Source organism: Ovis canadensis, chromosome 18 (genome assembly GCF_042477335.2).
Source record: "Ovis canadensis isolate MfBH-ARS-UI-01 breed Bighorn chromosome 18, ARS-UI_OviCan_v2, whole genome shotgun sequence".
Lineage (NCBI taxonomy): Eukaryota > Metazoa > Chordata > Mammalia > Artiodactyla > Bovidae > Ovis > Ovis canadensis.
The window spans coordinates 74,331,268-74,475,446 of NC_091262.1; the positions used below are offsets into that span (position 1 = coordinate 74,331,268).

General features: G+C 47.0%; 1 protein-coding gene and 1 long non-coding RNA gene across 2 annotated transcripts; both read left to right on the top strand.

Moving 5' to 3' along the window:
- The first annotated feature begins 25,245 nt into the window (after positions 1 to 25,245).
- Positions 25,246 to 74,914, top strand: C18H14orf132 (chromosome 18 C14orf132 homolog). Its single transcript, XM_069559311.1, has 3 exons — positions 25,246 to 25,323; positions 28,025 to 28,396; positions 73,315 to 74,914. Exons 1-3 carry the CDS (start codon positions 25,246 to 25,248, stop codon positions 73,537 to 73,539), a joined length of 675 nt encoding a protein of 224 aa, XP_069415412.1. The 3' UTR covers positions 73,540 to 74,914.
- An 8,860-nt stretch (positions 74,915 to 83,774) lies between these two features.
- Positions 83,775 to 87,026, top strand: LOC138423954 (uncharacterized). Its single transcript, XR_011250537.1, has 2 exons — positions 83,775 to 84,506; positions 85,344 to 87,026. It is a non-coding gene; the product is annotated as an uncharacterized lncRNA (long non-coding RNA).
- The last annotated feature ends 57,153 nt before the right edge of the window (positions 87,027 to 144,179 follow it).

The window sequence follows — 144,179 nt, forward strand, 5'->3', positions numbered from 1 at the left end:
GTGTTCATTTCTTTAAGACACACGTCTACAAATGAAGTTGCTATGTCTTAGTGCTCTGCTGAACATGCAGAACCCTCGGGGATTCCCCTGCCATGTCACTCCGCTGCAGCCCAACATGGGGCTGAATACTGAGTGCCGCTCCTCAGGTTCCTTTTCTAAGGGTTGGTTGCCTTTGAATTCAAAGATTTGTCTGCTGTTTGGTGCGTTGAATTGGCTGATACATTTCCCTTCTGTGGCTCTCTTATCTTGCTTTCAATCTGTTTTTTAGGAGGTGGCTGATAGATTTGATTCTAAAGCTACCTAGCATTTTGGGGGCACAATACTGATATTTTAAAAGCCATGCTGGAAAGCCTTAATTACAATCAATGGCTTTCTTAATATGCGCAGATGATTCACACAGGTTTTTTTTTTTGGTGTCTAATTGAAAATCCTTAGGAAGCATTGGTTTTTCAAGGTGATAAAAATACTACTTTTTTTTTTTTTTTTTTTTACAATACATGTGGTTAGCCATGGAGTCTTGAAACTAGGAGGGATCCACTACACCAATACGGGAAGAAACTGGGGATGAAGTTATTCATTATGGAATACTCACTGTCTAGCTCGGTGCCTGGCATGTAGTAGGTGTGAAGTAAACCCTGAGGATGAAATCCCTCCAGGTCATTCAGTGGAATCCAGCCAGTCTATTTGAGTATGTATACACACAAACACACACAATTTTTAATCACGCCTCTGTCTCCTGAAGCCCCATGACTCCAACATCGCCTTCTCTGCCACAAGATTCTTTTCCGAGCTCTAGAACTACATGCTTGTCTACCGACCAGATGTTCCCACTGGGATGGCCAATCGTGATACACCTCAACTGCAACATGCTTAAAAGTTTCCTCCTGTCTGCCTCTCCTCCAGTGTCCTCACTTCAGAAAATGGCAAAAAACCCACCTGCTTAGTTGGTCAAAGCTGAAACCAGGGCATATTTGGTCACTCTCACACACCTAATCAGTTTCCAGTCCTGTTGATTCCACCTCCTAACTCTCTCTTATAAATGCTTTTGGAACCTGCTGACTTTATCTATCTCATCATCACAGCCATGTCCAGTCCGTTTCTTAGAATGACTACAACCTGTTTCAAACTTGTCTGTTAACTTCTGCCTCCTTCACACTCATCTCCAATTAGCAGTGTTATCTCTTGAAAGACGCCTGATGAACCTTCAACACCGTATTTAGAATAAAGCCCCAACTCTCTCGCGCGTGCCTTCCAAGCCTGCTTTGATCTGTCCCTTGTCTGGATCTCCAGCCTCGCTCTTTACCCTTCTGCCCTCCCTCCCTCCCTCTCTGCTCTCACCTTACTAGCTCAGGGTTGTCTTTCAGTTTCGGTAGGTATTTCTTTCTCTTAGAGACTTTCCCGATCTCCCAAATTTTAAGTTATTTGCCTGTCTTTTGTGTTCCTGTAACGTCTGGCATATTCTAGCTCTTTTCACAACTTTTAATGACTTGTTTCATTATCTGGCTTTTCCACTTGACAATGAACTTGATGAGGGCAGAGCTACGTTCTTAATCATTTTGTTTCCAGGAGTTACTGCCATTCCTTCCAGGTAGGTAATAAAAATGTAGTAATTGGAAGAGAATGATAAGGAGAAGAAAGACAATGAAGAAGAAGGAAGAGGAGGGGAGGGGATGGAGGGAGGAAGAGGGGGAGGGGAGAGAGAAAGGGAGGAGGGAGGGAGGAGGAAAAGAAAGCACTCAAGTATTTATTGGATGGACGACAAATCTGGGTTTTGATGCTCCACTTGGCCACTCAGTAATCTTTGAACTGTGATGGCCATGGGTGATTCTGATGGACACCTGGTTGACTTCTTTCTCTGTGTATCTGGTAGAGTACAGTTCCCTGGACCCCTTGTGGTCTTTTGTGTTCCCCTTGTGGGATGGTGGTTGGATGGTGATGCGGAGCTACTTCCTGTCAATGAGCTGTGAGCAGGGTCCCAGAGCCGTGTGAGATTCTCCGATGTTCCCTTTCCTCCCGCATGTCAATTGTCAACTTTCAAGATGGAGTTAAGTGTGAGCAACTCACCTCCATTTATCATCTCATTTAGTCCTCACTACCATCAATGACACAGGTACTATGATCATCCCCATTTATAAGAAAGAAAAGTATAGCTCAGAGAGGCAGAAGAATGTGCCCAGATGGTAAGAGGTAAAACCAAGGGACAACATCATGCCTGATGTTGTGGTTCTTAACCACAACCCTAGAACTGGTGTGGTTCTTAACCACAACCCTACATCAACTCTGAAAGGCTTGAGGACCTCTCAGCAAGCCAACCAGAGAGGGGAAGTCCCTCCACCAGCTGCTGTACAGCAACACAACAGCCTAAACCTGCTGATGTCCAGCTAGTGATCTTTCTCCCACACCAGGTTCCCCAGAAGGTGTCTGGAGGTAACATCTGGGAAGGTGTTTTAACTTCAATTGCCTCTCTTCTTCTCTTTTCTTTTTTTTGGCTGTACCATCTGGCATGTGGGAACTTAGTTCCCCAACAAGTGATTGAACCCATGGCCCCTGCATTGGAAGCACAGAGTCTCAACCACTGAACCACCAGGGAAGGTCTCAACTGCCGTTCTCACCCCGTTCTCTGCCTCTGAGCCTTCTTCACCACTGGGGCAATTCAGAAACAGTTTTCAATTGAGTCTAAATCGTGTGATGTGGACAGGGGCCCTCAGCATAGCTACCTTTGGCCTCATTAGCTTCAAAACATCTGCTAGGGCCTCTTTCTAATGCCTTCCAAGTTCCCCCCAGGGTGCAATGCACAGATGTGCTGCCTGGTTGGCAGGCCCAGGAAGGCATCGTGATGATAACACAGACTCGCTCGAAATGAACACATCAGTATATCCCCAAAGTGATGATTCTTAGCTTGGAAAACAACTGCCTAATTAGTGTAATATCCATTACCGGAAACTAAGTTCATTGACCTGGAGTTCTCTTCTCCTGCTGCCAGACCTCCTGGGGTATACAATGCTGAGAGAAGGCAGGATACCTATAATACACAGCTATGCCCCATTGGGCTGCAGGGAACTCTTCCCAAAACAATATAAGCAGGAGGCTTTCTGGCAATGCCAGTGACCCAGACATACATGCTCAAGTCCACCCCTCTCAACTGGTTGATGTCAAGATTGATTGACATGTGTGGAGTGTGAGACAAAGGTCCCTGTGGAAGATTTCAAGGTGATAATGATTTATGGCGACCTGGGCCAAAATTGACTTAAGACTTTTGTCCTTGGGACATTCCAAGTAAAAGGCCAAGAAGTAAGTCAAGCAGGTCGATACTTTAAGGACACACTGAAAAGAACAAGGAATGAATGAATTCAAGAGTAAGTCAATTGACCAGTGAGCTAAGAATGATAGCTTATTTTGTTGAATATGTCCTGTGGGCAGGTACTGAGCCGAGTGCTTGGCATGGATCATCTCATTTAACTTTCATGACAACTCTGTGACACACTATCATTGTTTCTGCTATACAAAGGAGGGAATTCTTTGGATTTCAGTTCCTGTTATTGTTTTCAGTAGCTCAGTTTTGTCCTACTCTTTGTGACCCCATGTATTGCAGCACGCTGGGTTTCCCGGTCCTTCACTCTCTCCCTGTTTGCTCAAACTCATGTCCATTGAATTGGTGATGCCATCCAAACATCTCATCCTCTGTCTCCCCCTTCTCCTGCCCTCAATCTTTCCCAGCATCAAGGTCTTTTCCAGTGAGCCAGCTCTTCACATCAGGTAGCCAAAGTATTGGAGCTTCAGCTTCAGCATCAGTCCTTCCAGTGAATATGCAGGGTTGATTTCATTTAGGATTGACTGTTTTGATCTCCTTGTAGTCCAAGGGACTCTCAAGAATCTTCTCTAGCACCACAGTTCGAAAGCATCAATTCTTTGGCACTCAACCTTATTTATGGTCCAGCTCTCGCATCCATACATGACTAATGGAAAAGCCATAGCTTTGGCTAGAAGGACCTTTGTTGGCAAAGTGATGTCTCTGCTTTTTAATACGCTGTCTAGGTTTGTCATAGCTTTTCTTCCAAGGAGCAAGCACCTTTCAATTTCATGGCTGCAGTCACCATCTGCAGTGATTTTGTAGCCCAAGAAAGACTTGCCTGAATTTCTTACCTGGCCTCTAGTCAATTTCTATTGAGGCAGGACCAGGATCCAGGTCAGTATCATTTCCACACCAGGAACATGCAAAATCAGGTACCTTCCAAGCTCCAGGCCACTTCATACCCCCTTTCAAAGCACAGAAATGAACTCCCCTCCCCCCATGATAAGAACAAACTTAATCTTGAGATGCAAAAGAAATTCAATCCTCTTTGAGGCAAGAGAGCACCCAACTTGAAACTCAAAGCTGCTCACCCTGTTGGGACAAGGGAGGGGACGAATCCCTTTTTACTCTTCCTTAAGTGTCCTGAACAACCGGAGAAGCCAAATACCAACTGATTTCTCAAACAGGCACTTTGCCACATATATGAGGGTTGTTTTTGTTTGTTTGTTTGTTTGTTTTGAGCAACATACCATAGCTAGAAATAGAATGGTTAAAACAACTGGAAATTGTCTGCATTTTTTCTCAAGATCTCTGAGCTTTCAGAGAAGCTCATCAGAGTTTCCAGTGTTGACCCTCTGTACATTCAAAAGCCCAGCAACTGGGCTCCAGTCCGTGGGGTCGCAAGAGTCAGACAGAACTGAACACTCACTCACTCACTCAAAACCCCAGGGTAATGGCATTTAGAGAAAAATCCTTTGGAAAGTAATTAGGGTGAGATGAGGTTGTGAGGGTGAAATCTTCCTGTGGGATTAATGTCCTTGTAAGAAAGGATACCGGAAAGAACTCGCTCTCTCTTTCACAGAAGAGAGCAGCCATCTATGAATCAGAAAGTGGGCCCTTTCCAGACACAGAATATGTTGGCACCTTAATCCTGGACCTTCAGAGTCGTGAGAAAAAAGATCTGTTGTTTATAAGCCACTCAGTCCGTGGCATTTTGCTATAGCAGCCCAAAACAGCTGAGACACCAACTAATGAGTGTTCTACAACAACAACAAAAAGCCAATATCTAGAAAAACAAGGGTGAATGAATGAACCACTCCAGACTAAAGGAGACGAAAAAGTAACAGAGATTAAAGGCAATGCTTAATCCCCAAATTGGGTCTTAGATTATAATAAAAATGACCATAATGGGCATTATGGGACAATTGGTAAAATTTGAATAAGTCAAAGAGATTAAATGATAGTATTATATTAATGTTAAATTATCTGAGTTTGGTCATTGTATTGTAAGATGAATATTCTTGTTCTTAAAAGATACACAATAACTACAAGTAAAAATGCATGGAATCTGCAACTTTATTCTCAGATGGTTCAGAAAAAAATTATTAATTTGAATATTTGTGCATAGGAAGAGAATGATAGCAAAGTATTAGTAATTGGTGAATCTGGGTGAAGTGAGTATGGGGACCTTTATTGTGACTTTGAAATTACATATCAAAATATGTATTTGAAATTACATATCAAAATAAAGTCCAAAGTTAACTATACTCATTTACTACATCCAATATGGAAGCGAAAAAAAAGCAAAATTCAAACAGTAAGATTTCCACACCTCAGTAGCTAACTAGGTCCACTTTTCTATTGGGTTCACACAGCTAAGAGAATCCTACAATTGGTTATTGGGGAGTTTCCCCAAGTCATTTATTGTAGTTGAAGGCAAATGCTAAAGATGAAAGTGTTAGTCACTCAGTCATGTCTGACTCTTTGCGACCCCATGGGCTATAGCCCACCAGGCTCCTCTGTCCATGGAATTCTCCAGGCAAGAACACTGGAATGGGTAGCCATTCCCTTCTCCCTCGGAAATTCCTGACCCAGGGATTGAAACACTTGCATTGCAGGTAGATTCTCTACCATCGGAGCCAAAATTCCCAGTGCTGCTCTTATCGCCAACCACCCTCAGTCCAAGAATCACACCTTGAGTTCCTCTATGTCAAGGCTCTTTCAACTGCAAATAGCAGAAACTTAGTGCAAACTGGCTCAGCAGAAAAGGTTTATTGGCTCGCTTAGCTGCAAGTTCTAGGGCTCCAGAGTACCCTGGAAGGAGTCCAGGAGGTGTTGCCATAAGTCTGTCTTACTCAGGCTGTCAATTCTGATACTTCTGCTGCAGGAACGCTCTCCTTTCATAGGAGCAAGATGCTACCAGCAAATCCAGGCTTGCCTCCTGCCACTTCCATAGTCTCAAGGGAGAGGACATCTCTTTTTCCCTGGTAGTTCCAGAGAATGTGTTTGCTTGATTCTCATTAAAATCGTGGTAAAGAACCAACCTGCCAATGCAGGAGACGCAAGAGACTTGGGTTAGATCCCTGGGTTGGGAAGATCCCCTAAAGGAGGAAATGGCAACCCACTCAAGTATTCTTGCCTGTAGAATCCTATGGACAGAGGAGCCTGGTGGGCTACAGTCCACAGGGTCTCAAAGAGTTGGACATGACTGAAGCAACTTAGCACAGCATACTGGAATGAATTGCCATTCCCTTCTCCAGAGGATCTTCCCAACCCAGGGATCAAACCTTGGTCTCCTGCATTGTAGGCAGATTCTTTAATGTTGGAGTTAAAAGGAAGTCCCTTCAAAAAGCATGTCTATCCCTAATGGAGTGTGGACTGTAATCACTGATCATGCAGGTTTGTGTCATGGGAAAGTAATCATTAAGGTAAAAAAAAAAAAAAGGGAGGTGAAGGAAGTGTTCAGTTCAGTTCAGTCGCTCAGTCGTGTCCGACTCTTTGCGACCCCATGAATCAGCACGCCAGGCCTCCCTGTCCATCACCATCTCCCGGAGTTCACTCAGACTCACGTCCATCGAGTCCGTGATGCCATCCAGCCATCTCATCCTCTGTCGTCCCCTTCTCCTCCTGCCCCCAATCCCTCCCAGCATCAGAGTCTTTTCCAATGAGTCAACTCTTCGCATGAGGTGGCCAAAGTACTGGAGCTTCAGCTTTAGCATCATTCCTTCCAAAGAAATCCCAGGGCTGATCTCCTTCAGAATGGACTGGTTGGATCTCCTTGCAGTCCAAGGAACTCTCAAGAGTCTTCTCCAACACCACACTTCAAAAGCATCAATTCTTCGGCGCTCAGCCTTCTTCACAGTCCAACTCTCACATCCATACATGACCACAGGAAAAACCATAGCCTTGACTAGATGGACCTTAGTCGGCAAAGTAATGTCTCTGCTTTTGAATATGCTATCTAGGTTGGTCATAATTTTTCTTCCAAGGAACAAGCGTCTTTTAATTTCATGGCTGCAGTCATCATCTGCAGTGATTTTGGAGCCCCCCCCAAAAAAAGTCTGACACTGTTTCCACTGTTTCCCCATCTATTTCCCATGAAGTGATGGGACCGGATGCCATGATCTTCATTTCCTGAATGTTGAGCTTTAAGCCAACTTTTTCACTCTCCTCTTTCACTTTCATCAAGAGGCTTTTTAGTTCCTCTTCACTTTCTGCCATAAGGGTGGTGTCATCTGCATATCTGAGGTTATTATTTCTCCCGGCAATCTTGATTCCAGCTTGTGTTTCTTCCAGTCCAGCGTTTCTCATGATGTACCCTGCATATAAGTTAAATAAGCAGGGCGACAGTATATACAGCCTTGACATACTTCTTTTCCTATTTGGAACCAGTCTGTTGTTCCATGTCCAGTTCTAACTCTTGCTTCCTGACCTGCATACAGATTTCTCAAGAGACAGGTCAGGTGGTCTGATATTCCCATCTCTTTCAGAATTTTCCACAGTTTATTGTGATCCACACAGTCAAAGGCTTTGGCATAGTCAATAAAGCAGAAATAGATCTTTTTCTGGAACTCTCTTGCTTTTTCCATGATCCAGTGGATGTTGGCAATTTGATCTCTGGTTCCTCTGCCTTTTCTAAAACCAGCTTCATGGTTCACATATTGCTGAAGCCTGGCTTGGAGAATTTTGAGCATTACTTTACTAGCATGTGAGATGAGTGCAATTGTGTGGTAGTTTGAGCACTCTTTGGCATTGCCTTTCTTTGGAATTGGAATGAAAACTGACCTTTTCCAGTCCTGTGGCCACTGCTGAGTTTTCCAAATTTGCTGGCACATTGAGTGCAGCACTTTCACAGCATCATCTTTCAGGATTTGAAATAGCTCAACTGGAATTCCATCACCTCCACTAGTTTTATTCGTAGTGATGCTTTGTAAGGCCCACTTGACTTCACATTCCAAGATGTCTGGCTCTTGATGAGTGATCACATCATCATGATTATCTGGGTCGTGAAGATCTTTTTTGTGCAGTTCTTCTGTGTATTCTTGCCACCTCTTCTTAATCTCTTCTGCTTCTGTTAGGGCCATACCATTTCTGTCCTTTATTGAGCCCATCTTTGCATGAAATGTTCCCTTGGTATCTCTAATTTTCTTAAAGAGATCTCTAGTCTTTCCCATTCTGTTGTTTTCCTCTATTTCTTTGCATTGATCACTGAAGAAGGCTTCCTTATCTCTTCTTGCTATTCTTTGGAACTCTGCATTCAGATGCTTATATCTTTCCTCTTCTCCTTTGCTTTTCACCTCTCTTCTTTTCACAGCTATTTGTAAGACCTCCCCAGACAGCCATTTTGCTTTTTTGCATTTCTTTTCCATGGGGATGGTCTTGATCCCTGTCTCCTGTACAATGTCACGAACCTCATTTCATAGTTCATCAGGCACTCAATCTATCAGATCTAGGCCCTTAAATTTATTTCTCACTTCCACTGTATAATCATAACGGATTTGATTTAGGTCATACCTGAATGGTCTAGCGGTTTTCCCTACTTTCTTCAATTTAAGTCTGAATTTGGCAATAAGGAGTTCATGATCTGAGCCACAGTCAGCTCCTGGTCTTGTTTTTGTTGACTGTATAGAGCTTCTCCATCTTTGGCTGCAAAGAATATAATCAATCTGATTTTGGTGTTGACCCTCTGGTGATGTCCATGTGTAGAGTCTTCTCTTGTGTTGTTGGAAGAGGATGTTTGCTATGACCAGTGCATTTTCTTGGCAGAACTCTATTAGTCTTTGCCCTGCTTCATTCCGCATTCCAAGGCCAAATTTGCCTGTTACTCCAGGTGTTTCTTGACTTCCTACTTTTGCATTCCAGTCCCCCATAATGAAAAGGACATCTTTTTTGGGTGTTAGTTCTAAAAGGTCTTGTAGGTCTTCATAAAACCGTTCAACTTCAGCTTCTTCAACATTACTGGTTGGGGCATAGACTTGGATAACTGTGATATTGAATGGTTTGCCTTGGAAACGAACAGAGATCATTCTGTCATTTTTGAGATTGCATCCAAGTACCGCATTCCTTGGTCTAATCCTTCTGTGCAGCAGTTGAGAAGGTCTGTTCCACAAGGCAAAAACAGGGTGTTGAGAGCAAAAAAGGCAAGAGTGGCTGTTGGGCAAATAAAACAATAGATGTCAAGAGCATCCTGCTCTTGGACTACTCAACTCCACACAGCATCCCTGCAAAAACAGCCCAATAAAATACAGCAAGATCAAGTAAAACCACAGACTGCCTTCCCCCCACTCCCAACCCCCCCAAAATAGAGACAACTCAAAGGCATGTCTGTATCCAAATCCGAATCCATGATCCCTGGGTGAATTCCATTCATCTGGACTGGATCTGAGTATAGTTTCTAGAGGTGCAGGAGCCTGTGGCTGAATGATAATCAACTCCCTCACATAACACATCACTTATTCAACACTGGAGAGAGAAGAAGAAAAGCAACCACAAAGATCGCTTTAAGAAAAGAAGGTAAGGAGAAACAAAGTAAGACTCTCACTGTCATGGTATTCAACTTTTGGATAAGAGCAAGAACTAATTTCTGGTGATAGATGAGGCTCCTCGGTCAGTCATTTGGGTTGCCCTGCTTCTACTACCTAAGAAAAAGTGAAAGTGAAAGTGAAAGTCGCTCAGTCGTGTCCGACTCTTTGCGACCCCATGGACTGTATATAGTCCATGGAATTCTCTAGGCCAGAATAGTGAGTAGGCCAGAGTGGGTAGCCTTTCTCTCCCCCAGGGGACCTTCCCAACCCATGGATGGAACCTGGGTCTCTGGCATTGCAGGAGGATTCTTTACCAGCTGAGCCACAAGGGAAGCCCAAGAATACTGGAGTGGGTAGCCTATCCCTTCTTCAGCAGATCTTCCTGACCCAGGAATCAAACCAGAGTCTCCTGCATTGCAGGCAGATTCTTTACCAACTGAGCTATCAGGGAGCTTACCTGAGAAGATCCCCCTCATATCTTACCTCCCCTGCTGGATCATGAAGGATGCTCCTTGGGAAGCTATATGTCCTTGGCAATCTAATTTCTGTTGGTGTAGGTACGAGGCTTCATGATTCCCTTGAGAGCTGAGCAGCTCAGGCTTTTATTTTCTCAAGATTGGCGTTTCTCTAGAAATTCAATGACATTACAGTCTCATTAAGATTCTAGTCAACTCAATAGCAAAAAACACCCAAAACAACAACAAAACAATCTGATTTTAAAATGGTCAGAAGATCTGAACCGACATTTTTCCAAAGAAGGTATATAGATGGCCAACAGGTACATGGAAAGGTGCTCACTAATCACCAGGGAAGTGCAAATCAAAACCACCATGAGATATCACCTCACACTTGTTAGTATGGTTGTTATAAAAAAAAGAAATAATAAGCATTGGCAAGAGTGTAGAGAAGAAGGAATCCCTGTGCATTATTGGTGGGAATATAAATTGGTACAGCTACTATGGAAACTGTTTAAGGAGGTTCTTCAAAAAATTAAAACTAGAACAATTATATGGCTCTGCAATTCCACTTTGGGTATTTATCTAAAGAAAATGAGAATACTTACTCGAAAAAATATATGCCTCCATATGCTGCCTCTTGAGAAATCTGTATGCAGGTCAGGAAGCAACAGTTAGAACTGGACATGGAACAACAGTCTGGTTCCAAATAGGAAAAGGAGTGCGTCAAGGCTGTATATTGTCACCCTGCTTATTTAACTTATATGCAGAGTACATCATGAGAAACGCTGGACTGGAAGAAACACAAGCTGGAATCAAGATTGCTGGGAGAAATATCAATAACCTCAGATATGCAGATGACACCACCCTTATGGCAGAAAGTGAAGAGGAACTAAAAAGCCTCTTGATGAAAGTGAAAGAGGAGAGTGAAAAAGTTGGCTTAAAGCTTAACATTCAGAAAATGAAGATCATGGCATCCGGTCCCATCACTTCATGGGAAATAGATGGGGAAGCAGTAGAAACAGTGTCAGACTTTTTTTTTTGGGGGGGGGCTCCAAAATCACTGCAGATGGTCACTGCAGCTATGAAATTAAAAGACGCTTGTTCCTTGGAAGAAAAATTATGACCAACCTAGATAGCATATTCAAAAGCAGAGACATTACTTTGCCAACTAAGGTCCATCTAGTCAAGGCTATGGTTTTTCCTGTGGTCATGTATGGATGTGAGAGTTGGACTGTGAAGAAGGCTGAGCACCGAAGAATTGATGCTTTTGAACTGTGGTGTTGGAAAAGACTCTTGAGAGTCCCTTGGACTGCAAGGAGAACCAAGCAGTCCATGCTAAAGGAGATCAGCCCTGGGATTTCTTTGGAAGGAATGATGCTAAAGCTGAAGCTCCAGTACTTTGGCCACCTCATGTGAAGAGTTGACTTATTGGAAAAGACTGATGCTGGGAGGGATTGAGGGCAGGAGGAGAAGGGGACGACAGAGGATGAGATGGCTGGATGGCATCACTGACTCGATGCACGTGAGTCTGAGTGAACTCCGGGAGTTGGTGATGGACAGGGAGGCCTGGCGTGCTGCGATTCATGGGGTCGCAAAGAGTCGGACACGACTGAGCGACTGAACTGAATTGATGCTTATTGCACCATTATTTACAACAGCTGAGGCGCAGAAACAACCTAAGTGTCCATCGATGGATAAACAGATAAGGAAAATGTGGTATACATAGGAATACTTTTCATCTATTAAAAAAAGAAGGAAAATTTGTCTTTTTCAGTCACCTGAATGGGCCTTGAGGTCACTATGTTAAGTGACATGAGTCAGACTGAGAAAAAACAAATACCACGTGACCTCACTTATATGTGAAATCGAAAAACAAACAAACAAACAAAACACCCCCCCTCAAACTCGATTTGAAGAACAAAGTGTTGTTTGGCAGAAGTGAAGGGGCTCAATAGGTACAAACTTATAAAATAAATAAGTCATGATAATGCAATGTACAACATATGACTATGGTTAATAATACTGTATTTTACACTTGAAAGTTGTTAAGAGACTAGAGCTTAAGTGTTCTCATCACAAGAGAAACAGTTCCATAGCAATATATGGTGGTTGATGTTAACTAGTTGTGTTGTGTCAATCTTTTTGCAATATATAAATATCAAATCATTATCCTGTATACCTGAAACTGTATACCTGAATATAGTCAATTATATCATAATTTACAAATATCCTATTTGTGTCAGCACAACTTTTTGGACCAGCATCCAGAGCGGAATGGGGGTGGGGAGGTACTTATATGGAGGCCATGACTTGGAGAAATTCTACAGATTAGAAACAAGCCTCCCTCCATTCTCAGTATACCCCATTCTAGCCAGGTAACCTTGCCAACAGAGCCTAGGCAGATAGGTGTGCTCACTGCTCTGTGCAATGGCTGTCCAGGGCTATCTTCTTATCCCAGAACAAGGCTCATCCTTGTCAGCGGCACGCGGAGGATGCAAAGATGGTACTTGCGAGGGATCAGGAGGAGGGTAGGCATCACGCTTTTTTAGGATTCCTACATGGCTTGCTCTGTTTCTTTCCCCCAAATGAACTTCCTTTGGAGGCAGATCTGGCTTTTCTAATCCTCTAGTAGCCATGTATGGATGTGAGAGTTGGAACATAAAGAAGGTTGAGCACCGAAGAATTCATGCTTTTGAACTGTGGTGCTGGAGAAAACTCTTGAGAGTCCCTTGGACTGCAAGGAGATCAAACCAGTCAATCCTAAAGGAAATCAACCCTGAATATTCATTGGAAGGACTGATTCTGAAGTGGAAGCTCCAATACTTTGACCACCTGATAAGAAGAACTGACATCTTGGAAAAGACCCTAATGCTGGGAAAGACTGAAGACAGGAGGAGAAGGGGGTAACAGAGGATGAGATGGTTGGATGGCATCACTGACTCAATGGACATGAGTCTGAGCAAACTCCAGGAGATAGTGAAGGACAGGGGAGCCTGACTTGCTGCAGTCCATGGGGTCACAAAAAGTCAGACACAACTGAGTAACTGAACAATAACAACAATGAGCGGGGAGCTCACCTGACTCAGTCAACTTGGATTAATAACCACAGGCAGAATAAACCTCTTTTGTGTGCCAAGTCACTTCAGTTGTGTCCTCCTCTTTTGATCCTACAGACTGTAGCCTGCCAGGCTCCTCTGTCCGTGGGATTCTCCAGGCAAGAGTACTGGAGTGGGTTGCCATGCCCTCCTCCACGGGATCTTCCCGACCCAGGCATCAAACCCACATCTCTTATGTCTCCTGCACTGGCAGGCGTGTTCTTTACCACTAGCGCCACCTGGGAAGCCACAAACCTCTTTTAGGGAAATCAGATTTTATTCTCACTAGTCATTTGAATGTGCTAGTTCATCAAAGTTCATCTCTTTGTTGTAAGAACTTACTGAAATCCACAAGAAGCAGCCAATATGCTCTAGTCTCCTTTTCTCCTAAAATCCAGCACCTGCAGGCTCATGGCCCCAGCCCCAAGACAGGCAAGTGGCTCTCAGCCAGTCAGTCATGGCCAGCTTCCCTCCTTACTCCACACCATCCCCCAGTTAGTTGATCCCTCGTTTTTGGCTCCGTCACAACATCCCACTTCCGGTGCCAATTTCAATATTGAGTCAGATATTTCCGTTTCAGGGGGTAGAACTCCAGTTTATTTTCTTCAGGGACTGAAAAGTCCGGAGGTAGATGTGCCTTCAGGCACCCCTGGATCCAGGTGCTCAAATGATGATATTGGGAACTTTCTCTCTTTATCTCTCAGCTCTGCTTTCTCTAAGGGTTGGCTTCTGTAAGAAGATGGCTACTAGCAACTGCAGAGTCACATTCTACCAGTTTAGTGACCCCACCAAAAGACAGCTTCTCTTTCCAGTTAAAATTCCAAGAATAAGCTCCCTGAGCCAACTTGGGATACCATGTCCTCCTCTGAATCAAATTCATTCATAGTGAGAAGTAGAAACAGCTCCAGCTGAGTCACATGGATAGAGAGCTGAGAGTAGGGGTTGTCCAAGGACACCTGGACACTGTCCCCAGAGGAAGGAGAAGGGATGATGGCAAGGGACAGAGAACACACATACACTGTAAGTTTCCAGACTTAAAAGCAGCTATTCCAGAAAAAAAAAAAAAAAAAAAAAAAACAAAGAAAAAAGGAATGGACAGTTCCGAGACACCTACTGTGTGTCTTTTATCTGCTTATTTTTCCTACATAGATTTTGAACACCTATTATAAATAATAGTAGCTAATCCTTGTTATGAGTCTTTTATTATTTGAATTTAATGTTTTTTATTGGAGTGTAATTGCTTTACAAGGCTGTGTTAATTTCTGCTGTACAACAAAATGAATCAGCTGTATGTATACGGATATCCCCTCCCTTTTGAGCCTCCCTCTCACCCCCTCATCCCACCCCTCCAACATCTAATTCTTGTATAACATCTGTTGTTTTCCAGGATTCAACCTTAAATCATTAAAATCTCACAATTCTAGAAGGTAAGTACTATAATTATATCACCATTTTATGAAACTGAAGCAGAGAGCTAATGATTTAGTTAGTTATAAAGCTGGGTATCTGGATTAATTTCCTAAGGGTGCTGTTACAAAGAACCCCAAACTGGGTAGCTTAAAACAGCAGAAATTTGTTCTGTGAGTTCTAGAAGCTGAAAGTCTGACACCAAGGCATCAGGAAGGCCCTGCTCCCTTGAGACTCTAGAGAGAAATCATTGTCTCTTCCTGGCTCGTGGTGTGGTTGGCAGTCCTTGTCTTTCTTTGCCTTGTAGTTGCCCCCTCCAGTCTCTGCCACCATCACCACGTGACCATCCTCTTCCCATGTGTTTCTCTGTGTCTCTTCTCCTCTTCTTTAAAGACACCAGTCCCACTGGATTAGGGCCCAATGACCTTATTTTAATGTAAAATGTCTTCAAGGCTCTACTTTCAAGTGAAGGCACGTCACAGGTACTGGGGGTTAAACTTTAGCCTACCCTTGAAAGGGAGCCTCCAAGCCAGGCCTGGCTCCCAAGTCCCTGCTCTCTCTAGTCTCAGCTCCTGGGCTCACAGCGGTGGGGAAGCCCGCTGTGTACCTCTCAGGGGCTTTGCAGCGTGGGGAGACATGATCAGTGTGGTGATCAGTGAAGGTGCTGATGAGGTTGATCACCGAAAGTCAGCACTACCCTGGCTGGGGCAGGTTCCTGGGGGTGCAGATGAGAGCACGGGGCCATGAGGGATCATGAGGACGCAGGCAGAAGAGCAGGGACGGGAAGGGAGGAGTGTGTTCCAGGCAGAAGGAGATGCTGGGCAGAGATGAGAGAGGCGGGGATGCAGCTTGTTTGGATCTGGCAGATGAGTTCAGTGTGGCCGGGGCAGAGGTGTCAAGGCAGGAAGTTGGGAGAGGAAGCTGAAGAAGCTGGTGGGGGCAGAAGTGGGAGGGTGGGGGAGCCAGGGTGAGCAGCCCACACTCTTGTCTCCAGCATCACCTGGAGCCGTGGAACACAAGGGTGGGGTCCCAACGTAGTGGCCAAAATCGATTGACTCTTCACTGTCCTGTGAAGTCGGTGATAATAAGATTTTCACCTTCCAGTACAGGGCACCCAGGTTCTATCCCTGGTGGGAAGCTAAGATGCCACCTGCCTCTAGGCCAAAAAAAACAAAACATAAAAGAGAAGTAGTGTTGTGACAAAGTCAATACAGACTCTAAAAATAGTCCACATCAAAAAAATCTTCATAAAAAAGACAAAGAACCAAGAGTTGCACGTTGGTCTCGTGGATAAACAGTTCAGTCACTCAGTCGTGTCGACTCTTTATGACCCCATGGACTGCAGCACACCAGGCTTCCCTGTCCATCACCATCTCCTGGAGCTTGCTCAAACTCATGTCCATCGAGTTGGTGATGCCATCCAACCATCTCATCCTCAGTTGCCCCCTTCTCCCTCTGCCCTCAATCTTTCCCAGCATCGGGGTCTTTTCCAGTGAGTCAGCTCTTCACATCAGGGGGCCAAAGTATCGGAGCCTCAGCATCAGCATCACTCCTTCCAATGAATATTCAGGGTTGATTTCCTCTAGGACTGACTGGTTTGATCTCCTTGCAGTCCAAGGGACTCTCAAGAGGCTTCTCCAGCACCATGCTGAAAGCAACAATTCTTGGGTGCTCAGCCTTCTTTATGGTCCAGTTCTCACATCTGTGATTTTGGATGTGATACTGGTTTTTCTGTGATACCCAGTATCACAGAACTTTGACTCTATGAACCTTTGTCCCTAGGAAGTCCCCTAGGGTCCCTTGTACTCCTGGGACTTGAGATATGAGGCAGTGACAGGGGACAGATTACCAGGCCAGACGCTGAGTTCAAGTCCTGCCCTTCCGCTCATTAGCTCGTGACTCGAGGGAAGTTGCATGTCTCTGAACAGTGACTCTGACAGCAGACGCATGGCCCTTGCAGGGCTGCTATTGAAAGTGGCCAAGGGGTGGGTACAAAAGGACTTGGGAAATCAGCGTGCAGGACAACCAGAGCCACCTGGAGACCACAGGACGATTATCATCGGCATCATCATTACTGCAGTTGTTACAGGCAGATCAGTGGGCGTGGCTGCCCTGGGCAGGCAGAGCTGGAGGAGGAAGGCTCTCCCTGCATCACAGCCCTGCGCCCTCCCCAGCAGACCTCCACAGGAAACACCCCCAACTGTTCCCTCCTGATGTAATCAGCGCTTTAATTAAAATGAGTTCACCAGACTCTGGAGGAGCAGCCAACAAAAGAACCAAAAACAGCAATTACCTTCTGGGGACCATGCCTGGACCCTTGGAAGTTTCCTGTGAAAAGAAGCAAGTGTGGGTGGCGGTGGAAGCGTTCAGCTGGGTGTTTGGGGAGAGGGATGTGCTTTCCTCTCCGTGTATGGGGGATGCAGGCAGGTGTGCGTGGGTTTCTGGGGGCAGGGGGGAACATGGGATTTCTGAGTCTAAGCCATCCACACCCCGGCTCCCTGTCAAGGTCCCTGGTCTGACCAGGGGGAAGAAGGCTGTTATCTTCTCCAGATCAGGAAACACCTCTCTGCTTTTCTGCTTGGGAAACAGGAGAATGATTTAAAGCTGTCCCCTGGCTGGCACACTTTGTCTCCTTTTCTGCCTGTGTGTGTGCCTGTTAGTCACTCAGTTGTGCCCTGCTCTTTGTGACCCGATGGACAGTAGCCCTCTAGGCTCCTCTGTCCATGGGATTCTCTAGGCAAGAATACTGGAGTGGGATGCCATGCCCTCCTCCAGGGGATCTTCCCAACTCAGGGATGGAAACTGGATCTCCTGCACTGCAGACGGATTCTTTACTGAGCCACTAGGGAAGCCCCGTTTTCTGCCTGCCTTCCTCACACCAGCCCATCCCTGAAAGCCACAAAGCTGGCCCAGATCCCTCCAGCCTCCTACACTCCACCCCAGCATCACAGGTGAGCTTTTTGCTCTGAACTGTCTGCCAGTGCCACTTAAGAGAAATAGAGCACAACCCACAAACAACATTTAAAAGGCCACAATGCAAGCAACTTAAATATTTCTAGTAGCACACACACACACACAATCCACAAAAAACAGGAGAAATAGATTTTAATAATATGGCCCAATGTATTTGTGTGCAAAGTCGCTTCAGTGTTTCTGACTCTGTGACCCTATGGACTGTGTGGCCCTCTGGGGATTCTCCAGGCAAGAATACTGGAGTGTGTTGCCATGCCCTCCTCCACAGGATCTTCCCAACCCAGGGATCGAACCCGTGTCTCTTATGTCTCCTGCATTGCCAGGCGAGTTCACCACTAGCACCACCTGGGAAGCCCCAGAATAGCATAAAACAGCCACAATATTGTCATTTCAGCATGTAATCAATATAAAAATCATTGCTTTTAAAATACTAAGTCCCCCAAATCCTGTATTTTATACTTACAGCTCAATTCATATTGACCATATTTTAAATGTTTAGTAGCCACACGTGGTCAGTAGATACCGTATTAGTGCAAGTCTGTACTGAGTCCCACTGGGTGATGGTCTTGTCTCCATTTACGGACTTGGTACATTTTCCTCCCGTGGAACTATGGCCCAGTGAGGCTGTGGTTCACCCCTCCAGGGAGCCTTGCATAGACCTGGCTCTTGGTAGGAACTTAGGAATTGTTTTGTGAGTGAATGAATTTAGGAAGGTCTCTCTGCCTTTGTATTAAGAAGTGATACTAGGGGAATGCCCTGGCTGTCCAATGGTTATGACTCGGCACTTTCACAGCTGTGACCCCTGGTTTAATCTCTGATCGGGAACAAAAATTCTGCAAGCCACAGGGCAAGGCAAAAAAAATAAAATAAAATAAAACCAGAAGTGATGCTAGGAGAGTGCTGCTAGTGAGTCTCTAGCTCTCTGGAAGTAGCAATGGCCCAGAAATCTACCTCCAGGTTTTTCTTCCGTGCTATAGGAGCCCCTGGCAGCTGAGCTTCTGGTATCTGGCCATCACTCATTTTATATATCAGCCCTGATGTATATGCATGCGCAGAGGAAAGCCGGTAAGGGGATATGGGGAGACGTTTTACTTCCTTCCTCCTCCTCCTAAATTTCACCCATTCATTTATTCAACCGCAAGTGCTTATTAGCGCATTCGTTTGTTCATTTGGGAAACATTCCCAAAGCACTTTATTTAAGCCAGGCAATTGCTAGGTGCTGGTGCATTTCGTGGATAAGTAAGGAGCCATTCTTCCTCTCTCTCCTTCTCTGTAATCCCCTGGAGTACTTGTTCTAGCGGAACATGTATTTAACTAGAATAAGCATAAACAAACGCGCATTCTCTGTGTCAAACCAACACTCTCCCCTCTCCCCATGGACTTGAATGAACTTTCCTTCCCTCCTTCCATGGACAGCATGGCTACTATCTGCAAGTTCAGCGCTAGGCACTCCTTCCATGGTCTCAGTCAGTACCCCAGTTTTAGAGAGGGGAAAACTCTGGCTCAGAGGAACCTGGCAGGCTATAGTCCATGGGGTCGCGGGAGTCGGACCCCACTTAGTGACTATGCCACCGCCATCCTGCGGTGCCAGCGGTAAAGAGCCTGCCTGCTGATGCAGGAGACTTAAGAGACCTGGTTTCAACCCCTGGGTCGAGACGATCCCCTGGAGGAGGGCAAGGCAACCCGCTCCAGCATTCTTGCCTGGGGAATCCCGTGGACAAAGGAGCCTGGCGGGCTACATTCCATAGGGTTGCAAAGGGTGGGACATGACTGAAGTAACTTCACGCACATGAAATAGGTAACTAATGAGAACCTACTGTTTAGCACAGGGAGCTTGACTCAATGCTCTGTGGTGAATTAAATGGGAAGGAAATCCAAAAAAAGAGGAGATACACGTAAATATATAGCCGAATCACTTTGCAGTACAGCAGAAACATAGTGTCGTAAAGCATCGATACTCTAATAAACATTTTTTAAATAATAAAAATAAATAAAGAGGTGGGTCCTGGGCTATCTTCACCCCTGTGATGTGCTGTAAATAATTGATCAGGTGGCTTAGTGAGGAGCTCATGAATTCTTAAACCGTTTGTAAAGGCCTCCTGGGAAAAATGGCATCTGGGTCTCCTGGCCCCCTACCCTCTCCATTTGGGTCCCAGATGAAGCAAAATGACAGGGTCAGTTTCCCTGCTGTGGCCTTCAAGTCGAGAGTCTTTTAAGGAACGGAATGTTCCTCCCCCACAAAATCCCAGGTTCTCTGTGCTCATGAATTACGCATTCAGTACTTGGCAGAACAGCAGTCAGGAGACTATCCCTGGAACCGAAATCCTCTAAGAGTTCTGTGCAAAGACTAATCCCCTAGCCTTGTTCCCACGCCAAGCTGCCAGGACCAAGAGCAGGCAGGTGGCCTGAGGCTCAGGACTCTCAGAGCCCATGGTAGACTGCCTCTCCCAGAAGGTTGTTGTTGTTCAGCTGCTAAATCATCGCCAACTCTTTGCAACATGTACGGCAGCACTCCAGGCTCCCCTGTGCTTCACCATCTCCTGGACCTTGCTCAGACTCATGTCCATTGAGTTGCTGATGCCATCCAACCATCTCATCCTCTGATGACTCCCTTCTCCTTCTGCTCTCAATCTTTCCCAGCATCAAGGTCTTTTTCAATGAGTCAGCTCTTCATATCAGGTGGCCAAGGAATTGGAGTTTCTGCTTCAGCATCAGTCCTTCCGATGAATATTTAGGGTTGGTTTCCTTTAGGATTGGCTAGTTTGATCTCCTTGCTGTCCAAGGGACTCTCAAGAGTCTTCTCCAACACCACAGATAGAAAGCATCAATTCTGTAGTGCTCAGCCTTCTTTCAGGTCCAACTTTCTCATCTGTACGTGACTACTGGAAAAGCCATAGTTTTGACTATAGGGACATTTGTCGGCAAAGTGATGTCTCAGCTTTCAGTATGCTGTATAGGTTTGCCATAGCATTTCTTCCAAGGAGCAAGTGTCTTTTAATTTTGTGACTGAAGCCACCATCTGCAGTGATTTGGGGGCCCAAGAAAATAAAATCTATCACTGTTTCCACTTTCCCCCCATCTATCTGCCATGAAGTGATGCAAATAAATGCATTCAAAAAGGGAGAGATGCTATAGAAAAAAATAAAAGCTGTATTCATTTTAAGGATGGGTTACTTAAGGTTGGAAAGACTTCCCAGAGGAGGTGATTCTTGAAATGAAACCTGAACCATCAAAAGAAAGATTTGGAGAAAAAGAGTTCCAAGCAGAAGGAATAGCAAAGACTATGCCCCTCTGGGAAACGTGCTTGGTTTGTTGCTGAGGCAGAAATAATAATAACAATAATAAAAGGCCTGTGTGGCCAGAGCACAGTGGAAAAGAGGGTTGGTGGGTTGAGAGTGAAATGCAGGCAGAAGAGGACTGAAGGACAACTCCTGCATGTACCAGGAGGCCTTTGGGGGAATTAGCAAAGGCACTCCTTCCTTGGGACAGATGCGGCCTCTAACCCAAGCACAGGATTCCACAAGAGGAACATGGCTGGGTTTTAACCCCACCTGCCTCTCTGCTTGCACTCTTGTGCAGTGTGCAACATGCGGAACAGTACATGGAAGATGTGGGTAGAGCCAGTACCTGCTTGTGATGGAGCCCAGTGGAAATCAGAGCTCAGTGCTGGCCAGGTTAAATCTGAGATGCCATTAGCCATCCAGGGGCTTCCCTGATGGCTCAGTTGGTAAAGAATCTGCCTGCAATGCAGGAGACCCTGGCTCAATTCCTGAGTCAGGAAGATCTGCTGGAGAAGGGATAGGCTACCCACTCCAGTATTCTTGGGCTTCTCTTGCAGCTTAGCTGGTAAAGAATTCACCTGCAATGTGGGAGACTGGGGTTCAATCCCTGGGTTGGGAAGATCCCCTGGAGAAGGAAGAGGCTACCCACTCCAGCATTCTGGCTTGGAGAATTCCATGGATAGAGGACTGGGCAGGCTACAGTCCACAGGATTGCAGAGTTGGACACGATGTGTGACTAACTTTCAACTTTCAGAGGTTGCTGAATAGACAGTTGGATGGGCCCATCTGGAGCTCAGGACAGAAGTCTGGGAGTCCTCACTGGATCATTACATGCCTGGATGCAGTCACCCAGGGAGAGCTATAGAGTGATATTTCTAATGTGCAGACCTACCTGTGAGATGCTTAATCAGTGGGTGAGGCCAGCAAGCTGCCTAGGAATTAAAATTTAAGGAGATCCACTCAAGGTGCCACAAATACAAAGCTGGCACCTGAGAGTACATGCCACCTTAAATTTTGTGTCTTCTTTCATCTAATCCTGGTCTGGCGTAATTCAACAAAGAAAGGATAGTTGGTGGTGCTGGCACAAATGAAAATTCATTTGGGAACGAAATAAAAAAGAACCTCAACCTTTATTTCACACCACACGTAAAAACAACAACAAAAAAATAGATCATAGACCTAAACACAAAAGCTTTAACTATAAAACCTTTGAGGGGATGGGAATTCCCTGGTGGTCCAGTGGCTAAGACTCTGAGCTCTCAGTGCAGGGGGCCCAGGTTCGATCCCTGGTCAGGAAGCTAGATCCCACATGCTACAACTAAGACCCAGAGCAGCCAAATAAATAAATAAAAATTAAAAAAAAAAAAACCTTTGAGGGGAGGGGTGGAGGGGAATGGGGAAAATCTTCATGGCCTTGAGATTAGCAAAGATTTCTTAAATAGGACACAAAAAGCATGAACCATAATTAAGGGAAAAAAAAAAAAAAAAGACCAGGTGGATTTCATCAAAACTCAGAACTTTTCTTTGAAAAACATCATTAAGAAAATTTAACAAATCACAGGCTGGGAGAAACCATGTGTAGTACATATATCTGACATAGGACTTGTACCTGAAACACACAAGGGACTCTTACAATTCAGTAGTAAAAAGACTCAGTGGACATGAGTGTGAGCAAACTCCCGGAGATAGTGAAGGACAGGGAAGCCTGGCGCACTGCAGTCCATGGGGTTGCAAAGAGTCAGACACGACTCAGCGACTGAACAATGACAACAGTAAAAAGACAACTGATTCAATTGTTTTAAACAGAGATTAGAATAGACCCTTCATCAAAGAAAATATACAAATGGCCAATAACTAGCAAGAAAAAGAGAAGTTCAACATTATTGAGGAAATTCAAATTTAGACTGTAATAAAGTACCACCTTATATCTGATAGAACAGTTTAAGTTAAAAATGATGAAAATATCAAGTATCGTGACTTCCGTGGTGGTCCAATGGCTAAGACTCCCAATGCAGGGGGCCCAAGGTTCGATCCCTGGTCAGGGAACTAGATCCCACATACCACACCTAAGTGTTCCTAGGCCACAGCTAAAGATCCTGCGTGCCACAACCAAGATCGAAGACCCTATGTGTCCCAACTAAGACCCAGTGCTGCCAAATAAATGAGGAAATGAAAATAAATATTTCTTTAGAAAAGAAAATACCAAGTGATGCTGACAATATGGAGCAACTGGGATTCTCATACACTATTGGTGGGAGCATAAAAATGTGTGAAATGCTTGGGAAAACGGTTTGGCAGCTAATCACAAACATACAACTAATCAGTCCCATTCTCAGGTTGCTACCCAAGAAAATGAAAAGAAAAGGCTTGTACAGTGACTTGTGCACAGAAGTTCCCAGGTGCTTTATTCATAACAGCTCACAGCTCAGCCAAGAAGAATGGATAAACAAGCTGGGGTACATCCACACATAAGACACTTTTCAGAAAAGAAATGGAACTACCAAAGCATGCAACACTATGGATGAGTCTCAGAAACATTACTCTTAACGAAGGAAGTCCAACAAAGAGTACAATATGTAAGATACCATCTGTAGAAAAATCTGGAAAAGACAAATCTGACCTGCAATTGTGGAAACATGGTCAGTGTTTGCCTGAGGCTGGAGTTGGGGACTAGGGGTTGACTGCAAAAAGACAGGAGGGAATTTTGGGGGCAGAGTGGAATGTTCTATATCTTGATCATAGTTCTGGTTACACGGGTGTGTATCAAGATTCATCAACCTGTGTATATAAATCAGGTACATTTATGTAAGTTACACATCAATAGAGTGTCTTAAAAACACTTTGAAAAGCCTGACTTAAAAGTTCGGGCTTTTGCTGACAACCCATCCTCTGGTCATCCTTGTCACTATGAGTGTGGTAACAGAAGAATGTTTTCTTTTGTCAAAGGACATGGTGATTAATAGTTCTGTTCACCTCCAGGGCATGGTGGGTGTTAAACATGGACGCAAGAGGGGCTTCCTTGGTGGTCCACTGGTTAAGAATCCACCTGCGATGCTGGGGACCTGGATTCGACCCCGGGTCTGGGAGGATCCCACATGCCTTGAGGCAGCTGAGCCCGTGTGCCACAGCTACTGTGCCTGTGCTCCAGAGCCTAAAACCACAACTCCTGAGTCTGCCTCCACAGCTACTGAAGCCCCGAGCTCTAGAGCCCGTGCTCCACCGCAGGAGAATCCACCACAGTGAGAAGCCTGCACACCGCAGCTAGAGAAAGACCACACGCAGCAACGAAGACCAGGCACAGCCAGAAATAATAATTGATAAATACAATCAAAACAGACTTACGATTGGTGGGCCCGTGCCTGTTCTTTTGATTAGAAATGAAGGAACTAGGGCCCAGAGAAAGACTCATCCAAGAAGACACCCTTGACGTAGGTAGGGACTACAGGGTGTCCCATCTCTCTCTTTCTTCAGAGCCGAGTCCTGGGAGAGGTCTGTGTTCCCCTGAGCAAGGCCACGCTTCCAGGGAAATGCACAAACCTTTCGTCTGTAGAGCGGCTTCCAGATGAGCCGCCAGTCCAGTGTTACTTAAAGAGTGTGTGGATCTGGCTGCTCACCGCTCAAAAGCCAATCACACAGGCCAGGCTGGTGGAAAGGAAAGTTTGTTTTATTTCAAATGCGGGCAGCTGGAGGAAGGGGAGGGTGGCAGACATCTGTCCAAAGGCTGTCTCCCCTCCACCAGGCAACCAGCGGGGTAAGAGCTCTTATAGCCAGAGTGTGGGGGGCGGGCTATATGCAGAAACAGCACAGTCATCTCTGACAGTCATCTTCAAATTGGTCCCTGGTAGTCTGACCAGCGTCATCTTGGTTGTTTTAGGTGCAGTTAATCATCAGTTCCAGGTTCTATTTTTTCCCTATTTCTCTGAGGCCAATTCTGAGAACTGTGGCAGCTCATGTCCTGAGTACAGCCTGGTCATCATGTATTTAACGCCTCCACCTGGAGTTTTAGTGTCTGTAAGACAGCTCACAGGATATGGCTCAAAATATTACCTATAGCTCTTGAGAAAAAACTAAAGGTCCTTGACTGTGCTTAATGAGTACGTTATTATTACTCTCCTTTGAATGTTTTCCTTTGTTTTCCCGTTTCTCACTTGTCTTGATAAAATTTATTCTTTGACCACAGTTTTCCATAGACAAAAGGCAGGCAGAGGATATGGTATGGAAGGCCAAGGACCACAGGGCACTGTTGTGCTTCAAGAGTACACCGTGGTCACGGAGCAGCAACGGTGCAGGAGTGTGAGCCCCGCTCTGCAGCCGGCACCACCTCGTGTGGCTCTCCCCACCTTCATCATTGCTTTGCTCGCCTCCTGGGGTCCTCATGAGAACATGGAAACCTGGATGTCTGCTCCCAGCAGTCTTACTGAACCTAGATGTCTGGTCAGGGCTATGAGGCACAAAGCAAGGAAATAAAGAACAAACAGATCAGAAAGGAATAAGTAAAATGGTTCCCATTTGCAGATGACAGAAAATCCCAAGAAATTTATACACCAAAAAATTCCAAGAACTAATAAGTTCTAGGTTCTAGGATACCAGACAAACATAAAAAAAATCAATGATATCTTTATATATTAGCAACGAACACATGAACAATAAAATGAAAAGTACAATACATAAAAATTTATAATCACTAAAAAAAGGAAAGAAAAGGAAGAAATGTTTAGGTGTGCATTTGGCAAACACATCCAGGCTTTGTATACTGTAAACTATAGAACACTGATGAAAAAAATCAAAGAAGGTCTAAATAAATGGAGAAACATACTGTCTTCATGGACTGGAAACCTAACATACTAAAGGTGTAATTTCCCCAAAATCTGATACCAGAATAATGTTTAATCAGCTATCTGAGCATCCTATGGCCCAGTGAAGTTGACAGCTGTGGTCAGAATAGCGTTACTGTAGGGATAGACAGGGAAGCCCGGCATGCTACAGTCCATGGGGTTGCAAAGAGTCAGACTGAACAGCAACAAAAGAACTAATACAGACAACCCATAAGCAAGCCCACACCTGGGCTGAAACTTGACAAACTTGGTGTCACTGATCATCGCCAATCAAAAAAGGCTGGGCTTGTTCATAAAAGGGATGGGATAATAGATTATTAACATGGGAAAGGTGAATTTGCTGCCTTCAGTTCAGTTCAGTTCAGTTCAGTCGCTCAGTTGTGTCCGACTCTTTGCGACCCCATGAATCGCAGCACGCCAGGCCTCCCTGTCCATCACCATCTCCCAGAGTTCACTCAGACTCACATCCATCGAGTCTGTGATGCCATCCAGCCATCTCATCCTTTGTCGTCCCCTTCTCCTGTCCCCAATCCCTCCCAGCATCAGAGTCTTTTCCAATGAGTCAACTCTTCACATGAGGTGGCCAAAGTACTGGAGTTTCAGCTTTAGCATTATTCCTTCCAAAGAAATCCCAGGGCTGATCTCCTTCAGAATGGACTGGTTGGATCTCCTTGCAGTCCAAGGGACTCTCAAGAGTCTTCTCCAACACCACAGTTCAAAAGCATCAATTCTTTGTCGCTCAGCCTTCTTCACAGTCCAACTCTCACATCCACACATGACCACTGGAAAAACCATAGCCTTGACTAGACAGACCTTAGTCAGCAAAGTAATGTCTCTGCTTTTGAATATGCTATCTAGGTTGGTCATAAGTTTTCTTCCAAGGAGTAAGCGTCTTTTAATTTCATGGCTGCAGTCACCATCTGCCTTAACCCAGACCAAAAAATAATCAGTAAGAAAAGGGCTGAAATATGAAAACACAAAATTAAAGTTAAAAACTAGAGTATCTCTATGATTTCAAGTTGGGAAGGCATTTCTTCCACAAGGTCAACTCTAAAGTCAAATATTAATAAACTCAATTAAAATGAAGAACTGTTTTGATGTCTCCTCTTATAAGGGCACTAATCCCACTATGAGAGCTCTACCCTCATGACCAAGTGACCTAATTGCTTCTCCCTCACTTCCAAATACTATCAGATTGGGGATTAGGGTGAATTTTGGTGGCACAGAACATTGTCAGTAAGGCACTGGTCCCATTCCCTTGCTAAACTGTGGTTTGTGCTGCTGTCATGAGGTTGGCGGGTGGGGATGGCAGGGTGTGTGTGTGTGTGTGTGTGTGTGTGTGTGTGTGTGTGTTGAGTGGAGGAGGCTTGTTCCTTGCATGACCTTCTCCCGGACAGCTGTGCAGGCAGCTGGACCGGAAGCAGCAGCAGCAGCCAGGACTCAGCACAGGCAACACACAGCCTGTCCCCTGCCAGGGAGCCCTTGGAGAAGGACAAAACTCCCACCTGCTCCTCTGTGGTCCAGCCACCAGGTCAGGGTATCACACAGACATGCACACACAAGGGATAAGCCCCTTCTGGCATCTCTGCTACCATCCTCATTTGAGCTATGGCATCTGCTCAGTTTGGGATACTGCTGAAGGCAAGGAAAGATAGAAACAGAGCCATAAGGTATCAGCTGTGCAAGTTGCACACTGTGAAATTCTAGAAGGCATCGTTCACAGCTGAGTCTCCGTTCTGCTATTAGCCACACTGAAGCTCACATTTATTGAAGACACTATGTCCCAGATGCATGATTTCATTAAATTCTCTGCTTGTTTTCTTCCTTTTACAGACGATGAAACCCAGGCTCAGAGAGCCACTCCCTTGCCCAAACAGCAAAAGCAGAGCTAGGATTTAAACCTCCTCTGCCCAGCTTCAGGGTCCCCAGGACACCGGACTCTGGGCACAGGGTTGGCACAAAAATCTGTTAACCCTGACCCTGGCAGGTGAGCCCCATAAAAGCCCTGTTGGCCGCCCCCGGGGCCTGGGCGCCACAGCTCGGGGCAGGGCGCCCAGGGCGCTGGACTCGGATTCAGGGCTGGCTCTTGCAAGGACCAGATACGAGACCTCGGGCCTCAGCAGGCCCCTGTGCCCACTACTCCGCACCCCTCCCGGCAGGGAAGCAAGTGGGAGCGCTCCAGGGGTTCCGCCGGGCCCCGCCCTCGGGGGGCGGGGCTGGGAGCGGTCACGTGGAGGGGCGTCCAGTTCCCCCGCCCAGCCCGGGCCCCGCCCCGCCCCCAGGCTCCAAGCCCCCCGCCCCGCCCTCCACCAGCCGAGAGCGCAGAGCCGGAGCAGAGCACCGCGCGGGCTCGGGACCGGCCGCCACCACCCAGCTGCCGAGGGTGCCGCGCGGTTGCAAGAACCCCTGCTCGCTGCGTGGCCTTCTCTGGCCAGCTGTGCGGGCGGCTGGACAGCAGCGGCAGCGACAGCGAGGACTCGAGCGCGGGCGGCAGCCGCGACACCATGGATCTGTCCTTTATGGCCGCACAGGTAAGGGGGCGCCTTCCACTCGCGCCTCGAGCCGCCAAGTTTGAGCAGGTTCAGGGCCACGGTCTCGCCCTCCCCTCCGGGGCTGGGCGCGCCGGGAGGGGTCAGGCCAGGAGGTGGCGCCCGGCGGCGATCCGAGCCCCAGTCCTTTGTCCGGAGCTAGCATAGCCACCTGGTGCGCGCGTCTGGGGCGGCGAGCGCGGCTCCCGGGGGTGGGGCCGGCCTGAGCTCCCCGAGTCGACCTGAGCTCGGAGCCTGGGCAGTGGTCCTCTCCCGGCCCATCCCCCACCTGCGGGGTCCCCCTTCCGTTGCCCCAGAGCCCTTCAAGGCGAGGCAGCCCCAGATCCGTGCGAGCCCGGGTTGGGCAGGCAACCTGGCTCTTCCTCATTGTTTCTTCCCGAGGCTCCGGGTAACCTGCCGCTTGCTCTGACCTCCGGCGCCTCCCACCTCACTTTTCTCGCCTTTGATGGAGACCACAGACTGTAGCCCGAGGAAGGCGGCGAGACCCGCTGTGTGACCCGCCAAGAGCCAAAGCTCAGAGCGCAGCAGCGGCGCTATCCTTGCTTTGCTTCATGCTGAGTCTGTAGCCTTCAGTGCCGGGCGCGATTGTTGTTCTTTCCTCGGCACAGAACAGGTTCCCAGTGGCAGACAAAACAGATGACCTCTCATCGCTTGGTTTTGCTCCAGGAGAATCCCCCGGTGCCTTGATCGTGGAGTGATCTTGTCGTTTGGTGCCTTAACTCTGAAGCTAGAACAAAGGCAAACGCCTGCTTTCCAGAGCTGTCTCTGGCCTTTCGGAGTTGCAGTCCGGTTCTCGGGAAGGTTCACCGCATTTGGGTTGGGGGAGTAAGTCCCCATGTACCGAGTTCAGACCTTGCACCTTCTGCCAGGTTGGTTATGTTGAGAGTCCAGTGGCAAGAAGGACCCCCAGGTTCCCTCTGTCCCCTGGGTATGTGGCAGGAGCCTCGCTGGCTGCTGTTTACTTTTCCAGGGAATGGCGTTTCAGAGGATCTCTCCCTTTCCCCCTAAACTTCACCCTGGTGGAGGCCTCTTTAAAAAGTAAAAGCACAACCTAGGCCATGGGGACAGTGAGTCTCCAGTGCAGGTGATAATGGGTGCAGAATTCCCCAAGCTGGCTAAAAGGGAACCCAGATTCCAGCTCTTGGCAGCCTCTTTACAGGTTTTCTGTAATGCCAGTTGCTTTCATGAGCCTTGCTGGTCTTTTTTTGCCTAATTTTCTGTCTCTTGTTTCTAAATGCATGTTTAGAAATATTGTCTCATGGACATCATTTTAGGCAGTGGTGATGGTAGCTGTGTGGTGACTGATGAGACTTCACCAAATTTATTTTTTACAGGGAGAGGGGCTCACACAATGTCTACCTCTGCCGTCTGCCTCTGGTGGTTCAGTTGCTAAGTGGTGTTCGACTCTTGTGACCTCATGGACTGTAGCCCGCCAGGCTCCTCTGTCCATGGGATTTTCCAGGCAAGAATACTGGAGTGGGTTGCCATTTCCTCCTCTAGGGGATTTTCCCAACCTCAGAATCAAACCCTGGGATTGAACCCCAGTCCCCTGCTCTGCAGGCAGATTCTTTACCAACTGATCCCCTCTAGAGCCCACCAAACAGCTGCCGTTGCCATGGTTACAGGATAAGTTGATTACCGCTAACCCTAGGACTGGCTGAAGCTTCAGGAGTTGCTATGGTAACTTGACAAAATAAACTAGGGCTTTTCAACAGCTATAGGCAGAGCCTGCTCAGAGGTTGAGCTCTTTTTGTCTTTTTTGCTTTCAACTCGTGTCTAATGTGGTCAGTTTATTTCTGTGGACAGATGTTTGGGCATTGATTACATGCTCAGCCCTTGGCTAGCTGCAAGGACAGAAACATGAAGTGCCATCAAATGCGGAAAGACATTTACTGAGCACCTGCTCTGTGCCAGACACGGACACTTGCATACTTGATTACAGTAAATTCTAACACGTCTGACAAATCTATGACGTTGGTATTATTATCCCCATTTTACAGATCAGGATACCACACTTAAGTGAAATGAAGCAATTTCATTTAAAAAACAATTTCATTGGGTTAGCAGTAACCCAGGACACATCATTAGCAAGGAGGAACATGGGTTTCAAACCTGGCTCTGATTTTCCAGCTGCTAGATTTTCCAGCTTATTGCTTCCCCCGAGAAAGACACAAAATAAGGGACCAGGCGGACCATATTTAAAGATGGCTCATCTGTTCTCCAAGCTTCCCAGGTAACTCAGTGGTAAAGAACTTGCCTGCCAATGCAGGAAGCCTAAGAGACATGGGTTCAATCCTTGGGTCGGGAAGATCCCCTCGAGGAGGGCATGACCACCCGCTCCAGTATTCTTGCCTGGAAAATCCCATAGACAGAGGAAGCCTGGCAAGCTATAGTCCATGGGGTCTCAAAAGAGTTGGACGTGACTTAGCGACTAAACAGCAACAGCTGCAGCACTTATGCTTGGCCACAGTGCGTGCTCAGCACAAGCTGGGGGTGTGCAGTGACCACCAGGTGGGAGTATATGTGACCAAGCTGCTGTCCCCACACATTGGCAGGGGGCAGTTGGACAGAGACACGTGAACACCTCCATCCACTTGTTCAGCTAATGCTGAGTGCTGGCCTGATGCCAAGCTCCGAGTCAGGCACTGGGACAGGGATGCTGGGGGACAGTTGAATAGGATATACATTTTCTTTCTGGAACCTTGGAGAGCAGTGGAGAATGCCAGACCAGGCCATTCCCAGAAAGGGTGACTAAAATGCCTGGCATATAGTAGACCCTCCATAAGCATCTGTGAGATGATTGGAAGAGGGTAAGAGAAGATGTATGTACTCGAAAGGACAATCACAGGAGAAGACAGTGAATTGGAGATGCCACATGCCCCCGCCCCTGAACACCTGCTCATCAGTTCTTGAGCCTGGGGGTTCTGATGGATGAGAACTAGAGGCACATTCCCCCTGGTGGGCCTGGGAATAGAGGTATTCTAAACAGAGAGGCACGGAACTTCCCTGGTGGTCCAGTGGTTAGGAGCTGGCACTTTCACTGCCATGGGCCGGGGTTTAATCCCTGGTCAGGGAGCTAAGATCCTGAAAGCCGTGCGGTGCGACCAAAAAAGCAGAGAGGCATGGAGGTAGGAAAGCCCAGAATGTATCCACAGAATCCTCCAGGAAGCTGGAGGGCAGGGGGCGTCGTAGAATTGGGAGAGAGAGGCCAGGACCTGGTGGCAGAAGGTACTCACGGCCTGGGATGAGAAGCTCACACTGAAGCAGGAGACAGGGGGAGCCATGTAGGTGACTGAGCGCCAACGGTCTCTAACTGAAGCCGCGCCCTGGGAAGGCCTCAGCCTCAGCAGAGCCCAGAGCTGGAGGGGTGGATGGAGTAGAAAGCACACACCTGTTTGATTCACTGATGGAGTAGAAGAAACCACATCCTTGTGACTCCAAACCCCAAGTCTCTCTCCCTTCACCAAGTTGTGAAATATGATTTCTCTTTGTGGCTTAAAAAAAATTCTGGAGGATATATGCCATTTTAGATAGACACCCTTCTCAAAAGTTAAGCATCAAAAAGACACTGTTCTTGGATGTACAAAAGGGGACATCGGTTATCCAGCAGATCCTCTTATGCTGATGCACCCTCCCTCATGCTTGTACACGGGGCTGTGGGTCTGGGTTTAGAAGATGCTGTGGGTGCTGGAGATATAAAGACTCAGCTCGCTCCTGAGCCTTGGAGGCACTCTGCTGTCCTTTTCCCCAACCCCGAAAACACCCCAGCCCCTCTCTACACCGTCCCTGGGTCCCTGGAGATTCCAGAAGGGTGAGTGGTGAACAGGAGTATATGTTTTCCTATGGCCAGAGAGGGCCAGTAGAGGAAGGCTACCCAGGCCCCTGGGAGCCGAGAGGACGGGAGAAGTGCAGATATTGAAGACCGATCCTCAAAGCCCTGTGTTGGCAGTGGGGTAGCCTGTCTCCAAAAATGGCCCCAACCATTCCTTCCCTACCTCCTGGAGGCGCCTGCTGGCTCCCCATTAGGGGCTGGGAGATCTGATTCCCCGCCCCTTGATCTGAGCCCGGCTTAGTGACTTTTCTGACCAAGACAAGTAGTGTGAGTGGCATTCTGAGAAAAGCTTGTAAGAAACCTGCAGCTTCTACCTGGGACTCTTGGAGCGCTTGCTCTGGGGTAAGTCTGTGAGCTTCCGTCATGCATGAAATGTGGAGATCCTGAGACAGCCAGACTGAGGAAAGGGAAGGAGCATTTAAGGGGCCTACTGTGTGCTGGGCCAACACGTGGAATGAACTAGAGGTACAAGGAGCCCTGTTCGCGTGTTTCTAGGTTGTGACCCGCCATAGAAAACTCAGGCCTAGGGCATAAGAACTCACTCTTATTTTTGTCTTCCATTGTCCCTACAGTGATGAGTCTAAACCCCGGAGTTCCCAAATGTTGCCACCATTAGAATCACCTGGAAACTTCTAAGAGTCCTGCTGCCCAGGTCCCTCCCTAGACACTCCCATCCAAGTCTGGAGCCAGGAGCCAGCATCAATATTTTATTTTCATCCCCTCGTTGATCCCAGTGTGCAATCAAGGTTGAGACCCAGACCCGAAACCCACACTGTAGGGCTGTCCCCCTCCTCTCTCTGGATGGAGCAAATCTTTGGCTTTCTGGTCCCTGTTAGGTCATAAAAAGCCATGTTGTCCCTGGAAGTCACTCCAGTATCAACTCAGCAAATTCAAATGTTGAGGCCCAGAATAATGGGAATTTGCTCCAGAACAGAGATCCTCATTTGGGATTAGCAAATGCAAACTATTATGCAGAGAATGGGTTAACAATGAGGTCCTACTGTTATAACACAGGGAAGTACACTCAATACGCTGTTATAAACCTTAATGGAAAAGAATATGAAAAAGGATATCTCTCTGTCTATCTATCTGTGTATCCATATGTCAATCATTTTGCTGTATAGCAGAAACTAACACAGTATTGTAAATAAAATTTAAAAGAAGAAAAAAGAAAATTGAGATTCTCCCTTCTTCCAGACCATCCCTGCCGCAGGTGGGAAACCTGGAGCTGGAGGGGGTGCCTTTATTATTCTCAGGGTACAGACAGGGAGGAGATGGAGAGACAGAGTGGTCCGGCTGGCAGGCAGGGGAGCCAGGAGGGGAGCCTCGTCTGCCGACCACAGGCCTGTCCTTCCCCTCGCAGAGCAGTTCAGAGGCTAGGGGACAGGGGGGACCCAAGAGCCTCCATGGATCAGCTTCAGGGAATCATCAAGCCTCCAAGGAACATGAAGTATCATGATCAGGTACATTTTGAAACAAGTTCTTAAATCTGTATTCGTTTCCTAGGGCTGCCGTAACAAATGACCACTATCCGGGTGACTTAAAACAACAGAAATGTAATCTCTCCCAGTTCTGGAGGCTCCAAGTCCAAAGTCAAGGTGTCGAGAGGGCTGTGGTCTCTTCGAGGGCTCCCGGGAGGACAATCCCAAGCCTGTCTGTCAGCTTCACGGTGTGGTCTGCAACCACTGTGTCCGTGGCTGGCAGCCACACTCTGGTCTCTACCTCCGTGGTTACCTGGCCCTCTGCCCACGTCCCTGCGTCTCTTCTCTTCCTCTTCTCAGCACACTAGTCATACTGGACTAGGGCCCACCCTACTAATGTCACCTTCACTTGAGAGCATCTGCATAGATCTTATTTTCAGTTCAGTTCAGTTCAGTCGCTCAGTCATGTCCAACTCTTTGCAGTCCCATGGACTGTAGCACGCCAGGCCTCCCTGTCTATCACCAACTGCTGAAGTTTACCTAAACTCATGTCCATTGAGTCGGTGATGCTATCCAACCTCTTATCCTCTGTCACCCCCTTCTCCTCCAGCCTTCAATCTTTCCCAGGATCAGGGTCTTTTCAAATGAGTCAGCTCTTGGCATCAGTTGGCCAAAGTATTCGAGTTTCAGCTTCAACATCAGTCCTTCCAATGAACACCTAGGATTGATCTCCTTTAGGATGGACTGGTTGGATCTCCTTGCAGATCGAGGAACTCTCAAGAGTCTTCTCCAACACCACAGCTCAAAAGCATCAATTCTTCAGCACTCAGCCTTCTTTATAGTCCAACTCTCACATCCATACACGACTACTGGAAAAACCAGAGCCTTGACTGGACGGACCTTTGTTGGCTAAGTAATGTCTCTGCTTTTTAATATGCTGTCTAGGTTTCAAGTAAGTTCAAATTCACAGGTCCTGGGAGTTAGGACTTGTCTATATCTCTGGGGGAGGCATAATTTAACCTATAATAGCATATTTTTTAAAATTTTATTTATTTTATTATTGTTTGGTTGCACTGGGTCTTCGTTGCTGCACAGGCTTTCTCTAGATGCAGCGAGCGGGGCTGCTCTTCCTTGTCGGGCTCAGGCTTCTCATTGTGGGGGCTCCTCTTGTTGAGAAGTCTCCAGGCGCATGGGCTTCAGTGGTTGTGGCCTGCAGGCTCTGGAGCGCAGGCTCAGTAGTTGTGGCCCATGGTCTGAGTTGCTCCCCGGCATGTGGGATCTTCCTGGACCAGGGATCGAGTCCGTGTCCCCTGCATTGGCAGGAGGATTTGTATCCTCTGTGCCACCAGGGAAGCCCTCACATAGGGTCTTAAGATCCCTAAAGAGTGAGATCTTGGTTCTTGTGTTAGTGACCACTGGTCTTTGAGAGGCAGTGGAGAGATCACTTCTCTAAACCTCAGTTTCCTCCCCTGTGAAATGGGGACAAAATGGCCTTCCTCGTGGAACTGTTCATCTAGTCATTCAGCAAACATCTCCCACGTGCCAGGCCCTCCCTCTGGAGCGCTGAGGGGCAGAGGGTCACAGGCCCTGCCATGTGATAATGTGACAGGCTGGAGTAAACGCAGTTGCCCTGTACCCCAGAAGAGGCATTTCCCCCAGCTTAGGGGTTCAGGGAGGCTTCCGGAGGTCCGAATTGAGCTGAGTTTGAAGGATGCATAGCGGGTTATGTAGACAAAGGAGTAAGGACCCTCCAGGCTGGGGCAATGACATGACACGGATGGGACTTGAACGGTGTCTCTTGTTGGGAATGAGGGGCGCAAGCAGTTTTTTGTTTGGGCCGAGCAGCAGGTCGGGGGGTAGTGGAGATGAAGCCAGCGGGCAGGGAGGTGGGAACTGGGGCCAGGTAGGTGGACTCACGGAGTGGAGCAAGATGGGGTGGGGGGCTGCAGTGACCCCGGGGCACAGGGGCCCGGCCTGGAGGGCACACAGGTAGCGGCCCTGAGCTCCAGGAGTGTGCTTGTGCCGTGCAGACACACAGGCTGGGGGGCTGCAGGTGCTTGTGGCTGTTTTAAGAAAACGGAAAAGTCTGATGCTTCCAAGCAGTCTGGATTTTCCAATGTTGACAGCTAATTAAAATCTTTATTTTTCTTAATTGGAATATAATTGCTTTACAACGTTGTTCGCTTCTGCTGTACACAGAAGTGAATCAGCTACATATGCACATATATCCCCTCCTGTCCCTCCCCGCCCCGCCCCTCTAGATCGCCACAGAGCCCCGAGCTGAACTCCCTGTGCTTACACAACAGCACCAGGGACTGGCTTCGTGGAAGACCGTGTTTCCATGGATGAGGTGGGAGTGGGGGAGGCTGCTGGCAGTGGGGAGCAGCGGATGAAGGTGTGAAAGTTTGCTTGCTCACCCTACCTCCTGCTATACAGCCTGATTCCTAACAGGCTGTGGACTGGTACTACTTGCTAGGCAGCAGGTTCCCACTCGCTGTCTATTTTACACATGGTAGTCCCTGGTGGCTCAGAGGGTAAAGTGTCTGCCTGCAATACAGGAGACCTGGGTTCGATCCCTGGGTCAGGAAGATCCCCTGGAGAAGGAAATGGCAACCCACTTCAGTACTCTTGCTTATGTCAGGCCTAATCCCCCAATTCAACCGATCAACCATGAAGTGATCTGTTTTAATTACTTATTGCTTTCCCTGGTGGCTCAGCTCGTAAAGAATCCACCTGCAATGCAGGAGACCTGGGTTGGGAAAATCACCTGGTGAAGAGAAAGACCACCCACTCCAGTATTCTGGCCTAGAGAATTCCATAGACTGTATAGTCCATGGGGTCGCAAAGAGTCGGACATGACTGAGCGACTTTCACTTCAATATAATTTCAGCTAGTTAGTGGCTTAAAACAATCATTTTGTTCGTGGGACCAGAATTTGGGAAGAAGTGGGCTGGGCAGTTTGTGCTCCGATGGTGTCAGCTGGGGCCGCGGGGCTGAAGTCTAGACGTGCATCACAGCTTTCCTTGTGTGTCTAACACCTTTGTGCAGCCTGACCTTTCTCTCCACTTGGACTTTCATCTTGCAAATGTTTATTTAGGCAAGTAGGGCTCCCCCCTCCTCTCCCCACATGGTGGTCTCGGGGTCATTGCCTGGTACTGCCTTCCCTCGCCAATCAGCATTCCCAGAGGGACCCTATGAAGTTTCTTGTGTTCCCGATTTGGAAGTCCCAGAATGTCACAAACACACATTCATTTGGTCAAGAAAATCCTGAGCGCAGACCAGACTGAAGGACAGGGGCATCAGAGTCCACCTTTCATGCAGAAAGCAGCACACACACCCGGGGAGGGAAGGATGGATGGCAGACGTCTTTGGAGGCAGGCTACACCTGGACCAAACAGAATAGGTCTGTGCGCTGGATTCACCCTGGGACTGCCGGTGCAGTAAGGATCTCTAGACTAGACAGATGTATGTAGAGATTGGCAACACCTTGTACATTTCCAAGCCCAGGAGAGAAGTAGATTATTACTAAGGAGCTAGACCAAAACTTTATCAGGCTGAACCATATGAAGTTACTGATATTTGACCATTTTGACTTACAAAGTGACAATTTCTTATCGTTCAGCTTATTAGGTACTAACTAGAAAGACAGTAAGTTCTTTTGGTTTGTTTTGATATTAATTATATGCTGTTTATTTTATATATTTATTTTATTTTTTAAAATTAATGGTTTAACTTTTTATTTTGCATTGGGGTCTAGCGACTAACAATGCTCTGTTTCGGGTGAACGATAAAAGACCTCAGCCCTACGTGTACAGGCGTCCGTTCTCCCCTAAACCCCCTCCCATCCAGGCTGCCACATAACAGTGGGCAGAGTTCCATGTGCTACACAGTAGGTCCTTGTTGGTTATGCATTTAAAACATAGCAGTGTGTACATGACCTTCCCAGACTCCCTAACAATACCTTCCCCCGTCCTTCCCCCAGTCAACCATAAGTTTGTTCTCTAAGTCTGTGAGTCTCTTTCTGTTTTGTAAGTTCATGTGTATCACTTTTTTTTTTTTTTTTGGTTCCACGTATAAGAGACCTCGTCCAATGTTTTTCCTTCTCTGTCTGACTTATTTCACTCAGTGTGACAACCTCTAGGCCCATCCCTGTTGCTGCAAGTGACAGTCAGTTTTTTGCTTTATGGAGGGAAAAGGGCTGTGAAACCCAGGAAAGGAGGGTCGCTGCCTGCTGGGGAGACTTGAGGGGGCTTCCTGGGTTTGAGGAGCATGAGCCTCCCCACTGCTATCTCCCTCTGTAGCCCAGCTCTTAGAAGCTTGGCCTTGCTGGTGGGAAGACCCAGTCACATCTGGATGGATCTTCCCTTGGGTGAGTCTTTCTAGAAGACAGATGCATGGTCTAATCATAGCTGAGATGCTGATACACCCACTGCCATCCCCTCTTCTCCCACCATGCCACCCTGGGACCTGGAGATGCTCACAGTTAGTTTCTATTTCAATCATTCTTCACAGAAGGGAAAAAAAAAAAACACAAAAGGCTTCTGGTCAAGCTGAAGAGATGAGTCTGTTATCTCTTGAAATGGCTGTTGCTGCAGTCGTGCCCGACTCTTCACGACCCCATGGACTGCAGCCTACCAGGCTCCTCGGTCCATGGGATTTTCCAGGCAAGAATACTGGAGTGGGTTGCCATTCGTAGCTGCACTCAAAGGCCTATGGGAGCATTCTGAAAGATCTGCAGGAAGCCAGCAGAAGTTTCCCCTCCCCCGAGGAGGTACCGCGCTGCCCAGAGAATTCTAGGGAGTCTGGAAGTTTGCTGCTTAAAAAATGTTTTCCCCTGCCAGTGACTGCTCCTTTTTCTTTAAGCAAGAATTATCATTAAAATACAAATTGTCTATTAACTCAGGTGTTTTTTGTTTTGTTTTGTTTAAAAATTTGCTTTTATTGAATTACAATTTTCAATTAAATTCTCAGATCTTAAGTACGCATGTTCAATGAGTTTTGACAAATGCCCACATGTTTAATGCACATTCCTATCAGGATATAAACAAATAAAATCAGATATCCTTAAAAAAAAAAAAAAGACTTCTACAAAAATGCCAAAGATGCTTTACTGAGAGTAGCCAAAACTGGAAGGAAAATAACCATCAAAAGGAAAATAACCATCAAAAGGAAAATGGATTTTAAAAGTGCAGTAGAGCAATCCGATGGAACACTACTCAGACTACAAGGAGCAATAGCTATAATAACATGGATGTCACTCAAAAGCACAGCTAGTGAAAGCAGACAGACATCAGAGTGTGAACTCAGTGACTGCATTTATGTGAAATTTATGAGCAGGCAAACTCAGCTATGGAGACAGAAATCAAAATAGTGGTGTCCTCCGAGGTGGGTAAGGGGGTTGGTGAGTGGGGATTAACTGGTTGGGGACACAAGGGAACTTTCTGGGGAGATGGTTTTAACCAAAGGGCTTCTCTTCGTGTGCTTTGAATTGTCATTTAAAAGATTTAAATATTTTATCACTTTAATTAGACTTGCCTCGGGAGAGCATGCAGTGCTACAGTTTTGCAGCTGTGTAATGAGAAGTTAAGGAAGATGTAAAAATCTGTAATAAGTTTTGTAGACCAAATTTCTAGATAGTGTGTTGAGTCAGGGTATTCCATCTGACTTGAAACAATTGCACCTCCCAGAGGCGATGGCACCCCACTCCCGTACTCTTGCCTGGAGAATCCCATGGATGGAGGAGCCTGGTAGGCTGCAGTCCATGGGGTCTCGAAGAGTCGGACATGACTGAACAACTTCACTTTCACTTTTCACTTTCATGCATTGGAGAAGAAAATGGCAACCCACTCCAGTGTTCTTGCCTGGAGAATACCAGGGACGGGGGAGCCTGGTGGGCTTCCGTCTATGGGGTCGCACAGAGTCAGACACGGCTGAAGCGACTTAGCAGCAGCAGCTGCAGCGGAGCTAACAGAACCAGGACGTTTGGAGATGGATTGCACATTTCCAACTGAACACTTGAGTGTTTGTGGAGCACCTGCTGTCTGCTCTGCCCAGCTGTGGGGGGTCTGAACCCAGCTCTTTCTACTCTGAGATGATGGAAACCCATCTCTGTTTACTCCACCCTCATTCTCTTCTCTCAAGATGTCACAGTACTTTCCCAATTTGCGCTCAGTTGCTTTACATTGCTGCCCTTTATCAGATGGGCAGGAAGTACCAGGCAGACCCTGGGTTGAATAATATGTAGAATCTCACTTCCTAATCCTATGACAGCCCCAAGGAATAGGCAATTTTAAGATCCATTTTATAGGTGAAAAAACTGAGGCTTAGTGAGGCAAAGTCACATGCCCAGGGCCCACTGGAAGAATTCAAACTCAGATCTTTGTGCCTCTTCAGCTTATTTTTTTAAATCCAGTCTCATAATCTCTGCCTTCTGACTGGAGTGTGTGTAAACCACTTATATTTAATGTAATCGTCTATATGAAAAGTGAAAGTGTTAGTCACTCGGTCATGTCTGACTCTTTGTGACCCCATGGACTGTAGCCCACCAGGCTCCTCTGTCCGTGGAATTCTCTGGGCAAGGATACTGTAGTGGGTAGCCATTCCCGTCTCCAGGGGATCTTCTGGACCCAGAGATTGAACCCAGGTCTCCTGCACTGTAGGCATATTCTTTACCATCTGAGCCACCAGGGAAGCCCGATTGTCTTTATAGTTGGGTTTAAATTTCCTATTTATCTCACTGTTTCCTATTGGTCCCATCTGTTCTTTGTTTTCCTTTCCCTCTCTTTCTTCCTTCTTTGGATTCAATGAGAATTTTTAATTCTCCCATATTATCTCCTCTCTTGGCTTATTAGCTGTAACTGTTTTGTTATTTTGATGGTTGCTTTTATAGGATTTATCTTTAGCTTATCACAGTCCATCTACAAGTGGTATTATGCCACTTAACATGTAAGAACCGTATAACAATACACTTCTATTTCTCCCCTCTCAGCTTTTGTGGTATTAAATTAACTGTTGCACATTTCATTTCTACATGTGTTTTAAACCTCATGTTATATTGTTATTATTTTTTTAAGTCAGTTACCTTTTAAAGAGATTTAAATAGTAAGGAAAAAACTTTAAATATTTTCCCATATGGGTACTATTTCCAGTGCTCTTTATTGCTTTGTGTAGATCCATATTTCTATGCGTTATCATTTTCTTTCTGCCTAAAAGACTTTAGCATTTCTAGTAGTGCAAAACACAGGTGATGGATTCTTTTGGCTTTTGTATGTCTGGGGAAAAATGTCTTTTTTTTTTGGCTTTCATATTTGTTTCAATTCATTTATTTATTTGGCTGAGCCAGGTGTCAGTTGCAGTGTGGGATCTTCGATGTTTGTTGCCTCATGCAGGATCTTTAGTTGCAGCTTGTGAACTCTTGAGTTGCATCATATGGCATCTCATTCCCTGACCAGGGATTGAACCAGGGCTCCCTGCATTGAAAGTGCAGTGTCTTAGCTGCTGGACCACCAGGGACGTCCCCTGCCTTTCATATTTGAATACTTATTTTTTACTGAGCATAGAATTCTAAGTTGACTGTTTTTCGGTGTTTTAAAAATATTGTTCCACCGTCTTCCTGCTTCCAGTCGTTCCACTGAGAAATCTGCTGCCATCCTTATTCTATTTCTTCCAACATAATGTGTCTTTGTTCGCCCCTTTGTCTGTTCACAGTTTTCTCCTTATTGATTTTGGGCGCTTCATTAGAATGTACCTTAGTGTAGTTTTCTTCATGCTGCTCATTTTTAGGGTTTGGGAGCTTCTTGTATCTGTGAGTAGATACTTTTCATCACAATTTAGAAAGTTCTCTGCCATTCTTTCTCTCCCCTCCTCCCAGCTTTATTGAGATATAGTTGGCATATGACATTACATAATTTTAGGGTGTACAACACGATGATTTCATACACGTATATATTGCAAAAAAGATTACCACTCTCAGTTGAGTTAACATCTGTCAATTCACTTATTTACAGTTCTTTTTTTCTTGGGATGAGAACTTTTAAGATCTGCTGTCTTAGCAACTTTTGTATATACAATGCAGTATTGCTAACTATAGTCACTGTCCTTTACATTGTATCTCCAGAACTTATTTATCTTATAACTGAAAGTCTGTACTTTTTAACTAACTTCATCCAATTCCCCAACGACCTGCCTTTGGAAAGCACCAGTCTTGTCTGTTTATATGAAGTGTTTTATTTTTCCCCAAGATTCTATGTATAAGAGAGATAATACAGTATTTGTCTTTCTCTATTTGGTTTGTTTCACTTAGCATGATGCCCTCAAAGTCCTTCCAATGTGTCTCAAATGACAAGATTTCCTTCTTTTTTAATGTCTGAATTATATGTATATATATATATATTATATATTACTGATAATATATACACACACACACGGGGCCTCCCAGATGGTGCTAGTGGTAAAGAATTGGCCTGCCAATGCAGGAGATGCAGGATATGTGGGTTTGATCCATGGGTTGGGAAGATCCCCTGGAGTAGGAAGTGGCAACCCACTCCAGTATTCTTGCCTGGAAAATTTCATGGACAGAGGAGCCTGGGACTGCAAAGAGCTGGACGCGACTGAGCGACTCAGCACATAGACACACACATTTGCTGTTGTTCAGTCACTAAGTCGGGTCCGACGCTTTGTGACCCCGTGGACTGCAGCACGCCGGCTTCCCTGTCCTTCAGTGTATCCTGCAGTTTGCTCAAACTCATGTCCGCTGAGTCGGTGATGTTATATAGCCACCTGATGCTCCGTCACTCCCTTCTCCTGCCCTCAGTCTTTCTCAGCATCAGGTGAGTCATCCTTTTGCATCAGGTGACCAAAGTATTGGAACTTCAGCTTTAGCATATTCAGGGTTGATTTCCTTTACGGTTGACTGGCTTGATGTCTTATGCACACATATTAATATATATGATATTTCCTTACCTGTTCACCTCTCAATAGGGACAAGTTTTCAGTGTCCTGGCTATTATTGTAAATCATGCTGCTGTGAACATGCGAGTGTGGATATCTTTTCAGGATAGTGATTCCATTTCCTTCAGGTATACACCCAGAAGTAGAATTGCTGGATCATATGCAGCTTAATTTTATTAATTAAATTAATTTTTAAATTTAATTTTTGAATCCCTATGCTGTTTCCCGTAGTGGCTGAACCAATTTATATTCCCATTAGAGGTGCACAAGTGGCCTATTTTCTCCACATCCTCACCAACACTTGTTATTTCTGTTTTTGATACTAGTCATTCTAATAGGCACGAGGTGATGTCTCACTGTGGTCTGATTTTCATTTCCCTGGTGGTCTGTGATGTTGAACACCTTTTCATGTACCTGTTAGCCATTTGAATATCTTCTTTGGAGAAATGCCTATTCGGGTCATCGGCTCGCTGTTAATTAGATTATTATTATTTTATTACTGCGTTCTGAGTTTTCTGTTATTTCTCTACACCTTTTTCTGTCCCTCCCTCTTTCTTTTCTCCTTTGGTGGCTCTACTTATATGTATATTCAGTTCAGTTCAGTCGTTCAGTCATGTCCTACTCTTTGCGACCCCATAGACTGCAGCATGCTAGGCTTCCTTGTCCATCACCGGCCCCCAGAGTTCACCCAAACTCATCCCCACCGAGTCGGTGATGCCATCCAACCATCTCATCTTCTTGTCGTTCCCTTCTCCTCCTGCCCCCAACCCCTCCCAGCATCAGGGTCTTTTCAGATGAATCAGCTCTTGGCATCAGGTGGCCAAAGTATTAGAGTTTCAGCTTCAACATCAGTCCTTCCAGCGAACACCCAGGACTAATCTCCTTTAGGATGGACCAGTTGGATCTTCTTGCTGTCCAACGGACTCTGAAAAGTCTTCTCTAACATCACAGTTCAAAAGTGTCAATTCTTCGACACTCAGCTTTCTTTATAGTCCAACTCGCATATCCATACATGACTACTAAGAAAACCATAGCCTTGGCTAGATGGACCTTTGTTGGCAAAGTACTGTCTCTGGTTTTTGATATGCTGTCTAGGTTGGTCATAGCTTTTCTTCCAAGGAGCAAGCGTCTTTTAATTTCATGGCTGCAATCACCATCTGCAGTGATTTTGGAGCCCCAAAAAATAAAGTCCGCCACTGTTTCCACTGTTTCCCCATCTATTTGCCATGAAGTGATGGGACCAGATGCCATGATTTCATTTTCTGAATGTTGAGCTTTAAGCCAACTTTTCCACTCTCCTCTTTCACTTTCATCAAGAGGCTCTTTAGTTCTTCTTCACTTTCTGCCATAAGGGTGGTGTCATCTGCCTATGGGTTATTGATATTTCTTCCGACAACCTTGATTCCAGCTTGTGCTTCATCCAGCCCAGCATTTCTCATGATGTACTCTGCATCTAAGTTAAGTAAGCAGGGTGACAATATACAGCCTTGACGTACTCCTTTTCCTATTTGGAACCAGTCTGTTGTTCCATGTTCAATTCCAACTGTTGCTTCCAGACCTGCATACGGATTTCTCAAGAGGCAGGTCAGGTGGTCTGGTATTCCCATCTCTCTCAGAATTTTCCAGTTTGTTGTGATCCACACAGCCAAAGTCTTTGACATAGTCAATAAAGCAGAAATAGATGTTTTTTTGGAATTCTCGTGCTTTTTCCATGATCCAGAGGATGTGGGCAATTTGATCTCTGGTTCCTCTGCCTTTTCTAAAACCAGCTTGAACATCTGCTAGTTCATGGTTCACATACTGTTGAAGCCTGGCTTGAATTTTGAGTATTACTTTACTAGTGTGTGAGATGACTGCAATTGTGTGGTAGTTTGAGCATTCTTTGGCATTGCCTTTCTTTGGGATTGAAATGAAAACTGACCTTTTCCAGTCCTGTGGCCACTGCTGAGTTTTCCAAATTTGCTGGCATATTGAGTGCAGCACTTTCACAGCATCATCTTTTAGGATTTGAAATAGCTCCACTGGAATTCTATCACCTCCACTAGCTTTGTTCATAGTGATGCTTCCTAAGGCCCACTTGACTTCTCATTCCAGGATGTCTGGCTCTAGGTGAGTGATCATACCATTGTGATTATCTGGGTCATGAAGATCTTTTTTGTATAGTTCTTCTGTGTATTCTTGCCACCTCTTCTTAATATCTTCTGCTTCTGTTAGGTCCATACCATTTATTAGGCTAACTAATATAGTCTCACAATTCCCTGATAATGGTTCATTTTTTAGAATCTTTTTTTCTGTTTGTGTTTCATTTTGGATAATTGTTACTGATATATCTTTAAAGTTCACCAACATTTTGTTTTAAATATCTAGTCTTTGCTAATCCCATTCAGAGTATTTTTTACTTCAGACATTGTAGTTTTCATGTCTAGAGGTTTAACTTGGGTCTTTTTAAAAATATTTTCATCCTCTTCTGAAAATGTTCAGTTTTTCCCACAGCTCTTTGAACATATGGGATACCGTTATAACAATGTTCAAGTGTCCTCATATACTGGTTCTAAACCCGCTTCAGCTCTGGGCTGGTTTTGACTGATAGCTCTTCCTTCTCATGAATTGCATTTTCCTGCTGCTTTTCATGCCTGATAATTGTTGATTGGATGCCAAACATCGTGAATTTTACCTTGCTGGGTGCTGGATGTTTTCGTATTCCTGTAAATATTCTCAAGCTTTGTTCTGAGATGCACTTATATTACTTGGAAACAGTTTGATCCTTTTGGGTCTTGCTTTTAAGATGTGTTAGGCAGGACCAGAGCCATTTTTAGTCCAAGAGTAATATTTTCCCATTATGGAGGTGAGGCTGCTCTGAGTGTTCTTCTCAATACCCTGTGAATTATGAGAGTTTTCAAAATGGCTGGTGGAAACAGATACTATTTCTGACCTGTATGAATGCCACGCATTATTTCCTGTCATCTTTTCTGGTGATTCTTTTTGCTGCCTTGGGTGTTTTCGTCACACACTTGTGCTCACCAGTCCTCTGCTAAATATTTGAGTGGTCTTTTTACAGATCTCTGTCTAGCTCTCTCCTCTCCACCCTCTGCCTCCTGGTTCTCCAGCTGCCCCCAAGCTCCCCAGACGCTCAGTCCCATCTCTTCAATGCCGAAGTCCACCAGGCTCCGCCTGGATTCCCCTTTCCTGCTCCGCTGCCTGGAAACTTCCCAGGCAGGAAACACAGTCAGCGACAGGGCTTTCTTGCCTTGCTTCCCATCTCTCAAGGTCACTGTCCCTCACTGCCTGATATCCAATGTCTTGAAAAACATTTCCCTGCATTTTGTTCTTTTTTGTTGTTTCCCTTTGGAGGGTAAGTGTAGCCCCTGTTACTCCATCTTGGCTGGACGCAGAATTTTCTTAACCTGTGTTTTTAACAAGTATGTTTCACCCCTACTCCTTCCTCCCACTGGGGGAAACGTCGTATAGTGCTAAGTCTGAATCTGGTCCCCGCTGTGGAACCTGATCTGCACTTCTTTCTTGTGAATGCTATAAAATGGAACCTCACAGGTAAGTCTCTGATACCAGACTTCGCCAGAAGGCACCTGGACTGCCCCGGTTCTTTTCTGCACCGCACTGCCGCTTGTGTTCCTTCAGGGAGTCCTGTGACAGAATACTCCACGGGACTTTGAGAGAGCCAGGTTGTCATCCAGGGCTTGAGTCTTGCAGCCGGGAGTTGGGCAGCCTGATGAGCAGGGCCGGTTCCCTCTCGCCTCCATCCCAGGGACCTAGACTCAGAGGAGCCTCCTACCCCGGGAGGATGAAAGTGAGGGGGTGGGGAGCAGGTTGCTCCAGCTCCAGGCCCACCCAGGGTGGCAGCCAGCAGCCGGAACTGTTAGTCCTCTCCAGACCCCATTACAGCTCCTTATCCATCTCAACACGGAGCTCTGGGAGGTGATTAGAAATGTATTAAGGCTTGGATTCCAACAGCTTTGAGGGGGTCCTCAGGTAACTAATGCATTCCCCAGCCCCCTGCACCCCCGCCTCTCTGCCCTGAGCTGAGACTCTGCCGCCTGCATCTCCTGCCCGCTCCCTGACATCCTGCCAACCCTTCTTCACTCCCACCAGAGATTCCACCTGGGCCCCGCTGCGTATCCCAGCAACCACGTCAGTCAGGTAGAGGGGGCGGGTGGGATGCAGGCAGCACGCCTGGAACATCTCCCGTCTTGTGTTGGGGGATGTCAAGGAGCCAAAAAGAAGCTATCACCAGCCTCTGTCATCTCTGTCGCCTTCACCAACATCACGTGAGCGTGAATTCAATACAGGGGCTTCCCTGGTGGCCCAGATGGTAAAGAATCTGCCTGCAATGCAGGAGAACCCGGGTTCGATCCCTGGATAGGGAAGATCCTTTGGAGGAGGACATGGCAACCCACTGCAGTATTCTTGCCTGGAGAATCCCACCGACAGAGGAGCCTGATGGACTGCAGTCCACGGGGTGGCAAGGAGATGGACACGACTGAATGACTAACACTTTCGCTCTCACAAGCCTTTCACGTTCAGTCTCAAGCTCACAGGTGAGGCAGGATCCACCCTCGGGTGGAAGAAGAAGGGGCAGGCAGTGTTGGTGAACTTGAGTGCCTGCTGAGGGCCAGGATCTGTGCTGTGTGATGCCCCTATGAGAGCAGGGCTGTCGCACACCCATTTCAGAGAGCCCGAGGGTCTGGCCCAAAGTCACTAGGAGAAAAGACTAAGACCAGCTGGATCTGAGCCCAGGGCCCGGGTGCCAGTGCTGAGTGGCAGCTGATGGATTGCAGAGTGTTGAAGGGGAAAGTGGAGAGGGACCCGAGCCCCAAGCAGGTGTGATTCTGTGTCACAAACCTCCACAGCCCAGCCCTCTATTAGCCTGGGTCTTCCTCCCTGGGGCCTGTGTGGGCAGAGTGGATTGTGGCTGAAGCAAGCTCTTCCAGAGCTCAGACAGGCTGGCACCAGAGGCGAAGGCAGAGCCCACAGGAGGCTGAAAGAGCCTGTGAAGGGCTAGGGGAGGGGAGGCTTGCTCCCTCTGGAAGGGATCAGCCCTCTTTCCTCCTCTGAGCCCCTTAGACTCCATCCTGGTCTCCATCAGAGCGTCCCTGTGTATGAGGTTCCCTGAAGACAAACGTTGTGTCTCATTTATGCCAGGGTTGCTGCTGCCTCGTCCCAGCGCTAGAGCTGGTTAATAAATAATAAATATCAAAAGAGAGCAAGGAATCAATACAAGCCTGAGCTGGGTAAAAAACCATGTGCTGCGTCAGCCTCCGGGCCCTTGCTTCTTGGCTGCCTCACACCTTCCCTGAAGTTGCCGGTTACTGACAACAGCCAGTCTTGCCGCTGCACCCTGCACCTCGTCCTTCAAACTCCCAGGCCCCAGTGCCCTCCCTTGGCCCCTGCAGAGTGTCTGCCACCTGTGGGGCCCAGGACTAGGGTTTTGCATTCAGCTCAAGATAGCCTGTCTTAGCCCTTCCTGCCTGGGTGACTTTGGGCCAGACCCTCGGGCTCTCTGAGCCTCGCTTCCCTCTCTGAAATGCGTGTGTGAGGGGCCCTCACGGAGGGCTTGTGCAGCATTGAGCACCCTCAGCACAGGCTCAGGTTTATCTTCAAGTACCTCCGCCTCCTTCTTCTTCCACCCCAGGGCACCTCCTGCCTCAGCCAAGGGCATGTGAGCTCTCACTCATGTGTTTGCATCGCTCTAGAACCCTGGCCAGGTAACCTGGGCAGATCTGCCATGAAACGCCAGCCTCCCTCCCCAGCACTCCTGGGAAGGTTGAGTCACCCTCTGTGTATCTTCATCACAGGGAGCTCACACCACCTTGCAAGGCAGTGACTTCCATGGGAGGCAGGCAGCCTTGGGCTCCAACTGCCACTGTGCATCTGGGCAAATCACTCCATTTCTCCGAAGCCCCAGCATTCTCAGCTGTGCAGCGGGATGACGGTCATTGTGTTAAGTTATGATCAGTCAGGATTTTGAGACTTCAATATGGTAATGTGGCGCCGGGTAAGGGGTCAGTAAATGGGCGTTCCTCATTGTGAACTTCCTCTCTTGAGTCAAAAATCATCTTCCCTTTAATTCTGCCCATTGGTCCTCGAGAGAGTCTGATCCTATCTACACGTGGTAGCCTGTTCTGTGACTGTCTATGGCCACAGAGAGCATCTGAGATGGGGAGGCCGAATGCCCAAGTTCCAGGCCTGACTCCACCCCTCATGACTTGCAGCGAGATGCTTAACTTCTTAGAGCCTCGGTTTTTCTGTCTGTTAAATGGGTATAGTATCCTGCATAGGCAGAAGAATGAAATGAGACGATGGATGCAAAACTGTACAGGGTTACTTAAGTCCCGATAATAATTGTTATGTTTGAACCATCATCCTGTAATCCTCCTCCTGCATCTTCCTTTTTTTTTTTATTATTAAATGTGGCCATTTCCTTCAACTGTTTTTCCAAATGACTTATCTCTCTGGAATCTTCACAAGGTCAGAGTCTAGTCTGTCTTCTTCTCAGAACAAGACATGATGCTCTAGAAGAGTCTCTCACCTCCTTGGATCTAGCTCTGATATACCCATTAATATGGCCACTGGGCACTGAATAATGCTGTATCTTTACCTCATTCTAATGACAGGTCCATCTTTCCTGAGTGCCGCTCTTCAGCAGCTCTCCCTTCCAGAATTTGTGCAACTGATTTTTTTTTGAACTTCAGCACAGATATGTCAAGAGCTGTGAAGGGTCTGAAATTTTACCTTGTTTGCAAGCTAGCCTGCCACGACATAAAAGATGCTGACCCAAGATGTGAGCCTTCCAGACAGGGGGTTTAACTGCTCACAGCACAGTCAGCAGCATGACCTTCACGTTCACATCGGTGCCCCACAAGGCCCACAGGGGCTGGACAGAGCCCTGGTGGATTCTGTGCCGAGGGTTTGTGTAACAGTGAGCAACCCCATGCTTAGAAAACCCTGCTTTTTCAAAGGGAGCCGCTAGCGAACCTGCTTAACCTTTGTCCTTTGTCTCAGAGGGAGATGTTATTGTCTCAGAGGGGAATAATCATCCCAGTCGGGTAACAAATGTTCTCTCTGCCCCCAAGAGGATGCTGTTGTTGTCTCTTTCTTAGAAAATTAAGCTTGCTGTCCAAACATCATTGCTGTACAGACATTGAAAAGATAGTCTGGAACAAGAGCTGGCATGCTTTTACTGAGAAAGCAGGCAGAACAAGAAGACTCAAGAACTGTCTCCCAGCAATGTGTTTATACTCATCCATAGAAACTGCACAGATCTGGGCTTGCATCTCCCTTGGCCATTCCAGAGCTGCTAAACCACCTCGGGCGAACTCCTAGCCTCTCTGATCTTCAGTTTCCATAGCCAGAAAAAGGCACAATTCCTACTTTCCCAGAGTGGTCTAAGGAATTCTTTGTAGTAGTATCCTCAGAGCACCCTTGCTGTGCCTGGTATCGAGCAGACCACAGAGAGAAGTCACTGAATCTGCAGTCACCACTATCTGGAGGTCCTCCTTCCTGCTCCACCTCTACCATCCCCCGCAACTTAGTCCTCGGGGCTCCTGACAGATGGGATAGAGTACGCTGTCCTGGCCCTGAGCCCACTGGCCAGTGGCGAGGACCTGAGAAGCTGGGTTTGGGGGTCTGAGGCAGAGAGAGCAGAGCCTGGATCATATCAGGGCTCCGGGACCCGAATGGGTTAGAGTCCTAGCCTCAGCTTCCTCATCTGTAACACAGAACCCGCCTTGCAGGACTGAAGGAAGAACAAAAGGAGATGATAAACAGTGTGTGGAACACGTGTCAAGCACTCCGTGGAGCCATTAGGATGCCTGTTCGTTTCAGTAGCCTGAGGCTGCCGAGCGTGCTGTGGGGCTGAAGACAGGAACTTGCTGCCTGGTGAGCAAAGTGGTCCTTCCAGCTGCTCCTTGGAGGGAGCTGATTAGGAAAAGCAAAACAAAGAAGGCCGCGGGGTGTGAGCTTATTTTGCAGGCTCCTTGCAGATCGCTCAGCATGCCGGCTGGCAGCGCTCAGTAGTCGTTTATGGGCATTCGCGGGGGCAGGACCCTCTGTGCTCTGCCTCGCACAGGGAGTACAGAACTAACTCCCCAAGGCATCCTTCTGTGGGTCCAGAGTTGAAGAGCCTGAAACTGCGGAGACCTGCTCTCTGGCCTTGGTGATGGCTGTTCACCTACTGTGTGACCCTGGGGCGGGGTGATTAACACCGCCTCTCTGGGCTCCATCGAGGAACTCAGTGTAGCTTGATGGTGAAGGGTTTGAGATGCAGAGTCAGGCAGACCTGGGTTTGAATCCTGAGCCTGAAACCAGCTGGAGGATTCCAGCATGTCATATAGTTTCCTGAGCCTCAGTTTCCTCATCTCTAAAGTGGGATGACGATGGCCTTTCCTGCTTTGAGGAGTCTGAGCCTTGGGAGGATCAGACAAGGCCATGTGGAGCCTGGCCAGGAGATGGTGCCTTTTATGACATTGCGTTATTTTGTTTCTCGGTCTAGGAAAATGGCGTGGGAGGGTAGGACCACAAAATCTCTTACTAGATGGAGGGATGGAAGACTCTGGAATCATGGTCAAGGGATCCTGGTCCAAATTCTCTTTAGCCTTCCTGACTGTGTGTGACCTGGACAAGTCCCTTTACTTCTCTGCCCTGCACCACGGGTGATAACAACCCGTCACACCTCTCTCCACCATGTTCGGTGAAAACACTCAACACATGCCTGGCCCAGGACGCTGGTTGGTGTTCAAGTGCCCTCCCAGCTCCCAGCTTGTCAGCCAGCAAGGCTGCTGGCTTCAGAGAGCGCCCCACGCATGCAAGGTGTAGCAAGTAAAGACATAACGCATCCCGGATTTGGATGGGCCACAGGAGCACGCAGGGTTGTTAAAGTGGGCTGCAGGCGAGTCCTGATGAACGGAACTGCCTGTTCTGTCCCTGACCCAGGGATTAGTCCTTGGGATGTTCTCGGAGCCACCAGAGTAGCTCAGGCTGCTGGACCCTGTAGCTCATGGCACCCCGGTGGCAAGCAAGATGGACCGTCCCATGGGCAGACAGGGACAAGCAGCATTTCTGCAAAAGCAAAATCTGCTCAACTCTTGACAAATGACGTTTACTGGGCCTGTGGGGAGTGAAGTCCATTTTTCATACCTCCGATCGGGAAAATTAAGTGGATATTCTGGGGGGAGGGGGAGCACATGGCCTCCGTATCCTGGATCCATCGCAGAGGAGGCTCTTTCTGTCTCTCGAGTCACGTGACCTGGGCTGGAGGAATGGACCATCCAGGATCTGGTAGTCCTTTGGGTCGCTGTGACTGTCCTGACCATGATAACACCTGCTGTTTGCCAGGTGCCAGGTTCTTGCTGAGAGCCTTACCTGGATCAGCACAGCCAGGCCTCACCATCAAAGTCTCAAGTGGAAATTCCAGTTCTGCCCATTTTTCAGATGAAGCAACTGAGGCTTAGGGAGGTGAAGTAAGTGGCAGACTGGGATCTGAACTGGCCACCAGGCAGCCGCGGACTCTTTCTCTCGGCTTCCTCACTGGGCTCAGCAGCTCTGCAGTTGGCCTGCTTGGTTTTTTGATCCGAGCTCAGCGTCTGCAGAGAATCAGAGCGCGGCAGTAATAGGTGATCTTACATTTCCACCGTGATTTGCAACATAGAGCTTGGGGTCCAGAGAGAGGGGAGCAGGGGTTACCACCTTTGTTTTCAAAGCAGAAACCACGGTGCGGAGGGGAGAATTGGGCCCCCTCTAGACACACATGCAATCTCCAGGCCAGGCTGGATCCCGGCCGTGCTGAAGGGTGTAGACAGGGAAAATAATGGAAGCGGGTGGGACATGCAGGGAACCGCTCTGTGGGAGCTGAGGAAACATCTGGCGAGTGCCCTGGGAAGGTTCCTGAGCCGCATCTGAAGGGTGCTCTCTGCGTGCAGAGAAGGAAGGGGGCTGGCAGACGAGAGCGGCTCCAAGGACCAAGGTAGGACACGTGTGGGTCCTTCGGACGAGTCCCCAGGCCTGCAGAGCAAAGGCACTCAGACCACAGAATAAGCAGAAGATGCCACTCAGGGCTTCTTGCCAAGCCTTATTTTCATTCCTTAATCCACTTAACTCATTCAAAGGTCATCCCTCCCCCCCACCCCCACCGGCTTGGCTGGCTCCCTGCTGGGAATTGAGAGAAGAGGTGATGAGGACAGTCTTTGCCACCAAGGCCAGCCATTCGGAGGGATAGTGGAGGAGCCAAGAGAGCTGACAGTACTCAGAGAGAAGGGTGGGCTGGGCCACAGAGCAGGGGCACCGCAAACAGCCTCTAGGAGGGCTTCCTGGAGGAGGTGGCATCTGAAGCCTGCCGTTAAGGGGCTTCCTCTCCTGCGGCTCTGCTTCTGAACACTTCAGCCGTCCTCGTAGGTGGCGACAGCCCTGACGTGGTCACAGGCTCTGGAGGGAACCGGCTGCCCAGTCCCTGAGTTCTGTAATTTCTGGATTCCAGCTGGTTCAGGTTCAGTGTGGTTTGGAGCACCCAAAATTTGACACTGGGGCAGTGAGAGCTCCTCAGCAAGGAAGGAAGGAAGGAAGGAGGGGAGGCCGGGACAGAGGTGAAGTCTGGGTTGTCCTTCCCATCTTCTCCTCCCACCTGATGAGGCTCAGAACCACTTCCTTTGTCCCCCTCGCCGTCCCCCTCTGTAATGCACCAGGCCCACTGTCAGAGGCCACCTCTGAGCCCGGGGGGGCCGTGTCCGCCAAGTTCACTCTGGACTCGGCCTGCACTGCTGCCTGAGACTCTGGGTGTCTGCTCCGGGGTATTTGCCACCTGGGAGTGCTGGTTCTCCACTCAGGCAGGAGCTGCGAAGAGGGAGAGGGAGACGGGGGCTCGGGTCGTGCATCCCACACTTGCATGCATCTGCCACCCCAGGTGCGGCTTGGCCTGGGGCCTGCGTCTGCAGAGCCAACGCGAGTCCTGCAGGCGACAGCTTTGGGGTTGCAGGGACGAGCCCAGGGCAGGGTGTGCACCCTGGGTGGGAACTGGCCTCCAGAAGAAGTGCCTCCTTAGGCCCCCTGCCCCTCCTCTACCTTCTGTCATCAACCTTAACAATGGTCCCATGCTCACAGTCCCCTGAAAAGCCTCCGATTTGGGGGAACACGTTGCTCCCCTGCATTCCCTGCCCCAGCTAGGCTTCTGCCTTTGGAGGAAGACGTGCCGGCCTTCAAACTCTGGTTCCACCATCCAGGCTGGCACGTGCCTTGAGCCGCCTCAGGCTCCACACCTGTTTCCTTGCCTGCACAACTGAGCAAATGACTTTGGTCTGGAAGGGTTGAGTGTGGATGAGGAAGATCAAGGGTCCAGCTCCTGGCATAGACCTGCGGGTGAGAGTTATCTAGAAGGGGGCGACAGAGGATGAGGTGGCATCATTGACTCAATCAATGGACATGAGTTTGAGCAAACTCTAAAGGAGAGAGTGAAGGACAGGGAAACCTGGTGTGCTACAGTCCATGGGGTCATGAAGAGTCAGACAAGACTTCAGCAACTGGAAAACAAAGGAAGGAAAGCCCAGGGATGGGAAGGGCGGTGAGCCATCACTGTTTCAGGGACACAAACCCGTAGCACTGGGCTCACCCGTCACCCACGCTTGGACCTGCTGACTGCCCTGTGCTCCCTCTGACCAACCTGACCCCAGCTGCCCCCTACTCAGGCCAGCCCCTCCTCTCAGAACATCATCTTAAATACCATGATCAGTTTCCATTTTTCAGCTCCTTCTGGAGGTCACAGGTGGTGCTGGGTGGAAGGGTGAGAATCAACATTGCATTTGAAAGCTCATCCATCAGCCACACTGCTTTACTTGCAAAATAATTGTGTGCCAGGCAGCAAAAGCTGTTAGCTGTGGTCCTGATTTTAATTCAAGCTGCACCATCCCCACTGAGCTCATTCTTACCAGTTTAGGAAATTAGCCATCAGCAGCCATATAGCCGGGTTGGTGCAAAAAAATCCTTCTGAAGCAAATAGTTCATAAACTTAGGTGCTCAGAGTTTTCTACAACAAATATTCTAACAAATGATAACACATATCCATAGACTCACGGTTATAAGTCAGCAGTCCTTAGAACTGTGAAAGCAAAAGGGTCATTATACCAGCAAAGCTGGCAGCTTTTCTTGGTAAATAGAAGCTTGACCTTTTGAGGACAAGATACAAGATCGCTACAGTTATAACTTAAATGTTGCGGTAACTTATGTAAATATTAGATAATCTTTTATCTGTTTAAACCATGATTAGAAACCCAGTGTCTCCCAAATTGCATGCAGACATAGCTGCGGATTCTATTTTATTATTTTTTTAATTGAAGGATAGCTTACAGGCAATATAGAACACGACTCAAGTGTCCAGCCCAATGTATCTACATATCGTGCAGATAATTTACGTAGCAAGCCTGATTACCATCCTGGAAAAGCTTTGCTTACCAAGTTGGTCCTTGGCCAGGATTCCCAAGATTCTGACTGAGAAGAATGGTTCTCTGTGCCTGAGCTGTTTTTGCAAATAATACAGTTTGTATGGAGCACCCGCTTTCCTCCTGGGAGTCTGGGATTGGGTACATACTGGCAGAGGGTGCCTACCGGCCAGCCCCCAGTTAAAACCCTGGACGCTAACTTGAGTTGGCTACGTCTTAGATGTTTCATCACAACCTGTTGCTGGGGAATTAGGATCGTTCTGTGTGACTCCACTGGGAGGGAGGCTTCAAAGCTTGTGCCTGCTTTCCCGTGACCTCTTCACTCTACGTGCCCTTTCCCCTTTGGCACTGTGTCCTGTGCTCTAGTAAGTGGGGACCATGCCTCCTCCCAGAGAATCATGAATGTGAGTTGCTCTTCGGGAACCCAACATACAAATGCAGGGTGCTCTTGGGGGTCGCAACATACATACAGTTACCCCCATAACTGCCCCCCAGATCAAGAAGTGGGACTTTTCCTTATGTCCTCTCCCAGCTAGGGCCCCCCAAGGACTTGGTCCTTGTTACCCACTACTCTCTCTGTCCCCCAGTCTCTGCCAGTAGCTCTTGGGGTACACCCTTCTCACTCGACCACTCCACTCTATCTCTGATTCACACGGAAGAGTCAGCCCCCCCTTTGTTTGCACACAGCTTACTCACATCTTTTGTCTCCTGGAAATCACTATGCTCTGTTCCAGGAATGCTTTATCCACTGGAAGAAGGTTCCTTAATGACATCGTCGCTGCCTGCCTCTCCCCTGACCCCCAACCCTTAACTCTCCCTTCTGACTTTTAAAAGCTCGTGAACATTGGTTTATTGAAAACAATGCAACTTATTAAAATGCTGCCAGGGGTTTTAAATGTCTGTCTCCTTATTTGAGACTTCCTAAAAGGCTCTAATACTTCACTTGCTCCGAGAACACTTTAAAGCAAAGCAGGATTTGTCAGAACAGGTTTTAATCAAAGTTAACTTTTAGTTTTTCCCACACAGCCCAGCACTCAAGCACGCTGCAGAGATTTCCATGTGATGTTGGAAATGCTGGCACTTGAGATAACATCCTAATACTTGGGCTGACCCTCCCTCCCTAAGAGCAGACTCAGGCCACCTCTCTCACCTGGGGCCTCACACGCATCTTTCTGGTCCCTGCTTCAACCAGATGCTGCCCACATCCTTTGTGCTTTCCCCAGAATGCCCCCTGCTTCAAGGCCAGGTTCAAACCCCGTCTCCAGGAAGCCAGGTACCCTGAACCCCGAGGGCCAAGGCAGTGCTCTTCTGTTCCAGCCTCTCAGCACTGCTCCTTCCCATCGCTGGGCTGGCGTCGGTGCAGGCAGACGTCAGGGGCAGCCCCCGTGGCCCAGACTGTGTCATTCTTCCCAGCCTATCCTGAGGGCGGGGCATGGGGATGGCATGAAGGCAAAAGTAGCGGATCTGGTTCTGAGCTGCGCCCCTCCCACCACCACCAGGCTCACTGGGGCCCTCAGGCAAGTCCTCATGCCCCAGAGCCGCAGTCTCTTGGCCGGTACCGATGGAGAGTGGCGCTGTGTTACACCGCGAGCCCTGAACGAGCAGAGTCAGTTGAGATGCGCTTTGCAAGGTGTAGAAGCTTCCAGTGTTGTACATGTTTATTGGTCTCATGGATAAACAGTAAGTTCAGTCGCTCAGTCGTGTCTGACTCTTTGCGACCCCATAGACTGTAGCACGCCAGGCTTCCCTGTCCTTCACCAACTCCCGGAGCGTACTCAAACTCACATCCATCACGTCGGTGATGCCATCCAACCATCTCATCCTCTGTCGTCCCCTTCTCCTCCCGCCTTCAGTCTTCCCCAGCATCAGGGTCTTTTCCAGTGAGTCAGTTCTTTGCATCAGGTGGCCAAAGTATTGGAGTTTTAGCTTCAGCATCAGTCCTTACAATGAATATTCAGGACTGATTTCCTTTAGGATGGACTGGTTGGATCTCCTTGCAGCCCAAGGGACTCTCAAGAGTCTTCTCCAACACCACAGTTGAAAAGCATCAGTTCTTTGGCGCTCAGCTTTCTTTATAGTCCAACTCTCACATTCATACATGACTACTGCAAAAACCATAGCTTTGACTAGATGGACCTTTGTTGGCGAAGTAATGTCTTTGCTTTTTAATATGCTGTCTAAGCTGGCCATGGCTTTTCTTCCAAGAAGCAAGCGTATTTTAATTTCATGGCTGCAGTCACCATCTGCAGTGATTTTGGAGCCCAAGAAAATAAAGTCTCTCACTGTTTCCACTGTTTCCCTTTCTATTTGCCATGAAATGATGGGACTGGATGCCATGATCTTCATTTTCTGAATGTTGAGTTTTAAGCCAACTTTTTCACTCTCCTCTTTCACTTTCATCAAGAGGCTCTTTAATTCTTCTTCACTTTCTGCCATAAGAGTGGTGTCTTCTGCATATCTGAGGTTATTGATGTTTCTCCGTAGGTTGAGTTAATTCCAGCAGCTGGTTTGCATCCCCCACATTCTCTCTTGCTGTGAGCTGGGAATTCGGGGCTTGGCTTGCCCTCTGTCTTTCTTCCCCTCCTCCTGCCTCACCCACACACTTACTTTCCTCCTGGGCCAGGCATCGCTTCCTTCCCCGTCACCGCCAGCCCCAGGGAATCTGCCCACCACCAGCCCATCAACACACATCTGTCCAAAGAGGAATAAGCCCCCCATCCCGTCTACCCCTAAAACATCAGAGGGTCCGAGATGCTGTCTGGGGGAGGGAGTGAGCCGAGGGCTCCCGGAAGCCCCAGCACACCCCTGCAGCCCATTTCCCCAGCTCATTGCTTGTTTGCTACAGATTCTAGAGTTAGAAGGAAAATACTGGGCTCCTAATTCCAGAGTGTGAAAAAGTTCTTTTCAGGGATGCACCATCTTAAAGTAGTAAAACTAAAGTGGCAAGAACCATCAACTACTACTGCTAATAACAGCAGTGGTAACAGTCATGGCTAGAAAGTCGGTTGCTTATTAAATTAGTAACCATGTGGTGCCAGGCCCTGTGCTCAACACCCCGGGCCAAGCATTGAGCTCAGGTCTTTACATCTCAGAGCTCATGAAGTCCTCACAGCATCCCAAGGAGGGAAGTGCTCTCACTGGTCCCATCTTACAGCGGAGAAACATAGGGCTCAGAGAGGGTGAGGGACTCTTCTCCGGTCACCAAGTGACCAAGGGACTCTTCTCTGCAGTAGCCAAGTCGGGTGTTGACATCCGGACGGCCCGACCCTTCGTCCTGCCCTTTCTCTCTGTTGGGGTAGCTGGGGTTTGGTATAATCTGTTGCCTTTGGGCATCTGTGTTATCGCCCCAGGTTTAAGTCAGTGAGTTCACTCAAAGAGCTGCCTGCTCTTGGTTAAGTGACAAACAGCAAACGGGGCCACCAGGATAGCCGAGAGCGATCGCTCGGGCTGGGTGTGAGGAATATCCAATCTGCAGTGGCAAATGTGATGCTTGTGGGTGTGTGTTTAATTTACTGTGTTTTCTTTTAAGTAGAACTTGTTAGCCACAGTATAACCAGTGTATAACAGATGATGCCTGCGGGTGAGCAAGATTTAAGGAAATAAACGCCTCGCACAATTCCCCAGCTTTCTCACTCATTCTCAAAGGTAATTCCTTCACCACTGCGTCGTCTATCCCGGTAACAACACATCTCCTTAATGAGAAAAGTGAAAATGAAAGTCGCTCAGTTGTGTCCGACTCTTTGCGACCCCATTGACTATACAGTCCATGGAATTCTCAAGGCTAGAATACTGGAGTGGGTAGTCTTTCCATTCTCCAGGGGATCTTCCCAACCCAGGAATCGAACCGGGTCTCCTGCATTGCAGGCAGATTCTTTAACAACTGAGCTATCAGGGAAAATTCCTGATGATAAATCCTCTCTCCATCTGCCTTGGGCCTCTGGCATCTTTTGAAGTCAAAAGCCCTCACAGGCAGCTTTCTTATCTGCTTACTGCTTCTCTCCAACAAGTTGCTTCCTTTATTGAGTGCCTGGTGTGTGCACATCACCTCTGAACTTCCCCATGGTCAGGCAGTCCAGCGGTTGCCCCACACACGTGTCAGGTGAAGGAAATGGGCTTGGGGTGAGGTAGTATGCCTGTGGCCACACCCTCCATGGGAGACAGAGCCTGAATCTGCACCTTAGCTGGAACCCCAGCCCTTCTTCCCACTTCACTTATGTGATGAGTGTCATGGTCTTTGCTCCCAATTCATCAGGACAGAAAGCCAAAAGGACCAGTGGTTCTTTGTCTTACTCACCCTTTCACTTATCTGCCTTTCTTTCTTGCCTGCATGTCGCAAAAGCTGACATGGAGATTACAGTCACCCATGTGAATCTTGAGGTTTCCCAAGTGGCTCAGTGGTCAAGAATCCACCTGCCAATGCAGGGGCTGCAGGAGATACAGGTTCGATCCCTGGGTCGGGAAGATGCCCTGGAGAAGGAAATGGCAACCCACTCCAGTATTCTTGCCTGGAAAATCCCATGGATGGAGGAGCCTGGTGGGCTACAGTCCATGGGGTCACAAAGAGTCGGATACGACTGAGCGACTTTACATTCACTTTCTTCTATCTTCTCTGCCCTGTTTTCTTCTCAACACACTGGACTCTCCTTCTCTCCTGTCCCCAGGCAGGGGGCTTTGGCATGGCTTCTCAATGGATGAGAAGAGTCTTTGTCTTCAGACAAGAACACTTGTCATCGCGGCTTCTTTCCAGGATGGTACCCAACACAGCCAATGAAGGATGGGGTGAGATTGCTATGAACTAGGTCCTATCTCATAGTATCAGAAGAATTTGGATGGATCAACCCCTTCTCTCTGCCTGACAGACTCCTCCCTGTCCATCTATCAGGACCGTATCAAGGGACAACCCCTCGTGAAAACCTTCTGGAAGCTTCCCAGGACATTGGTCATGCCTTGTCTTATGCTGTGTCTGCCCCTTTTTCCTGCACACACAGGTGTCCCTGGGGAGGAGGGGTGTGGTGATTCACCGGGACCTTTATAGGTTGAAGGAGACTCTGGTGTCTTAAAACATTGAAAACATCCCATGGAGATGCCAGTCTCTCCTGCCAAGGATGTTGTTATTTGCTTCTTGCTGTGAGTACGCTGAAAATGATTTTGTCATTTTGTCACATAGAGGAGGGGAGGTTTTAAAAATCATCCAAAAGGACCCACTTAGGGGGTAAAGATGCTGGTGTGCGGTCTCCCCATCTTACCTTCTCTCTGGTATGCACACGCTCACCAATGTAGAACACACTCTTGAAATTTTATTTCATTAGTTAATTCTGTCCCCGCCGCTCTCCCTCCCTCTCTTTCTCCCGGCTTCTCTCTCTTTCCCTTTCTTCTTCTCCCTTCCTGCAAAATGGGGATCATGTGTTTTTTCTCTTTGCACCTCAGGCTTTCACCCCTGCCCCCTGGCGAATAGTAGATGCTTGTTTAGCCAATGAATGAATGAATGGACAGTAGCATAGATTTCTCTCCATCACCCTCAGGCCCTGAGATTTTATTCTACTGGATAAAAGAGAATTTGATACAATGAGGGCCCCTTCAGGAGAGGGTGTGGGCCGCCACAGGGGACGCTTAGTTGGTTGTTGAGATGCTATGAAATTACTCAGAAGATGCTATTGAATTCACTGGGGCAAATAGGTACTAATTTATGACAACCTTTCCTGCTGTTCCCTCAGGGAGAATTTCAAAACTCCCCATCTTTTTGTGTTTGCTCAACTGCAAATAGTCAGTAAAGTATCAGCTTGAACTGGTCTTGGCTGTTTCTCCTCAAGGTTCTTAGCCAGCCTCCTCTAAAAACAAGTGATGGCCTCTGAGTTCTCACTGTGGACAGGGTCCTGGAAGTCTGGACCCCCACACTGCTGTCTGGCTTTTCTGTCTCCAAGGCAAGCATTCTCTTTATTCCTCGTAATCAAAGATGATGGGTTCTGACGAGACAGTGTTTTCTCCTGCTGCGTTGTGCTGAGTTTCTATGGCAACGGTTTCAAAGATGGTGAATTTGATTCTTCCTCTTAATTCTGTAATGCTTTCAGGCTTTCCAAAAATATCCTTATTTTCCTGGGCCTTCTGTGGATCTAGAAATATTCAGCCACAGCAAGTAGAACCACCTTCCCCTCCATGTAGCTATTGTATCAAAGAGTGCAAGGTGCAGCAAGTAATTGAGAAAATGTTTTCTTAATAAAAAATTAGTTTTAGCATCCAGTCTGTGTGAATTGATGTGGTTGGCACCGGGGATTCAAAGAGAAATTAAATTCAGCTTGTGTCCTTAAAAAGCTCAGCCCTTAAGAAAGATGTACAAGCACGCAGCTAGCCATAATATAGTGTATTGATAGTACAGTGAACTTAACATTATGTACTATAATGTAACCCAAGTTCAGAGCTAACTATAATATAATATACTGTAATATAATGTAATATAACATGATATAGTGTGCTAAGTCTTGTATGCTAAGTCATTTCAGTCGTGTCTAACTCTTTCGACCCCATGAACTGTAGCCTTCCAGGCTCTTCTGTCCATGGGAATTCTCCAGGCAGGAATACTGGAGCGGGTTGCCATACTCCTTCACAGTATCTTCCCAACCCAGGGATCGAACCCACGTCTCTTACGTCTCCTGCACTGGCCCGCAGGTTCTTTACTGCTAGTGCCACCTGGGAAGCCCTCTTGTAATGTCACTACGTAGCTAACTATAATATAATGTAATGCAACATGATACAATAAATAAAATATAGTGTAATAAATGTAACATAATAAATATTTCATCAGTTGTGGGAATGAATTAGTGTGGGGCCCCAGTGGAGAAAGCCATACAGCCTAGAGTGACAATAGGGGTTAGGAGCTGGCAGATGTTGTTGGTTCCTGATCAGTTACTTAGAGCTGTGCAAGCTCAGGGAAGTGACTGGCCCTCTCTGAGCCCCCAGCCAGCCCCCTGGTGCTGGGCTGGTGTGAGGGTGAAATAGCTCTTCGCTGGGACTTCCTGCTCATCCCTGCTGGGCCCCTGGGTGCTCAGGAGAGCCTCAGGAGAGGACATGAGCCCAGGTGGAGGACGGGTAAGCAGGTGAGCAGCCTGAGCCGTGAGGTGGCTTCGTGAAAATGCCTGAACATAGAGCTCAGGGGTAAGTAAGGACAGTGTGGCCCCTGCAGTTGATGGGATCTGACCCATCACCATCCCTGGTCAGGAAACTTTTTTGAGAGTCGCCGTTGCACAAGACTAATGTCACAGTGGTCCCATGCAGCGAGGGAGGCACCAAATAAACACAGAGGTTGCTCTAAAAGTTCTCGGTGTGTCGGAGCTTCCCTGGTGGTCCAGCGGTTACGTTTTCACCTTCCAGGGCAGGAGGCGCAGGTTCGATCCCTGGTTAGCGAGCTAAGATCCCCCGTGCCTCGAAACCGAAAAGCCAAAACATAAAGCAGAAGAAATACTATAACAAAGCAATGAAGACTTTAAACATCGCTGGCATTAAAAAAAGAAAAACGTAAAAAAAAATTGCTCTCTCTGTGCACTCAGCACTGGCCCGGATGGCATTCTGCCTGGTCACATTTGGGGGTGCCGCACGGCTCCCGTCTCTCTTTGAGGGAGTAAAGCATCTCTCCTCTTGGTCCTGCACAGCGTCAGCATCACGTACAGTGGCTGTGGAGTTGGCTGTGGGGCGACGCTTCACCCCTCACATACATGATGGTGGTACCCAACCCAGGGGGTTCGTTGTTCATGATAAAATGCATCCATGCCCATAAGATGCCCAGGACATACCTGGCATAGAGCATGCTCTCGATAAATGGTAGCTACTGTTTTTATTTCCTCCACTTTGTCTTTAATTAAAAACTCTTTAGTGTGTAAACACTAGCCAACAGGAGTGGCGAATATTGCCATTAACTTGGGCCTCCATGGAAGAAACACATAGGGAGGTGGGTAGCTGCCTGTGCGCTCTCAGGTTTGATGGAAGGGCAGGATTGCTCTTTTGCCTTGTGCTCTTTGAACAAAAGAGCCAAGTGTGGAGGCCAGTTCTCTGCCGATAGCATCGCCAGGTGCACATGACTTCATGAAATGGCCCACGGGCTTCATGGTCCGGAGGCCTGGATGCCACTGCCAGGTGTGTGATGCCATTAGTGGTTTTAGACAAGATGCCCAAAGCCTGGGGCTGGGGGCGGTCACTGCAGACTAGCCCTGGCACTGATCCTGACCCTGAACTTCTGTAGAAGGAGGCAGAGCCCTCCTGCTGATAGCCTCAGGGGGAGGAGAAAAGGATTTCCCACTTTCCAGGCAGCCCAAAGCAGGTCTGTTTGGAGCTCTTAGTTTCTGCCTGCATCAGAACAAGCACGTGTCTGGGGTCACATGGGGCATCTGCTGGTTGGCACGGCTGGTGGAGAAGGTGGGCAGAACACAGCCATGGTTGTTAGCCCAGTTAAATTTGAATGTCAGATAATTTTTTACTACACATATAATTTTTTTGCTCAAAATATGTCTAATATGACATTTGAGATATACCAAAATTATTTAGGGCTTCCTAGAGGCCGTCAACCCACTCCAGTACTCTTGCCTGGAAAATCCCATGGGCAGAGGGGCCTGGTGGGCTACAGTTGATGGGGTCACGAAAAGTCGGACACGACTAAGAGACCTCACTTTCACTTTTCACTTTCATGCATTGGAGAAGGAAATGGCAACCCACTCCAGTACTCTTGCTTGGAGAATCCCAGAGATGGCGGAGCCTGGTGGGCTGCCATCTATGGGGGTCGCACAGAGTCGGACACAACTGAAGCAACTTAGCAGCAGCAGCAGCAGCAGCAGGTGGCGCTAGTGGTAAAGACTCTGCCTGCCAGTGCGGGAGACAGAAGAGATACAGAAGAGGTTTGATCCCTGGGTCCGGAAGATCCCCTGGAGGAGGGCATGACAGCCCACTCCAGTATTCTTGCCTGCAGAATCCCATGGACAGAGGAGCCTGGTGGGCTACAGTCCACAGGGTCACAGAGTCAGACAGTACTGAAGCGACTTCACACAGGCACACAGAGACACATACACAAAATTATTTTACTCAGTTCAGTTCAGTCGCTCAATCGTGTCTGATTCCTTGCAACCCCATGGACTGCAGCACACCAGGCCTCCTTGTCCATCACCAACTCCCAGAGTACTTTACTACTATTATACAAAAAATTTATTTTTTTGTTTATCTGAAATTCACATTTAACTGGGTGTCCTGTATTTTGTCTGAGGAATATTTAAAAAATTTTATTGGCGTCTAGTTGATTTACAATGTTGAGTTCATTTTAGGAGGACAGCAAAGTGAATCAGTTATACATATATACATATATCTGCTCTTTTTTTAGTTTCTTCTCCCATGTAGGCTATTACAGAGTATATTGTCAAATGCCTGTGCTGTGCAGGAGGTCCTTATTAGTTCTGAGGACTTTATCTAAGTGATTATCTGATGATCTCACCACTCAGGTCTCACTTTACAGCCATTTATTACTGACTCTGGGCTTCTTAGTGTCTGCCAGCCTTCTGAGCACTGGGCTTGAACCTTGGCGATGGCTCATCTGAGCTTCCTCCCTGGTGAATGAGGCTCGGAAAGAGGGGCAGGGCTGCAGCGGCCAAGCCTCCTGGCCCCAAAGGGATGGAGGACAATAGGAATGTTTCTGTGTGTTAGTTGCTCAGTCATGTCCGACTCTTTGCGACCCCATAGACTGTAGCCCGCCAGGCTCCTCTGTCCCTGCGATTCTCCCTGCAAGCGTACTGGAGTGGGTTGCCATTTCCTTCTCCACGGGATCTTCCTGACCCAGGGATCGAACCCTGGTCTCCTGCATTGCAGGCAGATTCTTTACCCTCTGAGCTACCGGGAATGTTTTTACTCTAGTACAAATTTAACTTTTCCATCTGCAGTGTTGGGGTCACCGTGCGGCACGCGTGGCCTAGCGTGGTGTGGACTGGCTCCAGGGGGCCGTGGCTGCCGTGGACACTGGGCCCCGTCCTCCAGAGTCTAGTTGAATCTACGTGTGCCTGGGCCAGGACCCTGCAGTGCCAGGGTCCTGAGGAGGGCCTTCGAGGGGGGCAGAGTTCGGTGGACCCGAGGGCATAGCCAGCAGGCTCCCTTCATCAGCCGCCGTCAACAAACGTCCCCTCCTCTGCCAGGTGCTCGTTTTTTAGGAAAGTGTCTGGCTGGGCTCTGGTGACCGCTCTTTGAAGATTTTCTTTTGAAAGCATCTTCTGCTCCTTCCCCTGGAGGGGCCCAGCTTAGGGGAGATTTATGTCACTTCTGACTCCTCCAGATGGGACCTGGAGGCCTTGCCTCCATGGAGCAGCGCTGCTGTAGGGGGTGGGGTGGGCATGACAGCCATGCCCTCCTGGAGCCCTTCCACGCCATGATGGGCCACACATGCCATACAGTGACCCCAACACGGAAGGACGGGCACCCCACGGTGGAGGCACCATCCTGGCTTCCGAGGGGTCTGGTCCTAACCATCTCGTGTGTGGTGCTCTCGTTGAGAGCATTGAACTGATGTTTAAACCACCAGAAGGCGACAGGCATCCATATGCCCACCGAGCAGAACAGACCCCTTTTAATATTTAATCATGCTTCCTCATCTTTCTTTTCTTAGAATAACATGTTACAAACAGAATCAGTCTCCTTCCCTCTATCTCCTCCTTTCTCAGATAAATTACTGCTGCTGCTGCTGTTGTAAATCTGGCCGATATGTTTACCATCCTTGTCTGTACATTTACATATGTGTGGATCCATGCATAATATATAGGATTATTTTTAAGGCATGTTTTTAATTTCAGGGATGATAACTAAGTTTATCTCGAGACTCGCTTTTTCCTCCCGAAAAGTGTTTTTCACATAGTGTAAGGCCCTCCCGGCATCTCCCTTCTTCTATGAGGCTGTCTACACTTTTTTCGCCGCGTTTTAATTTTTTTTAAGTAATTTATATATTTTTGGCCATGCTGGGTCTTCATTGCTGTGTGTGGGCTTCCTCTACTTGTGGCTTGTGGCTTATCTCGTTGAGGAGCACGGGCTTCAGTAGCTGTGACTCTCCGGCCCCAGAGCACAGGCTTAGTAGTCGGGTGCATGGGCCTAGTTGCTCTGAGGCACGTGGAATCTTCTTGAACCCATGTTCCCTGAAATATAGGCAGATTCTTAACCATGGGGCCACCAGAGAAGCCCCTCCCCAGTTTTAAATGAAAAATCTGAACCTCAGATTAAGAAATGGGTCTTGAGCACACAAAAAGGGAAATGTTGGCTCCAGGCCTGAATCTCAGCATACCTGTGGGATTCTTGGCCGATGGCCCTGGAATTCATTCACTCACCAAGTGTTACAGTTTGGAGTGTCTGCCCTGTTCTAGGCTCCAAGACACTGGGGGAAGGAGGGAAGGCCCCCACCGTCCTGGCAGTTATGGTCAGGAAATCTGTGCAGGTAACACTGACCTTCAACACTCTGTTCTGCCGTCCCCACTTCAATAAGCCAACAAGACTTTTTCCAATCTTGGCAAGGTCGTCTCTGATAAGGAAATGAGTTCCCTGCTCCCACCCCCATCCTCACCCCATGCCGTGTCCTTCTGATTGCTAGCATCTAACTGAGCAAGGGGCTTCCCGGGTGGCTCAGTGGTAAAGAATCCGCCTGCCAAGCAGGAGACGTGGGTTCGATCCCTGGGTTGGGAAGATCCCCTGGAGAAGGAAATGGCAAGCCGCTTCAGTATTCTTGCCTGGGAAATCCCATAGACGGAGTTTGGCGGGCTCCAGTCCACGGGGTCGCAAGAGGGCTGAACATGACTTAGCAACTAAATGAGCAAGAGAAGACTTCTTCTCTTGTTCTTTCTCCTCAAGCCATGCTCATTTCTGCATGATGGACCTCCTGGTGTTTGAAGTTAGGAATCATCACCCCCAGATCTGAGCCCTGAACTCACCCAGGCCACTCATCCCCTCCTCAGGGATCCAGTGACGTATGGGTATGAGAAGGCACAGTTACTCATCTCCATAAGGGTGTGACATCCAGAGGTCAGTTCTGAAAGCAGCTTAAAATTAGACCTGGCTGGCTGGAGGGGCTTTCAGAAAGACCTTCCAGAGGCTTCTGGGGTCACCTGACTCTGAAGTGACTTTAGCCATTTCCCCCGTTCTTACCAGGAGTCAGTTTCTAGTCAGATCTTCCCAACTCCCAGATGGTGGAATTGAGGCCAACCTTTTCTGGTTTTCTATTCATGGGATTTTGCTGTCTATAGTTATTTTCATGTCTTACCCGGCACTTTGAAGTAGACTCTGTTTCACAAAGGGAAAAAAAACCATCAAAACCAACAAACCTGAGGAGATGGCTTGAGCGACAGTGCCGACTGGACTCCGAGCCTCTCTTGGCAGGCAGTCTCGACAAAACCTGTGAGGGTGTGGAGGGTGGTCTGTACAGTCACAAAGAAGCATCTGATTAACTGATCGCACAAAAACTCACACCCGGAAAGGCCGGGTTCTCAACTCCCTCTCTTTAGCTGAAGCAGCTGAATAACCGAGAATACTCTCGGTTTTGAATTACTACACAACAGGAGAAGAGAAGAATATTCGGAATGACTGAGTGGCCGGTGCCACAGTTTATTTATCCTGGATGACCTGATTCCCTCCTTGGGAGAATCCAGCGGTTCCACCGTATTATCTCCGTCACTTACAGGGAGGGAAACGGGGGCGAGTTGGGTAAATGATTCGCTCGGCTATACTCTCTGTAACAAAGCAGGGTTTACCCCCCAGTCTTTCTAACACCAGAGCCCCCCACACACACCCCGAGGTGGCAGAATCAGGCACGGGCTGAGACCCTGAGGTTTAGGGCAGAGAGGGGCTCGCCATGAAGCACGAGCTGTCCCATCGCCCGGGAGCTCTGGATCAGGGGTAGGAAATCGGCCATCTGCTGATTTCAAGTTCAGCAATTCCACACGGTCGTCCTTGTTGCCTTCTCTGCGGTACGGATGGGGGTGAGGGGGCTGAGATGAGTGGGCCGTGGCCTTGCCTTCAAGAGTTCCCCGTGTGGTGGGAGATCCACCTCTAGTTAGCCAGGCCTGTGGTGGGCACCTTACGTGGCAGAGTCCTTGCGGTCGTGAGGAAGGCTAAGGCTCTTGAGATGGGAGATGGCCCGAGGGAGCCCAGTGTAACGACTGCAGTCAGACTTCTGACCTCCAGAACTGTAAGATAATACATGTGTGTGATTTTAACTTTTTATTTTTGCCACACTGAGTGCCCCGTGGAACTTCCTTGACTAGGAGGGGAAGGGAGAGCAGGGATTGAACCCATGCCCCACTAGAGCACCAGGAAAGTCAAATGCGTGTCGCTTTAAGCCACTGAGTTTGTGGCAATAGGAAATTGAAATGACATTAACTACCCACAGAACTGGACAGGGGCACAGGTGAGGCCTCTGGGGGAGAAGTTAGCAGCCCCTTTGCAAGTAGGTGGCAAGGCTGTGTCAGCCGGGGGTGCTGCTCTCTCCTCCCCCCACCAAAGGCTCTGGCCAGTGCCCCGCCTTTTCCCCCAGTGATTTGGATGAAAATACCCACTGTACCTCTGTATGTGCTGAAGAGAGGAGAGGGGCATCAAGCTAACATTCAGAGATCTCAACAGAAGTGGAGTCAGGGGGCAGGGAGTGGTCTGTCTAAGAACCCAGGGCCTTGGGGGGTAAGGGGAAGGAGAGGGTGAGATGGTCGCTGGGCAGAGGACAATGGGTGTGTGATTAATTCCAGGGAGGGGCATGCAGCAGAGGTGTCAGGGAATGGGGCTGAACCAACCTCAAAGTCCAGGCTTGCTCGGGAGGGAGAAATTCAGCTTCCGGCCTGGCCTGAGCCCCACCTTCTAAGAGGCCACCAGCTAATAGTGTCTTCGGCTTCACCTGATGTAAGGGTGGGCGAGTCAGATGAAGACCCTGGAGAAGGGTGGTGCCATGTCAGGGCTGCTGGAGGAGAGGGTACTCCCCCAGGTCAGGGTGGGATCAGTGGGGAGATGCTGGAGGGGTAGAATCGGTCAACAGTGCTATTGGTCTAGGTTGAGGGTGGTTGTCACTCATCTGTCAATCAGCAGGATTTATCAGGCACCACTGTGCTGATGATCTGGGCAAGGCTTTAGAAATTCCACAATGAGAAGTAACTTGTCTGCTCCTTGCTAAGAGCTTCCAGACCTCGGCAGGGGGCGGGGGGGCCGGGGGGGGCGGGGGGGGGCGTCGAAATAAGAACTGCATCTTGAGACAGGAGCCCCCAAGGAGAGGTTGTGGTCTTGGGGGTACACAGGATGGAAGGCTATAGTGGACAGGACCATTAGCTAAGATCCAAAGGGTGAGTAGGTTTCATGGGAAAGTCTGGGCCCCTCCCTGCAGGACAGTCAATCACTGCCTCTGCTGACCCCCTAGAATGAATGCGCCCGATTCATCTGTAACCTGTCTCATCTGTATTACCAGCTGAGGGGCAAAACAAGGTCACAGCTCTTTTATTTAAACTTTTGATTGTATTTTTAATAGAAGATATGTTAATTATTATTCTCATTTGTGTTTGTCATCCTATCTATTAAAATATACCAAGTATAACATACACTAATTTAATAATTTAATGCACTGTTATAATAGACACATGTAAGGAGGTTATTGTTTAATTACTATGTCGTGTCTGGCTCTTTGCAACCCCATGGACTGTAGCCCACCAGGCTTCTCTGTCCATGGAATTTCCCAGACAAGAATACTGGAGTGGATTGCCATTTCCTTCTCCAGGGGATCTTCCCAACCCAGGGATTGAACGCCTGCATTGGCAGGCGGGTTCTACACCCCCAAGTCACCAGGGAAGCCCAGAAAGAAATATACATATAAGTTAAAAGATCATATCAGTTAATCCCACTGTTGAGTTAACCGGTTCACATCTAGTGTCTTTCCAGGTTTTTCTTGATGCAAATGTCCCTGGTGTCTCATATGGTAGAGAATCTGCCTGCAATGTGGGAGACCTGGGTTCAATCCCTGGGTCGGGAACATCCCCTGGAGAAGGGAATGGCAACCCACTCCAGTGTTCTTGCCTAGAGAATCCCCATGGACAGAGGAGCCTGGTGGGCTACAGTCTATGGTGCTGCAAAAAGTCGGACATGACTGAGCAACTAACACACAGACACATATGTGTATAAATATTTTTACAAAAATATCCTGCTGTTAATACCATTTATAATGTTATTGTGGTATCTGTATTTACTTGACTTATGTATAGGTCTGTATCATTAAGACTGTGTAATCTGCTGGATAGATACACCAGAATTTATTTAATTCCCTCCGCTGAACTTTTTTGTGCAATATTTAGACGTCTTTTGTGTATCTCTGGTATAATTGTTTCCCTAGGATAAAGTTCTAGAAATAGAACTGCAAGGTCTAAGAAAGGAAGACCCGTATATAAATGCCGCCCCAGATAAATTCTCACAAAGTGAACTCATCCCTGTGATTTGCAGCAACCCCCACCAACACAGCCGCCCCCGCCCCCCCTCCCCCAAGGATCAGCAGGCAGCCTCTCCTGGTTGCCCCCTGGTGGCTTCTGTTTGTCACGACAGCTCCCAGTTTGACACCTGTCTGGTCCCCACCTAAGTAAAGGACCGAGCTGTGCTGTGGATGAAATGCCAAGCTCCTCTGAGCATGAGCCAGTCAAAGGCTGCTCTTTGCAGCCCACACAGATGCTCAAAAACATCCATTGCCCCAGTCACAGGGCATCCTTTAAAAAGAGGCCACTGAGATTCAGAGCAGGCTGCACATGGAACTGCCTGCAAGTAGCCTCTCTGTGTGAACTCTCGAGTGGTTTGGGTTCCCTTCAGATACTCTCTTTTATTCCATCCCTTCCTCCTGCCCCCCTTTTTTGCTCCTTCTCCTTTCCTGCTCTCATCCCCAGCTGGAGTGGGGACCCCCAGAAGCAGGGGCCTCCCCCATCTGGCTCACCACTGCAAAGTCTAGAACTGCGGCCCCTAATTAATAGTCCCTAGTACAAGTCAGACGAGCGGCTGAGTGAGGCGGTCCCTGCTCTGCTCCCATCATCCCCCCGGGCAGTACATACATCCCCGCTGGAGCGTGGTCCCAAGGGGCAGTGACTGTGCCAGGACCCAGTACTGAGCCTGATCCAGGAATGGGGAAGGCTGTGGACTTAACAGGAAGCATCCTGGCCCCACAGTCAGACACCCTGGTCTCAGACTTGACCCCAGCACAGATGAGTGCAGTGGTCTTGACCTTTACTTACCTATCTGTGAAATAGGGGTACCATGGTACCCTGCAGCTGGAGAACCGAATGATTAAATGAGAGTGTTTTAAGATGTCCAGCACATTCCCTGACCATAGCTGGGTCTCTGTACGGGCAGTAGTAGAAGTAGCTCGGTAAATGTTGTCCAAGGAAGGCTTCACTGTCCAGGGCTCATTCATTCATGTGCCACTAAAAAAAGTTTATTATGGGCCTAAAAGTTGCCAAGGGGTTTCCCCTGGTGGCTCAGTGGTATAGAACCCACCCAATGTGGCTGACTCAGGTTCGATCCCTGGGTCGAGAATATCCCCTGGAGAAGAAACCCCATGGAATCCCACTCCAGTATTCTTGCCTGAGAAATCCTATGGACAGAGGAGTCTGGTGGATTGCAGTCTAAATGATGACAGTAGCTGCCAAAGCCAACTCTGGGACTTAAGGCGTATCAGCCTGTGAATGTGTCTGGAAGGGTCTGGATGGCCTGGACTTTGCTCTTCTGGACCATATCCAGGGCCAAGCCCTCCCCTTGAGCAACCCACCTCCCCAACACCCCCCTTCCCCCGCCACCCCGTCACCGAGTCTCAGGAGCAAAAGCCTTTGCATACGGAAGGAGAAGCTCTGATCCCTAGAGTGCAAAGGTGTGGCATCTTCCTGGGCAGTAAAGCAGGGCTGGGGAATTAGTCACCCTTCTGAGAATTCTGTCCCTGAGCACTAGAAGCTCTGCAGTCATAGCCATTGACTGGGGAATTCTGTATGTGGGCCTGCTCCAAAAATTAAATATGCACGTGCAAGCGTGTGCGGATGCACGAGTGTGTGAACAAGGGTGGTGTTGTTGCTGTTCAGTCACCAAGTCATGTCCAGCTCTTCGTGACCCCATGGACTGCAGCACACCAGGCCTCCCTGTCGTTTACCATTTCCCAGAGTTTGCCCAAGTTCATGTCCATTGAATCAGTGATGCCGTCCCACCACCTTGCCCTCTGTCACCCCCTTCTCCTCCTGCCTTCAGTCTTTCCCAGCATCAGGGTCTTTTCCAGTAAGCAATGTGGCTGACTCAGGTTCGATCCTTGGGTCAGGAATATCCCCTGGAGAAGGAATCAGGTTTGGATCAGGTGGCCAAAGTATTAGAGCTTCAGCTTCAACATCAGTCCTTCCAAAGAGTATTCAGGGTTTATTTCCTTTAAGATTGACTGGTTAGATCTCCTTGCTATCCAAGGGACTCGAGAGTCTTCTCCAACACCACAGTTCAAAAGCATCAATTCTTCGGCCCTCTGCCTTCCTTATTGTCCAACTTTCACATCCTTACATGACTACTGGAAAGATCATGGCCTTGACTATCCTGACCTTTGTCGGCAAAGCGGTATCTTTGCTTTTTAACACACTGTCTAGGTTTGCCATATTTATAATAGGAAAACATCCAAATTCCTGAATCTCCAGTTCTGGGGAAATGATTAAATTATGGCTTGTATTTAGGATAGAATATTATACAACTGTAAAATCGCATTTTGATAGGCTTTTTAATACAGGAGTATAAAATGACATGTTTAAAGGTTTTCTCTCTCATACACGCACACACACAAAATTGGAAAGGAAAATTTCACAATATTAAGTGATTATCCCGAAGTGGTGAAATTGTGATTCTCTTTTTTCCTCTCCGTTTGTATCTTCTTAATGTTCTGTGCTGAGCCCATATTATTTTTACAGTTAGGAGAAGAAGAAAGACATGTGCGGATGTGTGCTGTCCCGGGGAGGGGGGGCTGGTGTTTAGAGAGGGAGGGTCTATACGTCCCAGTGAATTGCCAACTAGCCATGGGATTGTCACCTGCAAGGTTACCATGAATGTCTGCCTCAAAAGGTTGCTGTGAGCGCTCGTTTTTCTAGCTGAAAAGACGCGCTGTCATTTATTTAAAAGGCCAGACAAGCCCGGTTTAGTGCTGTATCTTCACGCGGGGCTGCCCGGCCAGCCACCCTCCCTTCTGCGGGCGGCCCTTCAGCCCCCGGCCCTGGTTAATTCTCTCTCTCTCCTTCTTCCCAGCTCCCCATGATGGGAGGCGCCTTCATGGACTCGCCCAACGAGGACTTCAGCACCGAGTACTCCCTCTTTAACTCCTCCACCAACGTCCACGCGGCCTCCAACGGCCAAGGGCTGCCGGAGGAGCCTCCCAGGTCCTCCAACGACGCGGTGCTGCTCTGGATCGCCATCATAGCGACACTGGGGAACATCGTGGTGGTGGGGGTGGTGTATGCCTTCACCTTCTGAGCCCTGGGGGCTCCGGGCCAGCCTGCCTGCGCTGCACTCGCCGCAGGCGCTGTGCCTGCTGGCCTCTGACCGCACCCATGTTCTAGAACCACGAGTTCTGACCGGGGGCACAGCCTCTCAAGCAGAGCCACCATGCATCCGGAATTTCCCCCAAGCAGCCCCGATTTCAAAAACCCCCTGCTGTGGTTCTGCTGATCCAGAAAATGTGGAAGCCTGGACATCCGGCGCCTGGAGGCACGAGGAGGCAAAAACCTTCGAGGAACAGGTTGGAAAACTCTTGAAACCGCATTCCACGAACATGAGATCGGAGGGAGCAGCCAAGTTTGGTTTAAAATACAGACATGATTGGATGATCCCTTGCTGGCACTAAATCATCAAACATATTAATATCACACCTGGGGTATGGGGGGTGCTGGGGCAAGGGCGGCCTTCAAGACCCAGGTGTTTCCAGCCCAATCTGATTTCTCACTCGGCCCCTCGGGATATTGGTGGTGGTCCCTGGAAATGTCATAGAACATTTCTCCTTTGACTTGGAAATGGCGACTTTGATGCCCGTCGCCTGACCCCTTTGAAACCCAAGGATGGGGGACTTCCTGGTGGCGTGGCTCTCGGGTGGAAGTGGTGGTGATTTTTACCTGCCAGATGGACTTTCTCGTCTTTGTAAATAGCAGAGAAGGCGCCTTTAAAAGTTAGACCTGCCAGGTGGATAAGTCTTTTGGCTACCCGCCCAAGAGGCTCCTTCTTCTCTGAGAAGTCACGGGACTCTAGAGATGAGGTCTGTGCATCTCGTGAATTGGTGGGTGGGAGAGAGAGGGGCGTGACTTGCCTGTGGTCCCAGAGTACAAAACAGCAGGGGTCAGAGTGGGAGAGACATTTCCTGACTGTGATTTCAAGGCTATCTCTGCCCCACCTCAGCCCTTCCTTGAGTACATTCCTGCCTTCTCAGCTGCCCTGGGTGGGGAGGGACTATCCAGATGGTTCTGAAGCTGTGTGCAGGGTGGGAAGGGCGTTAAGACACCCACACTTTAAACTCCGCTAGGCTGCCGTGCACTCTTGCAGGTGTAATTGTGATCTGCCTGAGTCAGTTTCTTGATATGCTTAAAAATCAGTGGCTGGGGAATCCTGACTAGCCTGGGAGCCCTCTCATTAAGACCACAGGCTTGTTGGCCTTTGAGTGCACCCACGTGCTGGGAGAGATTCACACAGCAAAGGACTCGCTTTTCTTCCATCCTTACTAAAGTTCATGGCAAAGCGTCCCCCTCCCCAAGAGAGCCCTCCCTGTCCCCCCAAGAGTAGGGGGAGCTAGGACACAGGCTGGCTTGCCCACAAGCCCAGAGTGGCTTTTTCCTTGCTTCCTCCCTACAGTTGTACAAAAGGAAATAGATGGCATAAACTCCCTCTTGGTGGCTGAGAAACTTCAAAGACTGGTAAGGAAGCCCTCATGCGTATTTGGGGACAATTGTAAAAAAAAAAAAGAGAAGGCTGAATTTGTTGTGGTGTCAGGAGAAAAGGAATATTCTTGATGACAGGCGAAGGGACATCTTAAATGTCCAGAGGCGGCCGCTTGTCTCTGGGAGGTTGGCCCCGAGCTGCTGCATTAATGGGGTTACCAGCCTGACCTCCAGATGTCTTTGACCTTCAGTTGACCTTCAGCTCAAGTGGCGGTCATGATCGCTGAGCATTAGCGTGGCCTTTGGGGATTGGGAGAAGGGATGTGGCACCGCCTCCCTGGACTCTTTCTGGAACTGCTGAGCGGAGTGGGCCTCGCCATCTGTAGGCAGGACCAGCTTGGAGGCAGGGCTCGGTGGTTGCAGTTTTGAGTACAGCATCTCAGCTGCTTCTCCAGTAACCTTCTCTCTGTCAAGGCCTGGGTCCTGCCTGCCCCATGAGCAAGGTCTTCCTTAGATAGACACGTGTCTTCATGAGCAAACCCAAGGAGTGAAGTCCAGAGCCAGGGTTGGGGAGACAAGCTGTCTTCATGGGGCTCACTCCCGTCCAAACACCCCCATTCTTTGCCTTCTGAACCCACGTTCCCTGGAAGCCTGAAGCCCTGTCTGAGGCAGGTAGTGGCTCCCTGTACTCAAATGGCCTGTGGGGATGACCCTGGGAGAGAAGGTTCTATGTTTGGTAACACGGGGAGGAGAGGGGAAGAGAGGAAAGGTTGACTTTTAGCTCTAAGGAGGCCCCCAACCTTCCAGGGCAGCCCTGGGGGGCCCCATGTTCACTGGGTGTTTCTGGGCACGGGAGTCTCCCCTATGAAGGTTTTCTTTCCCTTGACGAGAATGTTAGTTAAATACAACTTTCAAGTCTTTCTCTCTTCTTAATGTCAGAGCCAGAGATGATCAGGAGTTTCAGGGACCTTCTTGTCCATACTTGACATCCATACGGATCGCAGTGTCTCACCCAGGGTCAGCCCACTCCATCTCCTATGATTTTGTTTATTTTTTTCCAACTTCACTCAGATAACATCGGGGATTGACATGCCAGTTAATTTCCAGCCAGAGTGCGCTGTCTTCTCCCTCTGGCCACAGAGGGGGATCCGTCTTTGATGTTAAGTAAAGGCCATATTGCTTGAATCTGTCCAAGCCTTGTGCCCTGTTAACAGGCAGAGATTGAATCTAATCTTCACCATTACCTTCGGTGGCGCTAGTGGTAAAGAACCCGCCTGCCAATGCAGGAGACCTAAGAGATGCGGGTTCAACTCCTGGGTCAGGAAGACCTCCTGCAAGACGGCATGGCAACCCACTCCAGTATTCTTGCCTGGAGAATCCCATGGACAGAGGAGCCTGGCGGGCTACAGTCCCTGGGTTGCAAAGAGTCAGACACAACCGGAGTGACTGAGCATGTAGGCATTACCCTAGACATCATAGTTCCGATACACAGATAAGGGACCAGAAGCTCAGGGGAGTGGGATAACTTGCCTGAGGTCACAGCAGCAAAGTGACGATCAAGATGAACCTGAACTATCTGGTCCCAAAGCCAGGCTCTTTCTGGAACGCCATTATGCCTTTAGTGGCTGCGTGGCATCTCCAGGCACCTTTAAACCAGGCCCTGAGTCTCTAGAGGCCATTTCCCGAGGCCCCACATTGTGGCATGGCCCGGCCGGCTCTGACCTCTGCAGGTGGAAGTGTCTGACCGTCCTGGGCTGGGACATGCTCAGCCTCCTTGGGAAGGCGGTCCCTGTTGCCTGCCCGCCTCTTTAAGTTAAACTCAAGTCTCTTTCCTTGGCCAGAGAAGCGCCCAGAGACCAGCGTTCTCAGGACCCACGCAGAAGGGCCCTGACTCAGAGCCCCACAGGGAGGCCCACACGAGGAGGGGCTCACACAGCCAGAATCAATAAGGACAATCCTGGGACGGTCAGCGCTGCAGGTTGGGCCCCAACAGCGGGCTCAGGCCTTCTGCTGAGCGCCAAGACCCTCCTGAGCAAGGGGGATGGATCCTTCTCCCTTGGACCCCATTCTGGGGCTTCCGTTCTGGCTTCTCCTGGGTAAGGCTGGCTCCTGAGCCCACCCTGGCTTGACAGGCCCATGCTGAGGAAGGAGGGGCTTGCCTCTTTAGGGGTTGCTCCTCGGAGGAGGAGTCCTACCTTTTCTGGAATGTTCTCTATACTTGCCTCTCGCCGTGCCCCTGCATTTCCCCTCGGCAAGCTGTGAGCATCCCATATCCCGCACCTGTGTGTGCTTGCGTCTCACCACGCACAGCAACGCTTGCTTTAGGAGGGCAGGAGTTGAGGAGCTTTGGAGGAGCGGCCAGGCCAGAGGACACTGGAGCCGGGCATGTCCCCAGGGGATTCGTAGGCCCCGGGGGAGACGATCCCTCTGCGGGCTCCCGCTCTGTCATCACTGCCCTTTCCATGGGTCCAAGGTCAAGAGGCAAATGAGGCTCCCTTGGCCTCATCTACCCATCTACCCCCCAGAGAAAGAAGCTCGCTTCTCCCTTAGGGAGTCCCCCGGGGTCTAAGGGGAGAACTGGCTAGTAAGTACTGCTGGGCTCGAAAGACAACAGGCCACTTTCCAGCTTGTTCTAAATGGAAGGCCTGACCGCCCGCCAGCCCACTAGCATCCCTTGGAAGCTGTCCTTGGAGACTGGGGAGACTTGGCTGCTGTCTGCACTGCAGCCTGACTCCTCCCAGACAAATGGTCCTCTCCTCCTGCAGGAAACTGACCTTCTCTCCTTATTAATAGTGATACCATTAACCGTGATTATTCTTCCTGCTGTGAGCACCTTCCTTGTGCTGTGAGCCATATCTCATTTACTTCTCCAGTCATCCCTCGGCAGGGGTGAGGGTGCAGAGAGGTGCATGGGGATCATTGTCATTTTTTTTGTAGAGGAAGCGGAGGCCAGGCTGTGTGGCTGAGGAGCTGTGATCAGACTGTAGGCTTGCTGGTTACCTTGCGGTCTCCCCTGATCCGCACCCTCTGTGATGAGCCCTCTGGCATGGAGCAGCCTCGGATGGGCCTCTGAGGCTGGGCTCTGGTGGTCCTAGAGCATGGATTTCAATGGAAGTCCTAGAAAGGGGCAGAGAGCCGTGCACAGGTATTTGTCAGTCTCAGAACCTCACAGGAGCTAGAGGCCTTAGAGAGTGTTTAATCAGGACTTTTGGGAGGTCAGCTGGGGCCAGGCTGTAAGTTAATGGAGAGCTGACAGGCCCCTGGATGGATGCCAGGCTGGGGGTCTCATGCATTCGCCCAGGATCACTGAGGGAACCCAGATTGCCTGCCCCCAGCCTTGGGATGGGCATCCATCGTGTTCTCAGCCAGCTGTCATCTGGCCCCCTCTGCCCCCTTGACTGTCCTCTGGGGCTTCCATCATGGCTCAGATGATAAAGAGTCTGCCTGCAATGCGAGAGACCCGGGTTTGATCCCTGGGTCAGGAAGATCCCCTGGAGAAGGAAGTGGCACCCCACTCCAGTGGTCTTGCCTGAGAAATCCCATGGACAGAGGAGCCTAGTGGGCTACAGTCTAAACAATAGCAATAGCTGCCAAAGCCAGCTCTGGCACTTAAAGCATATCAGCCTGTAAACATGTCTGGACGGATCTGGATGGCCTGAACATTGATCTTCTGGACAGTATTCAGGGCCAGGCCCTACCTTGGAGCAACCCACCACCCCAGCACCTCCCCACTCCCCCCCTCCCCCCATCCCAAGTCTCAGGAGCAAAAGCCTTTACAAATGGAAGGAAAAGCTCTGATCCCTGGAGTGCAAACATGTGGCATCTTCCTGGGCAGTAAAGCAGGGCTGGGGAATTAGTCACTCTTCTGAGAATTCTGTCCCTGAGCACTAGAAGCTCTGAAACAGCTGTACCCATCGACTGGGAAATTCTGTATCTGGGTCTGCCCCAAAAAATAAATATGGAAGATCCCACAGACAGAGGAGCTTGGTGTGCATAGTCCATGGGGTTGAAAAGAGTCGGACGTGACAGCAGCTAACACACACACACACACCACACAGAGCGAGTCCTGGATGTGCTGGGCTGTCCTGATGGAGACGCCCTGGGAGCTGCGCCCCTGGCCCAAGAAAGCAGCGGGAGCCTGACTGTCCCGTGTGTGCCCGTCCTGCCCGCCTGCTCCATGGGGCCCTGGTCTTGGTCAGCAGTGAGAGGGTGGAGGAAAGCCAGGGGACGGAGCACTGGGAGCGCATGGGGCTAGAGTCAGAAATCTTCAAGTGGAAAAAGAATCCCCTCCAAGAAACCCAGGAAATCAGAATTCAGCGGTGGCTGGGTGTCCCCAGCAAGTCGCTTCTGGAGATCAAACCTTGAGCATTTTCTTGCCCTTTTTTTGAATGGGAGGATGGAGGTGGGCAGGGGCAAAACAGTGCGGACCATAGTGACTACAGGGAGGAATGTTCCTCCCAGAGTGAGAAGACAGCAGCTACTGGGACTACAATGGAATGAATGGTTAAGAGTACCTAAAACTGACTATGTAAATTCCGGAATATAAGTCCGCATGGCTTGTTCTGAGTCATGGTAAAACTCGTATATTTTTTGTCAAGATAGAGAATAAAGGCAGAGAAAGCCCTTGGAGAGGTCGGTCGGGCTGCCCAGTTCCCAGGATGTGCGGGCACCTGGTTTTTGGCCACTGTGCACACTCATGCCTGCCCAGACCTCTCCAGCCAGCTGTCTGATGAAGGCTTTCATCTACTCCTGGGCCCTTTTGCATGCTGACTTCCCTCCTTCCCAGGAGGAGGTTTGAGACCCCTGCCGCCTTGGGAAGAAGTCTTGACAGATGTATGAGGCACATTCACAGGGAATTTGTGACTACTGGGGAGATCAAGAGCCCTCCCCGCCACTGAGCCCCCTCCACGTGGTGAGTGGCTGGCAGTGGCCTCAGTGTCAGTTTCATCAGCCCTGTTTCGCCCAATGTCATTATGAGCCAGAGAATCCCCATGTGTATAGTTTAAAGAGCGGCAGAGGATAGGATGGTTAGATAGCATCACTGAATCAATGCAAAGGAATTTGAGTAAACTCCAGGAGATAGTGAAGGACAGGGGAGCCTGGTGTGCCACTGTCTGTGGTGTCTCAAAGAGTCAAGACACGACTGAGCAACTGAACAACATCAATATAGTTTAAAGTATTGTCCTAGCAATCCAGATGGTTCTGACCTGGGCTCTGGAAGCTGGCAGGAAGGGAGCTTCTAAACTTTCACATTTTCTTGAGGAAACAGAGTCTCCCAGAGGTTTGGGAGCATTCCCAGGCCACCCTGGTGAGCAGGAGAGTGGGGTCTGGAGCCCAAGTCTTCTATCTATGAAGTTTCTCAACCACTAGGATTGTGTTTCACATCTGGGAGCAGTTTCATCTCCCAAAGGACTGTTGGCAATGTCTGGAGACAGTTTGATTTTCATGACATGGGTGGGGCGGGGGCGGGGGGTGGTGTGCTCTGATAGCACCTAGTGGGTGGAAGCCAGGGATGCCGCTGACCAGCCCCCGGGACAAGGAAGTGTCCAACCCCCAAGTGCCAATCATGCTGAGGTTGGGAAGCCCAGCACTGGACCATGCCGTCTCTAGTTCCCAGCTGTGGGGATCTTCCAAAGCGCCTCTTTCCCCGATTGTGAGTCACTGAATAAATCAAAGGTCTTGAGCTACAGAAGTGATCAGGGTTGCTGCCTCAAATTTAAAAAAAAAATCCAGTTGAAAGGCAGCGAATTGGAATCTAGCGAGTTGTTTGAAAATCCACGTCGTCTCGCTTTCCATCGTCTTGGGCTTTCCTGGGGAGGCACCCTGGATGGAGCACTCTGCAGAGTGATGTGGCAGTGGGGCTGAACTTGTCCCGTGTACCCCCTTAGCCAGTAACTGTGAGCCTCCGGACCCTGAGGCACGCGACCCCTCGTCAGTCTATCCGAGAGATGCTTCTTGGGGAAAATCTTAGAAGGGGTGCAGATGGGGGAGCTGGCTAACAGGCTTGGACAGATCTACATCCTCACTTGTTTCTGATCCTTTCTCACCCTTTTTCCCCCCGTTGAAACCATACCAACACTCTTTCTACTGTTTAAAGTTTCTACTATTTAAAGTTTTAGACCTTATTCTTGGAACTAGCCACCGTCCAGATGCCAATTCTTCATGCCGAGAAAATCGGAAATATTTCTGTGTCTTACTAATGTTTTCGTATTCAACTTGTACATGTAAGTAGTTTACTTAATAAAAAGGTATTTTAACTATTCTTTTAGTCCTTTGCTACTGAAGCCCCCAGGCTTCACAATGGGATCACTAACTTTTACTACAGTGAAAAGGCTCTTTCTTAATGTAGGGTTTCAATGTGCTCTTTTGATTCAAAACCTATAACCTTAATGGATGTAAAAAATGTGGCCATGTGGAATTGTGTCCCTTTGACCATTGTCATTTTCTATTATGGTAATTAAAAAAAGAAAACAGCTCACTCCTCTGTGTCTGAATCCAACCTGTGCTTGGTCTGAAGGATGCTGTCGACTCATCTTTGAGAGGTTCGCCACCAGCATCGTCTCCCTTCTGGTGCTCCTTCTAATAGGGACAGAGTGAAGGGACAAAGTAGGTGATTACATAGTCAACCCCACTAAGGGATCATAGGTAAAGGAAAAAGTATGGGAGACCCCCGTAAACTAATGATCGCTCAAGAAAGCAGGTTTGCTTAACCACAACACCGTGCAACAGAAGCAGGAGGCATGCCCCCCAGAACAGTAAAACGATGGTGGGCTGAGACCCACCTCCTGCCCAGGAGGCCAGTAAGGTAATGATTCCTACGACAGGCTTCTCTGCAGAAACTAAAATCAAAAGTGTAAGTAAAAGGTGACATTACGCTGAAACCATATGACTCAAGATTTTGGCCCAGTCCACTGCCTTTTTGCTCATTTCCACTGTGCCATGTTGGGAAAGATTGAGGGCAGGAGGAGAAGGGGACGACAGAGGATGAGATGGCTGGATGGCATCACCGACTCAGTGGACCTGGGTTTGGGTGAACTCCGGGAGTTGGTGATGGACAGGGAGGCCTGGTGTGCTGCGGTTCACAGGGTCGCAAAGAGTGGGACACGACTGAGCGACTGAACTGAACTGTGCCGTGACAGACACAGTTTGACCTTGTAGAGACAAGAAACAAGGAGGATAGGGAGGAGAAGCTGATGACGGAAGGGTGACATCTGCTCAAGAAGGAGGGAGAGGTGGTCTTCTCCCCCTCCCCACTTCTCCTTTGATTATGAAACCATAGCCCACAAAGTTCTCAGGGCCGCACTCCCTTGCCCACCCCCTTATAAGCCTCATGGGTGTGTGCTTAGTCATGTCTGGCTCTGTGTGACCCCATGGACTGCAGCCCGCCAGGCTTCTCTGTCTGTGGGATTTTCTAGGCAAGAATACTGGAGTGGGTTGCCATTTCCTTCTCCAGTGGATCTTCCTGACCCCAGGCATCAAATCCATGTCTCTCGCATCTCCTGCATCGGCAGGCAGATTCTTTAACCACTGCGCCACCTGGAAAGCACAAGCATCCTTTTCTACTGAATCACTTCTTATGTATCATTTTGCCTCTCGCTGAATTCGTTCTGTGATGAGACATAAAGGACTGGAGCTACTCGGAGCCCCCCATCGCAGAAGCATTTCTGCCTCCCGCCACTACCCAGGCAGAACAGAGTCCCTCCTCCCCTGTCCCACACCTCCCCCTCATCACATGACCTGCAGCAAATCAGAAGCTATATTCACTGACCCATCAGTTTCCCCACTCTGAGTCATCTGTGAGCAAAATTTATCTTTCTCAATTTTTTTATCCCCCACACCTAGCACAGTGCCAGGCTCATGGCAAACAAGAAACAGACATGTAGGTAATAAATGCATGGTATCTGAAGGGCGAGCCCAGTAAATTTCAGCGCTACCTGGCACAGTGAGTGTGCAGTTATCTAACAGCTTTATTCATTCACTCACTGGTAACAGCAAACAAGTGGCACTGACTAGGTGTTCTGTGCAGTTCTGAGCTCTTTCCATGTATATCAGCTCATTTGACCTCCACAGCAGTTGTATAAAGTAGGTAACTGTTGTTACCTTGTCAATTGGAAAAAATGTACAACCTAAAAGTTGAGAAGTATGTGTTATTTAGCAGACAAAAGTAAGGACTCAAGCCTGGAAGAAAGCCTCTAAGATACCCCGAGGGACTGCTCTGAAGAGGTGAGGGGGGAGCCAGGATATACAGGAATTTTTGCTGTGAAAACCAGGTAGTCGAACATCAAAAGATTAATACTAATTAAAGAAAACCAGACATTTCAAGTTAATAAATTCAGCGCTTTTCTATGGACTGGAAGATGCAAGAGTCTCGGTGCATTGAGTCATTCATTTGATTGAACTTCAGCTATCTAGGGTCCGTATTCTGTTTTTATCCATCCCGAGTCTCCTGGGGTGCACAGCTGGGAACAGATCCAGTGGCTTCTTGGTTTCCCAGGTGTTGCTAGTGGTAAAGAATCTGCCTGCCAGTGTAGAAGATGCAAGAGCTGAGGGTTCAATGCCTGGGTCAGGAAGATCTCCTGGAGTAGGAAATGGCAACCCACTCCAGTGTTCTTGCCAGGAAAATTCCATGGACAGACCGTAGCCCCAGTCCATGGGCTACAGTCCATGGGGTCGCCAAGAGTCAGACATGAGTGGCTGCGCATGCATCGAGGTCATCCAGACGTCCTAAAATTAGGAGGGGCTACCCATGGGGCCAAAACAGGAGGGGCAGACCAGTCAAAAGATTCCTGGGTCGAGTTTCAGGCTCTTATGATTGGGAAGCCTTGGGCTGCAGAGTATCCCCCTCCCTCAACCATCACCTTGGACTGGTTCCAGCTCTTCTAGTCTCTGTCTAGCAGGAAGAGCCCGCCCAGAGCAGGGTCATTCAGTGCTGAGCAGATAACCAGCACCTGCCATTCTCAGGTCCAGTTACCTCATTTGAAGAGCCGTTGTAGAGTGAATATGCAGAGCTCTTGTGCAGAGTTATGAAGAATTTCAAGATGGCGACTGCAGGGCATAAAACCGAGTGTGGGGCCCTTCTGAGCTTGACAACACGGGTTACCTTCCCATGAGGCCAGGCCTGGCCGCTGCTGCTCTGAACCCCGCAGGCAGGGGAGCAAGGGGCAGACTAACTCACTTCACACCACACTGCGATCCTCTCCCCAAGGCTGCTATTCAGGGAAACCCATGTTGACTGCTTGTGGGAGATGCAGAAAGGGCCAGGAAATATTCCCATGCCTGCTTGCAAGCTCCTTTCCCAGTGTGACTTCACAGCTGCCCTCTTCAGGGTGGAGGGCGGGGTGGCCCTATCTCCCCAACATCTGACTCTATGGACTGGCCTTGCAACCTGTGTCCACCAAGAGGGTTTGATAGGATGGACACTGGGCCAGTCCTGGGCATGGGCCACGGGAAGGTTTACAGCTTTCTCTCCTGATGACCTGGGAACCCTGCAGAGGCAAGATTAGCCTGCCTGAGGAGGGGAACCCAGATCCCAGGCACCCCTCTGTCCCAGCCGACAGCCTGTCAACTGCCCCACAGGTGAGTGAGCCAAGTGAAAGAAGGGGTTCCAAATGTAAGTCTGCACGGGCTCATAAGGGGGCAAACAAAGCCAAATAAATCACAGAAAGCTGCCTGGAAGAGGCAAAATTCAACCTTGCATAAAATCTGGAGCAGAAGGTCCATAGCAGAGGGGTCCATGGATCCTGGGGCGGAGGTGAGAGTTCAGGCTGGAGCCTGGAGGTCAAGCCTGTGATGGGCATCAAGCCAGCTTGAAGGACCCAGAATGTCAGGGTGAGGGTCATGGTAGGCTGTGAGCTGCCATCGGCTGTACCCAAGCAGGTCTGGTCCTCAGAGAGAAGAGCACAGCCTCTGGAACAAGGAGGGAGCAAGGATGCTGGGAAAGAAAGTGTAATCACTTAGTCGTGTCCGACTCTCTGCAACCCCATGGACTGTAGCCTGCCAGGCTCCTCTGTCCATGGGATTCTCCAGGCAAGAGTATTGGAGTGGGTAGCCATTCCCTTCTCCAAGGGATCTTCCCATCCTGGGGATTGAACTCACATCTCCTGCATCTCCTCTGCTGGCTGGCAGATTCTTTACCACTGAGCCACCTGGGAAGCCTGCATCCAGGCCAGCCTTTACCAAAAAATGCCCCCACTGCCCACTGCCTACCCACCCCTACCAGCATGTATCGTAAACTTTTGGTTTTACAAATTTGGTTGATAAATACATCCATTCACATTCTGTTTGCCTGCTACCAATCAGCCTTGATAGCTTAATGGTCTGATAATGCGTTTCCTGGGGCAGAATGTCCAGAGGCAACACTGAGCCTATAAAGAAATACCTTTTGACCAACCACAGCTCTTCCCTTTCCTCTAGGAGCCGCGTGCTTTGGAGGGGGGCTGTCGTGCTCCCGTCTCCGTGGAAGACAAAGGCTCCTGTGGGCTGCCCCTGTGTCTCCCACAGGGCCCAGTGGGGACAGTGCCGTGCTTCCACGTACGTGGGCGAATGCATGAACAGAAGAGCTGGGATGAAAGGCACTGTGGCACCTGGGTGCCTGGCAAGAGGGCCAAATCCCGCATCACCTGTGGAGCTGTCAGAGCCTTGAGGGTGGAGGAAGGGGAGGAAAGCAGAAGGGGCCTCTAGTGATTCCGGGAGTGCGGCCTGTTTACAGAGCTCGGGAGCCCACCCTCTGCGGGCATCTTTCCCTTGGCCCGGCCAGGCCCCTGTTGGCCCAGGCTCCAGCTGGGTGCTGGCCTGACCCGGGCAGCAGAAATATCCCCATGATTAATATTTATACAAGCCAGGCTGCTGGGGCCTTTTCTGCAAACTGAACAAATAACATTAACTACCATGGCAACCAGCACTCCACAGTTGCTGCCCTCGAGGTTGACAAAGCACTTTCCAGTCCAGCCTCAATTCTGGATGGGCCTTTCCCAACCAACGCCTACCTGGCTCCTGTCTGGGCTGGAATGAGGCCGGGTCCCTACTCTGTCTTGGGGGGATGGGAGGGTACAAAGGATCAGCTGAGGACAAAATGTGAAATGTGGACTGTGGGAAGCCTGCGGGGTAGGGACGGCCAGAGGAGGGTCTCCTTACCAGGCTGGCAGCCCAGACGGGAGGCCGAGATCCAGTTTTTAGAAGAGAAAGCTGAAGTTCAAGTGCTTGTTCATCCGATCGTTAATGACTGAGCACCTACTATGTTGCCGAGTCACTCGATCATGTCTGACTCTTTATGATCCCATGGACCGTAGGCTCCTTAGTCCATGGGATTCTCCAGGCAAGAATCCTGGAGCTGGTTGCCATTTCCTTCTCCAGCACCTACTGTGGGCCAGACTCTATTCTAGACAGACAGGGTGCAGAAGTGACCAAACCAAGGTCTCTAAGCACCTTCTCATGGGGATGGGAGATAAGAAACAAATAAGGAAATAGCTAAATAATGGATCTGTGACATCATAAGAAATATATCTGTGTCTATAGCTAACAATACTGAAGCGGAGCAGTGGTCCTTGCCCCCTCACCATGTCCTTGGCCTGCCTTTGGTCCTTGGAAAACTTTAGTCAAAGAATAAGCTTAATCACAGAAGTGAGAAATACGAAAACAAAGGAAAACCGTCATAGGCTCAGTCAAGGATCTTTAGTTCTTTCTCAAGGGCGGGAGATAATATTCTGAGCCGTATCCTGTGAGCTGTCTTATAGATGCTAGAACATCAATATTCTGGAGAAGTTAACTGCGTGATGACCAGACTGTACCCACGACATGAGCTGCCACAATTCCGAGAACAGCCCTCAAAGAAATGGGAACAAACAAACCCTGGAACTGAAGATGAACCGGACTTAAAACGACTTAAAATGACCAAGACGATGCTGGTCAGACCAGCAGTGTCTGACCAACTGTCAGGGTTGATTGTGCGGTTTCCCAATCTTTCTGTAAAAGCTCTCACCCCAGCCTGTCAGCCAGGGGTGGGGGGGGAATCGGCCTCTGGACAGATGTCTGACAACCTCCTTCAACCAGTTGCTGGCATCTGAAATAAAGCAAAAAACCAAGCTTTCCTTTCCACCAGCCTGGCCTGTATGGCTTTTGAGCTCTTGCAGCCAAACCACAGAACACCCTTTCGGTAACAACACAGCATCGTATACTTAAAATTTGCCAAGAGGGTATATCTTATGTTAAGTGTTCCAACACTAAGAACAACAACAATAATAATAAAGGGATGAAGGAAACATTGGGAGGTGCGGATTTATCTCTGGCCTCGATGGCGGTGATGGTTTCATGGGTGTGTATTTATCCAGAATAGCATATGAAAAACCTGAATGAACATTTTGGCCAACCCGATATTTTTTTAATAAAAGAAAATATATACTTGGTCTCTGCTCCTGGTCTCTGACAGGACTCCTAAGACCCTTGTCACGTCCTGAGTGATAAGAGCAACTCACCCAGAGATCCTACATCCCTGGGGACTTCCTGGGTGATGGAAGCATCCTTTGTTCTAATGGGGTGTTTTTAGGTGGGCTCCTGGATGGGGGCTGATCACCAGAAAAGCCAAGCCATAATCAGAAGCTTGGAGCTTTCAGACCCACCCCCATCCTCTAGGGTGAGGATGTTGAGTTCATCATCAATCCTGCCTACTCAGTGAAGCCTCTGTAAACACCCCCAAACTGTGGGGGTGGGAAAACTTCCTGGGTGATAAACATGTCCATATTCCAGGAGAGGTGCTCCCCAAGCTCCACAGGGACAGAGAGCCTCTCTCGGACTCTTCTAGGCCTTGCTCCGTACTCCTGTCCACCCAACTGTTCATCTGGACCCTTTAATATTCTTTATGTGTGGGGGTGCAGTCAGTCACTTGGTCCAGCTCTTTGCAACCCCGTGGACTGTAGCCCACCAGGCTCCTCTGTCCATGGGATTTCCCAGGCAAGAATCCTGGAGCAGGTTGCCATTTCCTCCTCCAGGTAATCTTCCCGACCCAGGGATGGAATCTGCCTCTCCTGTGTTGGCAGGCAGATTCCTTACCACGGAACCACCTGGGAAGCTTAGTGTGCTTTATGATAAACCAGTAAATGTTATTCTGTGAACTGTTCTAGCACACTATAAAACCTGAGGAAGGGGGTGGTGGGAACCCCCTATTTACAGCCAGTCAGAGAGAAGTATGGAGGGCCTGGAGACCCGGTGCTTGTGACTGGTGTCTGCAGTGGGGACAGTATTTGGCACTGAGCCATTAAATCTGGGATTTGACATGAAACCTAGGTAGTGTCAGAAGTGAATTAAATTACAAGACTGGATATCCAGTAGGTTCTAAGGGTCATATTGCATGGGGAAAATAGCCCCATACACTTGGTGTCAGAAGTATTTTAAGTGGAAGAACAATTTCCCTTTAATGTCAGATGGTGCTGGGACCTCCCTGATGGCCCAGTGGTTAAGACTCCTCACTTCCATTGCACAGGGCACAGGTTCGATCTGTGGTCAGGGGACTAAGATCCCACATGGCATTCGGCCCAGCCAAAAATGATAATAATAATAATAAAAGATAAAATATATTTTGAATAAACATTAAATAAAAGATCAAATGGTACTCAGTGTCATAGGAAAAAATAAAGCTAGGGATGGGCTAGGATGAAAAGGCAGGCTGTTTAGAGAGAGGGTTATCAGGAAACTGGCAAAGACAAACAGAGCTGGCAGGAGTTAAAGCTGTGAGAACAGAGCTTCTTTAGTAACGATGGGCCACGGGGACCCTCTGACTTGTCCAGAGGTGACAGCTTCTAAAGTGAGGGTAAGGGAGAGGAGAGAGGCAAGGGACAAGCAGGGTGCTGGGGCGGGGGCGGCGCATGGAAATGAAAAACCACAAAGGACGGATCAGGGTAAGTGCACCGAGGCCAGCGGTGTCCGCTGGCTGGCAATTCTATGCAATCTCCCCTCAACCCAGGGAATGGGGGACAGAGGCCCCCTCCATCCTGAAGATCACATTTTAGTTCCTTGAGAAAGAGCCTCCTGTGTTGTAAGAGGGTCACAGAGCTCTCAAAGGGACAGACGGAGGATTCACAATTGTTAAGCCTTTTTAAAGTCAGCAATCTAAGAAAAGTCAGGAGGTGTTAGCTAGAAAAAAAATGGCAAATTCTTCTGCCAGCCGGGAGCTTTTCCGGACAGGAACTCACTCGGAGGGGGCTGGGTCATGCCAGGGACACAGCCTCAGGCAGCTGGGAGCCTGCTGGTGTTGGTCAGGTGTCTGAGAGTCGGGGTTTGGATGGGGTTGGCATGTGCAGACAGAGACCATCACAGTTCTCAGACTTCTGCTCCCGGGGGAGGTCGGGGAGGAGGGGGTTGCTGGTGCAGCCCAGGATGACAGTTCAAAGTGGAGATCCGAGGCGCCCAGCCACCCCAAGGAGCTGGGTGGGGAGGAGAGTTTTGTTCCCAGTTCTCACAAAGTGTTGTCTTGTTCCAAAATTGCCTTTGCAAATAGCATCATTCATTCATTCAACCAGCAAGCATTCACTGAGTTTCGACTGAAGCGACTTGGCACGCACGCACTGCTCTGAGTTGCACAGACCGGAGCAGGACTCGGTTCCTGGACCCGAGAGTCCTACTCTCTGGTTTTCAAGACCTGCTCAGAGATGGTCATGTGACATGACCCAGCTGTCCCCTGAGATGAAGCCTCTAAAGGTATTTTTTCCCAGCAGGGGTCTATATTTGGGGAAACACTGGCAGGGAACTGATGTCCTTGGGGCATGGCACTGGTTGTGGTGTGGGGGTTGTATACTGGTGGCTGAGGGGGATTTAACCTTCTTGGTCCCTTCTGCTAAGTGGAAAAGGCACTCCAATATGACTCTTGTGGGAGTTCCCCTGGGATCTAGCATCTCCAGAATTCAGGCTTTGCTTCCGGGCTCTGAGGCAGATTGTGCTGGTCTTGGGACTTCTCAGCACCTGTTGTCCCCCCTGTCTTCTTCTTTTGGGGACCCACCCCCCTCAGTTATGTACTTGGTCCTTCCCAGGCTCAGTGGCCACAGTGTGAAGGGCAGGCACATAGCCTGGCCACTTATGACTTTCCACCCCCCTGGCACCAGTGACTGGGCCAGGCACACTTACACAACACAGTGGGTGCAGGCAGGACGATCCCCTGACTTGTATGAGAACACTGAGAGGAGGCTCTTTCTGATGGATGGGCAGTGATGAGGTTGTGAGCTTGCAGTGGCAGCTGCCATCTTGCCCTTGCAATAGAAGAATAGTCTAAGAATGGAGCCACGGAGGACGCAGGGCCCAGGGATGTAAAGAGAAGCATTGGCTCCTCATGGGTCTGACAGGACTCCTGGATGAAACCACACCTGAAGGCCTACCCATGGGATTCTCAGCTGCATGAGCTAATACATTCTCTGTCTGAAGCAGTTTGAGTTGGGTTTCTTCCCCTTGTAACATAAAGAGCCTTGATTGATACTCCCTCAGTGCATGCTGACCTTAACTCCCATGAGTACTGGCCCTGTGGGAGCTCCAGGGGCCCTGTCTTATTCATCATCAACCATCTCGTGTTCTTTACCCTGCTACCTCAGTCCATTCTAGCTCCCACTCTAGCATCCCCTGCCTCCAGCATCTTGCACTCTGAATCTGACCACAGGTTCGACTTTTCTGGCTTTAATCATAGCCTCTGCCTTTGGCCTTTTTATGGCTTCTGATGGCCCCAAGTATGGGCTTCCCATTTGGTGCAGTGGTAGAGAATCTGCCTGTCAATTCAGGAGACACAAGAGACCCAGGTTCAATGCCTGGGTTGGGAAGATCCCCTGGAAGAGGAAATGGCAACCCACTCCAGTATTCTTGCCTGGAGAATTCCAAGGACAGAGGAGCCTGGTGGGCCGAAGTCCCAAAGGATTGGACACGAAGCACGCACGCATGCATGGCCCCAGGCACAGCCCACCTAGGACCCGACCTTGGTATCAGCACATGTGACTGGCACCCCTTTGTGTCCTGCCCCCAATGAATTAGAACACATCCGACAAGCTCCCCCATTTTTTTCATTTCAGTAGAGAGGGAGCAGCCCCAGTACAATCTGGTGTAATTACTGCTGCTTTGGGGAACCTGACGTGACCCACACATGCATAGTGCTTTATACTTCATAGAGTACTTTTGGTTACGTTTTCTAATTGGATCTTGTCACAGCCCCTCAGTGCTCTGCCCAGCGTGCCAAGGAGGGCTTGCGCCTCTTGCCTTGCCCCACCCCAGCAAGTAGTTTTTTGAGTCATACACTGTAACTAAAAAGCCAAGAAATTAATGTATATTCTTTGCATGTGCTATTTCCAAAAACCACAAACTAAGATTAATACATTATCAGTATAGTTTGGAATTTGCTACTTTTCTTACACTCTTTTGTTGTGTATAGGAAGGGAAGTCAAAGGGATTATAAATTTGAGTAAAATCTAAAACCATATATTTTACAAGCTTCCCTGGTGGCTCAGGAGTAAAGAACCCTCCTGCTAATGCCGGAGCTTTCGATTTGATCTCTGGGTGGGGAAGATCCCCTGGAGAAGGAGAGAACCCACTCCAGTATCCTTGCCTTGGAAATCCCATGGGCAGAAGAGCCTGGTGGGTTAGAGTCCAAGGGATCACAAAGTGTCAGATATGACTTAGTGACTAAACAACAACAGCAATTTTAAGACAAAGGGCCTTTAACTTAAGATGGCCAAAGCACTGATAATATATATTTGCTACAGAGAGACTTACTATGAGCTTAAATTTTCTAATGTTAAATTTACTTAATAAAGACTTGCTTTCTTTGGGCTCTCCTGCTGGTTCAGTTGGTAAAGAATCTGCCTGCAATGCGGGAGACCTGGGTTCGATCCCTGGGTTGGGAAGATCCCTGGAGGAGGGCATGGCAACCCACTCCAGTGCTCTTGCCTGGAGAATCCCCATGGACAGAGGAACCTGGTGGCTGCAGTCCATGGAATCACAGAGAGTCGGACACAACTAAGCACAGCATAGCATATGGGGTGGGGAAAGATGCTGGGTACAAAGTCACTTAATTTCCTTGCGAGAAAAGTCATGACCAACCTAGACAGCATATTAAAAGGCAGAGATATTACTTCGCCAACAAAGGTCCATCTAGTCAAGGCTATGGTTTTTCCAGTGGTCATGTATGGATGTGAGAGTTGGACTGTAAAGAAAGCTGAGCACCGAAGAATTGATGCTTTTGAACTATGGTGTTGGAGAAGACTCTTGAGAGTCCCTTGGACTGCAAGGAGATCTAACCAGTCCATCTTAAAGGAAATAAGTCCTGAATATTCATTGGAAGGACTGATGCTGAAGCTGAAACTCTAATACTTTGGCCACCTGATGCAAAGAGCTGACTGGTTAGAAAAGACCCTGATGCTGGGAAAGATCAAAGGCAGGAGGAAACGGGAACGACAGAGGGTGAGATGGTTGGATGGCATCACCGAGTCAAAGGACATGAGTTTGAGTAAACTCCAGTAGTTGGTGATGGACAGGGAGGCCTGGCGTGCTGCGGTTCATGGAGTTGCAAAGAGTCGGACATGACTGAGCTACTAAACTGAACTGAACTGAGCCAAGTCACCTGCAAAGTTGTCCTTATGTCCACTCAAGACTTCCCTTCCTTAGGGTTGTTTTATTATGAGTGGGGCAAGGAGAAGAAGAGATGAGGCTTTATTCCTCAAGTATGAGGATGAAAGTGCAGTGTGACTAGCTCAGCTGAGGTCGCAGAATGAACCTGTGATGACCCTTGTTAATTCCACTGGGGCATCAGGCACAGTGATGGAGGGCCCTGGGGGCCACTAGGCTCCGAGGTGGTGGCATCTGAGCTCTTAATCACACACTTCGGCCTGGAGGGTCAAGGGGCGTCCCATGGAGCTCTGGCTGTCTTCAGAGGAGCATTTGGCAAGAGCTATAACAACCTCTCCCTTCCCCTACCTGTGGGACCCCCTATGGGAAGGGAGTATGTATGTGTGTTCGTACCTGTATTAATGCTTACTTTTCCACTCCCTGGAAACCCATGCAAAATCCTGCCTTGCCCAGAAAACTCCAATGCAGTGAATTCATTCTCCAAATTTGCCCCAAGAGGGCACCAAGGTTTGTGGGGCCTGGAAAGATGGATAAATGCAGTGAGCTTGGACCAGCAGGGGGCAGTGTAGCTCTAGGGATGCGAGCAGGTGGAGTTGGCCAGCTGGGCAAGTGGGTTCCAGGTACGTGTCCGTTGCTTTGTGGATAAGACCGGGGTGAGAAAACGTGCCTGCAGGAAGCACCAGCAGGAACTCTGGTGCCTTTCAGCAGATTATTGTCCCACAGGGAGAAAACTGATCAAACCTTGTTGTGCCCAGACCTTGCCCTGCAAATGCCAAGCAGACATTAAAGCCGGGGTCCAAACTGGTGGACAGTCAGATGATCTTAGCCCGCAGACCTCTTCTGATGTGCCTGGGCAACGCTCTGTTTTGATAAAGTTTCGTACTGGAGTATGATACTCACACAGAAAATGCGCATGTCATAGGCACACAGTTCAGTGAATTTTTGAGGTCATCACACACATAAATCAAAAACTCAGGTCCCGTAAGCCAAATGGTCTCAGCTCATCCAGGAACCCCTTCAGCCTGCACAATGCTGTAAATTTCAATGTAATTAGTTGCCAACAGCAACAGCGATAGAAAAATCTGAATTTCTTGACAAGAAAGAGGTGGAAGAACTGAGGTTGGCTGCCGACTTCAAAGGAGGTGAGCACATATCAGTTCGTGCCAGTACCCCCATGCTAGGCCAGGCAAGAGGGAACCTGTTCCTGAGCCCACATTTTAAAGGCCCTGACCCTAAATTAAAACCACAATGAAATATCACTCACACATGTCAGAATGGCCATCATCCAAAGGAACACGAATAACAATGTTGGAGAGAATGTGGAGAACAGGGAGCCCTCATACATTGTTGATGGGAATGTAAGTTGTTGCAACCACTGGGTAAAACAGTAAGGAGGCTTCTCAAAACACCAAAAAATGGAGTTACCATATAATCTAGTTCCTGGGCATATATTCAGACTCCTGGGAGTATATCCACAACATAGATGGAGTTGGAGGGTATTATACTAAGTGAAATAAGTGAGACAGAGTGAATGAGTGAGTGAGTGAATGAAGTCACTCAGTTGTGTCTGACTCTTTGCAGCTCTGTGGACTGTAGTCTACCAAGCTCCTCTGTCCATGGGATTTCTCAGACAAGAAGACTGGAGTGAGTTGCCATTTGCTTCTCCAGGGGATATTCCCGACCCAGGGACAGAACCTGGGTTTCCTGCATTGCAGGCAGATGCTTTACTTTCTGAGCCACCAGGGAAGTCCAGGAGAGAGAGCGGAAAGACAAATATTAACACTATATGATATCACTTATAAGTAGAATCGAAAACATACAACAAACTATTAAATATAATAAAAAAGAAACAGACTCATAGGTACGGAGAACTAACTAGTTAGTTACCAGTGGGGAGATGGTGGGAGGAGACAGCCAACATAGGGGTAGGGGAGTTAGAGGCACACAATATTAGGTTTAAATAATCTACAAGGTGCACAGGGATCATAGCCAATATTTGAGAATAATTACAAATGGAGTATAAACTTCAAAAATTGTGAATCACTATACTGTACTCCTGTAACTTATATACTATTGAATAGCAACCATACTTGAGTAAAAATAAACTGAAATAAAACAAAAAGCCCTTCCCTGTTCTCCTGTGCATGCCCTGTAGGATTAAGGGCCCAAAGAGGCCTGTCCACCTAGAGCCCCCACTCTCCCTTGTAGACCACACCCCTAGCTCGGGACCCCAGGACTCTGCTCTCTGCTAGGTCTGTGTGGTGAGTGTTTCTAACAACTGCCTCCTTAGGTGTTTGCACCCTTAGGACCCAGGGTTGGGTCTGCACCCTTAGGACTCAGGACCCAGTTGCTGAGGGCAACTTGTGAGATGAACAGAGGGTCATCGGTTGGAGCTCAGATGTGCAGGATCTGAGGGAGTGTAGGAAGTGGGTACAAGCCTCAGGCCAGAGCCCACTCTCCCTGGAGACTGTGTTTCAGCACAGAGCCACGTAGACTCTGTATTAGTCAGGATTCTCCAGACAAACAGAACCAAGGGAATATAGATAGAGAGATTTATTTTAAGGCATCAACTCGTGCTGTTGTGGGACCTGGCAGGTCTAAAACCTATTGGGAAACTCAACAGGCTGTAAACTCAGGCAGGGTCTCTAGGCTTCAGCCTGAAGGATTTCTTCTTCTTCCGGGAAAGGATTCCCTCAGTCTTTGCTCTTAGGGCCTTCAACTGATTGGGTGAGGCCCATCTGCATTATGGAGGGCAATCTGCTTTCCTAGGCATCTACTAGGCAAATGTTAATCACAGCTACAAAACGCCTGCACAGCCATAGCTCTTTCTGCCTCTCCTCTTGGCCATCTTTGGGGGCAGCTACTCCTAGGAGCCTGAGACTTGGAGATCTGTGCTAACTGGCACAGGGAAGGTGACCCCACATCCACCTCCTCCATCTTTACCCCAAATAACTCACCCACCAGTCCTTGGGTTAAGAGGGAACATCCATAGAGGCAACCTTGGTGGCCACATAAGGCTGCACAGGTTATCATGAAATGAAGGCATTTGGCCTAAGGGGCATCTGGTGTGTTAATATCCAGCTTGGGCCACTCACCAAGCCATGTGCCTGCCACGGGCTACATCTGTCCCAGAGAAGAGGGCACTTCTTAGTTCTCATTATGAGCCAGTGTGGTGGCTTTGGTGGAAGCCTGGGTTTTGATTGCAGTCTTAGGCCTGGCCTTGAGCAAGAGAGCACACAGTGTCCACACCTCAGGTTCCTCATCTATAGATGGCAGAAGGAACAGCACTATGGTAGGCTGAATAAAGGCCCCCAGATGTGTGCTCATCCCGGCCCCTCACACTTGCAACTGTGTTACCTTGAGTGGCAATGGTGGTTTAGTTGTTAAGTCGTGCCTTGACTCTTTGTGACCCCCCTGGACTGTCGCCCGCCAGGCTCCTCTGTCCATGGGATTTACCAGGCAAGAATCCTGGAGTGATCTATCACTTCCTCCTCTAGGGGATCTTCCCAAGCCAGGGATTGAACCCGGGTCCCCTGTACTGCAAGCAGATTCTTTACCAACTGAGCCACCAGGGACACCCTTGCATAGATGTGATTAAAGATCTTGAGATGAGAGATGGTGCTGGGTTGTCCAGGGGACCTAATATAATCTCAGAGTCCTTATAGAAGGAGGGCAGAGAATCAGAGTGAGTAGTAAGAGATGGGAGGAGGGAAGCAAGAGGAAGGACAGATGCAAGGAAGGGGCCACAAGCCAAGGAATGTGGACGCCTTGAGAAGCTGAAAAAGGCAAAGCAAAGGGCTTTTCCTTGGAGCCTCCAGAAAAAGGCAGCCCTGCCATCACCTTGACTTTAGCCCAGTGAAACTGGTTTTGGGCTTCTAGTTCCAGAACTGTAAAATCTTACATTTGTGTTGCTTTCAGCTGCTAAAGGTGTCTTGATCTTTTACAGGGAGCAGAGGTGACTCACACAAGCACCTCTCTCAGGGAATGGTTTTAAGGATGAAAGAGACAGCACCCTAAACATACAGTACCTGGGGGTACCACATGGAGCTCAGTAACGGGAGCTGCTGACACTGTAGTGATAACCAGGCCTCCTCACCTCCACCCTCCCTCCCTTCCCTGCCGCTCCTCCTGACCCTGGGGATGACTGCCACCCCAGGAAGCTTCTGGGAAGATAAGGGGTGAACTCTGACCCGTGTGAGGAAGGACAGGAGGGCACAGACAGCCGGCTGGTGGGGATGACAGTAACCACATCCCCTAGCCCTTTCCAGAGATGCCAAACCATGGAAGGTGGGCCGGAATGGCAATAAAGCCATTGTTGACATGCAACAGCCTGCGTAATAAGTTCCAAGTGCAGCAACCCAGAGGAAAGCAAAAGTTATTTTCAGACTGGTCATCGGTGGCCGGCAGACCGGGCCAGTCCCTCCAGAAACAAACCATGCAGGATGCAGGGACAAAGTCCCCCACACGTGCTTTCCCTCTGCTGGTTCAGCTCCACCCCCTTCCTGGACCAGCCACAACCCTCCCTCCCCCAGAGGCTTTGCACGGTACCCAGCCCCCAGGGTGACTAACTCAGCCGGTCAGCCGGAGACCCTTCTGATTTTAGTGCTAAAGGCCCCATGTCCAGGGAAGCCCCTGAGTCTGGGCAGACCAGGACAACTGGTCACCTGACTCAGCCCTCAACCCCAAGACAGCCCACTCCACTGGGCTCCCATAGGATCCAGCCTCTCCTCCAGAAAGGTGTCTTTATTTGGGGTTGGGAGCCATCTTGCGAATGGTTGGCCTCAGCCCCTCTGCCTAGAACCTTCTTCCTTCTGGAGTATCACGGCTGGCCCTGTTCAGACGTCCTGACCGCCTCGTCTGTAACAGGCTGCTTTGTAGGTGTTGCTGCTCCCTTCCCTCATGTGTCACAGGCTGTGACCCCAAACTACGTATGATGTTTGTGTCCCAGACTAGGTCTTTGCTTTATCCATCTGAGTGCTCAGTACCCACCGCAGTGCCTGATATACACTTGGCATTCAATAAATATTGTTTTGAAGAATGGAGAGAAGGAGGGGTAAAGGGGAGAGGAGGAAGAATCCCCAAGGAGTTCATGTCCTCCTGGTTCACAGACTCGAGGTGACTGATTTGTGGAAACACAGTCCAGGCAGAAGACAGGCTGTGTGTGTCTACTGGGCGTGGATGCAGGGACCAGGTTGCTGCATAAGTCTAACTGCTGAAGAACACAGTAGAAGAGGAGGGACTCGCCGTGTGCTCACAGGAGCCTGGGATGCCTGGTTGTCAGGTCAGGTAAACACAACCCCATCCTCAGAACGACTGTTGCTGTTCAGTCCCTAAGTTGTGTCTGACTTTTGGTGACCCCATGGATTGCAGCACAATGGGCTTCCCTGTCCTTCACTATCTCCTGGAGTTTGCTCAAACTCATGTCTGTCGAATTGGCGATGCCATCCAACCATCTCATCCTCTGTCGCCCCCAATCTTTCCCAGCATCAGAGTCTGTGCCAATGAGTCAGCTCTTTGCATCAGGTGGCCAGAGTATTGGAGCTCCAGCTTCAGCATCAGTCCTTCCAATGAATATTCAGGGTTGATTTCCTTTAGGAAAAGGAAACTTTTCCTCAAAGCTATAATAGGCACCACTTACATGTAGACCTAAAGCAGAGCACCTGAGATGTCCCCAGTCCAGATCAGGACAAGGCAGAACAGAACTCTGATCCTCTGAAGGTGAGCTCCCTGCCTTCCCAGATTCCCCTTCCCCTGAATGCTGATATTGCCCTTCTGCTCCCTGACCCTCGGCAAGCACATTCATCCTAGTGACCATGGCAATGACCGTGGGCTTCAAAATCCCTCTTCTCCTTCTCTCAGGAGATGCCAGGGCCGTGCATAGCGGACTCCTCTCAGGAGCTCTTGGGTGGTGGGGAAGCAGTTAACCTTGGAGACAGGACTGTGCATACCTGGGAGGCACAGGTGTGGTTCAGGCAGGGGTGGTGATGCTGTGGGAGTTCCTGCCACAAAGACTTACTGAGCATGTGCTGTGTGCTGGATCCTGGACAAGGAGATGGACATGGCACAAAGAAATAAGCTCATCTAGCTGTGGATATGACAAAGAAGAGAAAAGCAAGACTGGTCCATTTTTCCACTGGCTGAACCAGTGAGACAGCAAAGCTTCCTCTCATGCCTGGAAGTTGAGCCAAAAAGCCAAAGACCGGGGCTTCCCAGTTGGTGCTAGTGGTAAAGAATCTGCCTGCCAATGCAGGAAATACAGGAGATTCGGGTTCAATCCCTGGGTAGGGAAGATCCCATGGAGGAGGAAATGGCAACCCATTCCAGTATTCTTGCTGGGAGAATCCCATGGACAGAGGAGCCTGGTGGGCTACAGCCCATGAGGTCTCAAAGAGTCAGACACGACTGAGTGAGCTCACATAGCACACATGCAAAGATTAAGGATAATATCATACATTGTAAAGGGTATGGATAATGAGACGTGAACACAATTAGAGTCACCTATGAGGACAGATTTGAATGAGCTGTGTAACTTTCGAATGTGTTTACAGCCCTGTCCCCCAGAAATTCCACCTCCAGCTATATCTACTCTGGAGAAATCTCTCCACGTATGCACAGAAAATACACACAAAGACTTTATTACACCATTGCTTGAAATACCAATAAACTGGAACTTCTATTGATCCACGATATAAGAAGAGCAGTTTTAAAGAGGAAGGGGATTTAGCTGCACGGAAGTGAACAATCTCCAAGATGCGAACACTGGATTAAAAAACAAGCTGCAGAAAACCAGTGTGACAAGACAGTATCAGTCCAGTCTTCCTTTCTCCCTTGATATAAACGCAAATGCACAAAGATGGTAACCACGGTTACCCCTGGAAATAAAGCTAGAGGGAAGATGTGGTCAAAGCCCACAGGCTAGTTTTTACAAAGAGAATTATGCATGGATTATCTGTGTCAATTAAACATTTGAAGGGAAAAAACACAAGGTGACAGAACAATTCCCAAGCTGCACACTTCAATACCAGCTCAGATGTCATTTCATTATCTAGTTTGACAATAGAGACAAACACCCTGATTGCCACATAGAGACTACATATCCCCACGCTCCACTCAGATGGGCAGATAATAGCACTGCTACTTACTTTTTATCTTGAAGTGAAGTGAAGTCGCTCAGTCATGTCCGACTCTTTGCGACCCCATGGATTGTAGCCTAAGGCTCCTCCCTCCATGGGATTCTCCAGGCAAGAGTACTGGAGTGGGTTTCCATTTCCTTCTCCAGGGGATCTTCCTGACCCAGGGATCAAACCCTAGTCTCCTGCATTCCAGGCAGACACTTTAACCTCTGAGCCACCAGGGAAGTCCTATCTTACTGGATTAAAAAGCAACAACTCCAAAGTGTCATGCTTTAAACCACAATCTTTGCCTTCAGTTCACCAACCTGTGGGTCAGCTGAGTGATGATTCTGCGCTAGGCCAGCCAGGCTCATGTTTGCTGGGTTTGCCCATAAGTCTGGTCAGCGGGCAGCCAGATAGTCCAGAATAATTGAACTCGTGTATCCGGAGTGTGACAACTCTGAGCTCCTTGGCCTGGCCCTCATCCTCCAAGAGGCGAACTCAGGCTTATTCACGTGGGGGTGTCTGAAGTCCAAGAGAATCACAGTGGAAGCAGCCATGCCTCTCAAGGCCCTGAAATTCAGTGTCGCTTCCACCACATTCCATCAGCCAAAGCCCTGAGACCAACCCATGTTCAAGTGGCGGGAAATAGACTCCACTTCACCTTTCTAATAATAGGAACCGCTGCTGTGTGCCAGGCCCTGCACTAAGCATTCTAGGTATGTTTTCTCGTCTGCTCATAGCAACCCTGCAAGGAAGGTGTATAATCTCACTTTACAGACGAAGAATCATACACATCAGGGCTCAGAGAAAGGAATCTCTCCAGGGATCTCAGGAAGCTGATATCCCACCCACAAACTCTCCCCTGCAGGTGTCTAAAATGCCACCATTCTTAGGCCTCTTCTGCTATGGGCTGAATTGTGTCCCTCCCATCCTCCAAGATTCAGATCATTGTTGGTTGTTGTTGTTTCATCTCTAAGTCGTGTCCAACTCTCTGCAACCCCCTGGACTGTAGCCCACCTGGCCCCTCTCATGGGATTCTCCAGGCAAGAATACTGGAGTGGGTTGCCATTCCCTTCTGCAGGGGATCTTCCCCACCCAGGGATTGAACCCAGGTCTCTTGCATACTTTACCGTCTGAGCCACCAAGGAGCCCGAAGATGGAGTCACTTGTGCTAAATCCAAGGCTTAATACTTAACCTTATTGCAGCTATAACCATCCCCAGGAATGCAATCCTAACCAGTCAGTGTGGAATATTCAGGTCAGCACCAGTGAGGTCATCTTTTCCACCTCCCAAAGGAAGATGAGGTCATCTGCCACATAGGTCCCCAAGGGTAGGTTACCCAAGCCTGAAATCTTTTTTGTTTATGATGTCCTTGTATTGCCTTTAAAAGCCTTTCCCTTTCTGTAGCCCTTGAGAGCTCCCTTCTGCTTGCTGGATGGGATGCTGCCTGACTTACGAATCGTTCAATAAAGCCAATTAGATCTTTAAATTTTACTCAGTTGAATTTTGTTTTTCAACAGATGGGTGGCAGTGACAGAGGTGTCTGGCGTAAACTTCTGATAGTGTTCAGGGACAATGAGGAGGGCAGGCGTGGTACCCACAAAGCCTTTTTTGAATTCACTGTCTTTCTCACTGTTCCTGAGGGCTGTAGGTAAGTTCATCTTGGTTCTGAGCTCTGCCGTCTTTGCATCAAGCTCCTTATACCATTGGCTTTCCAGTCAGTTCCCTGTTTGTCTGGAATCACTAATTCCACATTGGGAGCTTCTGCTAGTTTGGACTACATTCCCCATTGGGTTGGAAATTCCAGCCCTTCATTCTGGTCCCAGATTCCACACTGGGCACCCTCGGAGGCAGCTCTGGTGCCTCGCTTGAGGTCCACTGGTTCAATCCTTTCCACAGTGCCAGGTTCCACTGATCTAGGGAGTTGTGGGTGGCGTGCAGACGCCCTTTTTCTTGGACAGGCTGCCATAACGGGTCACTGCTGGCTGCTTAAGGGGCACACATGTGTTTGCTTTCTTCTGTGCAGATGAAGTCTAACTAAAAGAGATGAGATATTTAATTCCAAACAGTCAAGTGCACCACTTTCTGGCACATCTGCTTATTTTATGTCTAAGAACTATAATCCCAGAAGCTGTAAATATCTACAAAAACGGCCAAATCTTACTAAAAACAACCTAGAGTTACAACGGCTATTAAAAGGAATGTTCCAATTAGATAAAATCATATAAGAAGTGCATTTAAAAAATATGTTTTTACTAAAAAATAGTTGACTTACGATGTTAATTTCTACTGTACGGCAAAGTGACTCAGTTATACATATATATATATATTTATATACATTATTTTTCGTGTTCTTTTCCATTATGGTTTATCACAGGATACTGAATATAGCTCTCTGTGCTATACAGTAGGACCTTGTTTATCCAGTCTATATGTCATAGTTTGCATCTGCTAATCCTAACTCCATCTCTCTCCATCCCCCTGTCCCCTTGGCAACCACAAGTCTGTTCTTAATGCCTGTGAGTCAGTTTCTGTTTTGTAGGTAAGCTCATTTACGTCATAAGAAGTGCATTTGAAAGTAAGAATTCCCCAATTAAACAAACAGAATGGGATACCTATTTTATCAGTATGCAGAACCTTCTAAAAGGCTTTGAAATCCCCAAATAGCTTCATTTAAAATATTGCTACAAAAGGTTAATAAAAGCTTAGCAATTACAAGACCTGAAACAAAAATCCACCAAACTAAGAGCCTCACAGATACCCCAAAGTCTAGCTTCAAAGGAAGGCCCTCATTGGGGCCCTCCCAGAGTTGATGACTCAGAAATTCTCTAGTAAGTGGATACAATATTCCCTTAAACACCCAAGGGGAAACTAAAATTTAAAAAAAAATTTAAATCTTGCCAAACTCTGGTAAATATCAAATCTGTGTTCTCTGCCTTAAACCCCACTCGGAGCCTGCAGAGGGGATCTGGGAAGAGCTGACCAAAACTGGCCAAGAGTGAGAACTGTACCCAGAATCAGCTTCCCTAAATCTCTGTCTTCAGCACCCAGTCGGGAAAGGAAAATAAAATTTCATGTTGTCCCTCCTTTTCCAAATCCAGATCCATTGGTCATTGAGCCTTTCTCCCCCAGGAACAGCTACTGCCTTCTTATTTTTCTCTTTTCGTGTCGAGCTTGGCTTGGCTTTCCACCTCCCTGGGACGTGCAAGCTGTTGCTTCTTTCTTTTGTCTCTGCTTGAGAGTGACTCTGGATCTCGGGAAGCTAATAACTTTTACAGCTTCTTTGAGGATGTTTTGTTGATCCATGGAATTGTTTAATACTGTTGGAAATATTTACTCTTTGTCCCAGCTCAGTTCAGTTCAGTTGCTCAGTCGTGTCCGACTCTTTGCAACCCCATGAATCGTAGCACGCCAGGCCTCCCTGTTCATCACCATCTCCCGGAGTTCACTCAGACTCACGTCCATGGAGTCCGTGATGCCATCCAGCCATCTCATGCTCGGTCGTCCCCTTCTCCTCCTGCCCCCAATCCCTCCCAGCATCAGAGTCTTTTCCAGAGTCAACTCTTCGCATGAGGTGGCCAAAGTACTGGAGCTTCAGCTTTAGCATCATTCCTTCCAAAGAAATCCCAGGGTTGATCTCCTTCAGAATGGACTGGTTGGATCTCCTTGCAGTCCAAGGGACTCTCAAGAGTCTTCTCCAACACCACAGTTCAAAAGCATCAATTTTTGATTTCCACCTTGCTCTTGCTAACGAGATTATATATTTTAAAGGTTTTTTTTTTTTTTTTTTTTTTGTGTAGCTCTGTAAGTCAAAAGTTCTGGGTTTCCCACATGGGTCAATGGTAAAGAACCTGCCTGCCAACGCAGGAGACGCAGGTTCAGTCTCTGGGTTGGGAAGATCCCTGGAGAAGGAAGTGGCAAACTGCTCCAGTGATCTTGCCTGGGAAATGCCATGAACAGAGGAGCCTGGTGGGCTACAGTCCATGGGGTCACAAAAGAGTCAGACACGACTTAGCAACTATTAACAACAACAAAAGTGGTCACAAAGAGTCAGACACAACTTAGCAACTATTGACACCAGCAAAGTCAAAAGTTGGCCAGATTAGAAGCTGGTATGCAGAGCCTGCTAGGAAAAAAATTTAAGTCTTTTCTCCTAATCTGAAATAAAATTATGTACCCAGAGGGAAGGAAGCAGCAGACTTGAGAGAGGTTCTGAAGGAGTTTCACTTTTGTAAGAAACACTGACATTTATAAAGGAAATCTCCATTTGTAAGAGTGTCTCCCTCCCTGTACCAGGAAAATCTGGATGACTCTCAGTTCAATTCAGTTCAGTCGCTCAGTCATGTCCGACTCTTTGCGACCCCATGAATCATAGCACGCCAGGCCTCCCTGTCCATCACCAGCTCCCGAAGTTCACTCAGACTCACGTCCATCGAGTCCGTGATGCCATCCAGCCATCTCATGCTCGGTCGTCCCCTTCTCCTCCTGCCCCCAATCCCTCCCAGCATCAGAGTCTTTTCCAATGAGTCAACTCTTCGCATGAGGTGGCCAAAGTACTGGAGCTTCAGCTTTAGCATCATTCCTTCCAAAGAAATCCCAGGGCTGATCTCCTTCAGAATGGACTGGTTGGATCTCCTTGCAGTCCAAGGGACTCTCAAGAGTCTTCTCCAACACCACAGTTCAAAAGCATCAATTCTTCAGCACTCAGCCTTCTTCACAGTCCAACTCTCCCATCCATACATGACCACAGGAAAAACCATAGCCTTGACTAGACGGACCTTAGTCGGCAAAGTAATGTCTCTGCTTTTGAATATACTATCTAGATTGGTCATAACTTTTCTTCCAAGGAGTAAGCGTCTTTTAATTTCATGGCTGCAATCACCATCTGCAGTGATTTTGGAGCCCCCCCCCCAAAATGTCTGACACTGTTTCTACTGCTTCCCCATCTATTTCCCATGAAGTGATGGGACCGGATGCCATGATCTTCATTTTCTGAATGTTGAGCTTTAAGCCAAGTTTTTCACTCTCCTCTGTCACTTTCATCAAGAGGCTTTTTAGTTCCTCTTCACTTTCTGCCATAAGGGTGGTGTCATTTGCATATCTGAGGTTATTGATATTTCTCCCAGCAATCTTGATTTGGGCTTGTGTTTCTTCCAGTCCAGCATTTCTCATGATGTACTCTGCATAGAAGTTAAATAAATAGGGTGACAATATACAGCCTTGATGTACTCCTTTTCCTATTTGGAACCAGTCTGTTGTTCCATGTCCAGTTCTAACTGTTGCTTCCTGACCTGCATACAGATTTCTCAAGAGGCAGGTTAGGTGGTCTGGTATTCCCATCTGTTTCAGAATTTTCCAGTTTATTGCGATCCACACAGTCTCTCTAGAAATGCTCATCAAGGGGGAGGGCCATGACCTAAATCTGCCTCGCAGCCACGCCCTTGTTTACTGTATTTTCCTGGTCGCCTTCTGTAACTGACTCCCCACTGCAACAGCTTCCGCTGTCTTTAGCTGAAGATGGTATTTATGGTGAAGGCTTGGGCCATTTGGGAGGGTCACTCAGTCTTTCTGAGTATCTTCTGGGCACAGGATGTACCTGTTATTAAGCTTTAATGTGTTTTTCTCCTGCTTATCTGCCTTATATCAGTTTAATTATTAGAGCTGCCAAAGAACAGAGATGGGAGGAAGGAAACATTTCTCCACCTATTTATATGGATTAAATTAGATATGTTGCTGTTCTTTAGTTGCTAAGTCGTGTCTGACTCTTTACACGAATCACTCTATCTGTAGGATTCTCCAGGCAAGAATACTGGAGTAAGACACCATTTCTTTCTCCAAGGGATCTTTCCGACCGAGAGATCAAACCCACGTCTCCTGCATTGGTAGGTGAGTTCCTTACCACTGATCCACTAGGGAAGCCCACTAAATTAGATACTGCAGGGAATAATCCTTTTAAAGTAAATGGTCAGCAGAATTTCATGTTCTTCCCTGCTGACAGATGCAGAAGGCAGTGGTGCCAAACCAAACTGGGGCCCACTCGCCCACCAATGTACTGACACTGCATTGTGGTGAAACCAAGTACAGCATTGTTTGCAGGGCCCAGCAAGCATGATGCACGGTCCCTGATCAAAAGAGCTGAACTTCCCGATGGTCTTCAGGGAACAGTGTTTAAAGGCAACATTTGGGATGAGGGCTACAGAGTGCAAGGCCCTCCTCTGATAGGTGGGTGGTGAGGTAACAGGGTGATATTTCAGGGACATGGATCATCAGCCTTCTGGTTCCAATCAGTCTGTGTGGTGTTCAACTTGTAGTCATTATCTCCCACGTGGTTGGAAGCCTTTGTTTCTGCAGGTCAACTCAAAGACACACATTAGACTGTTGAGTATTTTCCTTGGGGAAGAACTAGGACTCCGTTTTATTGCTGAGTTATTTTGTCTTGACTGCTTTTCTTTGGTTTCTGCCTCCCCTCACTTCCCTAATGACGGATCAGTCTGTTATTTGAAACTCGAGGACGGCCTAGGAGCCGGAATTCTTCTTCTGCAAACAAGAAATGGGGGGCTCCTTTTGTAGCCAGGACTGCTCGGCAGGATCCCACTTGGCTGCAGTGGGAGAAGAGACCCGCAGTCATGGGGCCGCCACCTGCCCCAGGCCAAACACTTCAGAGCTCCTGGGCTCTCTCCCAAGGGCCTGGGTGCTGGCTGCAGGATTCCTCCAGGGATTTGCTGGTAAACATCTTAATCTGCTCTGAGAGGCCCTGTATCAAAGGGGAAATTAACATTTTGGAAGCAAGTCTGTTAGCAGTGAGTCTAATGGAAGGTATTTGAAAGCCTCTTTATCAGTCCTTTTCTGTCCTTTTCCAAGTCAAATGCTTCTCAATTTCCAATTTCCGGAAAAATCATTCAAAATGCTTTCAATTTCCTGAAAAATCATTCTTTCGGCCTTTCATTGAATAAGCATTCCTTGAGCACCTACTGTGCACTGAGCCCGACACTAATCACTAAAGAGGCAAGAGCACCTTCTGTCTCTCATTTGTTCAAAGGACATTTCCTGAGTGCCTACTATGTGCTGTGAAGAGTGTAGAGGAGGAAAAATTAGTTTTCTTTTACACTTGTAAGCTCCTGGCTGAGACCTCTTTTAATAAAGACAGATTAATGAAAGAAATCTTTTATTTTTCCAGAGGATCTTCCTGACCCGGGAATCAAACCTCTATCTCTTGAGTCTCTTGCATTGACAGACAGATTCTTTACCACTATACCATCTGGGAAGCCTCCAATAAAAGAAAGATAAACAGATGTTTACTAACATGTATACTTCATGTGTACATGAAAATATCCAGGGAAAAAATAGGAAATTTCCCAAGGTGACTTAAACCACCAGCTTAAATACCATCATCTTCAACAAAAGAAAGGAAAGTGTGAGTGGGGACAGTCATAGAATGTGATCAGAAAGAGGTCAAAGGTAGGTCATGCAGATTGAAGTCAAGCTTTCTCCACTGATAAAAGTTTGTAGGGATTTATAGCCATTCTCTTTCTGGTACAGAGCAAGAGACAGATATGCTTACAAGTAGAGATTTCCTTTAAATGTAAATGTTTCTTACAAAAGGGTGACAACTATTCTGTTTTCAGAGCCTCTATTGTATCTTCCATTTCTCAAAATAATCCTTATGTCAGAGAGTCATGTTTTGGGATGGCATATTCTTCTACCTTTTGTCAACTACAAATCGGTGCTAGCCAAGGTCATTTGCATCTGCCTTTGTGGAGACTGGCTTCCCTGGTGGCTCAGACGGTAAAGAATCTACCTGTAATGGAGGGGACCTGGGTTTGATCCTTGGGTTGGGAAGATCCCTTGGCGAAGGGAATGGCTACCCATTCTAGTATTCTTGCCTGGAGAATCCCTTGGTCAGAGAAGCCTGGCAGGCTATAGTCCATGGGGTTGCAAAGAGTCAGACATGACTGAGGGACTGACACTTTCACTTTCTGCAATCTCTTTCTGATTGAATCCTATGTTACTGCAGCTGTTGTACACCAACAAGCCCTAAAGGGAGTTCGAGATGGAGAATGAGGCACTTTGTGCTCCAGGGAAGCTGGTGGAAGAGGTTTTGGATAGTTAGATATTTTCAGAAACCGATTTCAGGATCCCAGTCCTTGCACCTCCTTGTTTCTAAGTTCAGTTCAGTTGAGTCACTCAGTCGTGTCCGACTCTTTGCGACCCCATGGACTGTAGCACAACAGGTCTCCCTGTCCATCACCAACTCCTGGAGTTTACTCAAACTCATGTCCACTGAGTCAGGGATGCCATCCAACCATCTCATCCTCTGTCATCCCCTTCTCCTCCTGCCTTCAATCTTTCCCAGCATCAGAGTCTTCTCAAATGAGTCAGTTCTTCACATCCTTGTATCTAGAAAAGCACTAAATCCCTTCATGGTGACAACAGCTCCTCATGACCAGAAGACCTTCTGTAAAATAAGTGCTTGATTATATGAAACTCCCCTTCACCAAAATCACATATATTGACCTTCCGCCACTGCCTCTTTGGCGCAGTCTCTTAGAGCTATCTGAGGTGCTGTCTCCCAGACTGCAGTCCTCATTTTGCCCCAGGTAAAATTTAATGTGCGACTCCCACTTGTGCATCTTTTTTCTTTTTAAGACACTTTCAAGTGCAAGACACAGTGGACATGAAGATGAAATTCCTCATCCCTGACACCGAAGGATTTCACAGTTCCACAGCAAGAAATACAACAAAGTCAGAAAACTTACTCCTACCATCGGCTCTCCAGAGCCTCCCCTTACACTGAATACTAGTAACAACCACCTTCCTCTTGGGAGAACCATTGCCATTATTAATTCAAGAACATCTTAGAGAAATCACACTTTGTCAGGGATATCAGTGTAGGGATGGAAAATTTTCCCCATTTTTCTCTTGGTTTCTTTGGCTGGTCGAATAATTAATTTGACATAAGATAGATTAAAAAGGAGAAAACAAATTTAATTTTGTATGTATATATAGGAGCCCCATAAAAATATGAGACTCAAAGAAATGATCAAAGCTAGAAGCTTTTATATCTTTTAGACAAAGAAACAATAAATTTAGGAAGAACTGAAAAGATGAAGGAGTTTGGTCTCAAAGTAGTAAATTGCTGAATAAGTGACAAGTCTTGTTTATATAGCATTCTTGGCCTTAAATTCCCTGTATCTGGTGATCAACATAGCTCTAACCCTCCTACTATAGGAAGGGTACCTTCACAAGGAAGATTTATCTCTCCGATTCGGGACACTAAGGAAGGTCAGGGTGTCCTTTTGTATTGGCTGTTTCTCAAGTACCTACCATTCAAAATAATCAATGTTGCAAAATGGCATATTTTGGGGGTGGCATATTCTGCTCCTCTTCCTCAGTTTGGGGAGAAAGTCACTCCCTCTCCCATCAAAACTCAAACTGTGCTGTGTGGGCATCTCTTGCTTGTCTTTACAGCTTTCAGATAAATAAGCCCCAAGCCAACTTGGCTTCCATATTAAACTACTGAGGTGTGCCAACTGAAGAATATCACTGAAAACAAACAGAAGCCTGTGGGACCTCCTGGTACAAAGGCCCCTCTGTGCCATCTCTTCTCTTGCTTGCAGATAAAGGCTTTAGTCTCCTAGGCCTTCTCTGAGTTCCAAAGAGCAGAGTGAAGCAGTTGCTAATTAGGGAAGTGAGAGGATGCAGGAACAAAGGGAAAGTAGTCAAGAAACGAGAGTTCAGCAATAAAACAGAGGGATATACTTAATACAATACGACATGCACCCTTGAGCTGCTCTGCAGGAACTAAGCCCCTTACCCCCACCAATCCAGGTGGAGGATCGTGACTGCATGCCAAATACAGGCACATAGAAACCAAACCACCATCAAACCAGAAGGCTGGTGATCAAGATTCCTGAAACATCACCCTGTTACCTCATCACCCACCAAGCAGAGGAAAGTCATGCACCCTGCAGCCTTCACCCCCAAATGTTGCCTTTAAAAGCCCTTCCCTAAAAGCCTTGGGGTAGTTCAGGTCTTTGGAACACCAGCTGCCCACACTCTTGGCTTGGCCCTTCAATCAAGTGGTTCCCTTCACGACACAGTGTCAATGCGTCAGCTTTGCTGCACAGCAGGCAGGGAGCGGGCCTAAGTTTGGTTCAGTAACAGCTAGAAGCTCTGATCTATAGCCAGTTGGCCACAAGCAGAGGAGACAACCTGGATTTGGGGTTGTTGTATGAATCGGAGGAGGGTGGTGGTGGTGGAATTAGAGTGGGGCCTCTACCATGTGGGATCCGATGCTATCCCCAAGGTCAGGACTGAATTGAAATGGAGGACACCTGTTGCCAGCCAAAATCTTGGCTTTCTCTGCCACTGAAGTCGAATGAAAAATATGGAGACAGAGTTGGAGGAAATAGAAAGGTGGCTTTAATTCTCAGCTGACGGAGAGGGGCACGTAGTAAGCTCATGCCTCAGGAACTGGGCCCCCGCCTCCACAAGGAGTCTAGGGACTTATGTACGATGAGGGCTCACAGTCAGGAGCTGGCGATGAGCAACCAAGGTGTTAGGATCTTGGTTTCGTTCTCTTGCATTGTTTCAAAGACAGCACAGGCTGGCATCAGTAACCCAGTAACTGAGGCTGGTAGGCTGGTGGTTCTGTGGCCTCCTTTCTCATATGTGACTACAAGGGGAAGGGTGTTGTAAGGGTAAACACCAGATGCAGGCTGTATCTAGCATAGAGTCCAAAGAAAATAGGTGCAAAGTATAGCTCCTGCAGAGTCAGGAGGCAGAAAAGCAAACTTAGTTACAGACATGCAGAGTTGGCAGCAGTTAAAAAAACAAAAACTAGAAATGCTCAGGCCTGCTCACTGTTCTCTTTATCTTCTTTGTTCTCAGGAAAGGGAAAGAAAAAACTCATTCCTCTTTTTTTTTCCTTTTCAACTCAACTGGTGTCAGAGACTTGTATGGTGATGTGGGGAGAAAAACTCACACATTGGAATTGGAATCCTAAAATTATATATATATATAATATGTATATATATACTCAATTATTTCCCAGCCCTACCACATAGCAGAGCTCAATGAGTTTGCTAAAAGGAAAAATTGAAAAGACAGAATAAGGCAGCCCATAGTTGCATGTCAAGGCAGAGACTCAAAGTCTGATGTTGAACAGATGCCAGAGAAGGGAGCAGACAGGCTGGGCAGCTGCCCAGGGCTCCTCCCATCTGTCGAAAAGGCTCCCCCCATCTGTCTCAAGGGCTCCCTGCTTACCTGGGCTTTATGCTGGGCGTCTCTTTTCTTTTTATCTTATAAGTTTTTGAATAAACATAAAAGTAGAGTGAGTTATATACTGACCTCTCCATCACCAGCTTCAATAATTGTCCACATTGAGCTCATCTAATTTCATCCTTGTCTCTTTTCCCAGAGTATTTTAAAGCAAATCCCAGATATCATATTGTTTTATCCATAAATACTTCTTTGTATCACCAACAGATAATGGTTTTAAAAATATATAGCCAAAAAATTATTGCCACATGTAACAAAAGTAATTCCTGAGCATAGCCATTAATACATAGACAAGGTCCAGATTCCTCCAGGTGTCATTATTGTTCTAATCGGGATCCAAATACAGTTGACACATGGCTTTTGGTTGATGTGTCTCTTAAACTTCTTTGCATCTATACCAATCCCTTTCTCCCCTTTCCTCTCTGGGAAAATCAGGCCATTTGTCCAATAGAATTTCCTACCTCCTTGTAATTGCCTTTAATGGTTTCCTCTAATCTTTGGATTTCCTGTGAGCTGGACCTCTAGTCTGGATGCATGATTATATTCGGGTTGAATGATTTTTGCAGAAAGAGTTCACAGGTGGTCCTGGGTATTTCCTATTGCATCACTTACCAGAAACATAAGGTGAGTAGGGTTATGTCTCCCCATATGAAATCCCTCATTAACCTTGATGGTTTTAACATCCAATGGTGACTCTTAACTAGGCCGTGGGAGGTTGCAAAATTCCAGCTGAACTTTTAAAAGACAGAATTGCCTTGAGCTGAGTGTTTGTGCCTCATTTATATGTAAGGTTAGACATTGGTGTCTCACTCTGTGAATATAGCCTGCAGATGTTTTGCATTTAAAATTAATGCTGTTTTTCAAACAGTTGAACCAATATTTCTTTTTTTTAATAATTTTTTTTGTTTGGCTGTGCTGGGTCCTCACTGCTGTGCAGGCTTTTTTCTAGCTGTGGTGAGCCGGGGCTACTCTCCAGTTGAAGGATGTGGCTTTCTGGTTGCGATAGTTCTTGCTGCTGAGCACAGGCTCTAGAGCATGTGGGCTTCAGCAGTGCAGGGCAGGCACTCACTAGTTATGGTTTCTGGCCTTAAAGCCCAGGCTCAATAGCCATGGCACACAGACTTACTTGCTCCAGGGTATGTGGGGTCTTCCCAGATCAGGGATTGAACCCGGGTCTCCTGCACCAGCAGACAGATTTTTCCACCACTGAGCCACCAGGGAAGCCCTGAATCACTATTTTAATGTGAGTGTGTTGTGCTGGGTCAGCCCTTGCACAGGGCGACAATCTAAGGATCTGACAAGTGGCCGATGCTTTGGATGCCGTGTGTTCTGCTGGCTCTTCACGTCCCTGCCACGCCCTCCTGTGTCCCGGAAGCTGAGATTATGCCTCAGTTGTATCTGCTTGCTGTGTTGTTTTCCTTATGATAGAGAAATTGTTCTCTAAGGCTTCCATCAAAACTTGTAAGCCAAAAGGTATATCAGAAGGGAAGCTGATTTCAAGAAAACTAACAAAGAGAACATTTTCTTGTGAAAATGACTTAAAAAAAATGCAGTCAAATTAAAATGTCCCTATGTTAAAAAAGTATAATTTGAGATGCTATGGGGTTACTATTAGTACTGATTCGTTCATTAATCTCTAGGCCACTGAGTGTGCACTTCCGTTTACCTTATCTCAGTAAGATCATCCATTCCCATGACTTCAGCTACCACCTTGTTACAGACTGAATTGGGCTCCCCCCAAATTCAGGTTGAAGCTATAACACCCTAGTGCGGAATTTGACTGTATTTGGAGATAGAACCACTCAAGAGGCAATTACACTAAAATGAGGTCATATGTGTGGGCTCTAATCCAGCATGACTGGTGTCCTTATAGGGAGAGGCCATCAGGACACAGAGAGAGACACCAAGTGATGCTGAAAACTCGGCTCTGCACACTGGTGCTGAGTTGAATCTTGGAGGCAGAGTGTGGGGTGAAGGAAAACAGAATAGCTCTATTGTTTTGACAGGCAAAGGGGGATACAGCAGGCTTGTGCCCCTCAACACTGAATGTCCCAACGCAGGGGAATTTGGTGAGGGGTTTTATAGCACTGGTCCAAGGGCAAGGTTGCTGATAAGGATCAGGGTGTGTGCAGGGCCTGCGTCCTTCCTTCTGGCTTCAGGTGGTCTCCTGATGAGCTTGTCAAGGTTATCAAACTGTGACCTTCTCTGGAAGGAGGAGTGCTTCATCAAGTAGTTAACATCTTCCATTTGGTGGGGGTTTTAGTTTTGCAGAGGATCCCAAGGATATTGTCCTGTGTATCCCTGAGGCAGAGCAAGGACCCTGCCCCAAGGCTGCACTATTGTTTCTTGTCTGCTCCTCCCTCGTCTCTGCCTCCCCTCCCTTTCCTGATCAACAATGGTTTGAACCTGCCCTTTGGAACTCAAGGAAGGTCACGGAGGCTGGAGTCTATTCCTTGCAAATAAGAAATGGAGGACACAGAGAAGCTTCCACGGCCAGGAGCCCCACATGACCCTTCTCGGTTTCACAAGGGTTTGTGTTCATAGAATAGGTGAAGAAGCAGCGAGAGTGTGGCGTCTGCAAGCCAAGAGAGAGAGACCTCAAAGCAAACCAACCTTGGTGGCACCTTGATCTCAGACTCCCAACCTTCAGAACTGTGAGCGAACAAATTTCTGTTGTTTAGGTCACCCAGTCTATGATATTCCATTACAGCAGCCTTAGCAAACCTACACAGATTTCTATGTCGAAGATCCCAAATACGTGTCCCCAGCTCACATGACTGCTCACATAAGTGCAGACTGGAATATCCAACAGCCTGCCTTGTCAGTTCACAGGTAAAAATCTCACAGATTGGAGCCAACGAGCAGAGGCAGAAATTAACCATGGTAGAAGGAGATAGGTGTAGCTAGACTAGAGAGTAAAGAGAAAGAAGTCTGGACAAGCAGTGAGATTATGAAGTGCCAAGAAGCAGTAGGTTTTCTGGAGGCCATCAAAGACGTCAAATGAAGTGCCATTTGAGGGACTGAATGAATTGGATCCTGCCATTCGCTGCTTACAAAATCAATACTCACAGATGTTGATAGAAAGGAAAGGTACTTTTAATTAGAATGCTGTCAATCTGGGGAGATGGTAGACTCAAATCCCCCCTAAACTGCCTCCAAAGGTTCTGTTTGGCCATGTAAGTCTTAAAGGAAAGTGACTGCAAGGAGATCCAACCAGTCCATTCTAAAGGAGATCAGCCCTGAGTGTTCTTTGGAAGGAATAATGCTAAAGCTGAAACTCCAGTACTTTGGCCACCTCATACGAAGAGTTGACTCGTTGGAAAAGACTGATGCTGGGCGGGATTAGGGGTAGGAGAAGAAGGGGACGACAGAGGATGAGATGGCTGGATGGCATCACCAACTTGATGGACGTGAGTTTGAGTGAATTCCAGGAGTTGGTGATGGACAGGGAGGCCTGGCGTGCTGCTATTCATGGGGTCGCAAAGAGTCGGACATGACTGAGTGACTGAACTGAATTGAACTCACTGAATCTCAGTTAATCACTGAGATAGGGAGTCATCGTCCTCACCACTCCTGCCACGTGCAGGCTTCTATGAGGCTCTTTGGCCGCCTGTTGACAGTCTTCCTCTAGATGCCATCTTGTTCACACAGTCTGCTCACTCCGTTTTTTTTTTTTTTTCATGAGATTACTTAAAGGGAAGCTAGGGAAGAGATCTGGTCATCTCTTAATTACTTATTCTTCATTTCTATTTTGGTTTATAGAAAGAACCAACAAGTTAGGCAAATTATTGTGTGATTAAAAGATTTGTAAGGTCTGCTTGGGCAGGAGATGAATAGAGCCTGGAAGTGTCTGGTTTAAAAGTTAGTTACAGTATAGCTTTGCTAAAGTTATAAGAAAGGGGCTTTTGGCTGAGGGCAATTTCCAGCAAAGAGCTTCTTATATTTGGGGAAGATAAGTCATGTAACTGTTACCTTTCCTTATTAGGAGCTGTCGACAAGCTTTAAAGAACTTTTTGTTGTGTTTTAGTCCTCAGTCCTGCCAACCAAACATAGTAACCTACAATAAACATTTCTTGATTTCAACTGACTGAAGTCATCCCATATGGAAACAAAAGGGCAGACTTGAATTAGCGGGTTTGCCAGATTGCGCAAACAAACACCATTTCCCGTGCTAACTGCCCCAGGGGGAGGACTTCCCTGGTGGCTCAGATGGTAAAGCGTCTGTCTACAATGCAGGAGACCCGGGTTCAGTCCCTGGGTTGGGAAGATCCCTTAGAGAAGGAAATGGCAATCCACTCCAGGACTATTGACTGGAAAATCCCATGGACAGAGGAGCCTGGTAGGCTATAGGCCAAGGGGTCGCAAAGAGTCGGACACGACTGAGCAACTTCACTTCACTTCACTTGGGCCCAAGTTAGGGTGGGGTGTGGCATACAAATCTTCAGGAAGAATGAGTTCTACCTGGGTCAGGTTAAGCATTGGGCCCTCAGTGGAGATAGGGGAGTTCATGCTTGAACATCACTCCCAGATGGGTAGCAATGAGAGAAGAAAATATAAGAAAGAGACACCCAAAGAAGACAAAAAGAGATGCAAAAGAAAGAGAAGCACCTTTTTACCAGAAAGAGAACAAGGCATGCAAAGCACTGAATGAGAATCAGTGTAATAAAAAGAGCCTTAAAGCTAGACTCACAAATTAAAGCCAGGGCTCGGGGTTGAGGGTGGTGGGATGAGGGAACAGATCAGGAGGGCTCAATTCAGAAGGAGTTGGGGGAAAAAATGGCCCATTGCCTGTGACTATAGCTTTATCACAACTTTTATCTCACTATCTCTGTAATTGGATTGTGGTATCCTTGGTATCAACTAGAGGCAAGAGCTCCAAAACCCAATGAAGGTCCAGGTTTTACTCTGACAGTCCATGGACCAGATGGAAGCAACAGAATAATAATAATAATTTAAAAAAGCACATAGATAAGGAAAATGAGAAGCATAAAAGATGTAAATCCAAAAAACACTCAAATTTACTTTGAGTTTGTAAACCAAATATCAGAAATACATGAAAAAAAAAACCAAAAAGAAAGAAGTCAATACGTTGAGCAAAAGCCTCTTCATTCTAGATGAAATAAGTTTTATGAAACACCACATATGATAAGACTATAAAATAAATTTGTTTAGAATGGTCATAGAGTTAAAAGAGAGGATATAACAAAAGCAGGCAGAAATTAAACAAGGTGGATATTGTTAACTGAAAAAGAAAAGCCCAGTCTAAAAGTTGGAACTTGTGTTTCATTCAGTAAACAAAACTGAGGACTTAAGTTCAGGACACAGTATCTCAGATAATTCTGAGAGACCATTTCAAAGAAGCAAGGGAGGGAATTAGGATATATAGGAGGGTTTTATTTATTTATTTATTTTTTGCAATAAAAGACCAGGTTGTCGGAACAAAGGATTACCGAATAAAAGAAATCAAGTTAAGGAATTTAGCACTTTTTCTTCGTCTGGGAAGATGCAAGAGTCTGGGCTCGCTGAAATCATTTCTTTGATATGCACCTCTGCTATCTGGGGCCAGTATCCTGTTTTCTCATCCTGAGTTCCCTCAGGGCTCACTGTCTGGGTGACGGTAATGTGAAGACTTGATACCTGCAGCGTCCTTTGTTTACTGATGTTGCAGGTATTATTTTAGTTCATAATATGAAAAAGAAAAAGTGAAATCTTAGTGTCTGCTATCTCCAAGCTTAAAGTCTCAAAAAACATAGCAAAGGGGGAAAAAGGTGTTCATTTCCACTAGAAGTCAATATAAATTGGGCAAAACTTGAAAAAATGAAAACAACTCAATGTTAATAAAGTGGTGACTTAAGAGTGTTCCAGAAAACCATCCATAAAATATATATAAAACAATATATAAATATATATAACAATATATAAAAACATATAAAGAACTGTGAAGCTGTTCATAATTTTGACTCAAAAATTTCACATTGAAGAATTTTTTCCTTAGACATAACCAAACAAAAGCCAAAGGCTACATGAACAAACGTTTTTTCTTATCTACCAGAGGCCGATTCCTGAAAACAGTCCCAATGTGCATTATGAGATGAATCATTAAAACTTGGTACATCAAACAAGTGAAAGAAGATATAGTCATTAAACAATTATGATGACCACATGAAGATGTTTTCACTTACTTATGAGAACAAGAGTTAAAATTTAAAAGCTTATTTTGCTTTCCGGCCACAGTGGAATAACTCTACTAACCCCATAATCAACCATAGGACTGAACAGAATACATGAAGCAACTGCTTCTCAGCATTTGTCCTCAAGCAGTGCGAGAATGCTGGTTCTGAAAGAAGAGAACTTCCAGGATGGGCCTTTTTATAATAACAGCTTCTCCAAGAGGACATTTTCCCAACTGTCTCAGCAAGTTGGAGACTAAACAATCCACGTAGTACCTTTGATCTGAGGAAACAAAAGTCAGCCTTCAGAGAAGATGAAGTGGTTGGAATCTTCGGAACAGAGCATCATGGAGGAGTGGACTGCGCAGGGGGGTGGGTTTAAGCCTGTATTTGAGGTCCTCGTGAGACAGGAGGGGAGGGGGCGGGGCACAACCTCTCAAGGAATGACATAGCCCTTGAGGATATAACAGAGACGTGCCACAGCCAGCTACGTCCAAGATGGTAAGACCCGACTTCCAGCGGACCTTGACCGCATTATGTGCTCACTGCAGCACACTAGCATTCAAGTGATACACCTGTAGGCACCTAGACAGTCCCAGGCTGAATAAAGGTCAGAGAGTGGGCAGTGGCCTAATTTTCGGGAATTTCTGCCCCTTCCCCCAAATTGTTGGAATAATCCTCCCAGTCATTAGCCTATGAAATGAACCCATAAAACTAGCCATCCCACGTTTCAGGACCTCTCACCTTCTGAGACGGCCCACATTCTGTGGATTATGTTTCTTCCAGGGCCATTCTCATCTTTTGAGATAGACTGCATTCTGCCTGTGAAATGTTTCAGTTCAATTCAGTTCAGTCACTCAGTCGTGTCCGACTCTGTGACCCCATGGACTGCAGCACGCCAGGCTTCCCTGTCCATCCAACTTCTGGAGCTTATTCGAGCTCATGTCCATTGAGTCCGTGATGCCATCCAACCATCTCATCCTCTGTCGTCCCCTTCTCCTCCTGCCTTCAATCATTTCCAGCATCAGGGTCTTTTCAAATGAGTCAGTTCTTCACATCAGGTGGCCAAAGTATTGTCTTTAAATAAATCCATTTCTTACCTATCACTTTGTATCTTATTGAATTCTTTCTGTGATCGGACACAAAGAACCTGAGCTTTATTGAGACCAGGTATGTGATCTTAATTAAAAAACAATTGGTTCAAGCCCCAGTCTGTGTTTTGACTGGGTTTGAGTCCCAGCCTATAGATTTAAGTCCCAGTCTGGGCTGTGCAGTTTCACTCACAACTCCTCTGATGAGTTTTGGCTGCATATGTGCAGGCTGAGACTACCCAGTTTTTCCAGGTAGTAGCTGCTGTGGGGTTGAGAGCAGAATTAAGATACCCCAGGTGAGTGGTGCTTGGCGATCTTAGAGTTTCATCCCCTCCAGATGCCAAAAGTGTTAGTCACTCAGTCATATCTGACTCTTTGTGACCCTATAGACTGTCGCTCACCAGGTTCCTCTGTCCATGGAATTCTCCTGGCAAGAATACTGAAGTGGGTTACCATTCCCTTCTCCAGGGATCTTCCCAACCCAGGGATGGAACCCGGGTCTCCAGGCAGAATTGCAGGCAGATTTGTTGCAGTCTGAGCCACAGTATTGCCTCAGATGCCACAAACATTTAGAGAAAATTAAGATACATTGTGAAAAATGTAGGGCCAATATATTCAATAACTCAAAGCACTCAGTTTACCAATACTGATTCATGAAGAAATAGATCATCTATTAAAGAAGTTGAATTAGTTATAAAACACACACACACACACACTGTTATGCCCAGTGTCCGAATCCCCAAAACTGAGAGGACATCCACAGCAATGCAAAAGCATAAAGGGGTTTATTGCTAGCTCGACCTAGGGCTCAAGTCTCATCCAGTGCAGTGGAGTCTTGACAAGAGCCCCGAGCTCTGAATCACATCTACTTTTATACAGACGGTTCTTTGTTCCTGTAACAGCATAGCTGATTGGTTAAACCGTACGCACGTGTGGAACTTTTAAACCTCACATCCCTATCCGGATTGGCTCAGGTCTGGAGCAGGCGGGGGGCTATGGGGATTTTTTTCTGATTGGTCGAGCTACACTGCCTGCAGGAGTTCCCAGTGCCTCAGCTTTCCTAGAGACTAAACCTCAGGCTACCCTGCCCCTTAGAGCCTGTCCTGGCTTCAGTTTGGTCCTAACATTCCCCCCTATCTTCAGCTACATAGAGGAATCTTCCCTTTTATTTTGAGGCAGGGCCTGATACTGTTGCCTCAGTACCATCAGTTGGACGGTATTGACGCGGTCTTTTACAAAGGCAACAAGCTTAGTTATTATGCATGGACCAAAAGTAAGTATTAATAGTAGCACTATTAGAGGGCCCGCCAGGGTGGAAATTAGTGTTGTTAACCACAGGGACTGTTGGAACCAGGACTCAAATCAATTTTGAGACATTTTTCTTTTTTTTTTTTTCTGATTTAGCCCTTCTTTTATCTTGGCCAGGGCCTCCCTGATTACCCCTGAATGATTCACATAAAAACAACATTCTTCCCCTAACACAGCACATAGGCCCCCTGAGACTTCATACTTAAGATACTTTTGGGGAATTGGGGCGGAGATCTCTTTTTTCTGTAACTTCTTCCTGCTGTGCATGGGCGCAGGCCTGCCTAGCAGAGCAGAAGTCTCTCTACCTGATCTAAGTTGGGGTTTTTCACAGCTGAAACCAGCTTTTACCCTTGTAGTTGCAGCAATTTAGTTGGTCCCTCTCAGAGATGAAATAGACAAGGGCCAAACAAAAGACCTAACAGGATGGTCATCTCTGGTCCCCGGAAACAGAAGGCAACATTTGGGGTGAGGGTTACAGGGTTTGTGACCCCTTCTGGTTGGTTGGTGGTGAGGCAGCAGAGCAGTGCTCCAAGAATCTTGTGTTTAGTCTGAAGTTACCATCTTCCACCTGGGTGGGGGCTCAAAGACATTGCTATGCATATTTCTCTGAGTAGGAACCAGGACTCTGTCTGGAGGCTGTACCAACCTTTGATGGTTTCTGTTTTCGTATCCCCTCCCTTCCCTGATTAGCAATTGTTTGAATCCTTGCTTTGGAATTCAGGGAAGGCCAAGGAGGCTGAACAAAGTCTATATCCTACAGATAAGAAATGGAGAACACAGAGCAGATCTGTACTCCAGAGCCCCACAGAGTCCCGCTCAGTTTTAATTTTAGGGAACTAGGCAACAATGACTATAATAACTTCCTGTCAAAATGGGGCATAGGACTGCCCCAGCTTGGAGCAATACAAGCTCTAATCTGAAAGTACACCCATAGCATCACCTAGTTATTTTCCAGGATATCTGAACTGTAGTGACTCTATTTTGATTTTTAATTGTAAACTATTTCTTAATAGCCAAAGCAGATTTCACCATTAATGACGTCAGTGTTTTTCTAGATATGAGAAGATGCAAGAATTGGGACTCATAAAATCTTCTCCTGAAAAGATCTAACGATCTGATGGCCTGTTCTGCCAGTTTTTCCCCAGAGCACAGAGTGCCTCATTCCTGATTTTCACCCTGAACTCTTTTCAGGGGCGTTGAAAGTCAGCAGTTGCAGCGGCCATGATTTAATCTTTGTAGATGCAGATAGCGAGTGTCAGTCTTCAGTTGGCAGAGCCCCTTTTTGCTCATAAACTTGACCATGATTATGAGGTGGGGGGGCACTTCATGACCATTTTATCCCATGGTGCTGAGAATGTCCATTCTCAGGTTTGGCAAAGATTCTGTTGACAGGCCACTCAATGTGCTGTTACTGGATTAGGCCATAAAACAGTATCCAAAATTCTCTGGACCACCTGTCTTATTAGTTTTTTGGTCCAGGAAAATATTCCCTCTTGTTGCTTCTTGCCATATCTAGAGTTACACTGTTACCATCATCGATCTCATATGGGACTATATATTATTTTATTAGAGGCCTCATACACACATTTGACAGTGTAAGAAACAGCAATTTTGTAAGACAGGGGAAATACAAATAACATAGCCAGCAGTAATAGTAAAGTCACAAGTAAGACTTATGTTGAGAACTTCCATTAGATGTAGCCCAGTATATCTTCAGGCCATCTGACTTAGTCTGTCCTGTAGAATCTTTATCTTCCAGGGAAATCATATATTGGCACCATCTATAAGGCACATAGCCCAGTTTTCTAGTGTTACTAGACTGATTATCTTTAGTATGATTTACTTATTTATTTATTTTTTCCAACAGAGGAGACTTTAAACCTAAATTATTGTAGCCTGGTATTATCTATATAAATCCATCCCATAATTGTGGGAGATTTTTCCCTTCTTTGTGGAAACTTTTCTTGTTCTGATTGAGCTTGGGTAGTAGAAAAAAGCTCAAATTTATAGCCAGAGTCAGAGCAGGCATTATTAATTGGCCCAGTGAGGGGATCCTATCTAGTAATACCGTAGTGACCTGAATACGACTATAATTTTTAAGTAAATTTTCTCAGGGCCAACCAGTTAGAGTCTGGTAGTAGAGAAATTTACCAAGGTAACCCAGAACTAGACACAGGTAATTGGCTACAAACCCAACAATTGGATTGATTTTTAAAACTAGTATAGGATCAGGCGTATGATAGAAAAGCATTTGACTTATATGCAAAGGTCTAAGAAGTCAAGAAAACATAAATGATCATACGACTCAGGTCCAGCATCTCGGGGAAGCTGTCTCCCTCTGATGTCGTCGTCTTCTCGTCCTGGTGTAGGGTAGTTTTCCTGATAAAAAAAGTCCTTCCATCCATGTTGAAGACAGTCCCTTAAATTATGTCTTTTTCCAGTCCTGGTTGCAGGTCATGAGGCATCTGATCTTCATCCAAAGATAGATTACTGAGATAAGCTTCAGAAACAAATGTAGGGTGTTTTTCAAGAATTCAATTAAATTTTACACCAATATCACATAACAGCAAAGAACTATCTAAGAGATGAGTCTTACTAGATGCAGACCTCCATTAACAAACTGGGATTTAACGTTTTGAAATATCTTTTTCTCCTTATAAGTTACCCTTATTTTTATTAAATATAACCAAATTAAGGCTAGTTTATTTGCAAAATAGGTCTGTTCTCACTGATTTTGGTCTGATGATTTTTATAGCCATAATTGATTATAGGCTTTTTATTTTGCTGAAACATTTATAGAGTCTCAGACTGAACTTTTAAAATAAAACAGGGTTGGGAAACTCACACCAAAGGCTTATCACAGATTCTGCCTAACAAATCTAGGTGAATTCTTCCCTTTTTAAGGTCTCAAAAATTTCTTGAGATTTTTGTATCCGTGAGATAACCTTCCTAACTCATTTGATGAACTTACTGGAAACCTAAGAACTTTCAATTTTTAGAGGAGTCAGAAAATATAATTGTTTTGTTTATAACGTTTAATTTTACCAAAGTATTGTCATAATTAGTTTGAGAGGAAGATTTTCCCTACTCCCTGAAAACAAAAGATTTAAACCCATAATTTTTTAGATAGAAACCATACAAGTTATAAGCATATTTACTGGTTCATTCAGTCTTTTTGCTAACTTTTGTGAAGTCATCAGGTTTTTCATTAAAATACCAGGACATATCAGAATGTTAAAAACTCCATATAATTTCTAGGATATCTGTATTAGTTAATTTAAGATACATTATAACATGAGCAGATTTATTACTCATTTGATAATCTTTTCTATGTAATTTAACCAACCAAATAAACACAGTTTAATATCTCTCCTTGGGATGTTCCAGGGGCCCTCTGAAGCACCCCAAAGTTAGCTAGAGATATAAAAGCTCATATCTCATTTACATTTTTAGAAGTTTCTTCACTTGAGGTAATTTCCTTGTTGACAAACTTGTAACAGATATAATATTTAACTTATATTAATCTTAGGTACAATGAAAATATTTTACTTAACGTTAATTATTTTAAGACATGTCTATATTAGATAGGTCAACAAACAAACATTAATATCAGGTATTTAACATTGACTATTTCCCAGTTCACATGAACCTGGAATTTATTGTTTAATTTAGAATTACTTGATTTGTAACCGCTTACCCCCCTTTTTTTGAAGCCAAATAAATAGAGCTCATATACATATTAACCACAAAAATATTACCAAGACATATTTAGACAGACACAGTGCAAGATCTAGCTTTAAGTCTTTTTTTTTTTTCCCTCTTTTTTCCTCAATGTCAGGAGTTAGAGATGGTCTAGATAAGTGTTCCTGAGAGCCCTGGTCTCAAGGCACAGGGAAAGAAAATCAACTTTTAACAAAATGGCGGCAGTCTAAACCACATGGTGGCCAGACAAAGCAAAATTTCCTTCTCCAGGGGATCTTCTCGACCCAGGGATCGAACCCAGGTCTCCCATATTGCAGACAGATGCTTTAACCTCGGCTCCACCACGGAAGCCCTTAAATACAAAAATAGAGTCTCTCAGGAAACCTCCTATAGAGACACAGAACTTCAGATCTAAGTACTAACATCAAAGATTTCAAGGGAGGAAAGGAAGCCAGGTTAAAAGAAGAAGGTGGAGGAGGCAGGAGAGGGGGGCAAAAGGGGTGGCCTTACAGACGTCTCCTGCCACCTACTGATACCCAGGCATTACGGGACTTTTCCCTGGGCCTCTAGAGAAGGGAGGACTGGAACTCGGCCCTACCAGAAATCAGAACCAGAATTCGAGTTCTCTGCCAAGAGGAGGTGATCAGTCTCCAATCCTCAGCTCAGGCTGAGGGCCCTTCGACCAGATTCTTGCGTCCAGGACAGGGGGAGGGACTAGAAAAACAGGGAAGGATAGGAAGGGTTAAGGAGAGGAAAGAGAGAGGGGAGGGGAGAGAGGTCAATAAAGTCTCTTGTTCCTTACCAGTCGGGGCACTCTGGCCAGTTGTCCACGTCAGGAGGAGACCAGGGACAAAAGGGTCCCTGTTGCGGCCGCTGGGTCTGGTCCATTGGCAGGCAAGCTGGCCCCTGAGTACCCCGAGTGGTCAGGATGTCAGTCTCAGCTTTTTCACCAATAACGATAGATTTTGCGTCCTAGATTTGAAATCAGAAAAATGGTCAGTCATAAGGGACAAAGGAGTAGAAGTCGCTTGCCCCATGATTACAGAGAAGAACACACGAGACAAAATGAACACACAAAGAGCAGAGACAATGCCGGCACTCACACAGACACGATAAACAGATAACAAATACACATCGGCCGAGAACACAGCACTAGGTCTTCCTGGGCCCCCCTGAAACTTTCTTTTCCTCGAGGTAATCTTACCAACAAGGCATCCACAGAGCCAGCTGCCTCCCTAGCATGATGCCAGGCCTCGGCCTTATGCTGGTCTTAACCAGAACTAACACCGGTGTTCAGATATCTCTCCTCCTAGTGAGGAAATCCCTTCTGCCGGGAGAGTGTTATTCTTCCCAGTTAACGGGATCCCAGACGAGCCCCCAAATGTTATGCCCAGTGTCCTAGTCCCCTAAACTGAGAGAATAAGACATCCACAGCAATGCAAAAGCATAAAGGGGTTTATTGCTAGCTTGACCTAGGGCTCAAGTCTCATCCAGCGCAATGGGGTCTTGAGGAGAGCCCGGAGCTCTGAATCACATCTACTTTTATACAGATGGTTCTTTGTTCCTGTAACAGCATAGCTGATTGATTAAACCATACGCGCACGTGCAGGACTTTTAAACCTCGCATCCCTATCCGGATTGGCTCAGGTCTGGAGCGGTAGGGGGGCTATGGGGATTTTTTTCTGATTGGTCGAGCTACACTGCCTGTGGGAGTTCCCAGTGCCTCAGCTTTCCTAGAGACTAAACCTCAGGCCTAGCCTGCCCCTTAGAGCCTGTCCTGGCTTCAGTTTGGTCCTAACAACACAAATTCCAAGTTCAAATGGCTTCAGTGATGAATTATAGTAAATGCTTCAAAAAGAAATAATACCAGTCTTGCACTAGTTCTTTCAGAAGATAGAGCAAGAGGAAATTTTTTTCACTTCTTTTATAAAGTTAGTATTACCTTGATTCCAAAATAAGCAAAGACATTTCCAGAAAAGTACAAATCAATTTTATTCATGAATATGATGCAAAAAATCTTTCCAAAAATTAACAGATCAAATTAACAATATGAGTAAAAAAGAAAAGCATACTATATCATGATCAAAGGAGGTTTATCCTAGGGCATCAAGTTTGATTTCAAATTCAGAAAACCCATCAGTGTAACCAGTTGGAGAAACAGCTTGACAATTTTTCAAAAAGTTAAACACAGAACTACTATAAAGTCCAGCAAGTCCACTTGTAGGTATCTATCCAAGGAAATTAATATGCTTACACAAACTGCAGGAAAGTATTCATAACAGCATTGTTCAGAAAAGCCAAAAACTGATAGCAACCTAAATGTCCACCAGTGAAGAGTGTATCTATCTATCTATATGTCCAGGCAATGGAATATTATTCAGCAGTTAAAAGAGGGCCGAACTGTTGAATCATGCTACATTATAGGTAAAAGTGAAAAAAATATGCTAAGTGAAAGAAGCCAGATGTAAGACACCATGTATTGTATGATTCCATTTATATATGAAATGTCCAGAAAAGGCCAATGTATGTATAGTGAAAGCAGATTAGTAGTTGCCCAGGAACAAAGAGGGGTCAAAGGTCAACTGAAATGGGCATGAAGGGGTCTTCTGAGGGGAACAAAGATGCTTTAAAACTGATTTGTGGTGATGGTCGCACCATTCAGTAAAATTAATACAAATCATTGAGTTGTGTACTTGAAAGAGGTGAATTCCATGTAAGTATAAAGTTATTTGTAACTTAAACTTATTTTTTTAAACCAATCAATATAATTCAGATCAATAGAATGGGGGAGAAAAACCAAGTGATCATCTTAATAGACACAAAGGATACTTATATGTTGCTGGAAATGCATTTATTTTGACTGACATGGTGTAGGGTGTATGCAATTGCCGAATCCCTCCAACTGTACATTTGTGGTATGTAAATTATACTCCAATAGGTTGCTTAAAAATAGATTTCATTTGTGAGGCTTTTGTTTCCTTAAGGACCCAAACTAGCAGGCATTTTACATAATGAATATCTTGGAGTCAATTATAGGCAGACCTCAGAGATGCTGTGAGTTTGGCTCCAGACCACTGCAATAAAACGACTATCACAATAAAAGTTAGTCACATGAATTTTTGGTTTCCCAGGGTATATACAAGTTATGTTTACACTATACTGAAGTCGATTAAGTGTGCAATATTGCTTTGTCTTAAAAAAAAAAAACTATGTACATACCTTAATTTAAAAATGCATGCTTGCATGCATGCTAAGTTGCTTCAGTCATGTCTGACTCTTTGTGATCCCATGCACTGTAGCCCACCAGGCTCCTCTGCCCATGGGATTCTCCAGGCAAGAATACTGGGGTTGGTCGCCATGCCCTCCTCCAGAAGATCTTCCAAACCCAGAGATCGAACCCACATCTCTTATGTCCCCCGCCTTGGCAGGCAGGTTCTTTACTACTAGTGTCACCTGGGAAGCCCAATTTAAAAATAGTTTATTGCTAAAAAATGCTAACCATCATCTGAGTCTTCAGAGAGTCCAAGGCTTTGGGCAATAGTCATAGCAAAGACCACCGACCACAGATCACCATACAAATATAAAAAGAATGAAAAAGTTTGAACTGTTTCAAGAACTACCAAAATGTGACACAAAGACATGAAGTGAGCAAATGCTGTTGGGAAAATGGCACTAATAGCCTTGCTCAATACAGGTTGTCACTAACCTTCAATTCGTAAAAAATGCAGTATCTGTGAAACACAAGCCTTGCTCAATACAGGTTGTCGCTAACCTTCAATTTGTAAAAAATGCAGTATCTGTGAAGCACAGTAAACTGAAGTACAATAAAAAGAGAGATGCCTGCTTATGAGCTGCTGAAGATAACAAGGAGGAGCAGGAAGGCAGAAAGGAAGGCAGCAGCTAGTTGATGACCTTGAAAGATTTTGCAAGTCCTGCTAAGGCATTTGGACTTCATCTGATTTTTTTTTTTTTTTTTTTTTGGTTAGCGAGAGCAAAATAAGTACCAATAAAATGTAAAAATGTGGAAATTTTGTAAAAATTAAATACTTTTCTTTCAAACATAAACTTACAAATATTATTATTATTACACATTTTATCTTGTATTAGAGGATAGCCAATTAACAAACAATGCTGTGATAGTTTCAGATCAACAGCAAAGGGACTCAGCCATACGTTTACACATATTCATTCTCCCCCAAACTCCACTCCCATCCAGGCTGCCACATAACATTGAGCAGAATTCTGTGTGCTCTACAGTAGGTCCTTGTTTGTTATCCATTTAAAATATAGCAGTGTGCACACTGAACTGCATCTGATTTCAGAGGCAGTAGGATGATAGTTAAGTTTTATGAGTTCTTTTTAAAACATTGCATGTATGTTGTTGTCAGATGTTTTCAGGGAAATGTATTTATTTTATTTTCATGAGCACATATAAGTTTGTGTAAATGGAGAGACAGAGCTCTAGAAGGACACTCATCAAGCTGTTAACCATGGATACCTCTAGAATGAAAGAGAGAAAGCAGAGGTAAGGGTGGTCAAGGCAACTCTCATCTTTAGCTGTGTCCCTTTAAAAAATTTTTTTTTATTCATTTATATTGGAAAAATAGTTGCTTTACAGTGTTGTATTAATTTCTGCTGTACAACAAAGTGAATCAACACTTAATGAGGCCATGACACGTGGAGGAATGGCACTGAAAATGGAAACTTGTAGGACCTGAGCAAGAAACTGACATTGAGAACCGTGGAACACGCGCAAAGGAAAATGCACATGTTGCTGATAACTGGATGAAAGACAAAACAGCCCACCATGGCCTCCTCATTCTTGTGGTCAAGGATATTTTCCAGCCCGACATGGAGGGGTGGAGGGGGTCAGGTCTCATGCACAGACGGAGTCTCAAGGTGGCCTCCAGTAGCCTTAGCCACATTATCAAATATCAGCAGCATTGAAGTTTTGACACGTCACCCCCACCCCCATGGGTTTTGCTCAGATGTTCACAGGAAAGATTAAAAATGGTGCTTGCCCTCATCATATACTCCTCACTAGCAAGGATGCCCACACTCTTCTTCTCCAAGTGTGTAATGTTAGCTTCTGGCCTAAATAAAATTCTTCAACGTGCCCTCCCACATGTACTGTGCTTCTAACATATGCTGTGCCTGCGGTACAATCTCTGTCTGTTTGGGGAATTCTTTCTTTAAAGAAGATACAGACCAAGGTCCTCTTGCCGCCAAAGCCAGGTTCACTTATGCCTCTCTGCTCAGTGGCTGGTCGGCTAAAGACTGACTGATCTCGAATGGCCTCTACCCAAGTGGCTCATTTCTGCTCCACATGCCTTTCATCTTCCAGTAGGATATCATATATTTTCTCACATGTCAGTTGAGCAGGGCTCCATGATGGGGCAGAAGTGGACAATGCTTCTTGAGCCTTGAAACTAGCCCTCACCATTCTCTTAGCCAAAGCGAATTAAAAGGTGCAACCAGTTTCAGAGGGGTGGGAAATGGATACTTTATTGATGGGAGGACCGACAAAGCACACTGTAAAGTGAGAAATCTGGGGAGAGGTGGAGGACTGTGACCATTTTTTAATCTACCACGGTTATTATCCTCCCTTTATATAGCAAAAGAAAACCAAGTTTCAGAGAAGTAAAGTAACTTTTCTGTGGTCACACAGCCAGTAAAAGAGAGAGCTGCCAGGCTCCAGTTCCAAACTTTTCCACAACAAAATGTAGGCAGTCATTTTAAGGAATTTACAGTATTTCATGCTGTCAAAACCATTCCTCCTACTTTCTGTAATGTTACGGGATCAACAGATTGAAAGAAAAAGGAACAGGAAGTTTATGGGCAGTAAACATTTCTGAAATGATTTCAAATGTGATAGATTATTTCCTGAGACCTAAACAGAACCTTTCACTTCCTCTGGCAGCATCAGGAACTAAGAATTTTCCCTCCAAATATTCCATTTTGCCCCATGTTTCCTCATCCTTCAGAAAAAGAAGAACATAAAAATCCAAGCAGTCTGTTTACAAGAGCTGTTTGGGATACACAAGCATGTGTGTGTCCATGGAAGCAGCCACAATGTTTGTGAGTAATCACAACTTCCGGGGAGAAGGAAAAATTGCCTTCTCTCTGTAACTGTGCTACCTGTCCCTGAGTAGCAATCTCAAAACTCAGGCAAGATTCCCTGGTGGTCCAGTGGTTAAGAATCCACCTGCCAGTGCAGGGAACATGGGTTCAATCCCTGGTCCGGGAAGATTCCACATGCTGTGGGGCAACTAAGCCCATTTGCCACAGCTACTGAGCCTGAGCTCTAGAGCCTACGAGCAGCAGCTACTGAACCCCCATGCCCTATAACTTGTGCTCCACAACAAAGGAAACCATGGCAGCAACAAGCCTGCGAACCACAGCAAAGAGTTGCCCCTGCTCTCCACAGCTAAAGAAAACCAGCGCAAGGCAGTGAAGACCCAGCACAGTCAAAAGTGAATAAATAAATATTTTTAAAAATCCAGGCAAGATAACAGAAGGAAAAATTCTCCGCATTTAGAAACTTTATCAGATCGTTGCCAAAACAAGCTTATTTGGGACTGAGCTCAACAATGAAGACTTTTGGGGTTGCGTGCCTGCAGGACAGCCCGCTGTTCCTGAGATGTCAACAACGGGATAGGAAAAGGCAGAGAAATGAGAGACTGAATTGCTGAACTCAACTGAATTCCACTGAATGCTCTGCAACCATCCAGTAGAGACTGAGCAGAGAGGCCATTGCAGGTAGTGAGGTAGGACCGGAAGTCTGGAAACTACACACATATATATAGACAAAGGGAGGAAGTGGGTGTAGAGAAGTGGAAATCGTTAGAGTTGGGAATTTTTGTCTACAAAGTTGTTCATGTGTGAGAACAAGAGAGAGTTAGTTACTAACTGTTACACTCTCAAATCTGAATGAGCCAGGCCTTCTTACCAAAATCAATGGAATGGTGCAGTGATCCCCAAATTTGCCCAGTCATGGGACTCAGCTGAAGAGTTTGTGCAGGACACACTGTCCTGGGTCCCTGCCTGGATCTGTCCCTGTCCCTGTAGTGGGTCATGGTGGGCCTAGAAGTTGGTGATTTACAAAGAGCTCCAGGGGTTTTGCCTTGGAAAAGAACGGAGATCATTCTGTCATTTTGGGGATTGCATCCAAGTACTGCATTTCGGGCTATTTTGTTGACTTTGATGGCTACTCCATTTCTTCTAAGGGATGCTTGCCCACAGTAGTAGATATAATGGTCATCTCAATTAAATTTGCTCATTCCCATCCATTTTAATTCACTGACTACTGAAATGTCGATGTTCACTCTTGCGATATCCTGTTTCACCATGTCCAAATTATCTTGATTCATAGACCTAACATTCCAGGTTTCTATGCAATATTGTTCTTTACAGCATCAGACTTTACTGTCACCATCAGACACATCTACAACTGGGCATGGTCTCTGATATGGCTCAGCCTCTTGATTCCTTCTGAAGCTATTTCTCTGCTCTTCTCCACTAGCAAACTGGGCACCTACTGACCTGGGGGTTCATTTTGCAGTGTCAAATCTTTTTGCCTTTTCATACTGTTCACGGGGTTCTCAAAGTGAGAATGCTGAAGTATTTAACTCAAAGGCAGAGTACACCATGCAAAATGTCAGGTTGGATGAAGCTCAGGCAGAAATCAAGATTGCCAGGAGAAATATCAATAACCTCAGATATGCAGATGACTCCAAGCTAACGGCAGAGAGTGAAGAAGAACTAAAGAGCATCTTGATGAAGCTGAAAGAAGAGAATGAAAAACCTGGCTTAAAACTCACCATTCAAAAAACGAAGATCATGGCATCTGGTCCCATCACTTCATGGCAAATGGGGAAAAAAATGGAAACAGTGAGAGACTTCAATTTTCTGGGGCTCCCAAATCACTGCAGATGGTGACTGCAGCCATGAAATTAAAAGACGCTTGCTCCCTGGAAGAAAAGCTATGACAAACCTAGACAGCATACTAAAGAGAAGAGACATCACTTTGCCAACAAAGGCCTATATAGTCAAAGCTATGGTTTTTCCAGTAGTCATGTATGGATGTGAGAGTTGGACCATAAAGAAGGCTGAGTGCTGAAAAATTGATGCTTGCAAACTGTGGTGCTGGAGAAGATGCTTGAGAGTTCATTGGACAGCAAGGAGATCAATCCAGTCAATCCTAAAAGAAATCAGTCCTGCATATTCATTGGAAGGACTGCCGCTGAAGCTGAAGCTCCAATATTTTGACCAGCTGATGAAAAGAGCTGACCACTTGGAAAAGACCCTGATGCTGGGAAAGATTGAAGGCAGGAGGAGAAGGGGATGATAGAGGATGAGATGGTTGGATGGCATCATTGACTCAAAGGTTGTGAGTTTGAGCAAACTCCAGAAGATTGTGAAGGACAGGGAAACCTGGCGTGCTGCAGTCCATGGTGTTGCAAAGAGTCAGCCACGACTGAGGAACTGAACAACAACTAGATGGTTTTTGATGTTCAGGAAACCAAGGACTAAACTAGGGTGCATTGTGCAGAGTTCCCCAAACTTTCTGGAGAAGGGAGCATTTTTCTTGGAAGAAGGCAATATGCTCAGGGGCTCTAGCCCCCTGAGGCAGTTGCATAATCAACCTTAGCACGCCTCTGAGAGGTATGATTAGCCAAAGGCAGACTCTGGCCTCTGGAACTGGAGCAGGATGCCAGAGAACCACTGCTCCAGCCTATGTCTGCCCTTTGGTTGCTGCACTGTTGGAGTCTGTGGGATTCCAGGGAAGGAGCTGGGGCAGCAGAGTAAGGCAGGAGGCCTTGGGATGCTTACAGTCTTTGTTAATTGTCACCATATAAGGAAGAAGCCCAATCCATCAGAGCTATACTAGGACATCTGGCTGAATAGCAGTGCTGCCTGACCTGCATTCACAAGGCACCAGTGGGGACTTTTTGAGAATATGGAGAGAGTTTGGCATTTGGACTCCCATGCAGGCACCAACATGTACTGGCTATGTGAGGCTGGCCTCAGTTTCCTCATCTGCTAAGGGAGGAGGATGTTGGGTCACCCTCATCAGGTCGTCATGAGGGTCAAACACACAGTGGAGCCTCTGGTGTGGGTACTTTCTTCAGGTCTAAACCTTTGCACAGGGGCTGATTCTTCTCTTCCAATCATAAAATTTAAGAATGGTTCAGACGCCTCCATTTAAATGTTTTTTGGAAGTTTTGCTTTCAAGTCAATAAAGTGTTCTGAAGGGCGATGGGATAGTTAGGGAGTTTGGACATGCACACGCTGCTATACTTAAAATGAATAACCAGCAAGCACCTACTGTACAGCACCTGGTCCTCTGCTCAATGTTATGTGGCTGTCTGGATGGGAGGGGAGCTTGGGGAAGAAAGTGTTAGGCAGGTAGAACAGGGAAGAGGAGTCCAAAATGGTGGCTACAGACAGGGAAGGGAAAAGCCCGTGAAAATGAAACAAAAGAAGGTCCGAGGACCGGAGTGAGGACCTCAGGTAAAACAAACAACACTCCTGGCTGGCCCAATTTACACAGGACAGGCCCAGCGAGAGATACACATATAAATAGAGGAGTCAGAGCCAGCTCTCTCTCTCTCCCGCAGGCTGGGGCGCTCTTCTCCTCGTGTCTTTAGATCGACGTGCCCTCATGCCTCAAAGATGGATTTTCCTGCTCTCTTCTAAATGAGATAGAGCTGTAATACTGAGCTGTAACACTGATTCGTCTAAGAGCTATAACACGGTCCATTTGAGACCTGAGAGCTATAACACGGTCTATCCAAGACCTGAGAGCTGTGACTGGCCGAGGGGGCTTTAATGCTTGTCACTCCAAATCTTTGTTGTGACGAGACAAAGAATCGAGGCACATACACTCGTGTGATGAAAGGATGCACGTATCTGTATGGCTGAGTCCCTTCTCTGTTCACCTGAACCTATCACAACATTGTTCATCAGTCATACTCCAATAAATCTTTTTTAATTTAAATAAAATGTTCCGAGAGTGCAAACATATTCACAGTCCCTCACTTGCAAAGCCCAAGTCCGAAAGCTCTGAATTCCAAAAGACATCCCATATTTGGTGGGATGATTTGACCTGCATGAGCTCCTTTCTCGACAAACCTTGCTGTGAGTCTCTTCGTGGTTTAATTATGATCATATGGTTGGGCTCCAGAAATACTCATGTTTCATTTTAGGGAGTTTCTCAAGTTTGCCTAAAGGTATTACATAATGTATGTCATATGCACAGTGTTCCTTTCCTAAAAATCTGGAAAGTCCTGAATTCTGGAATAATCTGATCCCTGGGTGAGTTGTATCGATTTATAACACCTCTGAGGACTTCCCTGGTGCTCCAGTTGTTAAGACCCCATGCTTTCATTGCAGGGGGCCCAGATTTCATCCCCAGTCAGGGAACTAAGATCCTGCAACCACAAGGAGTGGCAGAAAAGGGGGAAGAGAGAGTCAGTTACTACAACTTCTGACACAAAATATGTGGGCTTTCTTCCCCACACCAAACAATTCTCCACCTTTCCAGATACCAACAGGGTATCCTGTAATTCAGCTCCATTCTGACACCAATGACTCAGAATCAGCCTCAGACCAACAGGTTTAAGAGCTCAGTCTCACGAGACTGCTCCCACTTCAACTGGCAGTCACAAGTGACCAGTGCTTCTGTCCATCTTGGCTACCAAGTTAAGGGTTCCCACAACTTCTCTCCCTTTTAAATTTATAGTTTGTTAAAACAACTCACAAAAACTGCAGCAAATACCTTACTTACCATTACTTGTCTATCATAAAGGATATTAAAAAGGATATAAATGAAAAACCACATGAAGATGTATGCAGGACAAGGTCTATCTAAAATAATCCTGGGCACAGGAGTTTCTGTTCCAGTAGAGTTTGGGATACTGTGCCCGCCTGCTGGGGTTCCTGGGCACAAAGCCTGTGTCCCCCATTTCTTGATTACAGGAAACAGGCTTCTTTCAGCCTCCATGACCTGCCCTGAGTTCCAATGGGCAGATTCAAGCAGTTGTTAATTAGGGAGGGAAGGGGATGTGAGATCAAGGAGAAACAAACAGTCCAAAGAAGCCTTGGGGCAAGGTCCTTCTTACCCATCAATGGATACGTGCAACAGTATCTTTGAGATATTTTGCAGATACTGAAACCTCCTCCAGGTGGGAGAAGTTAAGCATGTAGACCCCACAAGCATGCAGACCCCAAACCAGTTAGACCTGAAGGTTGAGGATGCTGACTTCTACTTACCTCACCACTAACCCATCAGAAGAGTGTCCATGAGCTGTTTGCACAATTACTATAAAACTTTCTCACTATCTTCCTCAAATTGGGACAGATGATTCTGAGGGCATTAACATGCTGTGTCCCCCTGGACAAAGAAATAAAACTCTACTTTTCTACTTGACCCAAAGCTCTGTCTCTGAGATATGATTCAGCACTAGTGTAGAGAAATTGAGCTTTCAGAATTATTTGCCAAGGATACACAGAAGAACTGTACAAAAAAGGTCTTGATGACCAAGATAACCTTGATGGTGTGAGGTTATGTCACTCTAGGACACAACAGCCAGACATCCTGGAGTGTGAAGTCAGGGAGCCTTGGGAGCATTACCACCAATAAAGCTAGTGGAAGTGCTGGAACTCCAGCTGAGTTATTTAAAATACAAAAGATGATAGTGTTAAAGTGTTGCACTCAACATGTGCAGCCATAGGACTGGAAAAGGTCAGTTTTCATCCCAATTCCAAAGAAGAGCAGTGCTAAATAATGTTCAAACTGCCAGGCAATTATACTCATTTCCCATGCTAGTAAGGCTATTCTCAAAATCCTTCAAGGTAGCCTTCAGCAGTACTTGAACTGAGAACTTCCAGATGTATAAGCTGAGTTTAGAAAAGGCAGAGGAGCCAGCGATCAAATTGCCAACTTTCATTGGATTATAGAGAAAACAAGGGGATTCCAGAGAAACATCTACTTCTATTTCATTGACTACAGGAAAGCCTTTGACTGTGGATCACAACAAACTGTGGAAAATTCTGAAAGAGATGGGAATACCAGGCCATCTCACCTATCTCCTGAGAAACCTGTATGCAAGTCAAGAAGCAGCAGTTAGAACCTTACATGGAACAACTGACTGGTTCCAAATTGGGAAAGGAGTACATCAAGGCTGTATATTGTCACCCTGTTTATTTAATTTACATGCAGAGTACGCCATGCAAAATGCTGGGCTAGTTGAGTTATAAGCTAGAATCAAGATTGCTGGGAGAAATATCCACAACCTCATATATGCAGATGATACCACTCTAATGGCAGAAAATGAAGAGGAACTAAAAAGAGTCTCTTGATGAGGGTGAAAGAGGAGAGTGAAAAAGCTGGCATGAAACTCAACATTCAAAAAACTAAGATCATGGAATCTGGTCCTTTCATTCATAACAAATAGAAAGGGACAGAGTGAAAGCAGTGACAAATTTTCTCTTCTTGGGCTCCAAAATCAGTGTGGGCAGTGACTGTAGCCATGAAATTAGAAGGTGCTTGCTTCTTGGAAGGAACGCTATGACAGACCTATACAGCATATTAAAAAGCAAAGACATCGCTTTGCCAGCAAAGGTCAAAGCTATGGTCTTTCCAGTAGTCATGTATGGTTGTGTGAGTTGGAACCATAAAGAAGGCTAAATGCTGAAGAATTGATGCTTTTGAACTGTGGTGCTGGAGAAGACTCTTGAGAGTCTTTGGATTGCCAGGAGATCAAACAAGTCAATCCCAAGGGAAATCAACCCTGAATATTGATTGGAAGGATCGATGCTGAAGTTGAAGGTCCAATACTTTGGCCACCTGATGCGAAGAGCTTGTAAAACACCCTGATGCTGTGAAAGATTGAAGGCAGAAGGAGGTGGCAGAGGGTGAGATGGTTGGATGGCATCACTGATTCAATGAATATGAACTTGGGCAAACTCCAGGAGATGGTGAGGGATAGGGAGGCCTGATGTGCTGCAGATTACGGAGTCACAAAGTCAAACGTGACTTAATGACTGAACAGCAATAAAAGCAACCATCTTTCCAGCATGTGGATGTGCTCCCCAACTCAGAAGCTCCCCCAAGTCCATCATTTAAAGGTTTTGTGGGGATTCCATTTTGTCAGCATTATTGGCCATTGGTGACTGAATTAAATTTCCAGCCACTCTCCTACCAAGAGGTCCAAGGGTGAGGCTGAATGTTCAACCCTCTAGTCACATGGTTAATTCCTCTGGCAACCAGCCCCATCCTGAGATCACAAAGGGTCTACCAAGAGTCACCTCATTAGCTTCAAGTCTGGTAAGACTATGGATAACAATAGGCATTCCTATCACTCATGAAATTCCAAAGGTTTTAGAAGCTCGGTGTCAGGAGCCAGGGTCAAAAATTGTCTATTTTCTATTCTGTCACACAGGCGTTTCAGAGAAGGGACTGTGAGCTTCTCCCCCCACAACTAAGAATCTTAAAGGTTGCATAATTGTTCTTTTTTAAAAAATCTCTAAAGTCACTCACATTCATGTCCAGAATCTCTTCTACCATAGTCCCTATAGAGTTCTTCTAATTTCTGCTTAGGAGCTTCCAGGGCCAGAGGCCCCACTATTTAAGTCCTAGATATTCATTCTACTGTGAATCACTTATTTTCTTCAAAGGACTTCCAGAATTGCCATCAAATCTGTCTCCTTTATCCCTGCTCAGTGGTCCCTGTTCTGTCATCTGGAGCCCAGAGAATTGAGAAACTCCTCTTCAGTCAAGTTCTGCTCTCAGGACTGACTTCATAATTTATAGTATCTGGTTCAAAATGAAAATGTGGGAATTTCGTTCAAAAAACACAGTAGAAAAATGCCTTTGTAATGTACTAAAATACAAAATTTTTCCTTTCTTTCACAATCCCAGTTTGTCATGATGGCTTTTACTTGCTATTTAATGTTGTTCTAAGTAAAAAATTAGAATGTTAAATTATCTATGTGAGTTTTGTTCAAGTTTACATTCTGCATTTTCAGTCTTAAATGCAAATGTAAGAACACTGAGCTCATATGTGGAATCTCTGAAATGACACAATTCATATTTCATAGCTCATAGGTGTACTTGATTCTTTACCAGAACAGATGAAACACTGCACAAAATTAACTCAATTGTTTTCACTTCACTTCTCCCCATGACTCACTGTCTTTTATTATTATTATTAATTAGCTGATCATTTAGAACAGTGTTTAGTTCTACAGAATATTGAGCAGAAAGCATAGAGTTCCCATAAAATACCTCTGCCTTCCCTAGTTTTTTTCTATTATTAAAATTTTACATTATATGGTGTATTTGTTACTGAGTCCAAGTTTATTCTGCTTGCCAATAAATTGAGAGATGATTTGTTGGTGCAAAGAATAGCAATTTTATTCAGAAAGCCAGCAGACCAAAAGAGGGTGGACTCATGTCCCAAAGAACCATCTTGCCTGAGTTAGAATTTCTGCTTCTTTCAAACTAAAAGGGGAGGAAGTCAAGTCAAACATTTACTGGTTCTAGACAGTCTCCAGGAGGGATGTGTTAGTTTCTTCCTTCCTGTAGTCATTCACAGGGTGAGCACAGTTAAAATGTTTCCTGTGAGCTAAACACAAGTATTCTAGCTTAAGGTTTATTATCCAGGAGGCAGGATTCCCAGAGACGGGCCATTATGTATAATTTAAGTTTATAGGCAACATCCCTTCAATGATTAACTTATAATGGAATACAAAGGCTCTTCCCTATTACATATTTGTTAGAACTGATTAGCCAGTATTGATACATTATTATGAACTAAAGTTCATAGCTTGCATTAGGGTTTCCTTCCCTTCATTTCTCCATATGCACACATTCTACCTAAACCCTTTACTTTGGGCTTTACTGATGGCTTAGGAGCTGAGAGAGTCGATTCCTAGGCAAGTTGATAAGAAGCCCAGGGTCCCTGAAGAGGAGAGAGGGGTCTGGGGCTCTTGAGGAGGAGGAAAGGACAAATATCTTTTTTTCTCTACATTCTGAATAATCCTGTTCTCTTAAAATGTATATTATGGGAGTGGGTCTAGTAAGATCTTTCTATTGTTAGTTCTAATCCTGTCATCTTAACATGTAAATCGTGGGAGTGGGTCTAATAAGATCTTTACAACCATGAGACATTCTTTTGATTCATTGTAATAACCAATTGAAAACGTATATAACTCTCTTGCTAACACTAGCAAGGGGGGCACTCTCCACCCCCCTTCTGATGTCTGTGTCAGAAGCATTTTCTGTCCCTTTTCACTTTAATAAAATTCTGCTACACAAAAGCTCTTGAGTGATCAAGTCTGGTCCCTGTCCTGAAGCTAAATCTTTTTCTTTGGAGATCACAAACCTGACACCCTTCACTATAAGCTATCAGAAGGACTGAAAGGAAAAGGAGTTATGAGGTGCCCTATTTTTTCCTTTTCTTCTCTGTCACCATTTTCACCTTAACTGATTGGCTAATACAGAGGAATAAAACAAATAAGAAGGAATATGATAAGGTTCCTTGGTTCCTCTTTCTCGAAACATCACCTTACTTTCTGCTTTGGAAGCAAGTTCCGATGGGAAAGGAAAGGGTGACCTCTTGGGCGTGTCAGAGTGCCCTCTTGTCCAGTTGTAGCTAGAGGACACTCACTGTGTACTCTGAGTCTCACTGGACCCTCACACATCATGGTTCATGAGTGTAAGAATGCTATGTGGGAACAGAGTGCAAGGAACAGGGACTTGCTACCTGAAACTGAGTTTGCCTCTTCATGGGTGTTGAGCCAAAACATACAACCAAGCCAAAGTGTGGGATACGGAAGGATTTATTATTTGCAGCAAGTAAAGAGAACACCAAGGATTGCTCCCCTGAACAACAAAATTCGGGACGTTTTAAGCTAAGGGTACATGCGTTTTCATGAAGGAGCCTGGGGTGGTTGACAGAGTTCAAGCTTTAGTTGACTGAAGTCGCAAGCATCAGAAAAGGTGGGCTTGGGTTTAGGGGTGGGGATGGGGGAGGAAGGCAAAATAGCCCCTCGGTGGCTACAGGATTTTCTTTTGAGATTATGAAAATGGTTTGTAACTAGGTAGGAACAGTGATTGCACAACCATGGAAAATGAACTAAATGCCACGTATGGTACACTTTTAATTGGCTGATTTTATATTGCTGTGAGTTCCACCTTAATTTCAAAACAGAAGAAGGAATATTGCAGGATCTTTTCGTGAAAAAAAAACAAAACCTCGGCAACTACTTCAAGCTACTCTGTCAGAACTAGTCATGGCGGTCAGGCCCCTCCCCTGCCCTCCCCTACATCTGATTAATGGGCTGCGAGTCCACAGTCTCTTCCTTAATTACCAACCTCAAAGGTCTCATTGTCCCTCTGCTTCCCTTTTCCTACTTCTATTCTGGAAGGTCCTGGTCCTTTCTGGAAGCCGCCTTTCCCTCAATGAGTAAAACACCTATTTTGGGAAGCAGCCCAGAACTTAGGAAAACAACCACCATATACGGAGACGTTCTCCCGTGGAGGCGTTCGGTTCTCCAGCCGAGGAAGGTGGCCCACCGGCCGGGAGTCCCAGCTTTGCGGAAGCGGCACTTCAAAGGTTAGAGGGCTCCTGTCCAGGTTTCCTGGGGTTTGCTGAGGGGCTCAGAAGCCCGTGTCCCTGGCTTTGTCTCCCTCAACGAACTCGAATGTGTGGAATTAGCCATACTCTGGCTTGGTGTTCAAAAGAGGGACGTCTTCCACAAATTGATTCTCAACCAGTTTTCCTGGAGAACTGTGAAGAGGGGGTTATTTTCAACCTCGCCTTGCAATACAAATGGTATGCTGGATGGAGGGGAAGGGTGGAGGGACAGCAAGCCGGTAACTGGAGATTTATCCAGAGAGGGGCCGACTGGAATCGCGCAGGTAACTCACTGGGTGACAGTGAGCAAGGCCCTGCAAATTTAAATTGAGAAGTTTGCCTTAAACCAGAGAAAAGGAAAGAAATTGTTAGGTCCCAGATCAGATGAATGTGTGCGGTCAGTAGATGCAGTCATGCATGATGCTGAAACTGATGTGGTCCTTGGGAAGGGTAACACACTGTGACCTGGGTATCCCCAGGTAGTATCAACTGAAGGGGGCTGGGGTCAATGTAGTCATAAAATATAACACCAATGGCAATTGATTTCAAGACAAGGTGTGTGTGTGTGTGTGTGTGTGTGTGTGTGTGTGTGTGTGAGTTGCTTAGTCGTGTCTGACTCTGCAACCCCAGAGACCGCAGCCCATCAGGCCCCTCTGTCCCTGGGATTCTCTAGGCAAGAACACTGGAGTGGGTTGCCATTTCCTTCTCCAAAAGAAACTATAGAAAGAAAGGACACGCTCAGTCGTGTCCGACTCTTTGCAACCCCATGAACTGTAGCCTACCAGGCTCCTCTGTCCATGGAATTTTCCAGGCAAGAGTACTGGAGTGGGTTGCCATTGCCTTCTCCCAAGACACGGTAGTGAAATAAAACACTGGAGTCCAGTTGATCTCGGTTTGAATTGCTGGTTGGATCACCTACCAGTTGTGTGGCCTTACTTTTCTCCATCTATAAAATGGAGTATAAACGTATGTATCACAGACATGTGCTCATGCACACACACACACACAGAAAATATCTATTAGAATTATAGAGATAAGAAATTGTGACTGTAACATGCCTATAACACAGTAGGTTGTTAATAAATAGTGTCTGTTATTCCTCTGGCTTGGTCCCCCACCAGCTGTCAAGGTGAATTTTTCCTGGAGGCCAATTATATGTCAGACACCCAGAGGGAGCACCCCTTTCTGAACCTCCAAGTATGTCTTACTGTAGGATGGACAAAGTTAAGGCACCGCAACCCCTTCTCCATATACCAAGAGCTAAAAAAATTTAATTTTTATAGTTCTCTCCTAAGCCATGAAATTAAAAGATGCTTGCTCCTTGGAAGAAAAGCTATGACAAACCTAGACAGCATATTAAAAAGCAGAGACATCACTTTGTTGACAAGGTCTGTGTAGTCAAAGCTATGGTTTTTCCAGTAGTCATATATGGATGTGAGAGTTGGACCATAAAAAGGCTGAGTGCCAAAGACTTGGTGGAAGAAACTCTCGAGAGTTCCTTGGACAGCAAGGAGATCAAACCTCTCAATCCTAAAGGAAACCCATCCTGAATATTCATTGGAAGGACTGATGCTGAAGGTGGAGCTTCTTTAGTTGCAGACTGTGGGCTCAGTGCTCAGGCTGTCTAGCTGCCCTGCAGCAATCCCCTGGTGGGGCTAGAACCTGCATCCCTTGCTTTGGACAGTGGATTCTTAACCACCTGAACCACCAGAAAGAAAATGAAAGAAAGTGTAGTCACTCAGTCATGTCTGATTTTTTGTGACCCCCTGGACTGTAGCTGGCCAGGCTCCTCTGTCCATGGAAGTCTCCAGGGAAGAATACTGGAGTGGGTTGCTATTTCCTCCTCCAAGGGATCTTCCCAAGACCCCTTGAACCCGGGTCTCCCAAACTACAGGCGGATTCTTTACCATCTGAGTCACTGATTTCTAAGACCTCTCTCTCTAGCATTCTATGGCTGTATATCTATATTTCATCTTATATTTCCCCATCCATAAAATTATATAGTAGATTTCTAGTGAGAAATCTTTAGACTCATTTGTGTTATTTATCTATCACTGGATAACAAATTACCCCCATTTAGCAGCTTGAAATAATGAATATTTATTGTCTCACACAGTTTCTGAGAGTCAAAATCAGCAAGAGGCTTAGCTGGGGAGGGGAGGGGGCCGTCTGGTTCAGGGTCTCTTGTGTGGCAGCAATCAGGCTGGGGCTGCAGTTGCTGAAAGGCTCAACTGTGCTGGAGAATCCGTTTCCAGGCTCACTCCCGTGTTGTTGGAGAAATGACCCAGCACTTCACTGTGTGAGCCCCCCAAGAGCTGCTCACAGAATGGCAACTGGCTCCCCTCAGCGGGAATGACTCAAAGGAAAGAGAGCCCCAGACCAAGACCACAGCTCTCTACAACCTAGTCTTGGAAGGGACCTGCCGTCACTTCCACCACTTGTTATAGGTCACACAGGGTATCCCTGAGTCAGTGTGGGAGAGGACCATCCAAGGGTGTGAACCCCAGGATGGGAGGCTCATTGAGCGCCATGTGGAGGGTTGGGTCTCATGCCATTCAACAAAATCACGCTCATCCCACACACTCTGATAGTCTGTCTACACCTCCCGTGGACTACTGGCCTATTGGATATCGCATTACCCAGCACACTGGATCTAGCAGGTACCTAAGAAATTTTTACCAAGTGCATAAATGCTTTTCTGCATTCATTAAAAGCATGTGAGAGTTAGAATGTACACAAAGTGCCTGGCTTACTGTTATGTGTTAATGAACTCAAATCTGGCAGCTCACGGCTCACAAGCCAATAATTCAAGAGACAAGCATCAGTAGAAAGGAAAGATGCTTTAATCAAGAAAACTGGCAGTCTGTGGAGAAGGTGAACTCATGCCCAGAGACTAAATCCAAAGATTCTGCCCAGCCATGACAGTTTTTGAAGGGGAGAAAGAGGGAAAAATCTCAGTGACTCAACAAGGTGGGAGGCTGAGTTTTGCTTCTTTTTCCATTGCGTGCAGACTGGCCGACTCTTCAGATGTTATCTTGCCTGCGTGATCTGCCTGCAGGATTGCTAAGGAGGCTCTTGAGGGTAGAGACCTAGTCATTTTTTTAACTGCTTAATTTTTCCTTTTTACTTCTTTTTATCTAGGAAAAGAATTAAGAGATTAGACAAGTCATGGTGTGCATCAAGGGAGCACTAATCAGGAGTTAGGTTAAATTGCCCAGTTATCTCTTCCCTATAATTAGGTTCTTTCAAGGTTAGAGGGAATAGAAAGTGGGAAACAGGAAAGGGACAGAAGAGCTGCTTTCAGATGCACCCTCTGAAGATAGATACCATTGCCATCTCCTCTTCACACAGATGAAATTGAAACTCAGGGTACTTAAGGATACAAGCTGGTAGGTAGTGAAGCTTGGGTCCAACCCCAGGTAGACCTGTCTGATTCAGATGCTCTTACTCTTCCCACAGTTGGATGCTGCATTTTCAAACAATAACCATCTCTCTTTCAGGCCGGAGCTGCGATTCATTTTCAGTCGGCTCAGGGATCTCCTTGTTTCCTACATGCCTTCCCACTACCCTTACTCATTGCCAGTGATGTGCTGATAAATGCTTGCCAGCCATTTCTGTGAGCAAAAAGAAGTCCTTCTTTGTAGTGATTGCTGATTGCCATGGTGTAAATGTTCGTACTATGGGCACTTTTAAACTTTCCACCTGGCGTCATCGAATGCAGAGTTAGGAAGAGAGGCAGACCCGGTGTTGTGAGCTGGGGAAGCCATCTCTAGCACACTACTTCGCCTCCCCAAGTATATGAAGCTTCCAGAAAGAACATAGAATGGTCCCCAAACAATAGAATGGGAAAGACTAGAGATCTCTTCAAGAAAATTAGAGATACCAAGGGAACATTTCATGCAAAGATGGGCACACTTAAGGGCAGAAATGGTATGGACCTAGAAGAGGCTGAAGATATTAAGAAGAGGTGGCAAGAATACACAGATGAACTATATGAAAAAGATCTTCATGACCCAGATAACCACAATGGTGTGATCACTCACCTAGAGCCAGACATCCTGGAATGAAAAGTCAAGTGGGCCTTAGGAAGCATCACTATGAACAAAGCTAGTGGAGGTGATGGAATTCCAGTTGAGCTAATTCAAATCCTAAAATATGATGCTGTGAAAGTGCTGCACTCAATATGGCAGCAAATTTGGAAAACTCAGCAAACAGGACTGGAAAAAGTCCATTTTCATTCCAGTCCCAAAGAAAGGCAATGCCAAAGAATGTTCCAACTACCACACAATTGCACTCATCTACACTCTAGCAAAGTAATGGTCAAAATTCTCCAAGTGAGGCTTCAACAATACA

Bases quoted from the DNA above. Each gene is read 5' to 3' on its own strand.
- C18H14orf132 (XM_069559311.1), top strand. From the start codon at position 25,246: ATGGAAGGCCAAGGACCACAGGGCACTGTTGTGCTTCAAGAGTACACC. The intron at 25,324-28,024 runs GTGAGCCCCGCT...CCCTCCCGGCAG, and splicing joins AGCAGCAACGGTGCAGGAGT to GGAAGCAAGTGGGAGCGCTC. The intron at 28,397-73,314 runs GTAAGGGGGCGC...CCTTCTTCCCAG, and splicing joins TGTCCTTTATGGCCGCACAG to CTCCCCATGATGGGAGGCGC.